The sequence below is a fragment of the Bubalus bubalis genome, chromosome 12 (genome assembly GCF_019923935.1).
Source record: "Bubalus bubalis isolate 160015118507 breed Murrah chromosome 12, NDDB_SH_1, whole genome shotgun sequence".
NCBI classification, from domain to species: Eukaryota; Metazoa; Chordata; class Mammalia; order Artiodactyla; family Bovidae; genus Bubalus; species Bubalus bubalis.
The window spans coordinates 14386142-14530320 of record NC_059168.1 but is presented as its reverse complement, the minus strand read 5'-3'; the positions used below and the strand labels follow the sequence as shown (position 1 = coordinate 14530320).

General features: G+C 37.3%; 2 protein-coding genes and 1 pseudogene across 6 annotated transcripts; 2 read left to right on the top strand and 1 right to left on the bottom strand.

Annotated features, from left to right (window-relative positions):
• The first annotated feature begins 977 nt into the window (after nucleotides 1-977).
• DPY30 (dpy-30 histone methyltransferase complex regulatory subunit) lies at nucleotides 978-13872 on the top strand. 2 transcript variants are annotated; one of them, XM_006080576.4, is made up of 5 exons: nucleotides 978-1113; nucleotides 1352-1423; nucleotides 1509-1556; nucleotides 11389-11531; nucleotides 13528-13872. In XM_006080576.4, exons 2-5 carry the CDS (start codon nucleotides 1388-1390, stop codon nucleotides 13598-13600), a joined length of 300 nt encoding a protein of 99 aa, XP_006080638.1. In that variant the 5' UTR covers nucleotides 978-1113; nucleotides 1352-1387; the 3' UTR covers nucleotides 13601-13872. The 2 variants fall into 2 exon arrangements, with proteins under 2 accessions (XP_006080638.1, XP_006080639.1); XM_006080577.4 differs by having other exon boundaries at nucleotides 1110-1252.
• LOC102408761 lies at nucleotides 7121-9727 on the bottom strand (annotated as a pseudogene).
• Nucleotides 13873-24845: 10973 nt separating the features above from the next.
• MEMO1 (mediator of cell motility 1) lies at nucleotides 24846-139003 on the top strand. Of its 4 annotated transcripts, XM_025260846.2 has the most exons (10): nucleotides 24846-24902; nucleotides 25603-25680; nucleotides 75751-75832; nucleotides 87597-87665; nucleotides 94533-94645; nucleotides 96922-97033; nucleotides 117860-118002; nucleotides 125995-126071; nucleotides 136844-136948; nucleotides 138330-139003. In XM_025260846.2, the coding sequence occupies exons 2-10, from the start codon at nucleotides 25620-25622 to the stop codon at nucleotides 138459-138461; spliced, it is 894 nt and encodes a 297-aa protein (XP_025116631.1). In that variant the 5' UTR covers nucleotides 24846-24902; nucleotides 25603-25619; the 3' UTR covers nucleotides 138462-139003. The 4 variants fall into 4 exon arrangements, with proteins under 4 accessions (XP_025116631.1, XP_044781730.1, XP_025116632.1 ...); XM_025260847.2 differs by lacking the exons at nucleotides 24846-24902; nucleotides 87597-87665 and having other exon boundaries at nucleotides 25150-25680; XM_044925795.1 differs by lacking the exons at nucleotides 24846-24902; nucleotides 87597-87665; nucleotides 94533-94645; nucleotides 96922-97033 and having other exon boundaries at nucleotides 25149-25680.
• Nucleotides 139004-144179: the final 5176 nt, after the last annotated feature.

Genomic DNA, 144179 nt, shown 5'->3' with positions numbered 1-144179 from the left:
GATGAAAGTGAGAGTGAAAAAGTTGGCTTGAAACTCAACATTCAGAAAACCAAGTTCATGTCATCGGGTCCCATCACTTCATGGCAAATAAATGGGGAAACAGTGACAGACTTTATTTTTTTGGGGTCCCAAATCACTGCAGATGGTGACTGCAGGCATGAAATTAAAGACACTTGCTCCTTGGAAGAAAAGTTATGACCAACCTAGACAGCATATTAAAAAGCAGAGATATTACTTTGCCAACAAAGGTTCATCTAGTCAAAGCTTTAGTTTTTCCAGTAATCATCCATGGATGTGAGACTTGGATCATAAAGAAAGCTGAGTGCCGAAGAATTGATGCTTTTGAACTGTGGTGTTGGAGAAGACTCTTGAGAGTCTCTTGGACAGCAAGGAGATGCAAACAGTTCACCCTAAAGGAAATATCCTCAATATTCATTGGAAGGACTGATATTGAAGCTGAAACTCCAATACTTTGGCCGCCTGATGCGAAGAAGTGACTCATTTGAAAAGACCCTGGTGCTAGGAAAGATTGAAGGCAGTAGAAGGGGTGACAGAGGATGAGATGGCTGGATGGCATCACCCACTCAATGGACTTGAGTTTGAGCAAATTCTGGGGGTGGTGATGGACGACAGGGAGGCCTGGCGTGCTGTAGTCCATGGGGTCGCAAAGAGTCGGACACGACTAGCGACTGAACTGACTGAACTGATATTCTTTCCCGGCTTGTTGAATTTCGGTCTGAGATTTTTTCCGTAAGAATTATTCAGCAAGTTTTTTGGTTCCGCGAAGAAGAGCTTCGGCAGATTTCAGGCAGCACCGAGGGATGGCCGGGGCAAACCCCTGACAGCTGGTCTATTCACTAGGTCTGCAGATGGGGTGGCGGCTGCTCAGCGTAGGCAGGTCAAGGAACGATTGTTTCGCAGACTGCAGGTCACACCTTGGCCAGGACGCTGCTTATCGTAGACAGCACGTTATCTTTACAATCCGTACGGGCCCGGCCGTACAATTCTGCGCAGGCGCGGCAGTCGTGCGACATCCGCCACTTACGGCGGAAGCGGTTTGTGCTGGGAGTTGGCGCTGTGCAGGGCTCTTAAGAACGAACGGCTTGGGCGCGGGTAATCAGCTCCCTTTCCTCTTTTCCCCACCTCTTCTAGGTTTTTGGGAGTACTGCGGAGCTACCGGACCTGATGCGGGCGCCCGGTCGTGGACAGTCCCATCCTGCTCCTCTACAACTCGGGGTGCTCCCGCGCCCAGGTGGGGGTGAGGGGCGGGGTCGGGACTGGGTTGGGCTCCATCCTGGCGTCTTCATCTTAAAATCTCCCATGTAACTCACGGTTTTTCTTGTTTTCCAAGACTGGTATCCTGGGAGTGTGACTTGCAGGGTCCGCCATGGAGCCAGAGCAGATGCTGGAGGGACAGACGCAGGTACTAGGAGGCCCTGGATTTAGGGTGGCGGTGTGCAGTAAGGAAGAGTGGCTGATGCCTCTGTGACTTGTGTTTTGTTTTCTAGGTTGCAGAAAATCCCCACTCTGAATATGGTCTCACAGACAACGTCGAGGTAACTTGCCCAGTTCCTATGCCATATCTTTGCGTCTCTTAAGAGCTGCAGAAAACTTGGGATCCATTTTTGCCAGGTTGCTTTGCACAAGGGAAAACTTTATCATCATGAACCAAATAGTGTCAAATTATGGGCAGCTTATTTTATTAGCAGCAGTAATGCTTTGTGGTATGTAGACGTACGTATTAGTTGAGTCCAGGGGTTGAACTTTGAAAATGATATAGAGAAAGAAACATATATTACTAACGGAGATTGTCAGAATCGTTTTGCTTGGTGGTTGTTTATGTTTTGTTGGAATATTGCAGTGGAAAAACTGCACATTACAATGAAGAAACCCATTGTTTTTGTAGCAGATAGTGTGCTGGTGAAGTCAACATTTAGTCAAGGTTGATATCTTTGCAGAGTTCATTAGCAGGAGACAATGGAAGCTATAACACAGGTAGTAGACACTGTTTTTGCCTTACATGGTTAAATCTGAATTCAGAGAGTACATGTGCAAAACCGTATACAAAAGGAGTATACTTTTATAGAGCTTTTTCATTAAGTATTAAGAGGTTACTTTCTAAAGAAGAGGTTACTTTGTAAATGAATGCTAGAACAGTTGAATTAACCAGAGCTAGGTGGGATTTTTTTTTTTTGGCGGGGGAGGGGCGGGGGGGGGGCGGGGCGCGGGGGGGGGCGGGGAGGCAAGAATACTGGAGTGGGTTGCCATTCCCTTCTCCAGGAGATCTTCCTGACCCAGGGATTGAAGCCAGGTCTCTGGCATTGTAGGCAGACGCTTTACCGTCTGAGCCACCATGATATATTACGATATATGATTTTGAAAAAATGATTGCTATAATATGATTTGTGAAGATGAGTTACCATGAGAAAGAGACAAAGATAAAAGGATAAAAACACTGGGATGCATACAAGCACTGAGGCAGAGAAACACACAGACACCTTTATGGAATTTTCTCACCATGGTTAGTATGTTATAGAGGAACTGGCTTCCACCATCGCCGCAAAACAATCCCCAGGTTTCCAGGTGTTATTTTGGATTTACAGTGTAATGTCGAAAAATCTGAACCTTCAATCTGGGGATTTGTTTCCATCTCTGTGGTGAATGATCCGGAAATACTTCAAGCAGTGAGAGCTCCTTAGGGAAGACATTTGTTATGAATTATGGATGGGGGGCCGGAGAAGGCAATGGCACCCCACTCCAGTACTCTTGCCTGGAAAATCCCATGGACGGAGGAGCCTGGTGGGCTGCAGTCCACGGGGTCGCTAAGAGTCGGGCACGACTGAGCGACTTCACTTTCACGCATTGGAGAAGGAAATGGCAACCCACTCCAGTGTTCTTGCCTGGAGAATCCCAGGGACAGAGGAGCTTAGTGGGTTGCCGTCTGTGGGGTCGCACAGAGACGGACACGACTGAAGTGACTTAGCAGCAGCAGGTGGGATTGGTTAGGAATGTAGAGAAAGTGTGTGTTTTATGGGGGAAAGAAAGACATCAGTAATTACGTTTGGGTAAATGAGGGCAGGAGCATTTCCAAGTACAGTAATAATAGTAATAGCTACTAGTATTAGCGCTAAGGAACTTTTGTGTATTTTCCCTCTTGCAAGGCTCAGAGAAGTTGACTAACTTGTTTAAGTTAAACCTAGGCAGGCTGACATTTTTGAGGTGGGATTAAATTATATTGCTCATCTTGATCAACTCCAGAATTCCCTGTCATGTGGAGTGACTTCTCTGTGCCTGTAAATTGCCAGGATTATTTATTGGTTTGATAACAGGGTTAAGAGAATTTGAATCTTCATGATGCAATTTTTAATTGAGCTGCTATGCTGAATCAGATGAAGATACTCTATGCCACTTAGTGTTTTAGTCATTTAAGAGGATTGTTTTTAGGCATCAGTGCAGTCTTTTATTGTTGGTGCTTGTATAAGGAGGCAGAGCCATGATACAGGGATACCAAATACATTTTTTCAAACCTTCAGACCAATTTCCATAGTACAGTGAGAAAAAAGGAAAGTGGAGTGAATGAATGATGATGCTACATTATTTGGTGACTGGTTTTCTTGCTTCCATAATTTTGAAATGCCTGTTCTTTTATGAGTTAACGGTGATAGTAAAATAATAATTATGCTTGTTTGTTTGTGAGGTTTTACTTGGTTAAATAAAGTTAACAACCTATGTTAGTCCCTTCTTTCAATATGTTATTGTTAATTTACTTGTTTGTGATATCTCAAAGTCTGGAAATCACTGTTCTACAGCTGCTGCTTTTCTTTTTAGAAATTCATTTTTAGAATTCCATTTTATTTCGATTATTGACTTATAATTTTTTTGGTGGCTGCTTTAGGACTTGTACAGAAGTTTAACTTCCCACAATTTGCCTCCAAGTGGTATCATATCTTTTCATGTATGGTATAAGGACCTTACAACAGTATCTTTCCATTTTCTCTCTCCAGGCCTTTATACTGTTTTTATCACATATTATATTTCTGCATATGTTATAAACCCTTTAATTGATTGTTTTTATTTTCTCTTTAAAAAGTCAATTATCCTTTTTATTTAAAAAATTTTAAATTGTTTACTTCACATTATAGTTACTTTATTGCTCTAGAAAATTTTTAAAACCATCATATTACATAATGATAATGAGACTCTGCCCCCTCCACAATCAACTGAAATTAATGGGCTTCTCTAACTTCAGTCAGTTCAGTTCAGTCGCTCAGATGTGTCTGACTCTTCGCGACCCCATGAATCGCAGCACGCCAGGCCTCCCTGTCCATCACCAACTCCCGGAGTTCACTCAAACTCACGTCCATTGAGTCGGTGATGCCATCCAACCATCTCATCCTCTGTCATCTCCTCCTCTCGCCCCCAATCCCTCCCAGCATCAGGGTCTTTTCCAATGAGTCAACTCTTCGCATGAGGTGGCCAAAGTATCAGAGTTTCAGCTTTAGCATCAGTCCTTCCAATGAACACCCAGGACTGATCTCCTTTAGAATGGATTCGTTGGATCTCCTTGCAGTCCAAGGGACTTTCAAGAGTCATCTTCAACACCACAGTTCAAAAGCATCAATTCTTTGGCGCTCAGCTTTCTTCACAGTCCAACTCTCACATCCATACATGACCACTGGAAAAACCATAGCCTTGGCTAGATGGACCTTTGTTGGCAAAGTAATGTCTCTGCTTTTGAATATGCTATCTAGGTTGGTCATAACTTTCCTTCCAAGGAGTAAGCATATTTTAATTTCATGGCTGCAGTCACCATCTGCATTGATTTTGGAGCCCCAAAAAATAAAGTCAGCCACTGTTTCCACTGTTTCCCCATCTATTTGCCATGAAGTGATGGGACCAGATGCCATGATCTTCGTTGTCTGAATGTTGAGATTTAAGCCAACTTTTTCACTCTCCTCTTTCACTTTCATCAAGAGGCTTTTTAGTTACTCTTCACTTTTTGCCATAAGAGTGGTGTCATCTGCATGTCTGAGGTTATTGATATTTCTCCCGGCAATCTTGATTTCCAGCTTGTGCTTCCTCCAGCCCAGCGTTTCTCATGATGTACTCTGCATATAAGTCAAATAAACAGGGTGACAATATACAGCCTTGATGTACTCCTTTTCCTATTTGGAACCAGTCTGTTGTTCCATGTCCAGTTCTAACTGTTGCTTCCTGACCTGCATATAGGTTTCTCAAGAGGCAGGTCAGGTGGTCTGGTATTCCCATCTCTTTCAGAATTTTCCACAGTTTACTGTGATCCACACAGTCAAAGGCTTTGGCATAGTCAATAAAGCAGAAATAGATGTTTTTCTGGAACTCTGTTGCTTTTTTGATGATCCTCTGGATGTTGGCAATTTGATCTCTTGTTCCTCTGCCTTATCTAAAACCAGCTTGAACATCTGGAAGTTCATGGTTCACGTATTACTGAAGCCTGGCTTGGAGAATTTTGAGCATTACTTTACTAGCATGTGAGATGAGTGCAATTGTGCGGTAGTTTGAGCATTCTCTAACTTAGTAGATAAATATTTCAAAATTTCAAAAATAGCTGTCTACAGTTGAGCTATCAAGTAAGTATCACATTTCTGTGGATCAAAAAGTTGAATAAAAAGAAAACTGATGTTACTGATAAGTCCCTGAGTGTATTTGAGAAATCCAAGTTACATACACAGAAGAAAACTGGTTACAAAAACCATTACATTACTCAGTATTAACATTTTGCAGTGTTTTAAACAGCAGTAATAAAGATCAGAATGAATTTTATAAAGGAGTTGATGGAAGCTCAACAAATGTATTAAACATACAACTCAATCACAGTTGGATTATACATCCAATTCCCCGAAACTTATCTCTGCATTGCAAATTAGAAATGTACACTGTTTACCTCTTAATTCCTCCTCTGGCCCCATTCCCAATCAATAACCTTACCTATAAACCTTTCTGTTAAATCTTTTAAATCAGATTTGATGGGCGAGTATACATAATCTTCATTATTATTTTAGAACAGATACCAAGTTTAGTCATATGCTAAATCTTCAGTTACATGCCTTTCAAAAGGCATCTGCACTGCTGTAATTGTGAAAATTTAGGCCTAGGAAACTGAGAAAACGCTCAGTCAAGAATCTGATCTAAGTAATTGTGTAAACTACTAAAACCTGTGTGTGCACATTTCTAAAAAAAGGATTTCGTATTTGAGAAATGTTACTCAATGGGGCTCTGATAGGAAAACTGTCTTTTGACTACTGCTCTGTAATGTAAAATGCTAGGTGACCACAGATATTTACCCAGTTGGCTAACAAACAAGCTTACAGTGGGACCTTTTAAAAAAAATGTTTGAAGCCACAGAAATAATTATGAAAATAAAAATTTGGAGGATCATAGCATAAGATACATATAAAATTCCTATTATAGTGATACATCCAAAATAAATCTGTCCTAACCAAGTAGTACTTGGTTGGTTCAGAAAAAATTTGAAATTAAACACAGTGGGAAGTGTTTTTATTAAAATCACCCAAAATTACTGAATGCCAAAAGAATACTGTCTCAAAATATGCTGAATTTACACGTTAGTATTACCATAATCAACTCATGCCAGATACAAATTAAGGTTACCAATTAGATGAAAACAATTTTTAGAGCTATTTTTATAAGATAAATAGATGTACTTTATGATTAAGGCACACCAGTCTAAAGAATTTTTGATACATTGTCACAAGATTTAAACTTACTTAACCATTAACAATTGGAGAAGGAAATGGCAACCCACTCCAGTGTTCTTGCCTGGAGAATCCCAGGGACGGGGAGCCTGGTGGGCTGCTGTCTATGGGGTGGCATAGAGTCGGACACAACTGAAGCGACTTAGCAGCAGCAGCAGCAACCATTAACAACAGGTTACAATAAAGTTCCTCAGTGTTTAAAAGTTTGATTTAGCATTCTAGGAAAACGATTATTTTTCTTTTGAGATGTATTTATGTAAATTGCATTGAGGTCAGTTTTACACCTGGAATTAACTATCTCTAACAGAAGTACCAGCTGCTAATAATACTCATTTGTATTACATATAACTTAGCTGGATGGTAAACTATGCAACTGTTAGTGCTAGTCTGCTCATCAAAGCAATGCTCTGGAGACAAAGTCTTCTCACAAAACAGTGGGCAAGCAGGTTTCATTATTAGATATTCAACAACAGCCCTCAATTCGTTAATGTCCTCTACGATATGGATTTCTTTGAGAGTGGTATTGAGAAATCTATAGTATATAAAAAGCTGGAGCAAACTTTCTTGGCCACTAAAAAAGCATAAAAACTGTAGCAGGCATCAAGATTATTTAATGATAAGTATTGAATTTCAGAATATTCTGTTGATTAGTGCTTAATTTATGGGCGAGAGGTCTCAGTAGAGATAAACTATTTGAACCCTTTGTACTAAGTGCCTTTTTCCAGTATGTGGCAGCATGAAGCCAAGAAAATAACAAGACTGTGAGAATATTCATTGTAACTGGAGGAGTTGACAAAGATGAATGAATACAACAGGTAGCGCCAGCAGTCCCCTAACAAAGCCCAGGCCAGGAATGCTCTGCTTAACTGGAAGCGAAGTCATCTGGTACAGCCTCAGAGCGCTGGTCAGAGCACTCGCCAGCAAAGCAAGTTACTTGGTAACTTGCTTGGTAACAGCTTGCCGCTTCACACAACCCAGCAAGAGGCAGAACAAACAAACAGGACAGTAAACTGAACAAGCCAGAAAGCCACATTGTTGTCTTCCATTCACTGGCCATCAAGGATTGCACTGTGCCCGCCCCTGGGGGGCTGTTTGGGGAATGTATGCACTATGGGGGTCCCTCACATGTGTCTGGGAGGCTGTCTGGCACCAGCAAGATTTCCAGAAAGACCAGAGCAAAGGCGGAGCTGCAGAAAGAGGCCCAGCAGGGTCGACCTAACACCGCCTGCTCCAGGTGATTTCGGAGCCCGGAAGTGTTCCCTTCACTTCTGTCTAATTATGTCTTTAAAGGAGATTTAAACATTAAGAGGAAGGAGTCACGTTTATCCATCTAGTTATTATTTCTGGGTTCTCCGGCCTTCTGTGTAGATCCAGCGTCCCATCTGGCATCATTTCCCATCCTCCTGAAGGGTTTTCTTTAGTGTTTCTTGTGGTGGAGGTCTGCTGGTAAGGAATTCTTTAAGGTTGTGAATGTCTAAAAAGGTATAATTATTTTGCCCTTGTTCTGAGGCATATTTGCTGAGTGTAGATATGCTTCACTGTCTTCTGGCTGATGTTGTTTCTGATGAAAAGTGTTCTATCACTACTCTCTTGGCTCCTCCATGTTTAAATGCCTTCTCTTTGTGCTTTTAAGATTTTATTACTAGTTTTAGATAACTTGATTTTGATGTGTCTTGGCATAATTTTTTGTTTGTTTTAATGTTTCTTGTGCTTAGGATTGAGTTTCTTGGACCTTTGCATTTCGAATTTTAATGATATTTGAAAATTCAGACATGTCTTCAAATATTTTAAAGTATTTTGTTAGCTTAATTTATTCATTCTTTCCTCTGTCTTCTTTAACATATGGAATATAATAACTAGCTTAATGGCATTGCCAATGCTATCTGTATCATTTCTGAGTCTGTTTCTGTGAATTGGTTTTTCTCTTCATCGTGGGTGGTTTTTTCCTGCTTCTTGGTCTGTCTGGTAACTTTTACTGAAGGCTTTGCACTATGCACTTTGTTGGGTGCTGGTGCATTTTTTTTTATTTTTTATTTTTTTGCATTTCTTCAAACCTTGAGCTTTGTTCTGGGACATGGTCAAGTTATTTGATCCTTTTGAAGTTTGCCTTTAAGCTTTTTTAGATGGGACCAGATTAGCCTTTGGCAACCCACTCCAGTTTTCTTGCCTGGAGAATTCCATGGACAGAGGAGCCTACACTCCATGGGGTCACAAAGAGTCAGACAGGACTGAGTGACTAACCCACTAGCCTTTAGTTCATGCTTAATTTCTTCCTTGTGTATTCTGCCCAATGCTTCATGTATTATGAGGTTTTCATTCTAGGTCATAGGACCATGAACTACTCCTGGCCTGTGGAGCTCTGGGGATTGTGCCATGTGCTTCTTCCAAGTGGTTTTTTCTTCTGGCCTTGGGTAGTTCCCTCACACTCATGCTCCGACTAGTACGCACCTGAAAACTGGGAGAGGATCTCTTCGTCTCTTTCTGATCAACTCCCTTCTGTGAAACTGTCCTCTTAGCGCTCTGCAATTTCTAGTGCCCTTGGTCTCTCTGAATTTTCAACTCTGTCTTCTCATCTTGGGGAGACTGCAGGGCTCTGCTTGGTTCCTTCTTCCTGGGTATCACTGTAAGTTCTTTAGGCAGGATGCAGTAAGCGTGGCAATCATAGGATTCACCTCACTTTTTCCCATTTTTATGGTCACTGTTCTACACTCTTAAAAGCTTAATCTATTATGAGTATGTGTGTTAGTTTGGATATACATTTGACCCTTGAACAGCATAGGTTTGAACTGCGTGGGTCCACTTAAATGTGGATTTTTTTCCAATAGTAAATACTGTAGTACTGCGTGATTTCCAGTTGGTTGAACCCAAGGATGTAGAACTGTAGATACAGAACCACAGATATGGAGGAGCCAACTGTAAGTTACAGGTGGCTTTTTGGCTGGGCAGAACGGGTTGGTGCCCCAAACCTTCATGTTGTTCAGGGGTCAACTTAAATTTTTTTAGATTAATTTATGATTTGGACTTTACTAAAATTAAGCATTACAGTACATTGTAAGTATTTAGTGAATGTTTAAATGATATAAATGAGAGAACTTGTTAAGAACCTTATTATAGGATCTATTAGAGTTGCTTAGGTATTGGTGTTTTTTGTTAAGGTATTGGGATGTCATGTAAATAACTAGTTTTTATCATATATTTGTTGAAATGTACTGATGAACAAGAGTTTCTTAATTCATGGGCAAATAGCTATTCCATTCATTAGCATATATAATTTTTATTGAGTCCAAAAATTAGACTGAAAAATCATAAGCAAAACTAGACAAGTTATCTGATAGTTCTGGCAAATGTTTTGAAAAGCATGGTAAGTATGTTATATGCTTAAAGTTTTTTCTCAGTTTTTACAAAATAAAAAATTTTATTTAAAAAAATTAAGTATAGAAAAATTGTTTTTATAATTATTGACTCATTTATATCCATTCCAATATGATTGGAACAAAAGTTCTTTAAATAAAAGTGCTCTTAATAGTGTTTTGACTTTTGAGATAGCAACTTATTTCTAAACTTCTGAAATGGTAGATTTTCAGAAGGCTCAGCTTTTTAGTAAAGCAGTTTTTGATACTCTGGATATCAGATGAATCTATATGAAAGGCCTGAATTTTCTCATGGGGATTCTTAGTCAAGGAAGTATAAGTCATCATTTTCTAAACATTATTTAAATATCACAGTAATGATCTTTCCCGTGTTAGTCATTTCTTCTGTTTTTTGGCTATTTTTACTTAATATTTTTTCTTAAATTTACTTAAAAAAAATCAGATGCATTTATTTTAAAAAGAAACATAAATGGAAAAGCATTCTCATTGTGGTAGAGGTAACCATAAAAATGAAAACAGGGAATACAAAACAGACTACAAAACAGAAGTAATATATTTTAGCTCTGTTGCCTGTTGAAGCCTCTGAGCCTGAAACCTGTTCCCTGTCTAAGGAGGGAGGTTAGCAAGTGTTACAGAAGTGTTAGAGACATGTTAGGATCAAACTGAGACTTTGTCCTTGATATTATCTGTCATGAAAAAATTGAAACAGAACTAGTTTTCTCACTGTGATTCAGTGCTGCTGCTGCTGCTGCTGCTAAGTCGCTTCAGTCGTGTCCGACTCTGTGCGACCCCATAGACGGCAGCCCACCAGGCTCCCCTGTCTCTGGGATTCTCCAGGCAAGAACACTGGAGTGGGTTGCCATTTCCTTCTCCAGTGCATGAAAGTGAGAAGTGAAAGTGAAGTTGCTCAGTCCTGTCCGACTCTTCGCGACCCCATGGACTGCAGCCTACCAGGCCCCTCCGTCCATGGGATTTCCCAGGCAAGAGTACTGGAGTGGGTGCCATTGCCTACTTTGTGTCATGTCCAGATTTTTTTGAAGCACACTGTAAGAAGGTATTCTCTAAGAAAAAGTACTTATTTTTGCTCCTAAAAAAGGCAAAGAGAGAAAGTAAGTGTAGCATCTGGAGATACGACATTAAAAGGATGAGATATTATAGTGCCTTCAGAAAATTCTTGAATGACATTTAGAAATGGGTCTGATTTTATTTTGGCAGAGAGATTTGCAGTTTTAATATTTATGCATTTTTTTTTAATTCTCTAGAGGATAGTAGAAAATGAGAAAATTAATGCAGAAAAGTCATCAAAACAGAAAGTGGATCTCCAGTCTTTGCCAACTCGTGCCTATCTGGATCAGACAGTTGTGCCTATCTTATTACAAGGACTTGCTGTACTTGCGAAGGAAAGGTAAGATAATAGTGTCTGTCTGCAAATGGGCTTACCAGAGAAAGCAAAATAAAAACTTCCCTGGTTGAAATACCATTAATTATGTGTATTTATTTTTTTACTGTATAAGGAACTTATAGATACTAAAGATTTTTTAAAAAGAAGTCAGATATAACCTCAGTTCAGACATTTTATTTTTCTACTAGTCTTAGATCCTATGTGCATATTTGTAATCATGGTATACATGTAATTTTATATCTCGTTTTTGAACATTTAGGTTCAATTTCCTTTATTTTTGTTGGTCACCAGGTAGTTTATCTGCTTTCATTTCCTTTTGTTTTTGTTTAATTACTTCCTTATGATGAACACCCAAGAGTTGGTTTACTATTTCAAATGGCATGACTATTTTTATGGTGTTTGACCCATAATAATATGTTTCCATTGAAAAGTTTATCCTTAAGAGTCTTCCAGTGTCATCATAGCCTTAGCTACATGTGTATTATAAACTTTTTTTTACCAAGTTGTTTTAATTTACATTTTTTTGTTAGCAAGATTACAATTTTTTCTCTGTCCTATACATATTTTTTGCCTGGTAAGTCTACCTAAATTATTTTTGTATAAGTAAATCAATAAGAAAATTTTTTTTGTAAGTTACATTAGTCGATATTTATTGGGTGTAACTGGCTTCCAGGTGGCGCAGTGGTAAAGAACCTTCCCACCAGTGCAGGAAAAATGGGAGATGTGGGTTCAGTCCCTGAGTGGGGAAGATCCCCTGGAGAAGGAAATGGCAATCCACTCCAGTATTCTTGCTTGGATATTTTTCTCAAAAGACTAATAATGAACACTGTAAAAGAAGGCCAGTATATTGGAAATTCTAAATAGTACTTTAAAGTCTAGAAGAATAAAATTTGAAAAAGTTTTAAAGTAATATTCTATTAATAAATGCAAGTTTTTGCATTTATTGTAAGGCCTTTTAGCAAAATAATCCCTCAAATTATTATGTAACAAGTATTGTCTCTGTCTGCTGCTGCTGCTGCTAAGTCACTTCAGTTATGTCCAACTCTGTGCGACTACATAGACAGCAGCCCACCAGGCTCCCCCGTCCCTGGGATTCTCCAGGCAAGAACACTGGAGTGGGCTGCCGTTTCCTTCTCCAATGCATGAAAGTGAAAAGTGAAAGTGAAGTGGCTCAGTCATGTCCGACTCCTAGCGACCCCATGGACTGCAGCCTACCAGGCTCCTCTGTCCATGGGATTTTCCAGGCAAGAGTACTGGAGTGGGTTGCCATTGCCTTCTCCATGTCTCTGTCTAGTTAGTTCAAAAGGCTGTTTAAAGTGCTAAGAGAATGTTTAGAGATTATTGTAAATCAGTTCTAAATATGCTTTTTTATAATAGAATTTAAAATAGATGTTCCCCCAACTTTTCATTTTTGGACCTGTTTTATCAGCAAAAAGAACATATGTAAAGGTGATAAATGTGAAATAACATTTTATTAAAATTTTTTTCCAGTTTTATTGAGAAAAACATAGACATACATCACTGTTTAAAGTATACAGCTTGGTGGTTTACCACATAGGTTTAGTTAACATCCATTATCTCATATATAGATACAGTGGAAAAAAAAGAAAACATCTTTTTGTTATGAGAACTCTTAGGATCTACTCTTTTAACAACTTTCTTGTATATCACATAGCAGTGTCAGCTATGGTCATGTTGCATATTACATCCTTTGTACTTATAATTGGAGTTTTGTACCTTTTGAGCGCCTTCTTTCAGCTCCCTCTCCTACCTGCTGCTTAATTTTAAAATATGTTTAAGGGACTTCCTGGCAATCCAGTGGGTTAAGACTCTGTGCTTCCACTGCAGGGGCACAGGTTCAATGCCTAGTCCAGGAACTAAGATCTTGTCTCCCATATGGCGCAGCCAAAAAAAAAAAAAAGAAAAGATTTTATGGAACAATACATTTAACACATCTAGAATGTAAATTTCTAAAATTTGGATTTCTTTTCCCTTACAGACCACCAAATCCCATTGAATTTCTAGCATCATATCTTTTAAAAAACAAGGCACAGTTTGAAGATCGAAACTGACTTATTGGGAAGAACAGAAAAATTTGGTTTCTACTGTAGATTTACATGATTAAGAGGCAGCTTTAATTGCCATGATTTCCCCCCAACCCCTTTTTGGAAGAATAAGAACCTTCAGGACAACAGAACTTATTTCGGAGTTGCAGAAGAAGACATCATTTCCCTTACTGATTTAATCACAAACTTATTTAATAAATGTGTTCCATGCAATTTTTTTCAGATTGTCTTTAACTTTGTTTTTAAAATGACCTTCAAAATAAACTGTTAAAACATCATTATTTTACAGTAGTTTTTGTTCTTTGTGGCAAATATTTTATGTGGTTCAATTGTTTTCATGTATTACTTACTCCCATGTGTCTTAGCATGTTGTAGAGTTTTACAACAGTGTGAAAATACACCACAGTCAATTAGAATATAAAAAACTCTCAGCCAGTTTTTCAAGTGTTGTTCCTGGATCTCTGAGAGACTAGGATTTGGGCATCTTCAGTTTTTCACAAATGTCATTGGTGATTCTAACACACAATAAATTTGGAGTGCTATTATAAGTACTGCAGAGGGTGTACATATCCTTCAGTGCTGTCAACCTTTATGGTATTAATATAATAGTAGATATCATTTATTATAGTTCTACTATGTGTTAGGTGCAGAATTATTTTATTTAAATTATCTCTAATGTAGCAACTCTGCAAAGTAGATCTTGTTATTCCGATTTTGCAGATGAAACTGATTGGGAGAGGTTAAGTGACTTGCTCAAGGCCACACAGCTGGTAAGTGCTTGAATGGGCATTGAGACCCAGTTCTACCAATGTGTTGCTGATAGCTAAGTGAGAAGTTCTTGGGCTAGTTAACATACTGCTTCTTTTTGCAATTAAAAAACACCAGCTAGTCCTTTTATTGTTTTTCAGGTCTGCTCACTTTGTCCTATATGAAGAAATTGAGGTAATGCACTAGCTCAGAAAAGAGAAAATTGTCTGCAGAGAGCCAGGCAGGAAAAACATTCACTAGAGCAGTGGTTTCTCAACTGGGAGTGATTTCGCACCCGTCTCCCCTCCTTTCCCAAGGGACATTAGGGGATGTCCAGAAACATTTTGGTGTCATAACTGGAGTGAGGTGAGATTCTACTGGCATCTAGTGGATAATTGCCAGGAACGCTGCTAAATAATCTTAATGCACAGACAGCCTGGGTGTCCCACGCATTCCCCCAAATCATCCAGCTCAAAATGTCAGTAGTGCTAAGGTTGAGAAATCCTGCTTTGGAAGCATGTTAGAGACATGTCTCCAAGCTAAACATGTGAAGGCGGAGTTAGAAATGTAATGCTGACATGGTATGTCTTACAGTTCTCTTTAATACAGCAAAAACATTAAAATTCTCTAATATGGCAAAAAAGGAGTGACACTTGGGAAGGTGATATGGTTTTGATGTATCTATGTGGGTTGATAGGTCTGAATGGGAAAAACCTGGAAATACTGGCCTCATACACTGCTTATAGTTTTTGCAAGTATTAATTTCAGTAAATTTATTTTGGTGATTTGATTAATATGTTAATCTGCCTTTTTAAAAAAATTTGAGTATTTTATTAAAGCATAAATAGTTTCAACAGTCCATCAGCGATTCACGCCAAAGCCACTTGTGAAACTTTTCATATATAAATATATATAAAATATATTAAAAGTATAAATAGAAATTATATCTGTTATATATCTCATGCATATATATCTCTATATGCATGCCCGGACCCTGGAGAGCCTGATGCAACTGGAATAGAGCCCGGGCTTCTCAATTTGAGAGAAACTCTAAGGCATTCTCATACCACCTTTGGTTAGCGACTGCTTAGAAGTAATTCAGTACTCTGCCTAGCGCTGCATTACTTTTAGTGTTCTATTGAGTAATCTTCAGGATAGGGCTTAAATTATTCAATCTTAAAATTGATACCTTTTTCAGTAAGGGCTGAGAATAGGCGTGTCTTGCTGGCAGTGCACATCCCGCTTAGCGCTCACCATACGCCAAGCCCCATTCTAAATACATGAATTGCCATTTAATCCTCAAAACCCTGTGATGTAGGTTAAGGTGAAAAAAGTGAGATTTAATTAACTTGCTTAAAGTTACAGGGGAAGTAAGTTCAGGGCAGAGATTCAAACCCAGCTTAAATGCTGTATTGGCTCCCTCCCCTTAATGCTGTATTGCCCTCAGGTGTGCTTAAAATTTTTCCTTGAGGGGGAAAAAATCAGTCTGTCTTTATGTGTGTGCAATAGAAGCCCTCTTATCTGGTTGGTAGATTAAAAGAAGGAGTCATAATAAGGAATAATAAAAGACACTGGATAGTTTTTTTTTTAATCTTAATCTATTATTAACTTCGTAATATTTTTGATTTCAGCCATTGCTCTGAATATGGATTCTTTGATTGGAATTCTGTATTTCTTCCACAAACCACTCCTATAATGTATGCAGTTTCAGATTTTTTGAAAGTAGAGTAAGATCTTAGGCAAAATGATAGGATACTGAAAGAGGAACTGCCCAGGGCGGTAGGTGCCCAATATGCTACTGGAGAACAGTGGAGAAATAACTCCAGAAAGAATGAAGGGATGCAGCCAAAGCAAAAACAATACCCCGTTGTGGATGTGACTGCTGATAGAAGCAAGGTCCGATGCTGTAAAGAGCAATATTGCATAGGAACCTGGAATGTCAGGTCCATGAATCAAGGCAAATTGAAAGTGGTCAAACGAGATGGCAAGAGTGAACGTTGACATTCTAGGAATCAGTGAACTTATACGGACTGGAATGGGTGAATTTAACTCAGATGATCATTATATGTACTACTGCAGGCAGGAATCCCTCAGAAGAAATGGAGTAGCCATCATGGTCAACAAAAGAGTCCAAAATGCAGTACTTGGATGCAATCTCAAAAACGACAATGATCTCTGTTCGTTTCCAAGGCAAACCATTCAATATCACAGTAATCCAAGTCTATGCCCCAACCAGTAATGCTGAAGAAGCTGAATGGTTCTATGAAGACCTACAAGACCTTTTAGACCTAACACCCAAAAGAGATGTCCTTTTCATTATAGGGGACTAGAATGCAAAAGTAGGAAGTCAAGAAACACCTGGAGTAACAGGCAAATTTGGCCTTGGAATACAGAATGAAGCAGGGCAAAGGCTAATAGAGTTTTGCGGAGAACGCACTGGTCGTAGCAAACACCCTCTTCCAACAACACAAGAGAAGACTCTACACATGGACATCACCAGATGGTCAATACCAAAATCAGATTGATTATATTCTTTGCAGCCAAAGATGGAGAAGCTCTATACAGTCAGCAAAAACAAGACCGGGATCTGACTGTGGCTCAGATCATGAGCTCCTTATTGCCAAATTCAGAGTTAAATTGAAGAAAGTAGGAAAAACCACTGACCATTCAGGTTTGATCTAAATTAAATCCCTTATGATTATACAGTGGAAGTGAGCAATAGATTTAAGGGACTAGATCTGATAGAGTGCCTGATGAACTATGGACTGAGGTTCGTGACACTGTACAGGAGACAGGGATCAAGACCATCCCCATGGAAAAGAAATGCAAAAAAGCAAAATGGCTGTCTGAGGAGGCCTTACAAATAGCTGTGAAAAGAAGAGAAGCAAAAAGCAAAGGAGAAAAGGAAAGATATAAGCATCTGAATGCAGAGTTCCAAAGAATAGCAAGAAGAGATAAGAAAGCCTTCCTCAGAGATCAATGCAAAGAAATAGAGGAAAACAACAGAATGGGGAAGACTAGAGAGACTAGAGATCTCTTCAAGAAAATGAGAGATACCAAGGGAACATTACATGCAAAGATGGGCTTGATAAAGGACAGAAATGGTATGGACCTAATAGAAGCAGAAGATATTAAGAAGAGGTGACAAGAATACACAGAACTGTACAAAAAAGATCTTCATGACCCAGATAATCACGATGGTGTGATCACTCACCTAGAGCCAGACATCCTGGAATGTGAAGTCAAGTGGGCCTTAGAAAGCATCACTACGAACAAAGCTAGTGGAGGTGATGGAATTCCTGTTGAACTATTTCAAATCCTGAAAGATGATGCTGTGAAAGTGTTGCACTCAATATGCCAGCACATTTGGAAAACTCAGCAGTGGCCACAGGACTGGAAAAGGTCAGTTTTCATTCCAATCCCAAGGAAAGGCAATGCCAAAGAATGCTCAAACTGCCGCACAATTGCACTTGTCTCACACGCTAGTAAAGGAATTCTCAAAATTCTCCAAGCCAGGCTTCAGCAATACATGAACTGTGAACTTCCAGATGTTCAAGCTGGTTTTAGAAAAGGCAGAGGAACCAGAGATCAAATTGCCAACATCCGCTGGATCATGGAAAAAGCAAGAGAGTTCCAGAAAAACATCTATTTCTGCTTTATTGACTATGCCAAAGCCTTTGACTGTGTAGATCACAATAAACTGTGGAAAATTCTCAAAGAGATGGGAATACCAGACCACCTGACCTGCCTCTTGAGAAATCTGTATGCAGGTCAGGAAGCAACAGTTAGAACTGGACATGGAACAACAGACTGGTTCCAAATAGGAAAAGGAGTACGTCAAGGCTGTATATTGTCACCCTGCTTATTTAACTTCTATGCAGAGTACATCATGAGAAACGCTGGGCTGGAAGAAACACAAGCTGGAATCAAGATTACCAGGAGAAATATCAATAACCTCAGATATGCAGATGACACCACCCTTATGGCAGAAAGAGACGAGGAACTCAAAAGCCTCTTGATGAAAGTGAAAGAGTTGGCTTAAAGCTCAACATTCAGAAAACTAAGATCATGGCATCTGGTCCCATCACTTCATGGCAAATAGATGGGGAAACAGTGGAAACAGGGTCAGACTTTATGTTTTTGGGCTCCAAAATCACTGCAGATGGTGACTGCAGCCATGAAATTAAAAGACGCTTACACCTTGGAAGAAAAGTTATGACCAACCTAGATAGCATATTCAAAAGCAGAGACATTACTTTGCCAACAAATGTCCTTCTAGTCAAGGCTATGTTTTTTCCAGTGGTCATGTATGGATGTGAGAATTGCACTGTGAAGAAAGCTGAGCGCCGAAGAATTGATGCTTTTGAACTGTGGTATTGGAGAAGACTTCTGAGAGTCCCTTGGAGATCCAACCAGTCCATTCTAAAGGAGATCAGTCCTGGGTGTTCATTGGAAGGACTGATGCTAAAGCTGAAACTCCAGTACTTTGGCCACCTCATGCAAAAAGTTGACTCATTGGAAAAGACTCTGATGCTGGAAGGGATTGGGGGCAGGAGGAGAAGGGGACGACAGAAGATGAGATGGGTGGATGGCATCACCGACTTGATGGACGTGAGTTTGAGTGAACTCTGCAAATTGGTGATCGACAGGGAGGCCTGGCATGCTGCAGTTCATGGGGTCACAGAGAGTTGGACACGACTAAGCGACTGAACTACTGAACTGACTGAAGATTTTAGACATGAGATCTTAATGCCTTAAGGTCTTAAGTGTATAATGATCTTTTTTTCATGAGTTTTTTCTCCTGCCTTTGGTCATCTTATCTGCCTCTCATTTGACAACTGTTTTTATTGAGTCCAAAGCATTTCACCTAATTTCTGTACTAATACATTTTGCATTATGTATTTCTATTTCATTGGCTTGTGTAATATTTTATTAAATTATGTAATGGCAGCACCTTGTACATCTGGTATAAATAGGTTGCACACACACCTGGGAGATGAGTTGCAACAGTGTGAATTTCCTAAGTGTAATCTACTGGCTTTAAGAATTCAGCTTGTGGTGGACATGGTACAGTGTATTTACTATGGAGATAGAGAACATTGCTTTACTCCGGTAAGCTGGTTAAATAGGAATCACTTAAGCAAGCTTCTGCTATACTTCGAGGAGGTATTTCATGTGTAGCTGACAATTATACTATGGAAACAATTCCTATCCTTTGATTAGGAAGATAATGTTTAGTCAGCAAATTTTACAATAATAGAGTAAAAGTACTATATCCTATAGAGTGAATTTCTTGAAAAAGTGGATAAGTGAGAGGACCAGTACAGTAAATCAGGAATAGATTCCCAAAGGATATGGAGACCTTAAGTTGGAAAAACAGGGACTTCCCTGGTGGTCTAGTATTTAGGACTCCGTGCTTTCACCACCAAGTTCAGTTCAGTTCAGTCGCTCAGTCGTGTCCGACTCTGTGACCCCATGAATCGAAGCACGCCAGGCCTCCCTGTCCATCACCAACTCCTGGAGTTCTCTCAGACTCATGTCCATCGAGTCGGTGATGCCATCCAGCCATCTCATCCTCTGTTGTCCCCTTCTCCTCCTGCCCCGAATCCCTCCCAGCATCAGAGTCTTTTCCAACGAGTCAACTATTTCACATGAGGTGGCCAAAGTACTGGAGTTTCAGCTTTAGCATCATTCCTTCCAAAGAACACCCAGGGCTGATCTCCCTCAGAATGGACTGGTTGGATCTCCTTTCAGGCCAAGGGACTCTCAGGAGTCTTCTCCAACACTACAGTTCAAAAGCATCAATTCTTCGGCGCTCAGCTTTCGTCACAGTCCAACTCTCACATCCATACATGACCACGGGAAAAACCAGAGCCTTGACTAGACGGACCTTTGTTGGCAAAGTAATGTCTCTGCTTTTGAATATGCTATCTAGGTTGGTCATAACTTTTCTTCCAAGGAGTAAGTGTCTTTTAATTTCATGGCCGCAATCACCATCTGCAGTGATTTTGGAGCCCCCCAAAATAAAGCCTGACACTGTTTCCACTGTTTCCCCATCTATTTCCCATGAAGTGATGGGACCAGATGCCATGATCTTCGTTTTCTGAATGTTGAACTTTAAGCCAACTTTTTCACTCTCCTCTTTCACTTTCATCAAGAGGCTTTTTAGTTCCTCTTCACTTTCTCACTGCCAAGGGCACAGGTTTAATCCCGGTCAGGGAACTAGATTCCCACACACTGGGGCCAAAAATATAAACGTTTTAGTAGAAGGAAACTAAACTGTCTTCCTAATTCTGATGAGCCTATTGGGAGAATATTGAACCTTTGTTTAAATTTCATTTAGGAAGGACTTCTCTGGTGGTCCAGTGGTTGAGTCTTCACCTTCCAATGCAGGGGGTGTGAATTCGATCCCTGGTCAGGAAGCTAAGATCCCACATGCTTCTGGGCCAAAAAGCCAAAATATAAAACAGAAGGAACATTGTAACAAATTCAATAAAGACTTAAAAATAAATAAATTTCATTTAGGAAAAGGTATAGGAGATTTTGGGCTTTCCAGGTGGCTCAGTGGGTCAAGAAGCCAACTGTAATGCAGGAGACACAGGTGACACAGATTCAATCCCTGGGTCAGAAGATCCCCTAGAGTAGGAAATGGCAACCCACTCCAGTATTCTTGCCTCGAAATCCCATGGACAGAGGAGTCTGGTGGGCCATAGTCCAAGGGGTCACAAAGACTCAGACACAACTGGGTGCAGACACACACCTCAGGAGATTTTAAGATTGATAACCTTCCATTAGCAACATGATAGAATGGTTGGAGGGACTGCATTAAATATTGTAGCCAGGTATGTTCCTGGACTGGATTCCAAAAAGGTATTAACAAATAGGCCTGATACATATGTCTAAGTATAGCAACAAGGGGAAAAAGATGGATGGTGTAAATGACTACTTCTGAGGATCCACTTGCTTAAAATCTCAGGAGTTAAAGTAGGTGATCTAGGGAAATAGATCACCGGAGCTAAAGGGGGCAGTCAGTAATGAATAAGAATTTTCTTTATAAGAAAACTCGTCAGCCTTTAAATACTTTAAATCTTTTGACTCAGTTTAATTTTTCTGTTTGTTAACCCTAAATAATTAACAAATTTGCAGAAAGGTCCGTGTACAAATTCTACTCCAAAAAATGGGAAATGAACAAGTTTTCATCTTGTGGGAATCATTAAATATGTAAAGAGTTAGCCTAGTGTCAGGTACATAGTAAAGGTTTAGTAAATATTCCTTATGGAGAATGATTTCTAAAGAAGAAAAGGGCTAAGTCAATGGATACTAGGTTATAGTGTTAACTGAAATCAAAAGAGCATCCTTATGAGAGTTTCATTTTTTCAAAACCCTGTGGTATTCTAGAATATTTTTCTGGTAAAGAGCTTTAGTTATTAGAGGGCTCCTCAATCTAGCAGTTGTGTATAAAGTGAAGGTGAAAATCGTTCAGTCGTGTCCGACTCTTTGCAACCCCATGGACTATACAGTTCATGGAATTCTCTAGGTCAGAATACTGGAATGGGTAGCCTTTCCCTCCAGGGGATCCTTTCCAGGGGATCTTTGCAACTCAGGGATCGAACTCAGGTCTCCTGCATTGCAGGCAGATTCTTTATCAGCTGAGCCACAAGGGAAGCCCAGGTGTGTATAAGTAAGATTTAAAAATGGGCAGTTTAATACTGCCATATAAGCTCCAAAAATCAAGCCTAATAAATTACTTATTTTGCGGTATAGATAGTGTACGTATATGGCACAAAGTTTAAAAGATACACAAAGATGTACACTGACTGTTAGCAGTTTGTTGTATCCTTCTAGAAGTATTCCACGTATATGCAAGTGTGTGAGAATAGAAGTATTTGGTTTTACACAAATGATATCGTAACTGTACACATTGTTCTGCAATTTGCTTTTTGCATTTTTTTTGGAGCTCTTTCCATACCAGTATATAGCTCTACCTTATTGTTTTTAAAGGGTGCATACATATGGATATATCCTAAACTAATAAGTATCATTGACAGATACTGTGTTTGTTTCTAGTTGTTAGTATAGACTGATGCAGTGACTCTCTGACATGCTATTTCAGAAGATAGTTATTAATGTTGGGCTCTGGGTATCTTATTTGTTGAAGTCTGTACTTCATGAGCGACTTCACTTTCACTTTTTACTTTCATGCATTGCAGAAGGAAATGGCAACCCACTGCAGTGTTCTTGCCTGGAGAATCCCAGGGATGGCGGAGCCTGGTGGGCTGCACGGAGCCTGGTGGGCTGCACAGAGCTGTTTGTGGGGTCGCACAGAGTCGGACACGACTGAAGTGACTTAGTAGTAGTAGTAGTAGTAGTGCTTCATGAAGACTATTAATGAAGATTTCCTCCTTGCCCTTTACTTTGGATGATGTTTGTGGAGTGTCAAACCCAAATCCTTGGTAGATATAATGGAATTGTTAATATGAAGTGTACAGTATTGCCAAACAGGCTTCTTTGATATCAAGTATTTTCCATGGATCAAGTATTTATATGGATCTTCCTAAATTTAGGGGTTGTGGATAAGTGAGTAGTTTCAGCATCTCTTTAAAGAGTTTATCCTTGAATAAAGTAGCCAGAATAAGATGGACAAGAGGAGTAATGATGGGATATATTAAGAGCATTCTAGAGATAATAGAAGATCCTCTAACCTTTGACTTCACTTGGCATTGTGATCTTTGCTGAGTTTGATCAGTAAGAAAAATCCTTTGAGGAAAAAAGCCTCCAACTGAGAATTTTAATAGGGAGGATGCTTAATTTTAGATTAGATTACTAGTTTGGAATGAGACCTAGGATTGTTGCTAGGAGCAGAGGATAATGAGAAAACAAACATTTACAAAGAACAGTTTATAAGTTGTTTTCAGGTGCCTTACTTGGTGATTCTCACAGCAAGCCAGTGAGTTAAATATGACTGCTGTTTGCATTTCACAGATGCGATATCTGAGGGTTGAAAAGGTTAAATTACTAGATATCCATAACCACACGGCTGATGAGTAACAGAGCAATCAATGTTCTTACACCATATAAACCATATCAACTATTTCCTTTTCTTGAAATTTACAATGAAGTATTTATAATTTCATCAGTTATCACTGAGTTTTGTCGCTTCAGAAAGAGTACCAGGGAATCGGCTTCAGCCCTCCTTTTTCTGTTATCCCTAGATTGGCTACTTGGTACGTGTACCCCCACTCTCCAATATTTGGGCAGGTTAGTGGTGAAGTGAGAGGGTTAAAAATTGAATACAGATCTATATAGAATGGAGGTTTTTTCTTTTTCTTTTTTTTGCAGCTTAAAAAGAGTGTATAAAAAGGTGTGAAAGTCAGAAATGTTCCAATAATTGACCAGGACTGGGATCTCAAACAAGATCCATGGACCTTAAAGTTGAAAATGTGAGAATACAAAGTGTAGTACCTGAAGAAAAGAAAAAAAATTCTATGACTATGACACTAGGGAAACTTGAAAATTAAGCACAGTCGTTTGCTTTGGCCTCTACCACGGATCTGTTTAGTGTGAATTTCAGATATAACAATGTTATAGTTTTAATTCCAAGTCTTTCATTGAAGGCATGCCATTTGCTCTTACTCTCTTCCTAGTTTTGGAATGGTCTACTCCATAACATTTTCTTGGAGGTCCAAGATATTCTACTTTACTGTGATTATTATATAATTTTAATGTAATTCTTTGTTTCTGACACTTGCGGTGGGATTTAAAAGATAACTGAAGGTTGGAAATAATGTTTGGGGGGTTAGTTGCTAAGTCGTGTCTGGCTCTTGCAACCCCATGGACTGTAGCCTGCCAGGCTCCTCTGTCCATGGGATTCTCCAGAAAAGATTACTTGAGTGGGTTGCCATTTCCTTTTAACAGGGGAGCCTCCCAACCCAGGAATCGAACCCATGTCATTTTGTACTGCAGGTAAAGGCTTTACCAACTGAGCTATAGGGAAGCCAGTCTACTAGGCTTTCGTAATACCTCTAGTATTGTTATGACCATTTTATAGATGAGAATAACTGAGGCTAGGTATGTCACACTGTCGCCCAGGTACAGAGTTAAGATATGCACTTACATAAACATAAATCGAAACAAGACAACTTTACAGTATACAGCCACGATTAGGTGGTAAGGGTGGCCCTGTGAAGCAAAAACAGCATTTGCCGCACCACAGGCACACCTGCTTCTACAAATGAACTTTCCAACGTGGCGACAGACTTGCGTGCCTAGGAGTGAGACCTTGGGGGTAAGCACCCACTAAGGGTTCCTGCGTGTGGTGGGGAAGACAGGGGACCTTCCACGTGGAAAGCTGCACGGAAGAGCCCTCGGTGCTCTAGGTTTAAGGAAGTTGGTTGGGGGAGGGGGCTTGCCCTGCGGCTGCGTCCTGCTCCCCGCGCCCTCCCCCTCCCCTCCTCTGCTGCCGCTAAACCCCGGAGAGCGGAGCGTGCACGGTGAGATTCCTCGGCGGGCCTGGCAGCGGCTGCTGGGCATGCTCAGTGGGCAGGACCCGTTAGAGTGGCGAGTAAGGAAGCGTTGGCTCTTCTCGAGGCTGCCTTCCCCGGTTCAGGCCCCGGCCCTGGGCTTTTGTGTGCGCAGAGCCGCAGCCGCCGCTGCTTCCTCGCGGGGCCGCCCGACCCCAGATGCCGTCTGGCCTGTCCGGTGTCCGCCGTTAACCTCGCCGCGCAGCCGGAGGAGGGGCGGGGCGGGGCCGGCGGGCCAGCAGCCGGGCGGGCAGGAGGGCTCGGCCGGGGGTGGGGGTGGGGGTGGGTGCGGGGAGTCCCGCTGGGGGTGGGGGGAGGGGGCGGGCGTGGAGTCACGGGGGTGGGGTCACTGGCGGTGGCTCCGGGAGGCCGACCGGGAAGGGAGGGGGCCGTGGGGGCGGCTCGGAGGTACCAGCCCCGGCTGGGGAGCAGCGGCGACTCCGGGGGCCGGGGCCACGGCTTTCCGAGCTTCGGTGTGAGGCCGCCGCGGGCCCCGTCTTCCGGCGGCCGCCCGAGTTTGTGGTGATTGTTGCCGCCGCCGCCACCGCCCCGGCTGCCATCTCCTCCTCCTCCTCCTCCCGGGCCGCCGCCTCCTCCTCTTCCTCCTCCTCCTGGGCCGGGCCGATCCCCTCCCCGCTGCCGCCTCCTCCTGGGCTGGGCCCGCGGTGTCTCGTCCCCTCGCGGAGCCGCTCCTGCCGCCGCTGCCGCCGCCGCCTCCTCATTCATCCTCGTGCACCATAGGCGGCACAGGCACCAAGATGTCCAACCGAGTGGTCTGCCGGGAAGCCAGTCACGCCGGGAGCTGGTACACAGCCTCAGGTAGGGCCCCAGGCCGGCCGGCCCGCCCGCCGCTGCCGCCGCCTGGCCCGGCGCCCGGCCGGCCGAGGTCGGAGGCCCGGCCCCGCGCGGCGGCGGGAGGGACGAGGGCGCGGACGGCCGCCGGCCGCGGGCCGCGTGGGGAGGGAGCGGGCCGGAGGCCGGCCTCGCCGCCTCCCCCACCCGGGCGGCATCGTGCCGGGCAGCCCGGGGCCGGCCACCCTCACGCTCTGCCCCGAGTTGGGTGAGAGAGAGAGTTGCCTCCTCGGCAGCCTTCGCCCTCCCTCGGGACCCGGCTTGGGCAAAGAATGTGCTACCCGACCGAGCCTCCTCGTCGCCTCCTCCAGCTCCCGGGAAGCGGGTGGCCGGCCGCAGCCACCCCGGGGAGGACTGTTCACCCGGCGCCCGAGTCCCGCTTCCTCCGCGCGACCCTCCGGCCGCGGGAGGGATGCGCCTTCCTCCTCTCCCCTTTCCTCCCCTCCCGTCTCCTCTCCTCTCCTGCCCGAACGGCGCCCGCGGGACCCGGGGAGTTCTCAGCCTCCCGGGTGCACCCGGGCTCTGCTCGCCCGCCTCCTGCCAGGCAGCCTTCGCCCTCTCCACCCCCCGCCCCCCCGACAGTTGAGAACGGGAGGCCACATTCCCCCTCACCTCTTCAGGTGCTCTGCTGTCTTGAGAGGAGTGAAGGGTGGTACTTTTTCACTTGTCAGACCGGAGGCAAGGTCTGGGCTTGGGAGATCTGGGAGAGGAGGCCCTTTTCTGGGATTCGCAGCTCAGCCCGTTGCGGGTAGGGTAGGAGTACTGTTAAGCAGGGGCTTGGGGTGGCCTCCCAGCTCTTTTGTCAGTGTTTTCATTGTTACTGTCATTCACGAAAGGGGCAGCTGGAGATGGCATCAGTACTTTTCCTGAGCGGCCTCTCAAACCTCAACACCGAGTAGGTGCTGGAAATAATGAACGCGGTGGGTCAGGTTTTGAGTGAATATAATCTTCTGTTGACACTGTCCAAAAACATTTTAGAGCTCTTTATGTAAGAGAGTGTAGGGACTTTCCCTTTAATAAAGCTCTGGTTGGAACGACGTTTGGGGGATTACTTTCTGAAGTCACATTTCTGTTAAGTGACAAAGTTCCACTGTGATTCCTGAATTTTCAGTCATTTGGTATTGGCTTATCAATAACTAGACCCAACTCTTTAATGTGAGTCAGATCATGTTTTCCTTTGCAAATGGATGGGTTGGACAGTGACATGGTTTGTGAGAAGACAAAGCTTTGCAAGATAATTCATTTCTGTGAGGTTGCTAAGCTCTCTCATTAAATGCATGCACTTTACTGACTCACTGAAGATTTCCTGTGTTAAGAAGACACAAAGGATTTGCAGGCCTAACAGGTAGCTATAGTTTTGCATTAAGCAGATGACTTTTCATGGTTACAGTGGCTTCCCTCATGGTCCCAAAGTACTTCATAAATATTTCATCAGGTCTCACAACCTAGAATGTTAGCTCAGCTTTTCTTGTTCAGTTTATGCAGATGTGCCCAAGATTCTGTACAGACCAGGGGCAGAACAGGAATGGGAGACACTGGTTCCTGGGTTTGTCTTCCAGTCAGTGCCCTATTACTATTAAATTTATCAATGAATAATAGTCTTTTCAGGGTTGTAAGTCACTAGCCACCTTTTCTTCAGTGTGTTCTGAAGCGTTACAGAGTCTCAGTTTTCACTTTCATGACCATCTTTTGGTTAATTTGTCTTCTATACCTTTCCAAAGTGTTTTAAACTTCTTTTGTAGTTTGCATTGAACTGTGGGCAAATGATTCCGGAGCAATTTTTATAGGTTCTTGAACATTCTTTTCATAGTAAAATGAGGCATAGTTCACACTTCAGACTTGAAAAGACTTCTTCAGTAATCTTCTCAATGTTAAGAATTCTTTAGCTCAAGACATTATGTTTTTAAAACTATCAATAGTGAACTAAAATGGACAACTTAAAAATTTTTTTAAACTATATTCTTATTTCTCTAAATTCTGAATGAAGTCAATGTCAGTTTGGTAATGTGAGTTGTCATGGAGAAGTTTATTGTTAAAAAAAAATTCAGACCGTGTGTGGCTTGTGTGTGTGTGTGTGACTTAAGTAATAATTAAGGGTGAATTTAAAGCAATTTAGTTTTAAAAGCTGATTTCATGTTTTAAAAATGAGTAAAAAGATATGTAAGTAAATTTTGATTTAATCTAGTGACCCCTAGACCCCAGTGTACCTAGATTGGTAACATTGACCATTGGAAAAATTTTACTTGTGTTATTGTTGTTCCCTTAAACTAACTCTAAAAACATATAATAGGAGACATATGCTGTTGGATTGTCATTCTGTAGTTCCTACAGCATTTAAATGATTGTCTGTAGAATTGAAGTGTTCAATTACTGATAAAAGAGAGAAATAAAATATGCTTCATTTATATAGCTAGTTCAGAAAAAAAAAAGTGTATGCATACATATATGTTTTATAACACACATCTTCATCTAGCTGTATGCTAGATCCATTGATAGAAGTATCAAGTATTCCCTGCCTTCCAGGAAGATAATTTGAAGTAAGTAGTAATTCAGGACAGCAAGTAAATATCAGATAAATTGAAGCAGTGCTTCTAGGTGCTAGGAGGAGGGTGGAATCAAAAGATTTGAATTATTCTTCGAAGGAAGGGTATTTGGGTAGCTTTGGAAAGGGGAAAGTACATTGGGGAACACCACAAAGATACGGAGGCGGGTGAGTATAAGTAGGTCAGTTTAATAAGAATGGAAGGTTCTCAAAAGGGTGTGGTTCAAGGACCTGGTTGAAGCTAGGGTGTAGATGCCTTCGCATTCATAGGGATTTGACTTATACAGTGGGCAGTCAGGACCAGTGCAGAAGTTTCTCAGTGGGGCACTGATACACAAGAAACATTTTAGGAAAATTAATCTCTCAGGACGGTTAATCCTCACTTCTTTACGGGTGCACAGCAGGGATCAGCAAACTCACATTGCCTGCAGTCCAAAGCCAGCCTGACCTTTTTTTTCTTTTTTGTAAAGTCCACTAGTGAAGTATAGTTTTTCATTTTTAAAGGGTTTAAAACACAAAACCAAGCCACTGTATGTGGCTTGTAAAGCCTAAAGTTTTTACTATTTATTGGCCTACAGAAAAAAATCGTTGACACATAGTGTACGTTAGTGGTTCCCAATGTGACTTCTAGATCAGCAGCATGATGACTGTACTCTGGATGTGTTGTATCTTTCATTTCATTGTTTCAGGCTCTCATCTTCTATCTGGACAGTTATAACTCTCTCCTGACTGCCGTTCTTTCTGCCAGCTTGATTCCTCTTAAGTCTATGCTCTGCATTGCTCCCTGGATAATCTCTCTGACCACATAATTTCTTTGCATAAACCTCACTGGCCCATCTTGCCTATTGGATAAGTCCTTTCATGACTTGGCATCTTTATATCTCTTGCCACTTCCCCCAGTCCCATCCTAGTTCTCCCTTTTACTACTCTTAAGCAATGTCTAACAGCTGTTCATTGTTTCTTTAAATACACTATGCTGTTTCTTATCACTGTGTTTTTATTCAAGCTGTTTCCTCTGTTGGAATGCACTTCGCCAGGATAACGTCTAATGTTTTAAGGATTCAGGTGTTAACACCTCCTAGAAGCCTACCCTGATGCCTTTCGTCCCACTGTCTGTTGTTGATGTTCCTTTGTGTTCCCATAATACCCTGTGTGTATCTCTATACACTTACCTTGTTACCTATGTGTGTGGTCTTTTGTAAGATTATGAACTAGAAGCCAGGGATCATTTGCTACTAATTATTTTTATACCTGAAGTTCTCAACGCTGGTTTTGTATAACTTAGTAGATATGCAATAAGTATCTGAACAAGTGAACGTTAAAGTACTTGGCATATAGGAGATTCGGACAAAGATACTGATGTCTGAATCCATAAGAGCATTGAGCGTCATATAGAACCACTGCTAGTTAAGTCTTTGAGCATGGTGTAGGTGAAGAATCTTGGTAGAAAAGGATTAGAAATCTTGATTCACTAGTTGGGGGGACGGTATTTAATATAAGATTTTTAAAGAAATATGACATACATAGAGAAAAGTGTACAGCTAGTTGAAGTTTCACAAAATAGGGATATTATTGTAAGTAGCAGCCAGCTCAGCAAATGTCAGTACTGGAATTCTCAACTTCACTGTATTCCTTGTATTCTAACACCATAGTTAAGTTTTGTCTGTTTTTGAACTCTGTATAAAAGGAATCATGTAGTATATCTTGTTAGAGCTTCTTTTGCTCAACATTATGTTTGAGATTAATTCATGTTTTACTGTGGTTTGTTTATTATTCTATTCTATTCTAATGTTTGGGGGGTTAGTCGCTAAGTTGTGTCCGACTCTTGCAACCCCCTGGACTGTAGCCTGCCAGGCTCCTCTGTCCATGGGATTCTCCAGGCAAGATTACTGGAGTGGGTTGCCATTTCCTTCTCCAGGGGATCTTCCCAACCCAGAAATCGAACCCGGGTCTCCTGCACTGCAGGCAAAGTCTTTACCGACTGAACTATAAGCTGAGCACCGAAGAATTGATGCTTTTGAACTGTGGTGTTGGAGAAGACTCCTGAGAGTCCCTTGGACTGCAAGGAGGTCTAACCAGTCTATTCTAAAGGTGATCAGTCCTGGGTGTTCATTGGAAGGACTGATGCTAAAGCTGAAACTCCAATACTTTGGCCACCTCATGCGAAGAGTTGACTCATTGGAAAAGACTCTGATGCTGGGAGGGATTGGGAGCAGGAGGAGAAGGGGATGGCAGAGGATGAGATGGCTGGATGGCGTCACCGATTCGATGGACATGAGTTTGGGTAGACTCTGGGTGTTGGTGATGGACAGGGAGGCCTGGCGTGCTGCGATTCATGGGGTCACAAAGAGTCGGACACGACTGAGCGACTGAACTAAACTGATTCTATTCTATGAGTAAACCACAATTTTTCCATTCTACTGTTGATGGAAATTTACATTATTTACAGTTTTGCCGCTTTGAAAATTTTTGTACTCTTATTTCCTGATGAACACATATGTGCATTTTTGTTGGGTATGTACCTTAAGTGGAATTATTAGGTCATAGTTATGGCTATGATATATTCATTTTTAGTAGATTTTGCTGAAGTTCTGCCAAGTGGTTTCATAAACTTATACTCCTTCCAGCAGTGTGTGAGAGAGTTCCAGTTGTTCCACATCTTTGCCAACACTTGGTATTGTCAGTCTTTTTATTTTTGGTTATTTCTGGGAGGGTGTGTAGTGACATTGATTGTAGTTTTTATTTTCCTGATGACTGTTGAAATTGAGCATCTTTTTTTATTAGCCATTTGAGCTTCTGCTTTTGTGAAATGTCTGTTAAGTCTTTTGCCTTTTTTCTACTAGAGTATTTACTTTTTCCATATTGATGTAGTTCTTTATGTATTTTGGTCTGCTCTGTAGCTTTTTCAGGATCTTGGTGTCTTGGTGACTCAAAAGTTCTTCATTTTAAAGAAGTCTGGTTAACAATTGGTTAGTGTTCTTTTGTTTCCATTTATGAAATCTCTACCTACCTTAGTGTCATGAAATTAACTTTCCTATGTTTTCTTTTAAAAGCTTTCTTTTCACCTTTCATAGTAGGATCAGTAATTCATTTGCTTGATAGCTGTATCTGTATGGTTTTGGTAGGTTACATAGATTTATTTTGAAATGTACATATAGAAAAATTATAAATGAGTGTGCAAAATGGGTGGTACACTTTGATGAATATCCAGAAATATAATGTACTCTGTAACTATCCCCAGCTCAAGAAATAGAACATTTTCAACATTTCTGAGGGATGTATTACATTTTAATGTTTTCTGAAATTGGTATATTTTATATCTTAAGTGTGTATATAATGTGGGAGTATTTCCCCCCCTGGAAATTGGTTGTTATCGCTTATAATCACTCGTGTCATAGAAGTAAGGAAATATATCAGAGTCTAATGATTTCATAAAGCATTCTTGAAATGTTTGTTTGATATATCTTAATAGCAGTTTGCTTTTTTAAGTTGTTCTAATTCTTTCTGTCATATTTCATGAATATATTTAATAGAATTATATCGGTTCTATCGTTGGAAAACCACAACCTTTTTTTATTGCTTGTATCTTGAGTTCTAGAGTGTCAAAATATATCTTGGTGTGTGAGAAACACACATTCTTTGAAGAGAAAATACTATATAGTATTTAGTTTTGAAACGAACTTTTTAAGATTAGTGATCTGGTTTTTCTGTATGATGGTCTTTCTTTGTGCTTCGTCTTGTTGTTTTATCTTGGAGAAAGACGAGAAAGCACACATTCCTTAGGTAGACTGCTGAGATCATTGCTTAATTGCCTCCCTCTCACTTTCTCTCTTGTCCTTTCACGTGCGGTTTCCAAGTCAGAAGTCTCCCCCACCTCCGTAGTGTAGTTTATGTTATCTACTTTTGGGGTTTTGTCCATTTTGAAGAAAATCAAGACACCAAACAAAGATGTCATTTGTTAAGTGTGTTCTGTCGTTGCATTTACATATATGTGTATATAACCTCTAATCTTCAAAAGGCTGCTACAGGTTTGGTATTATCTGCATTTATGGATGTGGAAACCATGACTCAGAGAGTTTGAGAAACTTGTTTAAGTTGTTTAAGGTATAGTAAGTAAGTGGAAGAGCCAGTCTGACTCCGAAACTAGGGGCGAGGAAGTATGCTTTCCCAAACACTGAGATTTTCTGTTCCAGTCAGGTTTTTTCCATACTACAATATTTGTATTTAACTGGCACTTATGTTTCATTTATGGTTTGTAAAGCATTGTGTCATTCATTTTTTATTTTCACAATAATTTTATGATTAGGTGTAGGACAGGTAGGCTGGGCAGGTCTTTAATCCACCCCCACTTTGCTATTTTATTCATGAGAAACTAAGACTTGAAGGAGACTAAATTGCCTGAGTCATCTACTGTTAAGTGGTAGAGCTAGAATTTGAACCTAGGACTTCTAGCTGAAGCCTAGTGTTCTTTTTAATTATAGTAATGCCAGAGTAGGTAAGAAGTTGAGCTATTTGGAATCAGTAAGCACCTCTATAATTGTCAGGTAAATATATTATAAAATAATAAAACGTGATTAAAAACATTTATGAAATATTGAGTATTATTGATATGGTATAAAAACTGATGAAAGAATTGGTAGAATTTAATTAATCAAGGATTAATCAAATCTAGCTTTGAATTTGGGCCTAACAAAACTTGACACTTCTGTAGAGGCTTCATTTAACATATTCGTTAGTATTGGACAGACTCAGTTCTGTCTGAAAGGTACTACTCTAGGGACAGGTGCATAGAAGATGAAACAGACAGAATCGCTATAGAGTTTATATTCTAGTTGGAGACAGGCTATAAATAAGGTAAGTAAAACATAAAGTACGTTAGATAGAGGAAAGTGCTTTGGAGAGTTACAAAGCAAATAAAGCAGAGCTTATGCATGAGGAATGTTAAGGAATGGGAGGAATTTTAAATGGCAAGGAAAGAGTTGACTTCACTGGACCTACATTTGAGTGAAGAAGTAGGTGAAAGAACAAGCCTTGCATTCTATATAATTTCAGGTGAGGGGTACAGCAAGTTCAAAGGTACTGTGGCTAGAGCAGGCCTGGAGTATTTGAGAAATGCAAGAAGGTCATTGCAACTAGAATGAAGTGACATGAGGTGGTTTGATATGAAGTTAAGAGGAAAATAAAATAGCTGGGGCAGAGGCACAAAGGCGTTGTGGTCAGACGACATTAGGTCTGGAAGGCAGTGTGAGGACTTGAGTGAGATGGCCATTGGAAAGTTCTGAGCAGTTGGTGACAGGATCTAATTTAGACTTACTCGAACAGCTTGACTGCTGTGTTAAGAGTAGACTCGAGTTGGGGCATGGTGAAAGCAGTGGCAAGGGCTGCACCAACAGTTAAGAGGAAAGGAGCACTCCATCTTACAGATGGTGATGGATTGACTAATAGCTGTGAAGGTGAATAAGAAGTGGTTGATTATTGGATATATTTTGATGGTAGAGTCAAAAGCATTTGCTGAAATACTCAAAGTTAGATATGAGAGGCAGAGAAGAGTCATGGATAGCTCTAAGTTTTACCCCTGAGATTGCAATAATGGAGTTGCTGTTATCCGAGATAAGGAAGAGAAACAGGTTTGGAGGGGGAAGGTTAGAAGCTTAATTTTGGTCTATTAAGTTTGAGATGTTTGCTTTATAGTTAAGTGAATATGTGAGTCTGGAGTTTAGGGGAGATGCCTAGGGTGGAGACATAAGGTTGGGAATTATCATCATGTTGGGTGGCTTAGCAGTAAAGAATTCGCCTACTAATGCAGGAGATGGCGGAAACATGGGTTCAGTCCCTGGGTTGAGAAGATCCAGTGGAGGAGGAAATGGCAACCCACTCTAGTATTCTTGCCTGGAAAGTTTCATAGACAGAGGAGTTTGGCCGGCTACAGTCCATGGGGTTGCAAAGAGTTGAGCACGACTGAGCATGTGAGCATGCATGCAGATAATATATTTGAAGCCAAGTGTCTGGATGAGATCACTGTAGGAATCAAAGTGGCCAGAAAAAAAGAAGTTTGTGAGTGAGCCTTAGAACACTTCGCACTTAAAGAGTTTGGGGAGGTGAGGGTTATCGTGTAAGTAAGATAGATGAAGCTTCTGGTGAGGAGAAGATGTCCTGGAAGCCAAGTAGGGAAAGTACTTTAAGGCATCTCAACACAATTTATATAGTTTTTTTCTTAGATAAGCACATTTAATCTGGTTTAAGCGACTCTGGTCTTAGCCATCTCTTACCCTGCTCCCAGAGCTTCCTAACTGGTTGCCTAGTTCCCATTCTATTCTTTACACAACAGCCTGAGAGATCTTTTTAAAATGTAAGTAAGATAATATTCTTTTCTAAAAATCCTATCATATTAATATTTAAAATCATACTTAAAAATCCTTGCCAAGGCTTAGAAGGTTTTATATGCTTTGACCTCTGCTCAGCTTTCTCATTTTATCTCATATTGCTTGTTGTTTACCTTATGCTATTCCAGCCATTCAGGCCCCCTTCTTGTTTCCCAAATATGTCAAGCTTATACCTGCCTTAGGACTTTTGCATATACTTTATGATGTCTTCATGTATGGATATGAAAGCTGGACAGTAAAAAAGGCTGAGCCCCGAAGAATTGATGCCTTCAAACTGTGGTGCTGGAGAAGATTCTTGAGAGTCCCTTGGACTGCAAGGAGATCAAATCAGTCATCCCTAAAGGAAATCATCCCTGATTATTCATTAGAAGGACTGATGCTGAAGCTGAAACTCCAATACTCTGGCCACCTGATGTGAAGAGCTGACTCATTGGAAAAGACCCTGATGCTGGGAAAGATTGAGGGCAGGAAGAGAAGGGGACGACCGAGGATGAGATGGTTGGTTGGCATCACCGACTCCATGAACATGAGTTTGAGCAAACTCCGGGAAATAGTGAGGGACAGGGAAACCTGGCAAGCAGCAGTCCATGGGGTTGCAAAGAGTCGGACACAACTGAGCTACTGAACAGCAAAGTTGTTAACTAACAAAGTAGTTAACAACAAAGTATTAACTAATCCTGGCTTGGTAGTCAAGGAAAGGGTGTTATTTATTGACTCTCGTATTAGTCACAGTTAGGAGGAGACTTAGGGGGAGACATTGAAAATGAATGGAATAGGTTTTCCCAAAGTGTTCTGAGAAACAATAGTCCTTGGAGATGCCTTTGCAGAAAGGGTTTATGATCAGATAAGTTTAGGAAATAATGCATCTGTTTTTCTCCCTTGGGCTCAGACATCTAACAATGGACTTGTTTTATGGCTCATTACATGGTCTGTCTTGGTGAGTGTTCTGTGTTTGTTTGAAAATAATGTATGTTTTCTGTAGATGTGGGGTAGAATGCGCTCTAAATATTAATTAGGTTAGGTTGGGTTGTTGTATTTAAATCTTCTAACATTCCTATTGATTTTCCTTTTTTGTCTGTCCATTCCTGAGAGGAATATTAAAATTCCAACTGTAATTCTGGATTTGTCTATTTTTTTTTTTTTTTTTAGTTTTGTTGATTTGTTGTTTCAAGTTTTTTGAATCTCTGTTTTCTGATACACCTGTTAGGAGTTATACTTTCTTGGTGAATTGAGCATCACAGTATATGTTCCTTTCTGTCTGGTAATATTCCTTACTTTGAGTTGTTCCTTGTTTTGTATTAATGAAGCCAATCCAGCTTCCTTGTGATTAATATTTACATGGTATATGCTTTTCCATGTGTGTCAAGGGTCACCAAGACCACCTTCAGGTTTGATGATTCGTTAGAAGGATCAAAATTGTTATACTTACAGATGGGGTTTATTACAGAGAAAGAATACGGATTAAAATGAGGAAGTGTACATATAGTGGAGTCCAGGAGGAACCAGGTGTGAGTGTCCAGTTGTCCTCTCAGTGATGCGTGACAGTAAGCATGAAATATTGCCAATCAGGGAAGCTCAGCCGGGCCTTGGTACCCAGGTTTTTATTGAGGGTCAGTCTGTAGGCATGGGGCACTTTTGTGATTAGCTACTCAGTCTCCAGCCTCCTGTCTCCTGCAGAGGTCATATGATACAGTGTGGCCCAGGTTAGCAGGAGAACAAAAATAGGAGGTCACAGTAAGTCACATTGTTGGCATAAACTATCTGGCAAGGCCCCAGGTATATAAAGACACTTAAAAATATTGTGGTAGAATATATGTAACAAAATTTACTATTTTACCAATTTCTAAGTGTATACTTTTCTGACATCAGTACATTTGTGTTATTTACAACCATCTCCAGCATCCATTTCTAGAATGTTTTCATCTTTCCCAGCTGGAGGTTTGTACTCATTAAGCAGTTAACTCCCTGTTGACTCCTTCCTTCAGCCTTGGCAACCAGTCTTTTTTCTTTATCTATGATTTTGCCTATCCTTGGTGCATTTAATTAAGTGAATTCATACAATATTTGTCGTTTTATGCCTGATTTATTTAACTTGGCATGTTTTCAGAGTTCATTTATGTTGTAGCATGTTAGCAGAATTCTTTTTAAAGCTGAGTACTACCCATTATATGATATACCATAGTTTACTTGTTCATTTATCTGTTGACAGACATTTCCGTTATTTCTACCAGTTGACTTTTCTGAGTGACACTGTTGTGAATGTTGGTGTACCAGTATCTGCTTGAGTCTTGCTTTTAGTTATTTTTTTATCTATCTAGAAGTAGAATTGCTGGGTAATATAGTTCAATACCTGGATCAGGAAGATCCCCTGGAGAAGGAAATGGCAACCCACTCCAGGACTCATGGAAAATCCCATGGACAGAGGAGCCTGGTAGGCTACAGTCCATAGGGTCACAAAGAGTCAGACATGACTGGGCGACTTTATAGTAATGCTGTGTTTTAACTTTTTGAGAAAACACCAAGCTGATTTCCACAGCAGTTGCACCATTTTACATTTCTTTCAGCAGTGTGTGGGGTTTCCATTTTTTTTCACAACCTTGACAACACTTGTTAGTTTCCCTTTTTTTTTTTTGATAATAGCCATCCTGAAGACTGAGTTTGTATCATTATGATTTTGATTTGTATTTTTCTAATGACTAATTATGTTAAACACCTTTTCATGTGCTTATTGGCCATCTGTAATCATTTTTGGAGAAGTATCTTTTCAGGTCCTTTGCCCATTTTTGAATTGGGTTGTTTGCTTTTGTTGTTGTTGATCTGTAAGAGTTTGTAATATCTGTAATATTCTGGAAAGAAATCCTTTATCAGATATATGATTTGCTAGGATTTTCTCCCATCCTACAGATTGTCTTTTTACTTTCTTGATAATATTCTTTCACGTACAGTTTTTAATTTTGCAAAATTTAGTATTGTCTTTTTTTTTTCTTTTTACTCATGCTTTGGTATTATATCTAGAAAACCATTGGCAAATCCAAGGTTATGAAGATTTGCCTTTGTATTCTGAGAGTTTTAGTTTTAACATTTAGGTTATTGATCCATTTTGATACAAGTTTATAAATGGAGTGGGTTAAGATCAACTTCATTCTTTTGCTTGTGGATAGTCTAGCTGTCTCAACACCGTTTGTTGAAGAGATTATTCTTTATCCATTGAAAATTCAAATCAATAGTTCATAGATTTTTGGGTTTATTTCTGGATTCTTAGTTCTGTTCCATTGGTCTTTCTGTCTGTCCTATGTCACTACCATAATCTTCTATTTTATTTATTTGTGTTTTTTTTTTTTGACTGCCTCACGACTTGCAGGATCTTAGTTTTCCAACCAGGGATCGAACCTGCACCCTTGGCAATGAAAGTGTGGGTTTCTAACCATTGGACCACCAGGGAATATGCACAACCATACTGTTTTGATTTCTGTAGCTTTTTTTTTTTTTTTTGGTCATTATTTGGCTGCAGAGGGTCTTAGTTCTGGCACGTGTAATCTAATTTTCTGACCAGGGATTGAACCTAGGCCCCCTACATTGGGAGCACAGAATCTTAGCTGCTGGACCACCAGGGAAGTCCCTGATTTCTATAGCTTTTTTTTACTCTGTTTTTGAAAGGTAGTTTGGTAGGTATTGAATTCAGTAAATATGTTGACATCACTTCTTTTGGCATTTTATAAATGTTCTGTTGTATTTTGGCTTGCACAGATTCTGAGAATTCTGTGATTTTAAAATATTTGTTCCTCTGAATTCAGGGTGTCTTTTTTTCATCTGGTTACTTTAAGATTTTAAAAAGTTATTACCATTTTCCTGCTAGTCTATTATCATGTGCCTTTGAATAATTTTCTTTGAATTTAGTCCTGTTTCGGATTTGTCAGGTTTCTCAAGATGTGTGGGCTGTCGTTTGCAGCAAATTTGGAAAAACAGTCATCATTATCATCTCAGATGTTTTTCTTTTTCACTTCCTTTGTTTTCTAGATTCCAAACAAAAGTATGTTAGATAGCTTAATATTGAACCACAGTTCACTGAGAATTCTTTTTTTTCCTCTCTGCTTACTTTGGATAATTTCTTTTGCTTTATCTTCCAAGTTCACTGATTCTTTTTTTCTTGTGCAGTGTCTAATTTTGCTTTTAATTCTATCAGTGACATCTTTGAAGTATAAAAGAATTAAAAATAACTGCTGATTTCATGGTTTCACCTGAATATTTCTTTCTTTTATTTCTCTTTCTTTCTTCCTTTCTTTTCCACACTGTGCAACTTGTGGAATCTCAGTTCCCTGACCAGGGGTTGAAGTGGAACCATGGCAGTGAAAAGTCCTGAATCCTAACCACTAGATCACCAGGGAACTCCCAGTATTTTCTTAATAATTACTTTAGTCATTACTATTTCTTTTAGGTGATGGATTAATTTATAGGTTTAAAAAAATTTCCTTTTCATTCGAGAAATCAGATACTTATTCTTCTGGCATAAGTATTTATTGATAGTTGCTAGTGATACTGTTTTGCTTCAGAGAGGGGAAAAAAAGGTTAAACTTTTTTGTTTTCTGAGCAACCTAGAAATTGAAAAGGCCTTTGAATTATGGTTTAATACTGGCTTTAGGATTATGTTCTTTAAATTAGACTATAAATTAAAAGTTTTAAAATACATTTTGTATGTTTTAAAGATTAAAGATAATTCATTGAGAAGTCTCATTCTGGTACCTTTTTGTGTATCCCATATTCCGCTTCCCTTTATCGGATTCTTGAGTTCCCAGTGTTCATGCATATACAAGCAAGTATGGACATGCCATCATTTTCTCCCCCTTTTCAGCAAATGGAAGCTTAAGTGTAAAATGCCAGTCTCTTAGGTTTTGTCTTTGCCTTTGCCTTTTTGTACTTACACTTTTAATAATTGAAGATCTTTTTAGTGGCCCAGACAGTAAAGAATCTGCCTGCAATGCTGGAGATCCAGGTTCTATCCTTGGGTTGGGAAGATTCCTCTGGAGAAGGAAATGGCAACCCACTCCAGTATCCTTGCCTGAAAAATTCCCTGGACAGGAACTTCCTTGGTGGTTCAGTGGCTAAGATTCTGTGCTCCCAATGCAGGGGCTCCAGGTTTGACCCCTGGTCAGGGAACTAGATCTCACATGCCACAACTAGGACCCAGTGCAGCCAAATAAATAAATAAAAATATTTAAAAGAAAATCCCATGGACTGAGGAGCCTGGTGAGCTACAGTCCATGAGCTCACAAAGAGTTGGACATGACTGAGTGGCTAACACTTTCAACACTTTCATATTACAACAGATATTTTTTCAAAATTATTGATAACCTCACAGAACTTGTTTGTGGATTATGTCTGTTAATACCTATCATATTAGAGATTGAAACTGAGGAACTTCAGAAATATTTACATTTAATTCATTTAAAATAACAACAATAAGCCCATTCCATGTTAACATAAGTAGCATTTTTAAGAAAATTTTATTGGAGCATAGTTGGTTTACAGTGTTGTGTTAGTTTCAGGTGTAAGGAGATTGACATTTATTAACATTTTTGCAAATATATTTAATGTCTAGCTTAATAGAAAACAGCTGGATTCTCATATCTGTTACTGCATTCTCTAATGTTATTTTACTTGAAGCATATGAGGAAATTCTGGTCTCATACAGATATGTAGTTAGAAAAGAACAGAGTATTTTAATAGACTGTTCAGATAATTGTAGCTATTCTTTGATGCTGTACAAAAACTCAAGTGGTAGTTTATTATTTTTTAAACTTTTACAGACATATAGTTGACATACAATAAGTTACACTTTTTTTTAACATACCTGTGAAACTGTCAACAAAATCAAAACGGTGTGCTCCTTGATGGTGAACTCCAGTTTCAGAAATATTTTATTGCAGTGTGAAATTTGAAATCATGGCAGTGAAATGAAGTTTTCAAGATCAGTTGGTCTGTCCTCCACTTTGAATGTTTCCATCCACGCAGGATTTTTTTAACCCCTTGCACTAATCATTCGGAAAATATTTGTTCCTTGGGTTATGCAGATCTGACGAGTGTTTACACATTTTATTATTCATTGTTAAAGAATCACATTTGTTAATTTCACATACTCTTCAGAAAAGTGATAAAGTAGGAAGCTTTTAAATCTACAGTGGCAGAAGCAAGTTTGCAAAATTCTGCTTTTCTCAAAGGTTGGATTTTGTAGTTAGCAATAGATATTGACAGTTGTTTTCCTTGATGTTATTTCTTGGAAATATCTGCTAAATACCCAAGATTAAGTAACCATTTGTCTATGAATCGTTCTTTCAAGAAATATAATTTTCTATAAAAACATGGCTTGCAGTGCAGTTGTGTAAGTGCCCTGGGACAACCATTCAACACAGAATATTAAAAAAGTATGTAGTCAAGGCTAGATATTTTATAAAATGTGTATATTTATAGCTACAGTTTGATCAAAGGTATTTTTGAATGCAATTTTTTTTGAATAGTGGTTAGTGTGGGGTGGTGAAGAATGTAATGACTACTAGTATAGTGTGGTGCTAATGCTAAGATGCCTACCGATGCTTTTGAACCATCAGGCAATGCCAGTGAGTGAATCCCAGTGAGTGCCAGTACAGTGAAACAAGCAAATAATGTTTTTAGTATTTTGAAAATGGTTTTGACTTGATGGACCTTTTGAAAGGGCCTTGGACTTTGAGAACCTTATGATTAAACCTCCCAACACACACACACACACACACACACACACACACACACACACACCCCCTATGCCATATTGTATACTCCTTCTGCTAGTCACACACATACACACACACCCTATGCCATATTGTATACTCCTTCTCCTAGTCACACACATACACACACACACCCCCTATGCCATATTGTATACTCCTTCTACTAGTCACACACACACACACACACACCCTATGCCATATTGTATACTCCTTCTCCTAGTCACACACATACACACACACACACCCACCCACCCTATGCCATATTGTATACTCCTTCTACTAGTCACACACACACACACACACACACACACCCACCCTATGCCATATTGTATACTCCTTCTCCTAGTCACACACATACACACACACACACCCTATGCCATATTGTATACTCCTTCTACTAGTCACACACATACACACCCCAGCATACCCTATGCCATATTGTATACTCCTTCTACTAGTCACACACATACACACCCCAGCACACCCTATGCCATATTACATACTCCTTCTACTAATTATAATGGCTCAAGGAAAATGGGGAGATGTAATTTATAACTCACATGTGATTTTGATAAACTTCCTCACTTGTGTTTTTCAAAGTGTGGTGAGGGATTACCATAAAACTTTTGAGTTAGACTTGCTGATATGTGGGACCCAGATGTTTGCTTTTTTTTCTTCCTGGATGTCTGCATTTTTACCACACACCAGAGTTGGTTCTAATACAAGAAAACTGGGTTGCTCAAAGTAGAGGATGGCATCAACATTATTAGTTTTGTGTTTACTGCTCAGAGTGGAAGATGACATCACCACTACCATGTTTGTATTTCTAGCACCCAGAGAAGAGTCTGGCACAGGGCAGGAACTCACTAAATGCTTTATGAGTGAGTGGATGACTAATCTGACTAGATTATTATGCTATTTGTCTGACACCAGCTTGCTAAATATTAATATATGATGACAGAGTTAGCCTTAAATTATGTCTTTCATTATATTTTGTAGTGTGCTTAGTTTACAAGTATTTAGAACTTAAAAATATTTAAGTCAGCTAATATGGCTGTACTGCTTAATGATTGCTGCTTTGGTGATTTCCTCTTGTTTTTAAGCTTCTGATTTTAGATAACCTACATGATTTGGCTTATGCCTGCCTATCCTCCCTTGTCTTTTGTCATTCTCTCCTTTGTTCCCTATATTTTAGGATTCATGAAACTGATCCCTTTTCCTCCTGGTTCCTGACCTCAGGGCCATTGTGCTTGTTGTTCGTTCTTCCTGGAAGTCTCTTCCTCCAGCTCTTTTCTTGCTTCTTTCTTGTTATTCTTCAGGTTGCAATTCAATTGTCACATGCTTGGGGTGCCTTTCCTATCATTTTTACTTATTCTTCCTTTACTGCGCATACGGTGGCAATGAAATAGTCTATTTCTTTCATAGCATTCATCACAGTTTGAAGTTACTTTATTTGTTTACTTGTTTACTGTTTGCTTCCCTTCTCTAGAATATATACTCCATGAGAACATAGACCCACCTGTCTTGTTTATTGTTGTCTTCACATACTAGTACCAGAAATAGTATTGGCATACAATAGACATTTTATAAGATTCATCAAACAAATAGGTGAATGAATGAATGAAAAGAATATATGGAAGAAAAGTATCTGATCATACAAGAAATGACTTTAATTTTTTATTAATAAATTAAGGACTTTATGTGAATAACTTTGTTCTACTAGTTTTTAAGTTAAATATCACAGATTACAGTTTCTGGTTTATAAAATTGCCTCTGGATTAGACATTTCTCTTTATAAATAAATGTGATTTAAACAGTTGTTAAAACTAATATAAGAGGGAACAACAGTGTTTTCTGATTTAAAATAAGTAGGTAAATAAAATAAAGCCTTTGTTCTTTATAACCATCCAATAAGTCATTTTAGATAATGTGGTGACCCAAGGACGAAAGAGCAGATAAAACCAAGGAGGGTCTTGGAATGCAGGAACGAAAAACCAGACCCTTATCATCCTTCCCTCCTCCATGTTGTAACTATTAATGGAACAGTATAACCCATCTCCCCTCCTCCCCCATAGGGAGAAGGTATTTGCCCTACTCTTCCTCTTACCCAGTATACATGCCTCATCCAATCAGCAAATGACCTGTAAGACCCCTATCCCACTCCTTACACCCAGGGTATAAAAATGAATCAAGAACCCCTGTTCACTGTCTTACCGTGGCTGGCCTGCTGTGCTGGCAATGACTCTCCCCTACCCACTCTAATAAACTTTGTTCTTCTTTCATTCTGCCTTGTGTCTGGAAATTCTTTTCCAACCCGTACTAGACCGTGACAGATAAATTACGACTTTCAGCATTGTAGCTTTTTTTTTAGGGATTTGGAAATAGAAAAGTATATGACATAGCTCCTTTTCTTCCTCCGTCTTTATTGAATCATAATTGACGTACAACATTGTGTAAGTTTAAGATGTACAGCATGATGGTTCGATGCTCTTCTATGTCGTGAAATAATTTCCACAGAAGGGTAACACTCTGTCATCTCACATAATTACCATATCCTTTTTTGGTAAGAACATTTAAGATCTACTCTTGCAGCAATTTTCAAGTATACAGTATAGTATTGTTAGCTATAATTGTGTATTAGATCCCCATAACTTATTTATAACCGATGGTCATTTTGACAGATGTGAGGTGATACCTCATTGTGGTTTTGATTTGCATTTCTCTGAGAATTAGCAGTGTTGAGCATCTTTTCATGTGCCTCTTGGCAATTTGTGTATCTTCATTAGAGAAATGTCTATTTAGGTCATCTGCCCATTTCTTGACTTTTTTTTTTTTTTTTTGATATTGAGTTATATGAGCTGTTTGAATATTTTGGACATAAGCCCTTGTTGGGCCCTTCATTTCCAAATACTTTTTCTCATTTCATAGGTTGTCTTGATGTTTTGTTGATGTTTCCTTTGCTGTGCAAAAGCTTTTAAGTTTGATGAAGTTTTATTTGTTTATTTTTGCTTTCATTTCTTTTGCCTTGAGAGACTGATCTAATAAAGGATTGCTGTGATTTATGTCCGAGAATGTTTTGCCTGTGATGTCTTCTAAGAGTTTTATGGTGTTAACTGTAATTCAAAAAGATACACGCACCTGGTGTTTATAGCAGTGCTAGTTATGGTGATTAAGATGGGAAACAATCCACATGTCTGCATGCAAAATGGAATATTACTCAGCCATAAAAAAGAATGAAATAGTACTATTTGAAGCAACATTGTTGAACCTAGAAAATGTTATTCTAAGTGAAGTAAGTTGTACAGAAAAAGACAAATTTATATGACATCACTTATATGTGAAACCTAAAACAAATACAAATGAACCTATATACAAAGCAGATATAGACATAGGAAACAGACTCACAGACATAGAAAACAAACTTACTGTTACCAAAAGAGAAGGGAGCAGAGAGTGATAAATTAGGAGTATGGAATTAACAGATACAAATGACTATAGGTAAAATAGAGAAGCAATTTATTGTAAAACACAGGGAACAATATTCAATATCTTGTAGTAATCCATAATGGAAAATAATCTGAAAAAAAAACCCAAATCACTTTGCTATATACCTGAAACTAACACAATATTGTAAATCATCTGTACTTCAATTCTAAATAAATAAACTGCAAGAGGTAGAAGGCAAGGAGCTGACTGTTCAGTGATCTCCATCTCTGCTTTGTGTAGAATTCTTTGTCTCCTGAGGCTACTTTACCAGCTGTTGGCCAGCCTATAAATGGACTCTTCTTGGCTCTAGACCCCCATTCCTGTTGTAGTCGGTTGTGGCCAGATTGGAAAGGTTACTTGGCATTATGCTATTTGTAACCATACTTGTTACTGTTTGTCTCTGCATTTGACTATGCTATGCTAAGTCACTTCAGTCCTGTCCGACTCTGTGCGACCCCATAGGCGGCAGCCCACCAGGCTCCCCCGTCCCTGGGATTCTCCAGGCAAGAACACTGGAGTGGGTTGCCATTTCCTTCTCCAGTGCACGAAAGTGAAAAGTGAAAGTGAAGTCGCTCAGTCGTGTCCGACTCTTAGCGACCCCACGGATTGCAGCCTAACAGGCTCCTCTGTCCATGGGATTTTCCAAGCAAGAGTACTGGAGTGGGGTGCCATTGCCTTCTCCGGCATTTGACTATAGTGAAGAGGTAATAAAGAAGTGAGTGGAGGTGAAATAGTAGAGGTGAAATGCCTGGGGATTAGAAGAGGCCTTTCTGTAGAGTTGGAAGTAAGTTGAAATGTTGAATGTTGTGAAGTTCCTGAGGAGAGAGATTTCTAGTTAGACTATATATGGCTGAAATACAGGAAAGAGGGTTGGAGAGGGAGACTAGAACTACATCATGGAGAGTCTTAGAGGGCTGGTAAAATGGTTTGGGTTTTATCCTAATTATAATGTGAATCCATGTAAAGGCAGATAGAACTAAAAAAATTTTGATCAAGCATTAAAATGTTTATACTAAAAAAATATTTAATGAAGAGCCATGATTTAAAAATTCTAAAAAGTCCTTAAAATATTTCAAAGTTTCACTGGTAATTGATATTAACATTGGAACTTTAATCTCAATATAGTATAATCACCAGCTTTCAATTTTCTTTAAATTTTAAAGTGCTGTTTTTAAGTAATTGGAGCTTCTCTGTTGTCTCAGGTGGTAAAGAATCTGCTTGTAAATGCATTAGACCTGGGTTCGATCCCTGGGTTGCAAAGACCCCCTGGAGAAGGGAATGGCTACCCACTCCAGGACTCTTGCCTGGAGAATTCCATGGACAAAGGAACCTGGCAGGCTTCAGTCCATGGGGTCGTAAAAAGACACAAGTGAGCAATTAACACTTTAAATAACCGAGCTAAGGTATTTTGTGTTATGGACTTAGATACAGTCTGTCTACCAGTTTGCCCATCATCTAGTATAGTAATAAACAGTTGGGTTCTATATACCAGTTAATAAGGAAGTGTTTACAAAATACATGGTAGCTTTACACTAAGAATTTTGGGGAATAGAAAATAAGTGCAAATGAACCCTCACTGAAGTTCAAATGAGCCAGCCTCTAATAACAGTAGGGCTTCTGGACTTGGCTTAATGACTGTTAATCAACATTTATTGAGTCCTTACTATATGTCAGGCATTTGCACTTGCACTTTTAATATGACAGGCACATGAAGAAGCTGAATGTTAGGTTGTTTGAGATTATGAAGTTTGTGATTGTGTTCTGACCCATTGGCTCCACAGTTGGAGCTCTTACCAACAGTTCCATATTGCTTCCCATACAAGGTTTTTTATAAATGAATATTCTGGATTATTAAACATATATTCATTTGAATATAAAATATTAGGAAGTAATTAACTTTTAAAACAAGTTTTATTTTGTGGAGTTTCAGAGTGTAATATCAATAAAGGTAAAAATAATCATTAAAAACATCCAAATGTGTAAAGTGTTAGCCATGCATGGTGCATAAATTGTACAGTGACCATGGGTAGTTCAGTTCAGTTGCTCAGTCGTGTCCGACTCTTTGCGACCCCATGAATCGCAGCACGCCAGGCCTCCCTGTCCATCAACAACTCCCGGAGTTCACTGAGACTCATGTCCATCGAGTCAGTGATGTCATCCAGCCATCTCATCCTCTGTCGTCCCCTTCTCCTCCTGCCCCCAATCCCTCCCAGCATCAGAGTCTTTTCCAATGAGTCAACTTTTTGCATGAGGTGGCCAAAGTACTGGAGTTTCAGCTGTAGCATCATTCCTTCCAAAGAAATCCCAGGGCTGATCTCCTTCAGAATGGACTGGTTGGATCTCCTTGCAGTCCAAGGGACTCTCAAGAGTCTTCTCCAACACCACAGTTCAAAGGCATCAATTCTTCGGCACTCAGCCTTCTTCACAGTCCAACTCTCACATCCATACATGACCACAGGAAAAACCATAGCCTTGACTAGACGAACCTTTGTTGGCAAAGTAATGTCTCTGCTTTTGAATATGCTGTCTAGGTTGGTCATAACTTTCCTTCCAAGGAGTAAGCGTCTTTTCATTTCATGGCTGCAGTCACCATCTGCAGTAATTTTGGAGCCCAGAAAAATAAAGTCTGACTTTGTTTCCACTGTCTCCCCATCTATTTCCCATGAAGTGATGGGACCGGATGCCATGATCTTCGTTTTCTGAATGTTGAGCTTTAAGCCAACTTTTTCACTCTCCACTTTCACTTTCGTCAAGAGGCTTTTGAGTTCCTCTTCACTTTCTGCCATAAGGGTGGAGTCATCTGCATATCTGAGGTGATTGATATTTCTCCCGGCAATCTTGATTCCAGCTTTTGTTTCTTCCAGTCCAGCATTTCTAATGATGTACTCTGCGTATAAGTTAAATAAACAGGGTGACAGTATACAGCCTTGACGTACTCCTTTTCCTATTTGGAACCAGTCTGTTGTTCCATGTCCAGTTCTAACTGTTGCTGCCTGACCTGCATACAAATTTCTCAAGAGGCAGATCAGGTGGTCTGGTATTCCCATCTCTTGAAGAATTTTCCACAGTTTATTGTGATCCACACAGTCAAAGGCTTTGGCATAGTCAATAAAGCAGAAATAGATGTTTTTCTGGAACTCTCTTGCTTTTTCCATGATCCAGCGGATGTTGGCAATTTGATCTCTGGTTCCTCTGCCTTTTCTAAAACCAGCTTGAACATCAGGAAGTTCACGGTTCACATATTGCTGAAGCCTGGCTTGGAGAATTTTGAGCATTACTTTACTAGCGTGTGAGATGAGTGCAATTGTGCAGTAGTTTGAGCATTCTTTGGCATTGTCTTTCTTTGGGATTGGAATGAAAACTCAGTGGTAAATAATTTGCCTGCCAAGGTAGAAGATGCAGGAGACACGTGTTTGATCCTTGGGTAGAGAAGATCCCCTGGAAAAGGAAAGGGCTACCCACTCCAGTATTCTTGTCTGGAAAATTCCATGGACAGAGGAGCCTGGCAGGCTGCAGTTCATGGTGTCACAGAGTTGGACACAACTGAGCACCTACACGTTTCGATATGTAGCTCTTATTATTAAAACATATCTTTAAGCAGGAGAACTTTCAGTAGCTACCCATTTTCTATCTGGATAACAAGCTAACTCCTTAATGTAGGACTTAAGGGGTCACCCGTTCTAGCTTTCCCCTTGTCAACTGTGCAGGCTTTTGTTTGAAGCAGCTGGACTTGTCATTTCCACTTCTGTGATTTTCTTCATAGCTTCCTTCTGTTTGGAAATAGCCTGCTGTCTTCTCCTGTGGTTCTACGTTAACACTTAAGTCCATTTTCTTTCCAGCATTTTTTCTTCTTCAGAACTTTTTAATCCCTACCCAGGCATTGTGTATATCCTACCTTGTTTGGTTTAGCTGTTTCCCCAACTAGATAAGCCGTTTGATGGAAGTGGCTGTGACTGATACCGTTATGTAGTTAGTGTTTTATACACATAAGAAGCTCAATAATTGTTTGCTACTGAAAAAGAGGATAACAAGTTATACATGGCAGTATTAGTAATGCTTTTTAATAAACATTTTCATTTTGTTTATCTTATCTCATTAGATAGCTTATAATCTGAAAATTTATATTCTTTTGGAGGATTTTGGTGTTTAATTTCACCAAGAAATGAAAGGTTGAAACTCGGAAAGAAAAACCAAATGTATTTTGTGTTGGTGTGTATAAATAGCAAGAATGTGATTATAGTAATTAATATTGTGAGTAGTTAGAATTGGATATTCCCTTGACATTTGATGTATTTAGTTATTGATATTTCAAAGCAGTTTTCTTGAATAACTTATATTGGTTTTAAAAATATAGTCTTTATAGCTTTGACTTATACGTTCTAAATTTGGAATTTAGAACATGAGGGAAACTTTTGACTTCATTAGTGTTTTTCTACTTTGAACTCTCTATTTAAAATTTTTAAACAGAATTTGCTTCCTCAGTTGCCACTTTATCTTTCTCCTATAAAGTGTTCAGTTGAGGAGCACTAATTTTAGGAGAAATATTTGTTAAAAGTAGTTGAAATTAGCTACAGTATAGTCTAGATGGAGGGAGTTCCCCGACAGTCCAGTGGTTGGAACTCTGCACTTTTCACTGCCGTGGTGTCGGATTCAATTCTTGGTCAGGGAACTAAGATGTATGATGCAGCCAAAAAAAAAAAAAAAAAAAGTCCAGAGGGAAGTTAAACTTAACCCTCTTTTCATTTTATGGGCCACTTAAAGAGAAAGTGGTTTGCATGTATAATCCAACTTTTTGGACACTGTGGGTTGTTTTCTTCAGTTGTGTTTTCATAATCTTAGTATGTGGATATATATGTTTAGTAAGTTTTAGAAATGTGACCACTAATGCTAGGTTGTTACGGTGTATATTTTTTACATTATTTTCAGCATTTTTTATTTCTACCATATTTAAACATGTTTTGGAGTCTAGACTCCTTTCTCAGCTCACCATTGCAGTGTACTTGCTTCCTTTCCTTCTCCAGAGACAGTTTGTTTCTAGGCAAAACTGCTTTGTTTTTTTAGCACGCAGCCCACATAGAGGGTGGGGAAGAAATGGAACTAGGACACTACTGCCCTTTTCTGGATAACCACTGAAGGATGTGTAAGCTAAGTGTTCTTTAAATATGGGTGGCATCTCCTCCATAGGTTTAGGTGTTTAGGCTTTCGCTTAACTGGCCTCAGTAAGACCCTATCGTATATGCATTGCCTGCTGACTCTTCTCTCTGTCACACAGATCTGGAGTTGAGGATTTTCCTCAAATCCCAACTTTATCTGGTTAAAGGAGTGTTGTCCCAGGAGAATGCATAATTTAGGAGTCATTAAACTCACCAAATGTGCTGGTGTTTATTTTTATTTTTTACATTAGTTTTACTTTCCTACTGCTGACTGTCTAAATGGGCGAAACTTTATTAAAAAAAAATTTTTTTTCTATTATGTTCCTGTTCTGGTTTAAGAAAACTCAGTGTACCTCTTAGAACTTTTAAGATTTCACTATCTATTTCTGTTACTCATGATCATTGTTTTGTTTTTCTTGGTGACATGTGGTTCTGAACACAAGATTGAGTTAACTTAGATTTTGGTATTCTACATCTGTCCATAAATTTTTTATCAGTTTATTGGTATTTTGTACTTTGAAATGCTGAATTTATAGAGATGTTGAAGCCATGAGAAAACAAATGTATTCATATGTTTTAATTTTTACTTAGAAGCCAATTTGAGTCATTAAAAAGGTGCATAACGGATATGTAAGTATCCTTTACATAAATCATCTTGTTAGGTATATGTAATTTTTTTAAACAGTTATGTCTTGAATAAGAAAACAAAGTATAGTTTTCCAACCAATATCATGTTAATTGAAGCTAATTTTCACATATTTAAATTGTTAACTGCAAATGATGTGATATACTGACCTTGCTTCTTTGTTGAGTATCAGGCAAAAACGTAGTGAGTCAGAACTTCCCTGGTGGTCTAGTGGTTAAGACTCCACACTTCCACTACAGGGGCACAGATTCATCCTTGGTTAGGTAACAAAGATCCTGCGTGCTGTGTGGTGCAGCAAAAAAAAAATGCAAAAACTCAAAAAAACGCCCAAATGTAGTGGATAAAGTGCCTTTATTTAGTATTGCAGAGCAAGGTGTATATTTTATAGATGTCTGTGACATTGAAAGTGAAAGTCGCTCAGTCATGTCTGTCTCTTGTGACCCCATGGACTATAGAGTCCATGGAATTCTCCAGGCCAGAATCCTGGAGTGGGTAGCCTTTCCCTTCTCCAGGGGGTCTTCCCAACCCAGGGATCGAACCCAGGTCTCCCTCATTGCAGGCAGATTCTTTACTAGCTGAGCCACCAGGGAATAATCCCAAGAATAATGGAGTGGGTAGCCTATGCCTTCCCCAGCAGATCTTCCCAACCCAGGAATTGAACTGGGTCTTCTGCGTTGCAGGAGGATTCTTTACCAACTGAGCTAGGAGGGAAGCCCTTTGTGACATTAAGCAGGTACAAATAATTGGAGTTAGAGGAGGAGAGAGAATAATTAGCACTTTCTGATTTACTGACTTCATTTTTATCGTACTATGAATGAAGATTTGTCTAAATTATCTTTGTTTTATTGAGGTAAATTTTAGATAATATAAAATTAGCCGTTTTAAACTGTCACAAATTTTACAGTTTCATATACATGAAATATCCCAATGAGGTGAACCCCTGGAGACAGAAAGCAGATTGGTGGTTGACAGTAGGTGGGGATGAGGTGTCATTGCTTAGTAGGTACAGGGTTTTCTTTGGGGATTCTGAGGATGTTCAGGAACTTGGTACAGGTGGTGGTTTCACAAAACTTTCTGTTGAAATATTGGGTATTGGGAATCCTCCCAGAAAGTTTGCTATGTAATTAATACAGTCTTAAATGGCTAACTGGATCTAATAACTAGCTTTTCTATATAAGAGGTAGATGGTATTGAATTATTTATAACATTAATCTGCTGCTGCTGCTCTGTCGCTTCAAAAGTAAACATTATTAATAAATATTAGTGAAAATACGCATATAAGATCAAGTCAAATTGGTATTTTACATTTTTTTAGTAGTTTACAAACTCATGTTTTTCCAGTTTTTTTTTAGTTTAAAATTTTGTTATTATGAATATACTGTAAATTGAACCAGGACTCTAATTTTTCTAGATGATGAAAAAACGTTAAAAATCCGGAATAGAAATGTCCTGTTTAGAGACAGAATGTATTTACTATTTAAAATTCTATCTATTATGGACATTGACAGTGCAATTAGGATGAAAACAAAAAACACAAATAGAGATTAAATTGTGAAACAAAACAGTTTGTATGTCAAGAATTCTGGGGGAAGCATAGAGTTTGGAGTGTAAGAATATGAAGTTGAAGGTAGTTTTGTAATCGAGATAAAAAGTGAAAGAGGAGGAGGAGGCTTCCTTTGTAATTAATCTGACGCACTTGGAGGATTTATCACATTGCAATTTGGTCTCTTAACAAAGAAGAGCCAAATAAATGGAAGGTTTGCTACCAGGAGAAGGAAATGGCAACCCACTCCAGTATTCTTGCCTGGAGAATCCCATGGACGGAGGAGCCTGGCAGGCTACAGTCCATGGGGTCGCAGAGTCAGACACGACTGAGCGACTTCACTTTCACTTTCTTTGCTACCAGGAGATGGAAATCTGCTAATACCAATAGGGTAGCAGGCAGTGCAGTATTTAGACTTCCAGGTCAGGAGATCAGCAAGAGAGAGTTCTGAGCAGAATCAGTGAAACCAGGGTACAAGCTGTTTGCAGTTTGCCCTGCTGGGGTGTTGGTAGCCCTGGGCCCCTTGGTGTTAATTGAAGCCAGGCAGAGCGCAGGTCTGCAGATGCATCCTATTGCCAAGTGAGACAGAATCAGATACTTCAAAGGTGAGATACCTGGAACTGTTTGAATGAGGTAAGAACCTTTCAAGGGTTGGCCAGGGGGCAGATATTTAAGGATAATAGGAAGAAATAGAATAATCTTCAATGAAGTGCTTTTATCTGCTAGGTTTAGGCTTGATATTTTCCTGTATACTCTGATTTAGTCTTTTTGAGTTAGGCTTTGGTGGGGGCAGGCGGTGTCTGAATTTTTATTAATTACATCAGCAGTTCTCTTGAATATGGCTCTTGGACCAGGGATTGAGACACAGAGGCAGGACTCTTGACACTTGGTTAGCATTTGTGAATTTGATTCCTATTAGCTAGTCCTCCTGGGCAGCCCCTCATTGTTCTGAGGCCTCAAGTGGCTCTCCAAGATAATATTTGAGAACAGAGGTCAGAGAGTACTTTCATAATAACTTTTCAGAACATACATAAACAACAAATCAAAAATTTTAAAACCTCTGCTAAACACCAACACATTAAAAAAACCATAAAGTTTTACTTAGGAATTATGTTTTTATTAGAAGTAGTTACTATTGATTACCAAATGATTGGGACCTATTAACATTTCTACCTGGCAACTTCATTTAATGAAATTAGGCCTATAACTACAAAACAATTTAGTATTCATTATTTTTCGCCTTCCTTTATAGAATGAACCCCTGCATTATCCAATATTTTTACAAAGCTTATTGCCCATGAAGAAACCGTATTGTTAGAAAAGAGCTAATTGCATGCGGAATAACCCCTGGTTGTCCAGTTGTTCCACCACCGTTTGCTGAAAATTCAGATCATCTTTTCTCTGTTGTATTGCCTCTGTTCCTTGGTCAAAGATCAGGTGACTGCATGCATGAGGGTCCTTTTCTGGGTTCTCCATTCTCTTCCATTACTCAATTTGTTCTTTAATCAATTATGTTCAAGCTGGTTTTAGAAAAGGCAGAGGAACCAGAGATCAAATTGCCAACATCCTCTGGATCATGGAAAAAGCAAGAGAGTTCCAGAAAAACATCTATTTCTGCTTTATTGACTATGTCAAAGCCTTTGACTGTGTGGATCACAATAAACTGTGGAAAATTCTTCAAGAGATGGGAATACCAGACCACCTGATCTGCCTCTTGAGAAATTTGTATGCAGGTCAGGCAGCAACAGTTAGAACTGGACATGGAACAACAGACTGGTTCCAAATAGGAAAAGGAGTACGTCAAGGCTGTATACTGTCACCCTGTTTATTTAACTTATACGCAGAGTACATCATTAGAAATGCTGGACTGGAAGAAACAAAAGCTGGAATCAAGATTGCCGGGAGAAATATCAATCACCTCAGATACGCAGATGATACCACCCTTATGGCAGAAAGTGAAGAGGAACTAAAAAGCCTCTTGATGAAAGTGAAAGTGGAGAGTGAAAAAGTTGGCTTAAAGCTCAACATTCAGAAAACAAAGATCATGGCATCCGGTCCCATCACTTCATGGGAAATAGATGGGGAAAGTGTGGAAACAGTGTCAGACTTACTTTATTTTTCTGGGCTCCAAAATCACTATAGATGGTGACTGCAGCCATGAAATTAAAATATGCTTACTCCTTGGAAGGAAAGTTATGACCAACCTAGATAGCATATTCAAAAGCAGAGACATTACTTTTCCAACAAAGGTCTGCTAGTCAAGGCTATGGTTTTTCCTGTGGTCATGTATGGATGTGAGAGTTGGACTGTGAAGAAGGCTGAGCGCCGAAGAATTGATGCTTTTGAACTTTGGTGTTGGAGAAGACTCTTGAGAGTCCCTTGGACTGCAAGGAGATCCAACCAGTCCATTTTGAAGGAGATCAGCCTTGGGATTTCTTTGGAAGGAATGATGCTAAAGCTGAAACTCCAGTACTTTGGCCACCTCATGTGAAGAGTTGATTCATTGGAAAAGACCCTAATGCTGGGAGGGATTGGGGGCAGGAGGAGAAGGGGATGACAGAGGATGAGATGGCTGGATGGCATCACTGACTCTATGGACTTGAGTCTGAGTAAACTCCGGGAGTTGGTGATGGATAGGGAGACCTGGCATGCTGCGATTCATGGGGTCACAAAGAGTCGGACATGACTGAGCGACTGATCTGATCTGATCTGATACTGTTTTTGGAGAAGGCAATGGCACCCTACTCCAGTACTCTTGCCTGGAAAATCCTATGGATGGAGGACTGGTAGGCTGCAGTCCATGGGGTTGCTAGGAGTCGGACACGACTAAGCAACTTCACTTTCCCTTTTCACTTTCATGCATTGGAGAAGGAAATGGCAACCCACTCCAGTGTTCTTGCCTGGAGAATCCCAGGGACGGGGGAGCCTGGTGGGCTGCCCTCTATGGGGTCGCACAGAGTCGGACACGACTGAAGTCACTTAGCATAGCATAGCATACTGTTTTGATTATTGTATCTATATATTAAGTCTTAGAATTGGGTAGTGTCGATCCTTAGCCCTCCAACTTTGTTCTTCTCCTTCAGTATTATGTTCCCTGAGTTTTTGTTTTGTCAGGAAGTAAGAATGTCTAGTTTTCTCCTTTTTGGTGATATTGGTAGTCCTCTGTGATCATTGTTTAGATTTATTAATGTCTTAGGGCTTGTAAAGTGGTGATATTTTCATCATTCTACCTTCATTTATTATCTCTAACACTTCTTTAAAGGAATACTTTCTATCCTTGATTTTTTTGGCTATCCAAAGGAACAGTTCATATAGAAGTAGGATGAATAATGCTTGATTATTTTTCCTTATTTACCAGTTATCAAAATAATGAATTGGTTCCCTAGCAATATCCAAAGGTAACTGGCAAATTTCTTCAAGTGTCATTGGAAACACACAGATTTAAAAGATACTCAGATTGTCTCGTCTTTAGCCAGTGGGAGCCTCTGGTTCTTTTGACATGGCCTTAATAGTCTTTGATGACTTTCTTGTTTTCTGGTGTATTAGTCTGTATTCTTCAGAGAAACACAACCAATAGAATATATCAGGATATATCTCTGTCTTTATCTCTATCTCTATATCTGTAGAAAGAGACTTCTTATAATGAACTTGTTCATGCAGCTTTGGAGACTGACAAATCCCGAGATCTGCAGTAGGCAAGCTGGAGACCTAGGAAGGGTGATGGGTGTAGTTCCAGTTGAGAGTCCAGTGAACTCAAGACCTGGGGGGAGCCAGACCTGAAGACTTGATGTAGAATTCCCTCTTCCGGCGGAAAGGTCAGCCTTTTTGTTCTGTTAAGGCCTTCAACTGATTGGATGGGGCTCAGAGAAGGCAATGGCACCCCACTCCAGTACTCTTGCCTGGAAAGTCCCATGGACGGTGGAGCCTGGAAGGTTGCAGTCCATGGGGTTACTGAGAGTCGGACACGACTGAGCGACTTCACTTTCACTTTTCGCTTTCATGCACTGGAGAAGGAAGTGGCAACCCACTCCAGTGTTTTTGCCTGGAGAATCCCAGGGACGGGGGAGCCTGGTGGGCTGCCATCTATGGGATCGCACAGAGTCGGACATGATTGAAGCGACTTAGCAGCAGCAGCATCCATATTAGGGAAGGTAATCTGCTTTACTCAGTCTGCAGATTCAGATGTTAATCTCTTCTAGAAACACCATCACAGACACACCCAGAATAATGTTTGACCAAAGGCCTGGCACCCTATGATTCAATCTAGGTGACATACTAAAGTAACCATTACATCTGGTGTAAGATGTTCCAGGCTTAATTTTACACTTCCTGTCCCAGGTGTGAAATACACCGTTTTCCCAAGGAGCCCAGATCTTCTCCTAAACAAAATGGAAGTAAAATAGCAAAGTCTTCTAAATAATGTTATCAATTAATAAGTGCCATCTGATGATTCTTTTAATGATGAAAATACATTGAGATTCATACTTCACAAAAGTTTACTTTAAAAGGCTCTGTAGGGAATTCCTTGGCAGTTGAGTGGTTAGTCGTTTTCACTGTAGTGGCTTGGGTTCAGTCCCTGGTTGGGGAACCAAAGCAGTTATCCTCCAATTAAAAAGGAATGAAAAAAGAAAGGTATACTTTCTTAAGAGTAATTAAATTGTCTTCAGTGTTATTTAATTTTCTTCATTTTCTCACTTTTGGGAAAGAGTTTCTCGATGTCTGTCTGTTCTGTCATTCCTGCCTTGACCTTTCTTAGTTTCTGATATAACATTTGAGGAAAGCATAGAATGAAAGCTGATGGCATGGATTTATACCTAGTAAAGTGAAAGTGAAGTTGCTCAGTCGTGTCCGACTCTTTGCGACCCAATGGATTGTAGCCCACCAGGCTTCTCCATCCATGGAATTTTCCAGGCATGAGTACTGGAGTGGGTTGCCATTTCCTTCTACAGAAGATCTTCCAACCCAGGGATTGAACCTGGGTCTCCTGCATTGCAGGCAGACGCTTTACCGTCTGAGCCATTGATAATTATCTTCTGTAAGCATCAACCTAAATATCTGTCAGCAAATTTGGAAAACTCAGCAGTGGCCACAGGACTGGAAAAGGTCAGTTTTCATTCCAATCCCAAGGAAAGGCAATGCCAAAGAATGCTCAAACTACCGCACAGTTGCACTCATCTCACACGCTAGTAAAGTAATGCTTAAAATTCTCCAAGCCAGGCTTCAGCAATACGTGAACCGTGAACTTCCTGATGTTCAAGCCGGTTTTAGAAAAGGCAGAGGAACCAGAGATCAAATTGCCAACATCCGCTGGATCATGGAAAAAGCAAGAGAGTTCCAGAAAAACATCTATTTCTGCTTTATTGACTATGCCAAAGCCTTTGACTGTGTGGATCACAATAAACTGTGGAAAATTCTCAAAGAGATGGGAATACCAGACCACCTGACCTGCCTCTTGAGAAATCTGTATGCAGGTCAGGAAGCAACATGGACATGGAACAACAGACTGGTTCCAAACAGGAAAAGGAGTACATCAAGGCTGTATATTGTCACCCTGCTTATTTCACTTATATGCAGAGTACATCATGAGAAATGCTGGACTGGAAGAAACACAAGTTGGAATCAAGATTGCCGGGAGAAATATCAATCACCTCAGATATGCAGATCACACCACCCTTATGGCAGAAAGAGAAGAGGAACTAAAAAGCCTCTTGATGAAAGTGAAAGAGGAGAGTGAAAAGGTTGGCTTAAAGCTCAACATTCAGAAAACGAAGATCATGGCATCCAGTCCCATCACTTCATGGGAAATAGATGGGGAAACAGTGTCAGACTTTTTTTTGGGGGCTCCAAAATCACTGCAGATGGTGACTGCAGCCATGAATTTAAAATATGCTTACTCCTTAGAAAGAAAGTTATGACCAACCTAGATAGCATATTCAAAAGCAGAGACATTACTTTGCCAACAAAGGTCCATCTAGTCAAGGCTATGGTTTTTCCTGTGGTCATGTATGGATGTGAGAGTTGGACTGTGAAGAAGGCTGAGTGCTGAAGAATTGATGCTTTTGAACTGTGCTGTTGGAGAAGACTCTTGAGAGACCCTTGGACTGCAAGGAGATCTAACCTGTCCATTCTGAAGGAGATCAGCCCTGGGATTTCTTTGGAAGGAATGATGCTAAAGCTGAAACTCCAGTACTTTGGCCACCTGATGCGAAGAGTTGACTCATTGGAAAAGACTCTGATGCTGGGAGGGATTGGGGGCAGGAGGAGAAGGGGACGACAGAGGATGAGATGGCTGGATGGCATCACTGACTCGATGGACGTGAGTCTCAATGAACTCCGGGAGTTGGTGATGGATAGGGAGACCTGGCGTGCTGCAATTCATGGGGTCGCAAAGAGTTGGACACGACTGAGCAACTGAACTGAACTGAAATATCTATCTCTTAGTATGTTACAGTAACGTGGAACTACAGACATAATTTAGTTTACCCTTTTCATTTTACAGAAGAGGAAATTGAGGCTTAGCTCTGTAGGAAAGCTAAGGCTCACCTGGATCACTTGCATTCAGATTTGGCAGTGTGTGGCGGCGTTCAGAGACAGACCAGTATGACTCAAAGATCTTCACATTGCCATTTATTAGCTGTATGAACTTGAGGAAACATATTTTTTTATAATGCCACGTGGCACGTTGGATCTTAGTTCCCCAACCAGGGATTGAACCCTTGCCCCTTGCAGTGGAAGCACAGAGTCTGAACCACTGGACTACCAAAGAAGTCCCAGGGAAACTTTTGTTTTTTAAATTTATTTGTAAGCTAGAGATAATAACTATGTGATATGATTACTATGACAGTTAACCAAGAATAACATTCTAAGGAACCCAGTACTGTGCCTGTCACATTGTACTGTTGTTCAGTAGCCAAGTCATGTCTGATTCTCTGGGACCGCATGAACTGCAGCATGCCAGGCTTCCCTGTCCTTCACTGTCTTCCTGGAGTTTGCTCAAACTCATGTCCATTGAGTCGATGATGCCGTCCAGCCATCTCTTCCTCTATCGCTCCCTTTTTCTGCCCTCAGTCTTTTCCAGCATCAGAGTCTTTTTCCATTATTGGAAATTATTGGAGTTTTTCCATTATTCCAAATTATTGGAGTTTCAGCTTCAGCATCAGTCCTTCCAATGAATATTCAGAGTTGATTTGCTTTAGGATTGACTGATTTGATCTCCTTGTAGTCCAGGGGATTCTCAAGAGTTCTCCAGCACCACGGTTTAAAAGGATCAATTCATCGGTGCTCAGCCTTCTTTATGGTCCAACTCTCACATCTGTACATGACTTCTGGAAAAACCATAGCTTTGACTATACAGGCCTTTGTTGACAAAGTGATGTCTTTACTTTTTAATACACTGTCTAGGTTTGTCATAGCTTTTCTTCGAAGGAGCAAGTGTCTCTTAATTTTATGGCTGTAGTCACCATCTGCAGTGATTTTGGAGCCCAAGAACATGAAATCTGTCACTGTTTCTACTTTTCCCTCTTCTGTTTGCCATGAGGTGATAGGACCAGATGCCATAATCTTAGTTTTTTGAATGTTGAGTTTTAAGCTAGCTTTTTCACTCTCCTCTTTCACCTTCATCAAGGGGCTTTTTATTACAGTGGTATCATCTGCATATCTGAGGTTGTTTATATTTCTCCCAGCAATCTTGATTCCAGCTTGTAATGCATCCAGGCTGGCCTTTCACATGATGTACTCTGCATATAAGTTAAATAAACAGGGTGACAATATACAGCCTTGTCATACTCCTTTCTCAATTTGGAACCAGTCCATTGTTCCATGTCCAGTTCTAACTGCTGCTTCCTGACTCACATACAGGTTTCTCAGGAGATAGGTTAAGATGGTCTGGTATTTCCATCTCTTTAAGAATGTTCCATAGTGTGTTGTGATTCGCACAGTCAAAGGCTTTAGTATAGTCAGTGAAGCAGAAGTAGATGTTTTTCTGAAATTTCCTTGCTTTTTCTATCATCCCACAGATGTTGGCAATTTGATCTTTTGTTCCTCTGCCTTTTCTAAACCCAGCTTGTACAGCTGAAAGTTCTTGGTTAATATACTGCTGAAGCCTAGCTTGAAGGATTTTAAGTATAATCTTACCCTCATATGAAATGAGTACAGTTGTATGGTAGCTTGAACATTCTTTGGCATTGGAATGAAAACTGACCTTTTCCAGTCCTGTGGCTACTGCTGAATTTTCCCAAATTTTCTGACCTATTGAACGCAGCACTTTAACAGCACCATCTTTTAGGCTTTTAAATAGCTCAGCTGGAATTCCATCACCTCCACTAGCTTTGTTTGTAGTCACGCTTCCCAAGGCCCACTTGACTTCACACTCCAGGATGTCTGGCTGTAGATGAGTGACCACACCATTGTGGTTATCTGGGTCATTAAGATGGTAACGATGACCCTATATGTGAGACAGCAGAAGAGATGCAAATGTAAAGAACAGACTGTTGGGCTCGGTGGGAGAAGGCAAGGATGGGATGATTTGAGATAATAGCAATGAAACATGTATATTACCACATGTGAAATAGATCACCAGTCCAGGTTTGATGCATGAGACAGGGTGCTCAGGGCCAGTGCACTGGGATGACCCTGAGGGATGGGGTTGGCGGGGGGAGGTAGGAAGGGGGTTCAGGATGGGGAACACATGTACACCCATGGCTGATTCATGTCAGTGTATGGCAGAAACCACTACAATATCGTAAAGTAATTAGTCTCCAATTGAAATTAAAAAAAAAAAAAGACTTTTTTGTATAGTTCGTCTGTGTATTCTGGCCACCTCTTCTTAATCTCTTATGCTTCTATTAGGTCCTTACTGTTCCTGTCCTTTATCATGCCTATTTTGTATGAAATGTCCCCTTGATATCTCCAGTTGTAAGTATACTATAAGCTCTGGTTTTTCCTGTCCTCCCCCTTTTTTTATCTTTAAAAAATATTCCTTTATTTATTTGGCTCTTTCAGGTCTTAGTTGGGGCATGTGGGGGATCAGCTCCTGGACTAAGGATGGAACCCAGGCCCCGTGCTTTGGGAGTGCAGAGTCTTGGTCACTGGACCACCAGGGAACTCCCTGGTTTTTCCTGTCCTTGTTTGGAATTCTTTTCTTGCCTCTTTTTGAAGTGAACATCAAGTGTATCTAAAGTAAATGAAAACAATGCATACTTTTGTTGCATTTGTTACCTTGTTCATGGTGTTTGCTTAACAAATGTTTTCTTTTTTTTTTTTTAAGCCTTTATTATTTATTTTATTTCTTTTGACTGCATGGGATCTTTGTTGCTTTGCTTGGGCTTTCTCCAGTTGCAGTAAGCAGGGGCTCCTTTTCGTTGCGGTGTGTGGGCTTCTGATTGTGGTGGCTTCTTGTCGCAGAGCACAGGCTTTAGGCAAGTGTGGGCTTCAGTAGTTGCGGCACACGGGCTCAGTAGTTGCGGCTTGCAGGCATGATTTAAATGAGCTTCAGTACTTGTGGCACAAGGGCTTAGTTGCTCTGCAGCATGTGAAATCCTCTGGACCAAGGATCAAACCCATGTCTCCTGCATTGGCAGGCAGATTTTGGTCTGGTCCTTTTCTTAACTTTCTGAATGACAGTTAACTAAAGTTCACATTCAGAAGATTTACTTTTAGTCTGAAGTATTTTATCCAAAATAACTTTGGTTGTTATATTCCCATTTATTGTCATTATTGAATATTAATCACAAATGTTTTAAACCACTTTATGTGTCATTAGGGTAGATTTTAAACATGTTGATGCTTGTATGCTCCTGGAGCAAGCAGGATTGTTTGGTCAGCATTAATGGATGTTTAAATGTTGCTTTTATGTCCTTAGATGAAAGCTATGTTACCAATATTAAATGTTAGTAATTTTAATTATCACTCTCCTTTTTAATATGAAATGTTGGCTTGAATTTCTGTAGAACTACCTACAAGATTGTAAACCTGTAATACATGTTTAAATGTGAATATGTAGAAAAAAATCCTAAAACTGTTTATCATCCCAAAATTTTTGCTATTTTGGATAATATTCCAAAAGCATACTCAAATGTTGACTTTCCCATGACATTAATAGATGGCTTTGTTTATTGAGAGGTATAAAAATATGATTGCTAATGCCTATAGGTTAAGGTTATATTTCATAAAGTGAGTAAATTGATGTATTTGAAGTGTTGGAGAGTTCAAATTAGGAGACCTAGAAGTAATGAAAAAGAAGGCAATGATAGTTGCTTTCAGTTCTTCTTGGAGTGTTTTCATTTGATGACTCCATTTTCTTGTAATTCATCTTGTCTATAAGTATTGAATATGCAGGTTTTACTCCCAAGCACTGGAAAGTAATTGTTCTAAGATTACTAATTTCTCAGAGTCACCAAATATATTGCTTGGCATTTTTCGATTCTCATTGTGCTTGTTTATTACAGACTATTGGAGTAGATTCTGCTAATCTTCCTGAAGATCTTACCTCTTTGCTTTCTGTGTACTTTATTTCCCCCTAGTCTTGTGTTGATCTCCTTGCCCACCTTTGCTGGGTCAGCTTCGTACTCATACCTCTGTCCTAAGACTCAGCTTTTTAACATTTGTGTTGCCAGCATTGATATGTACACGTTCATACTTAACCATCGTAATTAGATGACTCCAAAATCTGTTTCTGTCCTTTTTTTCTGCAGTTAAGACTCGTATTCTTTACCAGTTGGATATCTTTATCTGGTTGCCTTATTGTCTCTAAAAACTTTCAGTGTGTCTGAAGTCAGAGTCTTCCTCTTGGAACAGACTCCGTGGTCTTAATTCTGTCACTGGTCGTGGTGCTGTCATTTGTCTGCCTCCCAAGTGTAGTCACGATCGATTCTTTCACTCACCCCTTTCCGATTTATTTAGGCACAAAGGTCTGTATTCTAATTTTGCTGACAAAATTTGGGTAATGTTGGTTTATAGAATTGATTGGTTGAGTAGTTATCTGTATGTCTTTCAGATTGGCTAAGTGTACAGGGGTTTGAAAGAGTGTTTTTTATTTCTTTAATAGAGTTTTTGTGGTGGCTGTAATTTAAAAGAAAGTGCCAGTGACATTATCTAAGGCCTCTTAAAGGAGCTAATGCCTGAGCATGGCTGTGAGGCTCTCAGAATTTTTCTGGTTTGATCTTCTGGGAATGGGAGAGATTCCACTTGGGTTTAAACCAGGTATTCTTCAATCTGGGCAGCTTTTAGATTAACACATTTATTTCAGTATTAGGCAGTTTGATGAGAACAGTTCACATGATATGGAAAGTGTTTGGTAGAGTGGATGCACACATGTACCTTAACTCTCTTGCTTAACCATGTCCAATAGTTTCCAAACATAGTTTTACCCCTAAATCATCACTCTCAGAACTCCTTAGAAAGCCTTTTATTTTGATGGCTTTTCTGACCAATTATCTTTTTCTTTTCTTCTTATCTGATACCTGGCATGCCCAACTCTGTTCTTTTTGTTTGCATCTTATGGTTGCAAAATCAGAAACAGTCTTTAAATCAATGAGCTGGCACATGCAGTACCAACAATTGTGAAAAAAAGGAAAGAGGCCTCAAACATGTCACAGCAAAAGTACAAAAACAAAAATTGTGGTAGATTATCGTTAATTACTTCAAAAAGTAGTAATGACGTATCTAGATTGTCTGGTACAAGATTGCTGAAGAAGTCAGAGTGGACAATGACTTGAGTCAGGTACTCAAGTACCTGATAGACAAATTAAAAAAAAAGAAAAAACAAACTGTTGAAGGTGTTGCATTTTCAGGGGAAAAATTATAAAAAGAAAGATATTAATAATCAACTGTACTTCAATAAAGATAAACTGAAAAAAATACTACTAAAGTGCTTCATGTTCTCTTTTCTGGACCATTCTTTTCTAGATTGTTTCTCTATTCTTTGATTCTATCTACCAGAAATCTGGTAGTGGATATCAAACCTAGGAAGACTTCCATGGCGGCTCAGTGGTAAAGAATCCACCTGCCAGTGCAGGAGGCACAGGTTCCCTGGGCTGGGAGATCCCCTGGAGAAGGAGATGGCAACCCACTCTAACATTGTTGCTTGGGAAATTCCACAGACAGAGGCACCTGGCAGACTACAGTTCATGGGGTCATAAAAGATTCGAATATGATCTAGCAACTAAACAACAACAATCAAACCTAGGGAAGTAAAGTAAAAGAGGGAAGTCCCTTCTTGGTAACAGGGAAGTATTGTCAGATTGGTCCATATATTGTATCCCAACCCTCTGATGCATATTTTATTGGTCAAATAGCAATTCTCAACGATTTGGGTTTATTTATTTTAATCTAGATTAGTAATGTAGATGTTGTTTTAGGTTTAACAATGATTTGTTGTTTGGTTTAGTGTTTATAAGTTTTTTTCCATGTCATTATCATTTGGAATATGAAAATAGATCCAAGAACGTTGTATATCTCACTATCTGTGTCATCTTTAATCTCTTTCATCAGTGTCTTATATTAATAGTTTTCTGAGGACAGATGTTTTGCCTCCTTAGGAACATTTATTCCTAGGTATTTTATTCTCTTCTTTGCAGTGGTAAATAAATGGGATTATTTCCTTAATTTCTCTTTCTGATCTTTCATTGCTAGTCTATAGGAATGGAAAAGATTTCTGTGCATTAATTTTGTATCCTGCAACTTTACCAAATTCATTGATTAGCACCAGTAGTTTTCTAGTGGGATCTTTAAGATTTTCTTAGTGTGAATATCATGTCATCTGCAGACAGTGACAGTTTTAGTTTCTCTTTTCCATTTTGCATTCCTTTTATTTCTTTTTTTCCCTTGATTGCCATGGCTAGGACTTCCAAACTATGTTGAATAATAGTGATAAGAGTGGGCATCCTTGTCTTATTCCTGACCTTAGAGCAAATGCTTTTAGTTTTTCACCATTGAGAATGATGTTTGCTGTGGATTTTCTGTATATGGTACTTACTGTATTTGGGTAGGTTCATTAGAGAAAGTATCTGCATAAAATTCACAGAAAAATTCTTAACTCAGAATTTTGTGATCCATCAGTTTTGAAAATTTTATGGTAATAAAGGTCACCTCATGCGAAGAGTTGACTCATTGGAAAAGACTCTGATGCTGGGAGGGATTGGGGGCAGGAGGAGAAGGGGATGACAGAGGATGAGATGGCTGGATGGCATCACCGACTCGATGGACATGAGTCTGAGTGAACTCCAGGAGTTGGTGATGGACAGGGAGGCCTGGCGTGCTGCGATTCATGGGGTCGTAAAGAGTTGGACACGACTGAGCAACTGAACTGAACTGAACTGAAACTTACGGTTATAATGTACAAAAGGTTGGAACCAAAACCTAAGGGAACAAACAAGATGTGAATGATAATAACAATCATAAGTTGTATAATGAACTTTTGGTCAGTTTTAAGCTCTAATAGCTTGGCATGGTGATGTTAAATGTATCAGTCTCTAAAAATGTATTGATATATCTGTGGTCAATAACATTCGGGTAACAAAAGATGTATTAATGTGTCTCTGGTCAAGAATATGTTAATATGGAATATCATATTGATTTGTGTATATTGAAGAATCCTTGTGTTCCTGCGATAAATTCCACTTGATCATAGTATGTAATCCTTTGTAATATGTTTTGGAATTCAATTTGTTAATATTTTGTTGAGAATTTTTCTGTGTTCATCAGTGATACTGGTCTGTAATTTTCTTTTTTTGTGATTATCTTTTTCTGCTTTTGGTATTAAGGTGATGGTGGCCTTGTAGAATGAGTTTGGGAATGTTCTTCATCTGCTATTTGTTTTAGAAGAGTTTGAGATGGATGGTGTTATTTGTTTTTCTCTAAATGTTTGATAAAATTCACCTGTGAAGCCATCTAGTCCTGGACTTTTTGTTTATTGGAAGATTTAAAAATTCTTTTATTTATTTGTTTTATTGTTGACTGTGCTGGGTCTTTGTTGCTGCAAATGGTCTTTGCGTAGTTTTGGCGAGCAGGGGCCACTGTTCTTCGTGGTGCACAGGCCTGTCATTGAGGAGGCTTCCCGTGTTGTGGAGCACAGGCTCTGGGCATGTGTGCTGGAGCCCACGGAGCAGTTGCAGCAGGCAGGCTCTGGAGCTTACAGGCTTCAGTAGATGAAGCGTTTGGGCGCAGTAGTTGTGGTGTATGGGTTTCATTTCTCCGAGGCAGGTGTCCCTTGCATTGGCAGGTGGATTCTTAACCACTGAGCCACCAGGGAGGTCCCTCTAGGTATTTTTTTATTTCCTCTTTGATTTCAGTGATCTCTGGGTATTTAGTAGCATATTGTTTAGCCTGCTCGTGTTTGTGTTCTTACAGTTTTCTTTTTCCCCCCTATAATTTCCAATCTCGTAGAATTGTGATTGGAAGAGATGTTTAATACTGTTTCAGTTTTCTCAAATTTAACAAGGCTTGATTTGTGACTGAAGATGTGATCTCCTGAAGAATGTTCTATGTGCATTTGAGAAGAAAGTATATTCTGCAGCTTTCAAATGGAATGTCCTATAAATATCGATTATGTTTATCTGGTCTAATGTGTCATTTAAAGCTTATATTTTCTGATTAATTTTCTGTCTGGATGATCTGTCCTTTGGTATAAATGAGGGTGTTAAAGTTCCTCACTATTACTGTGTTACTGTTGATTTCCTCTTTTATGACTGTTAGCATTTGCCTTATGTATTGAAGTGCTCCTATGTTGGGTGCATAAATGTTTGTAATTGTTACACCTTCTCCTTCGATTGATCCCTTGATCATTATGTAGTGTCCTTCCTTGTCTCTTGTATTACTAATAGTCTTTATTTTAAAGTCTGTTTTGCCTGATTTGAGTGTTGCTACTCCAGCTTTCTTTTGACTTCTATTTGCATGGAATATCTTTTTCCACCCCCTCACGGTTAGTCTGTGTGTGTCCCTAAATCTGAAGTGGGTGTCTATAGATATCATATAATGGGTCTTGTTTTTGTATCCATTCAGCCAGTCTATGTTTTTTGTTTGAAGTATTTAGTCTATTCACATTTAATATAATTATATGTATGTTCTTATTACCATTTTCTCAATTGTTTTGGGCTTGTTTTTATAGGTCTTTTTTCTTCTCTTGTGTTTCCCACCTAGAGAAGTTCCTTTAGCATTTGCAGTAAAGCTGGTTTGGTGGTGCTGAATTATTTTAACTTTTGTGTGTCTGTAAAGCTTGTAGTTTCTCCATTGAATCTGAATGATATCCTTGCTGGGTAGAGTAATCTTGATTGTAGGTTTTTCCCTTTCATCACTTTAAATATATCTTGCCAGTTCTTTCTGGCCTGATATCCTTTGCCATATTAAGGAAGTTTTCCACCTAATCTCTTCAAATATTTCCTCAGACTCTCTTTTTCTTCTGGAACCCCTATAATTCAAAGATTGGTGCATTTTATGTTGTCCCAGAGGTCTCTGAGACTGTACTCATTTCTTTTCATTGTTTTTTCTTTACTCTGCTCATTGGCAGTTATTTCCACCATTCTGTCTTCCAGCTCACTTATTCATTCTTCTGCCTCAGTTATTCTGTTGTTGATTCCTTGTAGTGTATTTTTCATTTCAGTTAATGTGTTTTTCATCACCATTTGTTTGTTCTTTACTTCTTCTAGGTCCTTGTAAACATTTCTTGTATTTCCTCAATCTTTGCCTCTATTCTATTTCTGAGTTTATGGATCATCTTTATTAATATTACTCTGAATTCTTTTTCAGGTAGATTGCCTATTTCCTCTTTATTTATTTGTTCTTATAGGTTTTTAGCTTCCTCCTTCATTTGTAACATATTTCTCTGTCATCTCGTTTTGGTTGATGGGTCAGGCTGTGTTCCTGTCTTATTGATTGCTTGGCCTGAGGTGTCCAGCACTGGAGTTTGGAGGCAGTTGGTGGAACTGGGTCTTGGTGCTGAGATGCAGACCTTTGGAAGAGCTCACATGGATTCATATTTCTTAGGGTTGAAGTACTCTGAAAGTTCAGCAGCTTGGACTTGGTGCTCCTACCACAGGGCCTTGGACCATAAAGAAGGCTGAGCACCAAAAAATAGATGCTTTTGAACTGTGGTGTTGGAGAAGACTCTTGAGAGTCCCTTGGACTGCAAGGAGATCCAGCCAGTCCATCCTAAAGGAAATAGTCCTGAATATTCATTGGGAGGACTGATGCTGAAGCTAAAGCTCAGATACTTTGACCACCTGATGCAAACAGCCAACTCATTAGAAAGACCCTGATGCTTGGAAAGATTGAAGGGAGGAGGAGAAGGGGACGACAGAGGATGAGATGGTTGGATGGCATCACTGACTCAATGGACATGAGTTTGAGCAAGCCCCGGGAGATGGTGAAGGACAGGGAAGCTTGGCCTGCTGCAGTCCATGGGGTCACAAAGAGTCGGACATGACTGAGTGACTGAACAACCATCACCATCACAGGGGCTTAGGCCCAAGCCCTGACCTGTTAGGAGATGAGAACTTCACGTCCTCCTATTCTGCCATCTTGACCATTGGTATCAGAAACTTATTTTGAGCAGTTACCTGAAAATTGTTTCCTTGTGTGGAAAGTCTTATCCTATTTCTGATTCTTCCACTCAGGCAGACTTGTTTTATTTTCCCATAAATTGTGTGTTTGCATTTGGTATCAAATTATCCACATTGGGTAGTAGTAACTGGTTGGTTGTAACCCAAAGAAGCATTAAAAAAAAAAAAATGTTAGTTGCAGTTGGGAGAAAATAGCAAGTCCTGGTTAGATAGGCATTAAAGAAGTATTGTGGACTCAACTTTAAGCATTTGTACCACTTTAGCTTCTTGCTTTTTATGATTCTGGTTCATGTTTCCTAATTAGAGTACTTGACCCTGGTGTTAGAGGGTAAATGTGGTGTATCTTCTTAGGGCCTCCATTTAAATCACAGGTAGGAGCATGGGAGTTTTGAAATTACTATGGATATTGTATTGTCATTTAGTTTATTACATTCACATAAATTTTTGGACTAAGAAGATATAAGAGTTTGTTTATCATCCAGTTTCTATGAATCTTGAATTTATTTTCCTTTGTCATCAGGGTTGTTTGAGTGGAAAAGCTGGTGAGGCATTGATTGAAGTGAGAGGTTAGAAACACTATTAAAAATAAACATGTATATTTTAAGGAATAGTGGATCACTTATGGATTCAATGAGCTACAAGGGAAGCCCTCAAGTAGTTTAGAGACAAAAATTCATGGATTTTTATATTGTTAATTTATAGATTATGTGATTTATTTATGTAATGGAAGCAGTTGTCACCAAGGGTCTGTTATGTTAGCTGCGTTCGTTCATATACTCATTCATATAGCATGTTCTTGCGTACATTAATGCCGTTATGGCAGTGGCCCCGCATTTTAGTGTGTATCACAGTCACCGCAGAGTTTGCTAAAAGCTTGTTAAAAGCTGTAGGTACCATCCCCAGAGATTGTGATGACATAATGATCTCTTTTTGAAATAAACACATTGGATGATTCTGGTCTGTAGACCACTTTTTGACTATTATAGGAGAAAGAATTATTGTTACTAAAATAGGTTAAAAAAAATACCCCGTTACTTAAAAAGATTTAATGCCAGGAGAATATGAAAGTATTTATGATTGTGAGTGATTTAAAACTTGAGCATAATACAACATAATAGGCTTGGTTTTGAATTTGACCTGTCCCCTGTAAAGGCCAGTAGATGGTAGTTGTTTGCTAAACTTCAGTAATGGATAACTTGTGACTGGTATAATGGATAACTTGGGCACAATAAAGGGTAAAAATGGTGGAGACCTAGTATATGCTGAAGAGATCAAGAAGAGATAGAATGAATACATGGAAGAGTTGTGTAAAAAAGATCTTAATGAACTGGATTACTACAATGGTGTGGTTAGTCACTCAGAGCCAAACATTCTGGAGTGCGAAGTCAAGTGGGCCTTAAGAAGCACTGCTGTTAATAAAGCTAGTGGGTGTGATGAAATTCCAGCAGAACTATTCAAATCCCTAAAGATGATGCCATCGAGGTTTTGCATTCATTATGTCAGCAAATCTGGAAGACTCAGGAATGGCCACAGAATGGGAAGAGGTTAGTCCTCATCCCAGTTCCCAAGAAGGGTAGTAACAAAGAATGGCTAACCATTGGACAGTTGCACTCCTCTCCCACGCTAGTAAATCTTGCATGCTAGGCTATTCATCATTATGTGAACCAAGAGCTTCCAGATGTCCAAACTGCGTTTAGAGAAGGAAGAAGAACTAGAGATCAAATTGCCAACATTCACTGGGTTAAAGAGAAAGCAAGGGAATTTCAGAAAAACATCTATCTCTGTTTCATTGAGTGCACTAAAGCCTCTGACTGTGTGGATCATGACAAACTGTGGGAAGCTCTTAGAGAGACGGGAACACCAGGCCATCTCACCTGTCTCCTGAGAAGCCTGTATGCGGGCCAGAAGCAACAGTTAGAGCCCTGTATGGAACAACTGATTGGGTCAAGATCAAGAAAGGAGTATGACAGGGCTGTCTGCTGTCACCCTGTTTGTTTAACCTATACGCGGAGCACATAATGAGAAATGCTGGGCTGAGTGAGTTACAAGCGGGAATCAAGATAGGCAGGAGAAACATCAACAATCTAATATGCGGATGATACCACTCTTAATTGCAGAAAGCAAAGAGGAACTGAAGAGCCTCTTGATGAGGGTGAAGGAGAGTGAAAGAGCTAGCTTAAGATTAAGTATTAAAAAACTAAGATCATGTCATCCAGCCCCATTATTGCATGGCAAATGGAAGGGGAAAACGTGGAAGTAGTGACAGATTTCCTCTGCTTGGGCTCTAAAATCTCTGTGGATGGTGACTACAGCCTTGAAAACAGAAGACGATTGCTTCTTGGCAGGAAAGCAATGACAAACCTAGACAGTATTTTGAAAAGCAGAGACATTACTTTGCTGACCAAGGTCCATATAATCAAGGGTATGGTCTTCCCAGTGGTCACGTACGGTTGTGAGAGCTGGACCATAAAGAAGGCGGAGCACCGAAGAATTGATGCCTTCAAGCTGTGGTGCTGGAGAAGATTCCTGAAAGTCCCTTGAACAGCAAGGAGATAAAACCAGTCAATCATAAGGGAGATCAACCCTGAATATTTACTGGAATGACTGATGCTGAAGCTGAAGCTCCAGTATTTTGGTCATCTGATGTGCACAGACAAATAATTGGAAAATCCCCTGATGCTGAGAAAGATCAAGGGCAGAAGGAGAAGAGGGCATCAGAGGATGAGATGGCTGGACGGCATCGCCGATGCAATGAACATGAACTTGGGCAAACTTTGGAAGATGGTGAAGGACAGGGAGGCCTGGCTTGCTGCAGTCCATGGGCTTGCAAAGAGTCGGACTCGACTGGGTAACTGAACAGCAGCAACAACTGTAAAGGCCAATAGATCGTAATTGTTTGCTAAACCTTAAGTATTCCTACCAGTCACAAGTTATCCATTATTAACAATCATGTTGCTATTCCATGGTCTAAGTAGAAAATACATATCTTAAGAGTCAATATGTATATATTTTAGTCATTTTAATTGCTTTGAAGAAATAGAATGATTTATTTTGAAATGCCAAATATAATTGAGGTCAGGCATTAAATTTTAATTTTTATCAAATGAGAGAAATGAGGTGAGGGTATGGTAAAACAGGTATTGTTCATGCATGGTGCATAATTATGAAGGGATGCAATTTTGGATAACATTTTTAATACATGTTTTGAAATCTTAAAAAGATTCACATTGATTTACATAGTAATTCCATTCTGAGAGTCTCCAAAGGAGATAATTTAAAATATGAAAATAGAGATATGTGTTATAGAATTATTTATAATTGCACAAAAACTTTGAAAAAATCTAAACATATTAGAGTAATATTTAAGGAAACCAGTGATCCATTTACACAAAGAAATCTTATTTAACTATAAAATGTTTAAAGTGTCCGTAATATAGGAGAATACTTATGTATTGTTATGTAAATAAAAGCAGTTGACAGAATTGTCTATCATTTTAAAGACTAGCAGGAAAGTTGGAAAATATTAATTTTGGTGTTTTTTATAATTATAGGGTTATTGTTTTACCCTTGTCTTTATATGTGTTCCCCCATATTTTTTTTATAATGAAGAAATAGCAGATATAAATCAATATGTTGATGTTTAAAGAGAGTTGAGGTGAGACACTATAACCAGGTACTCTCAAGGAATTCAGTGGCAACATTTGATAGGGATAGGGAGTTTGTTTATAAATAGATTCAGAATAGTGATTCCAAGTTAATAGACTGTTAAAGGATTCAGTGTTGAACCCATTTTTCAGATTATGATTTTGTAAATCACCTCAAGGGAGGAGTACACTGTGATCCTTCAAATTTTGAATCCCTTTTAGATATGAAATCCAATGGAATTGATATTAACTATATGAAAATTTTTGAAAGACTGTATGAGTGGGCAGGAATGTGGTTAAGTGATAGCCACTTGGCCAGATATGAGTTGGACGGTATGCACTGAAGATTGTTCACTGCATAGTTATTTGCCCTGATGAACTGTATCCTGAACTACAGAGTTTAGCAAAAATTATAAACAAATTCTTATGTTTGTAATTTTAGTGGGTAATAAGGAATCCAAGATATTTGGATTTGGTCTGACTCTTTGAGGTTTGTATCAAGGAGAACAATAATGTTCTTTACAACAAGATTGTTTCTGTGTTTTGGTTTGCTATAGTGCTGCTCTGGATGGGCTTGGGGTCAAATTCAGTGAGACAGTTCTTGTGTTCCCAAGGGCATGTTATTTTCTGTGTGAGGAGTCTTGTCATAGATACATAAAAACAAATAGCATCCCTTGAGATGTATCTAAAAATAAGATACTTAGTTTTGTAAAAAGCATAGCAATAAGTTCTGAGTATATGATCAAGGTAAGACAACAGTAAGAAGGGAAGGGATTTGGGGAGAACTGCTGAAATGTTACTTTTTAAATTAAATGAGATGATTATATTCAGGAAGCCTTTTGAGAAACAGTTTTGGTTACAGTGAGAAGCATTCCCAGAAGCTAGTCTTCAATGATTTTTTTCACTATTCTCCATTGAAATAAAAATATCAGAACATTGTGGAGAGTGTGGTTTTCATAGTGCTACTATATTTCATTGATTTAAAGATGTAGATTTCCCCCAGATTTTAATATTTCTGACATTGAAATGGGTTTTGCAGTCAGTGGCATCTTTAAATCATTGTCAGTTGTGAAATGGTTATCACTGCCTACATATACCCAAACTCAATAATTAATCCTGTTGGTATGACTAGATAATGCAACCCATTGGTGTTTCAGGTAACATATCGTTTAAGGAAGAGATGAACACACTGTGTTGTCTTCTGAAACCTGTTAGTTGCACTTTCTGGTGATACCTTTTGGTTTGGTAACATCAGGAAAGGTGTAGCATCACAACTTGAACAATGTGTGTCAGTTGCTTGCAGGAGAATTCTGAGGCAGTAGAGGTGCATTTTAAAAAGAAATATCACATCACTACTTCCTTAAATGGTACAGAGGATGATATTATGGAAAAACAGGGTCATTGATGACTGAGTTAAAAGAAATTTAGAAATCAGATTGTGAATATGAAGAAAATTTTAAGAATATTTTGGATTCATTTTGCTTTTGTTTTTACATAAACATGAGTGCTATGAACATTCATATCTAAATAAATTTAAGAACTTTTTCAATAAATATAAAAATTCTGAGAAAGGAAACAATTTTATTTTTGATAAGTAATAAGCTTGAATACGATGCACATCACCAGCTGTCTGCTAAGAGACTGCAAAGACCTAAAGAACACTTATCCTTTTATACATCTAAGCAGATAAAATCCATTACATGCATATTCTTAGGATAAATAATAAGTAGTGCTCAAGAAAGAGGACTTGACAGCAACATTTGTCACACATAGTTCATTCTAAATTCACTTGATAATAATCAAGTGACCATAATCAGAGTGACCATAATGTATTAGCTAATTGCTTTATCCAAGGAAAAATAAACATGTATTTTTATGACAGGAAGTAATTTAGCAACCTGGGGCTAGGTGACCCTCTGAAGTTAGGCTCCTATCCTCCTTGATGATCACATTTCAAAGAGATGGCTACTGAGTCCTTGAGAAAGATGGTCCTGAGTTGCTGGTTAGAGGCTTGTTTAGCTTTTCTTTTTTCTTAATTAAAAAAATTTAAATTTGCATGCCAATGATAATGATCTTGTACAAAGGGACAAGTTAGGGCGGGAGAAAAGGATAGTTGGAAGAGCAGAGTCTTTGAGAAGGGAAGACAAATTGGGACCCAGTGCAGAAATAGTTTATTTTTCTTTTGATAGGAGCAGGAAAAGAGGAAGAGGAAACTCTTCTGAGTTTAGGGTGACTGACATTCAGGTTTGCCTGGGACTGAGAGAGTTCCGAGGACACCAGACGTCCAGTGCTAAAACTGGCGAAGTCCTGAGCAAACCAGGATGGTTGGGTATTCTTCTGCTGCTTGTTTTCCTTAACAAAGTGAAAAGGTTGATCATCTGCTGGGAATGGGAAGGGGATGACGGTTTAAGATAAATGGAGAAGCTATATGAAGTAATTCTTTTATCTTAAAGATGGAGGAGCAAATTCACTAGGTTGTTGTGGTATGATTTCTGGGCTTTGTCTCCTAAGGGTCTACTGAAATTTACAAACATAATTTCAAAGTTCTTATGGTTGTGTTTCTTTACAGTCTTATTCAGCTATTCAGGTGGATCTGCTGTGTTAGGTGGAATGCTGGTTTTAACTATGATTTGACTATGATGGAGGAAGAGAGGAGTAAAGGAGGAGGCCACAGGCAAAGAAGTGATTATAGTGATGGATCATCAAATCTCAGGATAGGTATAAGAAGTGGAGAAGAGAGGATGAAGGATAGTTGGCAAAATGACTCCAACAGACTTTTAGAAGTGAACTGGAATAATAGGAAGTGAAGAGAGTGGGATGCCTGAACTTGAAATTTTTGAGGTGGTATAGTTCCTGGTTATTGATATGATATGGGAATAGGGGCTGGAGTGGATGGCAGAAACAATCATTGAATATTGTAATGATCACACTATAGATGTGATTTTAGTGATTAAGGCAGCTTTTGATGCTCCAGAAATATTCAGTTATTTTCTTTTCATATACTGTTGTTTTCTGTTTGCTGTTTTATTTTGTTTGATCAGTACCTTTGTTTGAGGAGGTGTTGTTGTTCTTGAATGAAGATGGTTGTAAATAAATAAGTGGATGGATTAAAGCAAATATTGTTTAATCAGTACTTGTCTTTATCATATGGCTTGCTCCTGGAAACTTTATAATTGGTTAAATTTCAGACATTAACATCTAAAACAATGATCCACTGCCCATTAAGCTATTTTAGTCCCAAATAAGTTCAGTGAGAACTTTGTGTCATGTATGGTTACTGGTACTGGATTGCTTTGCTCACTCCAGTTTCCCTCTTTCTCTTTTTATAGGACCGCAGCTGAATGCCCAGCTAGAAGGTTGGCTTTCACAAGTACAGTCTACAAAAAGACCTGCTAGAGCCATTATTGCACCGTAAGTTTTAAGGGTCTTTACCCAGAATCTTTCATGTGTTGATTTTTAATAAAGGATGAATGTCTATGGATTGAATTAAAAATTAAAAATGCTGTGTTGAAATGAAGAAGTTATATTCACTAAATTTCATGATTGCTGTGGCTTTCACTTTAACTCAAGGATAAAGGAATTGGCTGTTTTCTCAGATGAAGAAGTTTCCAATTTTATTTTTGGTAATAAAACTGACTTTTAAAACAGTTAAACATTAGTTGAAACAGTTTAAACATTAGATAAGCTTGGTGATTGCAGTAGTATTTGGTACAAATGAGTAAGTTCTATTTTAAACATTAAAAAGATTGACTTTAATCACATAATTTTAAACTTACAAATAAAAGTGTATTAAACATAATGTGGTGCAATATGGACTAGCAGCCAGGATTTTAGAGGATGGGTAGATTTTTTTTAAATGAAGGCAGTCTATTGCCTATTAGAAGGCAATCTGTTGTCAGTGTTAGAGGACTTTTTGAGAATTACAAGCTAACAAACACAGTTAACTGCTTGTATGGTATGAATTCAGTTAATTTTGATTTGGTAAATGTTGGAGTTTCTGCTATTTCTCTCACAGCAGCATCTTTTATGTGACTTCTCGAGTTCAGGTTGGTAACTTGATAAATAATAAATAGTGAAAATAATAATAGTAACCACTTATTAAACACTATGAGAATTAAACAAGTAAATACACATAAAGAACTTACATTAATGTTGGGCACATAATAAGTATTATATAAATGTTACGTACTTTATGTGCCAAACATTTAGTTAAATGAGATCTAAGTTGATCTCATTTAAAAGACTCAGGAAGTTGACTACACTACTTACCAACTGTGTGACATACAAGTTATTTAATCTCTTGTGCCTTTGTCTTATTGGTAAAATTAGAATCATGATATTACCTTCATATAGTTTTTCTAACGATTAAATGAGCTAATCTTTATAAAACTTTTAGCATAATGACTTGCTGTTAACTTATTTTGTCATTCAGCAGATATCTATCAGGCTAAATACTAGATGCTCTTTGTGCTGCTCTTTGAATAAATTGAAATCACTACTCACAGTGCTTGCCTTTTAGTATTTGGGGAATGCAGACAGTAAATAATAATTCTGTGTCGAGTGCAGTTGGGCACTAAGAAAAATAAAGCAGATGAAAAGATTGAGAGTGACAGCATGGGTTAGGAGTTGCTAGTTTATATAGCTTAATAACAAAAACTCTCCCTGTTAAGGAACAGTTGAGCCTAAATGATGTGAGAGAGGAGTTATGCAGATACCCAGGAAAGAGAGTTTAGGTTGAGAAGCAGCAAGGACAGAGGTTCTGGGACAGAATATGCTTAGTGTGTTTGAGGAAAAGCAAGGCCAGTGTAGCCGGAGAGGCATATGTGTGGGGAAGAGTGGTGGCTGAGATTGGCAGTGGGGGCTTGATTGTGGGGCGGCTTCATAGGAAATCATAAAAGCTTTGGTTTTCATTCCAAGTTATATAGCAAGTATGGAGAAGCTTTAAGCAGAAAAGTAATACCATCTGACTTAGGTTTGCAGGGGATTACTCTTGCTGTGGTCTAGACTTTTTGTTTTGTGGAGGCAAAGAGTCTGTTTAGGAGGCTTATTACTCTAGAACCTAAAGAGACGACATAATGACTTTGACTGGGAGTAGTGGTAGAGGTGATGAGAAGCAGTATATTCTGGGTATTTTTGAAGGTAGGGCTAATAAAGTAGAAGAAAAAGTCATGGATGACTTAAGTTTTGGCTTGTGAAATTGAAAGGATGGAATTGTGTTTGTATTAATTAAAGGAAAAAACAAGGGTAGAGGTGGGGAGTGGAATTTTAAGTGTTTGTATAGTCTCTAACATTTTATTCTCCCTGTGTTGAGATGTAAATGGGCAGCTAAATGTGTGAATTTGAGTACAGGGAAGAAGGGCTAGGCTGTGTTGGTATATCACACTTAACACAGTTAAGTGAGTAACTTATCACTTAAAGTCTAATTGGACTGTAGTAAATTAGGGAGTAAAATAGGAGAAATTCAAAGACTAAGCCCTTAGGCAAGCCAGCTTTATTTAGAGGTCAGGATAAAGATGAATATTTGCAAAGGAGATTTTGAAGGAGGACGAGGGAGGAAGGAGGAAAACCAAGAGTGAGTGATGTTTCTGGGAAGTAAAAGGATGAAAATGTGTCACGGAGGAGGAGATCAGGTGTGTCAAATTCTGCCAGTAGGTCAAATAAGATGCAGACTGATAATTGATAATTGGATACTGTGGAGATTGCTGGTTATTTTAGTAAGAACAATTTCTGTGGAGTGGTGGGGATGAAAGCACAGTTGGAGTGGGTTCAAGAAAGAATCAAGGAGGGAAGTGAAGATAGTGAATATAGACATTTTTTGGGGGGAGAAATTTTGCTATAAATCAATGAGGGATTTATAAACAGGGCAATGGGAATATGGTGTCAATTTAAAGTAAGAGTTATTGAAGTGTTTATAATGTTGACACAATCCAGTAGAGAAAAATTGATGCAAGGATAAGTTGGGAAGTTTGTATAAGTGAGATCCGTGGTTGGGTGAGAAATGAGAGATTAGTGATCATCTTTTTATAGTATCTCATAATATATGTTCTATTGTCATTCCCATTTCTATGCTGATATTTGACTATTATGGTTAAAATGAGGTTAGTTATTCATGAAAAACTAGCTATGCTTGTTTCCTTCTTGTAGTTAGTTTTAAATTGAAATCTTTGGAAGTGGTCTGGGAAATGAGATGTTTGGGCCTGAGTTACAAATACTTTGATTTGTAAAAGATTTCTTAAGTTACCTGAGGTTTCAAAATGAATATTGAAAATAGTTTTGGCTTTGGTGTGCATGTTTCTGCCATATAGTGACTTTGTAGCTTATATATAAATAATTTCTACTTTGTTAATATATGAAAACTTTAAATGTAGTTAAGTTCATCTTATTATATGGTTTCCAGAGATAACTTTTCCAGAGTTACCTTTCTTTTTTTTTAAGGTAGAAAAGCAATAACAAATATTTTAATGTTAAATAGGCACAAAGGGGTTTCCAGGTGGTTCAGTTGCAAAGAATCTGCCTGCCAATGCAGGAGACACAGGAGACTTGGGTTTGATCCCTGGGTTGGGAAGATCCCCTGGAGGAGTAAATGGCAACCTGCTTCAGTATTCTTGCCGGGAAAATGTCATGGACAGAAGAGCCTGGCTATGGCTAAAGTCTGTGGGGCCACAGAGTAGGACGTGACACAGGCACAGAAAGGTCTTTGTAAGAACTACTTATATAGTAATTCGACAACTTAAAATTTTAAGATTTCTGTATTTATTTAAAATAAAAAATGTATTTTTAAAATTTTATAAATTTATAGTATCTCATAATATATGTTCTATTGTCATTCCCATTTCTATGCTGATATTTGACTATTATGGTTAGCTCTCTGGGACCACCTTTTCTTAGATTGTGCCTTCATAAGAATAAATCATACAAGGGGAACCTTAAAAAGACAAACCCAGAACCTAAGTAGCACACTTTCAAAGATGCTTAAACATTTGGTCCTTTTTATATTGATGTAGATTAAATAGAATAATGTCACTTATTATTGACATTAGAAGAATAAATATTGACCCATAAACTAACTGTTGATCAGTCTTAAAGAATTCGAATCTGTATGACATAAGCAGGCGCATTTGGGAGAAGGATTCAAAAAGTTTGACTAAAAAAGATCCTTATCCTTTGATTGAAACAGAACTACAGGTTACTTAAGGCACAGGAGACAGTGTGTGGCCCAGGGATATATATTGAAATGATCTCATGAACTAGGAGTTCCAAAAGCCTTCCCGCCATGAATGCCAGATACTTTGATGCCAGAATTGTTTATCTTGCAGTATTCTTGAATAATTCAGCAACCCTTAAAATGGATCTGTACACGTATGCATCACTTAAGAAACCTCTTACTGAATATAAAAATATAAGCCAACGATTATGGAAGGGGCTTAATTTACATGATGAAACTATATTTTGCTGTAAAGCATAGAACCTGCCTCCAATGCAGGAAACATAAGAGACTCAGGTTCCATCCCTGAGTCGGAAAGATCCCCTGGAGGAGGGCATGGCAACCCACTCCAGTACTCTTGCCTGGAGAATCCCATGGACAGAGGAGCCTGGCGGGCTACAGTCCATAGAGTTGCAAAGAGTCTGGCACTACTTAAGTGACTTAGCATGCATGCACACACAATGACTATTGGAGGCTCCCACCATACATTTACAGTAGAGTTTGATTTTTTTTTTTAAGTTTTTGGCTATACAACATGGTATATTCTACATTGACAGCATAGAGTCTTACCCACTAGACCACCAGAAAAAGTCTGTTAGAGTTTGATTTCTTAGTGGCTAATCCAGCAGGAACAGTATGGAACAAAGGATACTTTTACTTTTCATTCTCCACCTTTTTTCATTGTTTGACTTTTTTCTTTCTTTCTTTTTTTTTTTTTTTTTTTTACTGTGGACATGTATTACCTTTAGTATAAAAACTGTTTTGAAAGTCAAGAAACATTTATATAGAAGACCAGGTTGTATATAGTGAAGCATACCTATAGAGCTCTTACCAGTGTATATCATGAGATAGTGAATCTTCATAAATTATCTAGTTAATTTTATTTCCTAGAGATATGCAGTCCTTGTTAAGTGGCAGGTTATTCATGGCAGTATCTCAAATCATATATACTCTAGCAGTAAAAGAAACTCAATATGCAGCATTGTGGTTAGTTTATTCTTACTTGACTTTTTAGCTCATAACACTGTTTACTTAATATTTGTGAGGTTCCAATTATAAAAATAAAATATCCTGAATAATGGCTGTTTTACCTGGACATTTTTGGGATATAACAATCTACTGATATTTTTTATTGAAGCAGGAATCTTTAGGGCCATTGAGCCATGCCTGTGAAAGAAAAGAATACAAAGTTAGGTGCAGCAGAATAAAATTGAGAGGGCAATATGGAGGTTGCTGCTTCTGTGAACTGTTTGGGGCCAGTTGTCCCTCAGCTTGATCCTGTATGCTCACAGGTGTTGTTTTTTTGTTTTGTTTTGTTTTTTCAAATTTTTGTTGGCATATAGTTAATTTACAATGTTGTGTTAGTTTCAGGTGTACAGTAAAGTGAATCAGTTTTTTATATATATATTCACTTTTTTTTTTTAAAGATTCTTTTCCCATGAAGATCATTACAGAGTATTGTGTAGAGTTCCCTGTGCTCTGCAACAGATTGTTATTAGCTGTCTATTTTATATATAGTAGTGTGTATGTTCACAGGGGTTTTTAACTTTAGATTCTAGGTTTGTAGATCATAGCTTAAGGTTGCAAACTTTTCTTAAATCTCTTAAAAAGGAGATGTCATTTCATCTAGTCCAGTCTTCTCATTTCATCCAGTGCGGTCTTTATTTTGCATTTTTTGCTGCTGTTCAGTAGAACTAGGACTACTAGATTCTGACTTTGTTGAAGTCAAATAAGTATTCTTTTACGATTCCCTATATTCTCTTTGATGAAAAGCCTCTCATAGAATATTTGTAGACTCTTGGCATTCATGGTTGATATTATATCATACTGCAAGGTCACTGTATGGAAAACTGTCACTTAACCGGTGAATGATCATGGACAGTGACTTTGCATCCTCATTTAATAGCAGCTCTGTAAGGGGCACAAATTCTGGTAGGTTAGGAACTGGACTTGCTGATACAAAGGGTCTGCTATGTAGGCGTAAAGGGAGAAACAAAAGTACTCTGCATTAAAAGAAAGATTAGTTTTTAGAGGCATAGCTCTAGCCTAATGACAAATAATAGATATTAGAGTATAATTCTGTATTTGTTTTCATGAGAAGTTATATTAAGAATCAGAGTGACCTGTAACTGCTAGCAAGGATGTCTTTGTATTAAGGATTTTAAAAACTTTAAAAAGACTGACTTGGATACACTTTTATGATGCATAGTCAAATATCTGTAGAGTGCAAATTTTCATTGCTCTTCTGGCTGTCATGCACAAAAGAAAATAACTTAGTCATTCCCTTAGCAAAGCCTTCTTTCTTGTGTGTGATCTCTTAATGGAACCTCTTTCTACATACATGTAGAATTAGATTCTATTAGCAAGAGAAAGGTATAGGGACAGAGGATCACTGGTGAGAATTGATGATAATTACTACAACTTTATTCTTTACCATATATCTGGGCCAGGATAAAGGAAAGTAATAGAAATTCTCTTCTTTGACTGTGATCTTAGTCCTTTCATGTAAGTAGAGTTCCTCACTATGGGGGATAAGAGGGATGGTATACTCAATGATTTTTAAAAAAAGATACACTGCAATGTATTCTTTATCCAGGTTAGGACTCCTCTCTCTTTGCCACTATTTTGTCTTTCGTTCAAGCATACTTTTAAGCCTTCAGCTTCAGAAAGGACTAAAACCGTGAAATCTGAGTTCTTATTATGAAACAAATTTACCTTAGTTAATCATGTTATTAAAGCTATCGTCTTTCCCTGTAGTCTTACAGGATATATGATTCTGGAATTATTCTTTAGTTGTTAGGACATTTACTTTTCCAACTCCATGGACTCTTCCCCCTTTTCCTTCAAATATGTAAAGGTTTCTTTTGGTGGTTAAGAATGGGTTCTGGAGCTCTACTGCGTGGCTTTGAATCCTGGAGTACCACTTACTATCTGTATGACCTTGAGCAAGTTTCTTAGCCTTTCCGCTTTAGTTTCTTCACCTATAAAAAGAGAAGAATAGTAACTCCTATCTCAGAGAGTTGTTAGGATTAAAAGAAATGCTTTGAGTTAACATAGAAGATTGCCTGACATGTGGTAAGCACTTAGTAGATGTTAGTTACCACCATTAATCATAACTGCCCTCTTCTTCTTTTTCCTACTTGGTCACTAAGATATGTCAGTTTTTCTTTTTAGACTCTAGTGCATTGATTTCTCATTTCCCACTGATGCTGACGCCATTCTGGACCATGACATTACTACCTGAAACCTCAGTTTCCGAGAGAGCTTCATGTAACTCTTCTGTCCCTAATGTCCTCTGTGCTTGTGTTTCAGTACACGATGACAGTTTTACGAGGTCACTTGCCTGCTCAAGAGCATACATCAGCTTTTCAGAAACTTGTTTCACCAAGTCCAGACTTGATACTGAGTCAGAGTCTCATTCTGTCTTAGTACTACTCTCTTATTGCATTCAGGCCAATTTCATATTTTCTCATTTACATCATACATTCGGACATTTGCTCATGTTTTTCCTTCAGCCTTTATTCCCTTCCTGCATGCCCTTACACTTCTTCTCTTACTATTTCTGTCCTACCTGTTCTTCAAGAATCTAGTGTTTCTAAGAAGTCTGGCATTTAAGAACGCACACACTTACAGTGAATTAACGTATGACAAAGGAGGCGTGATTATACAATGGAGGAAAGACAGCCTTTTCAATAAATGGTTCTGGGAAAACTGGACAGGTACATGTAAAAAAGTGAAACCATTCTTTAACTCTGTATATAAAAATAAGCTCAAAATGGATTAAAGGCCTAAATGTGAGACCAGACACTATAAAACTCCTAGAGGAAAACAGGCAGAATAACTCTCTGACATAAATTGCAGCAATATCTCTTTCAGTCTATCTCCCAGAATAATGGAAATAAAAGAAATAAATAAACAAACATGGGACCTATTTAAATTCAAAAGCTTTTGCACAGCAAAGGAGACCATAAACAATATGAAAAGACAGCCCACAGAATGGGAGAAAATATTTGCAAATGATTTGACTGACAAGGGATTAGTCTCCAAAATCTATAAGTAGCTTGTGTGCCTCAGTATCATCAAAACACACAGCCCAATAAAAGGGCAGAAGACCTAAATAGACATTTCTCCAAAGAAGACATACAGATGGCCAAGGGGTATATGAAAAGATGTTCAGTTGGGAGAAGGGATAGTTAGGGAGTTTGGGATTAATATGTACACACTGCTATATTTAAAATGGATAGCCAACAAGGACCTACTGTACAGCACATGCAACTCTGCTCAGTGTTACATGGCAGCTTGGATAGGAGGGAAGTTTGGGGAAGAACCGATACATGTATATGTATGGCTGAGTCATTTTGCTATGCATCTGAAACATCACAACATTGTTAATCAGCTGTGTTGTTGTTTAATCGCTGAGTTGTGATAAAAAGTTAAAATATGTATTTTAAAAAAAGAACTAAGCTTGAGTAGTAACAGCATTGGTAAAACTGGGAGAGACTCAGAAAGACAGGTTGATTTAGAGATTGGAGCATAGATTGGGGTTCAGGGCCTTTAAATTCACGAAGAGCAAATAGTAACTAAGGTCTGAAAAGCAGATCTAAGAAGAAAGGACCAGTTCAAGATATAAGAATTGAGAAGTGGAGGAATGTGAAGTGAGTGACAACTAAGAGCAAAACAGTGTTGAAAATCTGAATGTCATTCACGTTTGAGACAGACCAGGACAGGTCCGGATGGATCAGATGAATTTTAAGGTCCACATGGCAGGGCAAGACAGTGTATTTCTGAATTGATTGGAAGGAGCCAGTAATGTTAAGATGAGGAACAGGTGTTAAGAATCTGAAGCAGTTGGTATTGGTGTCTTGGGCACTGAAAGATGGGGGTTATAATTGGATCAGATAGAGCCTCTGGTTAGTCTGGAGTATCAAGATTAGTACAGGATGACAGCAAAACTGAATTTGCTGAGCCACAGGACAACTTACATTACTTCGGGCTAGAATTAGAATTGGGTTGTGAGAATATCGCTATATTGAGGCAGTTTGATAGGCTCCCTTGACAGAGATGTGCGAATGGAGTGACCACCATTAATCTGATGAGTAAAGCCTTCCGTGATTACAGTGTGCTTAGCATATGTCCCATGTTACTTTAGTCCTAATTAAGCATGCACATTGCTATCTTGTATGACTGTGATTGACTTATGTGACTTTTTTTCTGTGTTTAGTTAAGATGAAAGTACCATTTTTAAAACAGCTCTATTGGGGTATGATTAACATTCAGCTCCATATAAAGTGTATAGTTTTATATGTAAGTTTGAAATATGTATATACCTGTGAAATCATTACCACAATTAAGACAGTGAACATACTCCTCATCTTCAGAAGTTTCCTTGTGCCTTCTTTACCTCTCTGCCCTTCTCCCCACCCTTCTATGTCCACTGATTTCCTGTCACTATAGTTTTTATTTTTTAGAATTATTTATTTTTTTAATTTAAGTATAGTTGATTTACAGTATTGGGTCAATCTCTGCTCTACAGCAAAGTGACTCGGTTTCACACACACATATATGTATATATTCTTTTTCAAAATTAAACATTTTTAATTATAGAATTATTTAAATGGAATCATATAATATGAAACTTTTGTCTGTGTTCTCTCACTCAGCATATTTATTTTTCTTTATTTTGCCATTCCTTTTTTTTAAGCATAATTATTTTGAGTGTGTCAATAGTTTGTTCCTTTTTATTGCTGAAAAGTTACTTTGTTGTATGGATATTTTTTAATTTGTTTATCAGTTCACCTTTTGAGGGATAGTTGACTGTTTCTGTTTTTGGCTATTGCAAATAAAAATGGGATGAATATTGGAGTATAAATCTTTGTGTGCACATAATGCCTTTTTTTTTTTTTTAGGAGTGGAATAGCTGGCAGGAGTTATATGGCAGAAGTATGCTTAGCTTTTTTTTTTTTTAAAATAAAGACATTGCCAAACCATTTTTTCCAGAGTAGTTTTACTGTTTTGCATTTCCACAAGTACAGACTGAGTTTCAGTTCTGCATCCTTGCCACACTTGGTATGGTCACTCATTTTATTTTAGCTTATTCTAGTGGGTGTTTAGTGGTAGCTCATGGTTTTAATTCGCCTCTCCTTAATGACTAACTGATGCAGAGCCTTCTCTTGTATGCTTTTTTGCCATCCCATGTGTTCTTTTTGAAAGTATCTGTTCACATCTTTTTCTATTTAAAATTTTTAAAAAATCATAATAAAATATACGTAACATAAAATTTGCCATTTTAAGGATTTTTAACCATTTGTATAGTAGTGTTAAGTGCATTCACATTGTTGTGTAGCCAGTCTTCAGAATTCTTTTTGTCTTGTAAAATAGTTACCTGTGTCTTTTTAAAGCATTAGGTTGTTTTGAAATTTCTTTGTATATCAGATATAAATCTTATATCAGATATTTGCTTTTTCTTTATATATTTAGATATAAATCCTTTATCAGATATATGCTTTACAAATATTTTCTCCCAGTCTGTGTTTTGTCTTTTCAGTTTACTGTGCATCTTGAAATTGGCCATGATAGGAATGATTTACTCCACATTAATAGGCAGATTGCTACAAATCAGGACTTTATTTTTTGTTGATTATATGTCTATACTTAAGAAAAGAAATGGGGAAAAGTTAATAATGCAGGTTAAACTTTATGGTATGTCTATAGCTTTACAATTGTGACTAGCACAAAGAAATGAGGAAGAAAATATGCTTTCCAGTATTTAAAAAACTACTGTCTAATAAACAAAGACATTTTTCAAGTTGTTGAATGAGTGAAATTCAGACATATGTCTTCATTGTTTCACTCTTTTCATCTGCAGTCATTATTTGGCTAATGATTAAAGAGGTCAGCTAAAATCAGGGAAAGCATTCTGGGACAATCAATTGCCTGTGCGGAATTTGCAGTAAAGGATATTACATATTTTTTCATTGTTTGTAAATTGTGTGATATATATCTTTTTATTTCAGTAAAATTTATAATAAGCTTCTGTATATATGTATACATTTTTTTTTCCCTGCAGAGCCATTTGTTAAACATTTACTGCCCACACACTAGAAGCATTAAAGAAAATATTTCTAGACTCACATAACATGAATCAAGAAAGAAAATTGAAGTTCTGAAACGAAGGCATTGTATGGGTGATCAGAGAACTAATGTAAAGCTAAGACCAGAGGGTGAGAAGGATAGAATGCATAATAGAGAGAGAAAATGAAAGGGCGTGGTACGTAAAAGGCCAGGTCAGGTCTCTTACCTCTGCGTATGCAGAGGGACATGAGCTGTTTCTCATAAGGTATTTGTTTTGCTCTGATTTGACTTGCTTTTAATCTTATCGTTTTTGTGTATGTAATAGTCTGTTGATGGTATTGAACAGGAATGTTAAAAACTCACATCTTATTATTAGTGTTACATTGCGTGTTAAGTCGCTTCAGTTGTGTCCAACTTTTTGTGACCTGATGGACTATAGCCTGCCAGGCTCCTCTGTCCCTGGGATTCTCCAGGCAAGAATACTGGAGTGGGTTGCAGTGCCCTTCTCCAGGGGATCCCAACCCATGGATTGAACCTGAGTCTCTTTCATCTCCTCCGTTAGCAGTCAGATTCTTTACCACTGACTCCACCCGGGAAGCCCCTTAGTATTACATTAGCAACTTCAAATAAGCCATGAAAAATTTAAATCTAATTTTTCCTTTAGATCAAAAAAAAAAAATTACAAAATACTTTTTAACATTTAAAATTGGAACACAGAACAATCATGTGTTCCCTGTGCTATTCTAGAAGTTGCATCATTCCCTACATTGCTTTTTAATCTATACACATAATTCTGTTATGTTTACCATAATTACTATATTTCTTTCAGAAGTTATTTTTCTCCCAGAATGATTTGCTTTTGAATCTGATCATTAAGTTAAACATTTTTTTGTTTTGTAGCCATGCAGGGTATACGTACTGTGGGTCTTGTGCTGCTCATGCTTACAAACAAGTGGATCCATCTATTACGTAAGTAATATAGCTAGATTCCATTTTGATTAGGTGATTGGCGATTATATCATACTTACTTTGTCACTGAAGTAATTTGTTTTACATATTATATATTTGATTTCATTAAGAATTTGACTTTTTATCAATTTGATTATAACATGTAGGCTATAAAAAGCTTTAATACTGTTTTTCATTATCTGAACATTTGGTTATTACCTTCCCTTCGATGGTGAAATATTTAGTTCTGGAAATGTTAGATTGTTAATACACTATTGTGATTTTGTAAGAAATATATATTTGGTCATGTAGATGATCAAAATATATTTCACATATATATTTAGTTTTCTTCCATAGTTCCCCAAACCATTAGACTTTCCTAAGTGGTGACATTGGCAAAAAAGGTGTTTCTTGTATGTTAATGAAGTGACTTTTGGATCCCATCTAAGAGTGGGGACTGGTTGCCAGAATATTCAACCTGTGTTTAGAAGGTTGGAATTTTCATTCCCACTTCCTGACCTCCTCTGGGGAGGGGAGAGGGCCTGGAGGTTGAATCAATCATGATCTTGATTAAAAGCCCCAAAGGGCAGGCTTTGGAGAGCTTCTGGGTTGGTGAATGTGTGGAAATTCAGGGAGAGTGACCTGCCTGGAGAGGGCATGGAAATTCCTGGCTCTTTCCCCTAAATTGCCCTTTGCATCTCTTCCATCTGGCTGTTACTGAGTTACATCTTTCTATAATAAACCAATGATCTAGTAAGTGAAATGTTTTTCTGAGTTTTGTGAGCCGCTCTAGCAAATAAACTGAACCCAAGGAGGGGGTCATGGGAACCTCTGACTTGTAATCAGTCTGTCAGAAGTACAGGTAATAACCTGGACTTAATTGGAATCTGAATTGAAATTCAAGGGGGTGGTTGTTGGAATATCTCTAATCGGTAATGCCTAAGTGACAACCTGGGCTTGTGACTGGCATCTGAGGTGGGGGATGGCTGTGGGGACATTCTTGTAGGACTGAACCCTTAACCTGTGGAATCTGATGTTGTCTCAAGGTAGATACTGTCAGAGCCTAGTGTGCCCCTCTCCTGCCCCCATGAATGCACTGAGTGGAAGTGGGTCCAGGAACATGACCAGTTAAATAGTTTGCTTTTTAAAATTTTCTTTGAAAACCTGGAGTTGAACACTTTTTAAAGAAAAATCCAAAGCCCTTTGTTCTGTTTTAATCACTTTATAATTGAAAATTTCTTATTGTACTTGTTAAATTCTGATTAATGAATGAAGAATAATTTCTCATTGACAGGAAAAGGTATCTGAATTATTTTAGAATCTGACAATGAATTTAATATGGTGTTTGAAGTATATTATCTCATAATAATTTAATGACAGCTCTGAAATTAGCTTAAAAAAATCTTCCTGGCAAATTGAGACTGAGTCATATAGTACTCTATAAAATGAGAAAGTTGTGAACCTTAAAAGCTTAGTATACCACTCTCTAAAATAAGAAACTTGTGAAATTTCAAAAATTTCTGTAGGAAACTTTTAATTCTGTCAGATGTCAATTGGTTGATTAGACCTGTACTAGCATAGATGAAGTATAATCATTCGTGGTAAGATGTAGAAATAACTCACAGTAGCCTGAGTTTAAGAGAATCTCACCCTCAGCCTACTTCCTTGCCTTTGAGCAGTTTGTTCAAATTGTTAAAAAAGCTGCTCTCTTTGTTTTTTATGTAATAAGTTTGCCTGCACATTTTATCAGGCCTTTATTGAAAGTTATTTTTAGTCAATTTTTAATAATAAATAGACTATAATATTGCCAGATAATTTGAGGAGAGTCTTTAACAGATATTTCATAATACATATTTAATGTATAATTTTAACGTGTTTCATGAATAAGAGTGAAGTGGAAATTAGATTGTAAAGCTTTTTAGAAACATCCTTTATTTGACCCTGGTCTATAAACCGTCTATAATCAAGGCTAGTTCATATAACAGCTTTTTCCAAACCTTTTCCTGTTTGGCAGAATTTTTTTGATGATGATATGTACTGAAACGGCACCCCAGAATTAATTTGGCCTAGGAGTGCATAGAGAGTCTGTATTGATATAAGTGGAAATTGTGTGTTAAATAAGCTGATGGACAGTAAGAATGGAAGGGAAAAAATGGTAAAAAGGAAAGAGAGTAAAAGGTAAAAAGGAAGGACTGAGGAGGTGATAAAGGCGATCAGTAAAAAGAAAGACAAATGATGGGTAATGTGAGTGATCACCTTATTCTTGTAATTATTATATTGGAATTGAATTCTGAATAAATAAATTTGAAGGTCTGAGTGTTGAAAATGATCATTGACAGTCATAGTTGTATTCTCTTGAAAGTGGCTCTCCCTGAGATTTGCAATGTCTTCAGAGTCCTTTGAGAAGATAGAGAACACATGCTTTTGGGAATAATAAGTATAGAGAAAAAATAACAGTCCAAGAGAGAAGCTTGAACTTGATACACTGGCTTCCATTCTTACTTTCCTATTCTCTACATGTCCACCAGGATCATCTTTTGTGCATAGGCTTTGAATGGATCTTTTACCTTGGCATGATTTTTTGATATCTTACATGACATTTTGAAAATACTTGTTCATTGAGTTAGGCAGGTCTTTCAAATGTTGACATTTTATCATACAATGTAAAAAAAAATCACATTTGTTAATATCACCATCAATTTCATTAGAAATATTTTTAATTATTGGGACGCTGTCAATCTCACAGTGATACAAGTTTTGCAAAAGTCCTAACTTTCACTTAAAAGTTTCAGTTTTATCATTGGCAACAATATGTCAAATGTTTTCTACGAAGTGTCAGGCTCATTTTGTTTGTTTTCTAGAAAATCTCTGCCAGTTAGCTAAGTTGGAATAACCACAATTTCTCTGCAGTCATTTTTTGAACTCAAAATTGTGTTCCATGGGGAAAATGTTTACTTTAGCTCATAACTCAAAAACACACAAATGCTTTTTCCTTGAGACATGCTTCTGTATGTTGCAGAGGTGCTTTGTGCATTTATTACCACAAATTGAATGCATTTTGTCATACAGCATATTTTAATAAAACTGTATTCAGAGTTCAGCATTTAATGAAATGAAACTGGCTTTAAAAAAACAGCGTGGGTGAAGGTGAAGAATACATCACTACTAGGACATTTTTATTCCATTGTCTTTATTGTAGCCAGCAGTTTACACAGTCTCACTTTTGTACCACAAGTGCAAATAAATGTTAACACACTGCAAAGGCAGATAACTTCTTTGTATTACTATGAAAATAGTTTTGATTTTGTGAACGCCTTGAAAGGGTATTGAGGAATCCACAGTTCACACTTTGAGAACTGCTATAATTCAAGGTGATTGGATTTATATTGTGGATAAGGTATTGGAGATAGCATCTCTGGGGAGATGATCTTTAAGCCAGCAAAAGAAGCAATTAATGTGAAAAAGCTTTGAAATAGGCAGAGGTATCCTTGTCGTCAGGGCACTGCAAAGACCACCAGTGTGTATAAAGTACTGTGATCTAAGTGGGGGAGAATCACACTGGAGGGACCAGTTCATTTGAGACTTTAGAACCTGTTTTAAGGATTTTGGATTTTATCCTCTGACCATGAAAACCCTTTGAAAGACATTTTAAGTGGGAGAGGGATATGATCTGATTCATATTTTAGAAAGAGTACTCTGGCCATTTAAGAAATTTTTAAAATGATACATTAAGTTCTTTCCCGTATTTATAGTTGCCAAGTCTTTTCCTATTACTGAAACTTTAAAAACTGAAACTCAGGATGTTACTTAGATAATAACTTGATTTTGATTCGTATCTTTCAGAAAACTTTGCAGGGCAGAAAAAGAGAGCCGAAAGGAATCTTCTTTGGGGCCACATGACATTTTATTTTTCAGTTAAAATATCTCCACTAACTATGAAACATTAAAAAACAAATTACTTGTGTTCCATTACTTAGTATAAATAGTTGACTATGAGAACAGGCATTTAAGTAACTCATGTGTTGAGTGCACGGACTACTCTCTTAGTAACTCCACAAATGTGGATTCTCTGGAGGTATAATTATATGTAAACTACATTATTTCCTGAAAGAATACTTACTGATTTTTTTCCTGTTTTTTCATATTAAAGGTTTCTTTTATATGTATAGTAACAGTGATTATATGCAGATATTTTAAAAGTAACCCCTTTACGACAAAGCACTTTGTAATTAATTAAAGGGAGAGAAAGTGGCATTACTTCCAGTGCTTACATTATCCATTTCTCTCCAAAATATGTGTATGGCTTAGGTGTTTATGGACCTAGCGATCTAGGGGGGAAGAAAGAGAAAAGATGTTATTTTTTATTTATGCTGTTAATTGTCTTTTAGCATGTAGCTAACACAGAGATTCAGTCTGAGATTAGTACTCATTCAATGTGTATTTTGTTTTTCCTTCTTTTCAACAATACTTAGCTTTTTTTGGTTTGTTTTTTGGTATATCACTTTTAAGGGTTTTGTATTGATGGGACTTAAATCTCTTTTTTCCCCTGGTATCTCTCTTAACTAAATGCAGAACTTCACTGTGTTACTTTTGGGTGACTTTCAACCTTTGGGGTACCCAGCTGGATAATTCAGACTGATGGGAGCTCTTTTCTGAACTAGGCTTTATCTTTTCATCTCAGTTGGGTCTGACAAAAACACAAGCAAGATGAATAGCCATGTATTAAATTAGAGGAAGCAGTTAGGCTTTCTGACCTCGGGTCTTTATTTCTGAAGTAATACTCATCTTTTAATCACTGTTAGAAGAACCTTGTTACACTTACCTATGAAATATATCTGTGCCTCAATTGATATTATAAAAGTCATTTCATGTTTTAATTATCCTGAATTCCCAGGAGTGCTCTGATTTTAAGTATTCTAGTCTTCTTTTCTTAGAAATACATTCCTCAATCATAAAAATGCTTTTCTTTTCTTACTTAGCTCTTAATTCATACTGGGTTGGCCAAAAAGTTTGTTAGAGTTTTCTGCTTACGTCCTGTGGAAAAACCCGAAGGAATTTTTTTGCCAACCCAATACAGTACCTTGTCCTTAAGCAAGTTTCCTAAACACTCAGGTATACCATTATTTATGTCCCACGTTAGACTTTAATTTTAAAAAGTGTGGTGTTATTTATATGCCATTAAGGTGTGAGAACATAGTGGTGTCTCTTTGTTCATTTAGGAATCTGTGGATTTGATTTTTTTTTTTTTCTTAAACGTTATTGATTTGCTCATAGAGATGATGACAGGAAGTGAGTATTAGCAGGGGAGGTGAGAAAAGGGATTACGTTTCTGACTAGAAATGCTTTGTGGTCTTACGTGTCTGCTCTGAGTGACATCTTGAGGATTGCAGTTTCTTCAGGAGATTTTGGGACGAAACTGAGAATCACCTTTTCCTTACCTACATCTTTCCTAGCTCCCCCAACCCTCCCAACACCTCAGATAGCAAGTAAGATACACCCAACCATAGGTTAATTTTCTTAACCTCTAATAGAATTTTATAAAAATAAATACTTTGCAATATGCCGCACATTCCTTGGCCTGCAAGTTTTCGATGTGAAACAGGTAGAGCTCTGGTGTCTCAGTCTTTGAGTGTTTGTCCCTTAATTGAGCAATGAGTAGCTTTTAATTTTCTCTAGAAAAATTTTAATTTTTCTTAGAGTTTCCTGTCTGTGAGCGTGTGTGTGGTGGGGAAAGTTTTGTTCATGTAAATCTGGGAGAATAGAGAAAAAGGAGAGTTTTGGAATTCAGATTGTAGAGATGTTTGAGATAGAATAAGAATTCGTCCATTTTAATCTTGGTGTTTGAGATAAAGGGATTGTAAAGATTTAAGCTACAAGTTAGCCCCGTTCTTTTCTTTAGCCTATAGTGCAAAGAACACATAATTATGTTTGTTTTTGGGAATGACTTCTACCGTTCTATAGGAACAGATAAAGCTTACTATACTGAGTTCTTCTCAACAAAATGCCTTTCTTCTCTGCCATGGATGAAATGTGGAAATAGCTTTATCTGAATAATTCTTTGTAGTAGTATGTTGGATTTTCATACTTTATACTGTTATGTAGTTTTATTAAAGTTGTAGGCAAGTTTAGGATGTGTTTGAGATTTTATTTAATAGCTGGAATGTTTAAAATGCAATTAATGTAGCTATTGAAAACCTGTGTTCTAGCCATTGTGAATACAAAGGTGATTTTAAGCATAGTCAGTTGGTTTACTGTAGATAATTAGTAACTGGTATTTCCAGGTATTGAACATGATTCTTTTAAAGCCCTTTCAACAGAAAGACAGAGACAAGGAACTGAACTGAATTTAGAAGCCAGTCATTAGGTACACTAGTTTGCTAGTGCTGCCATAACAAAACACCATAAACTAGGCGATTGGAACAACAGAAATTTATTTTCTCCTCGTTCTGGATGCTGGAGAAGTCCAAGATGAAGGTGTTCACAGGGTTGGTTTCTTATGAGGCCCCTTCCTTGGCTTGCAGATGGCTGTCTTCCTGATGTCTCTTCACGTGGTCAGTTACCATTTTGTGTGTGCACCTTTGGTGTCTCTTTCTCTTCTTGTCAAGACACCAGTCATATTGAATTCAGGCCTCACCGTAATGACTTCACTTTAACTTAACCACCTCTTCAAAGACCTTATCGCCAAATAGGTTCCATTTTAAGGTACAGGGGGGCGGACTTTATGTATGATACCAAGAGAACACAATTTAGCATGTAACAGTAGGTGATGAAATCAAGAAGGAAAACAGTATTACACGTAATTTTTTAAAATTACTTTTTTTTCTTTTTACTTAATAAAGTTTGTGTAGAAGTGCAATTGTCCTGTGTTTTTTGTTGTATATCTCCTAGCCGGAGAGTTTTCATCCTTGGGCCTTCTCATCATGTGCCCCTTTCTCGATGTGCACTTTCCAGTGTGGATGTATATAGAACACCTCTGTATGACCTTCGTATTGACCAAAAGAGTAAGTATATAGAACTCTTACAGCTTGTAAACAAAGTTTTTAAAAATAGGAATTATGAGTTTATTTTAAGTTAAAAATATTACTTTTGTAATATTTCAATTTTAAAAATAAAATTTGTTGTAACAATCTGCAAAAAACAAAAACTAAGAAAATCTTCCATATGCCTAAAAGACAACTGCAGTTTTTCTGCCAGCCACAAAAATCTGTAGATTCACTAGTCTCTGAACTGTAGTGGTTATGTTTATAATCAGGGCAGTACCATGTACTCATTGTAGCATCAGAAAAGAAATTGGTACCCACAACAACTTGTTGAAAGATTTTGGGCATGTTAGTCTTCCTCTGTGTATAACAAATCCCTCACTGTAAATGGATAATGAGGATAATGATTTTATTTCCTTGTTTATGGTTTTTATGGGAAAAAATGAGCCTGTAGTTGTGAAGCTCAGCAAGAAGAGTGCTACATAAATCTTGTGTATTTTATTTATAAAACATACCTATTATTTTGATTGTTAAAATAAGATTCCAGGCGTCACATTTTTTATTTAGTTGTGTCTCATTTTGTACACTGAATGTGTAAAGTAAAACTTTTTCTGACTTTTAATAGTATTTTTGGAGGAATGGGTAAACATAATTCTAAAAATGCCAAATAGTATGGAAACTACTAAAACAAACACTCATGTACTTATCATTCACACTTGACTCAGACTTTCTCCTCATCTGAACTCACTTTACATTCCCACATTCCTGAAAGTAACCACATTCATGAACTTAGTGTATATCCTTCCAGTTCATCAAATTATATTTTAATTATGTTGAGTGTTTATTGTTTTAAGAAATTTTGCAGCAAATTCTTTTGTAGAATAAAAGAAGCTATTTGCAAAGGAAATGGTCACCTCTTTTTAAACTTTAGGCTTAAATTTTCATAATTTTGGGCTTTATAGAGTATTAGCATTTTGTTGTTAGGATATAGCTTATTAACAAAACTGGAATATTTCTAACCTTACTCCCTGGAATGGCTTTAGGCTATGTAACTTTTAAATTTTTAAAATGCTTGTAAAATTTTTATTTTTTCTTCCAGTTTTAGTGAGATATAATTGACATACGGCAGTTTTAAAGTATGACACAGTAATTTGACTTTTCATATATCATGAAATGATAAGTTTAGTGAATATAATCTCATATAGATACAAAATTAAAGAACCAAAATAATATTTTTCCCTTGTGACGAGAACTCTTAGGATTTATTCTCAACAGCTTTAATGTATAACATGCGGCAGTGTTCATTATATTTATCATGTTGTACATAACATCCCCAGTACTTACTGATTTTATTACTGGAGATATGTACCTTTTTACTACCTTCATCCACCCTCTGGGTCACACTTGCTTTGTAAAACCTTGTTAGAGCATTCAGAAAATTTTGGTTTTGGATAGCCTAACAATGAGAATTTTTAATCAGATGCAGTTTCATAGAAGAAAAGTCATACAGTTATTTGTTTCTTTTTTTGATATTGGTAAACCCATTTAAGGATTTAGTTATACAAATGCTGGTTCTGTTCAATGATAAAATAAAAATATTCTTGTGTCTTTTTTGTATTAAATTCCATTATTTTCTTGCTATATAATATCTTGTTTTAAGTATAATCCATCAGAAGGGTCTGAATTGCTAAATCATTTTAAAAATTTAAGATTAAGGCATAGTCCTGTGGTAAATTTATATTCCAGTCTACCTGACAAGTTTAATTCTTAATGTTGAGGAAAATAACATTTTCAGTAGGAATTTTCTGTTCTTGGTATAACAAAACCTGAGGTGTAAAACAATAATCGTATACATTTTATTTAAAAATAAAACAAAACTCAAAAACTGTACTATTAAACCTCATGAGGAAGTAGATGGGGGGATTTTTCCATATTTCAGTAGGAGTTTTGATCAATTGTTCTTGTTAGTATCTTGTGGTTGATTAAGGTCAAGGAAAACCTCAAACTTAGAGGTGATTTTTAGATATAATGAAAGGACCTGATGAAAATTTTAAATTATTATTTTTTATGTAACTATATAACATATGAAAATGCTAAGTAAATCATTACGTGTCTGACTGTTTTGTCTTATATAAGAAGCTAGTTGTTTTTTCCTCTTTTTAAAACTAAAACCAAAGGAGAATATTACATGATACTTTTGTCTCTTGCCAAAGCATGTAGTTTTGTGTTACTGGGTAGTCTCACAGGATAAGGATATACATTAATACATTTGTTTTACTATATTTTGAAACCTCTAGTTTACGGAGAACTATGGAAGACAGGAATGTTTGAACGCATGTCTCTGCAGACAGATGAAGATGAACACAGTATTGAAATGCATTTGCCTTATACAGCTAAAGCCATGGAAAGGTATACTAATAAATATAAGAAATCCCAGAGAAATCATGGATATTAATTTCTTTGGAATTATTTTAACTAGGGTAAGATGATCACTAGGATAAAGAGATTTAAAAATTCTTGTTACAGTGAAATAAAGAATTTGAGATTAGATTTTTCTGAATGTGGATTGAAGTTGGTTTTGAGTAGTTTGCCTATGAAGGTTAAATTTATGAAGTGGCATGGTTGTTTTCTTAGGTAGAAATATTAACAAGAAAACCCATGTGTCTATGTGTTTGTATGTATTGGTTTGCCTGTTATCTTATTCATTATATATTTATTTATCTCAGAATAACAATTACATTCTTTCATGGTATAGTGCTCCAAGTAAGTAATCATAAAATTTTAGATTTGGAAGTAACTTTGGAGGTAATTTATTTCAGCCTTTATCAACGTATGTGAATCTCTATTATAAAAGCAATTATTATGTAGTAATATATAATAAGTGAGATAATCTATATATAACATAGATCTATTATAAAAGAGATCTCTGTTATAAAAAGTGCTGACATCATTACTTGCTGCCTGCTAAGAGCTCTGTCTTTGAGGACAGCATGCTCACTAGACTGTGAGTAGGGTGAGGACAGGACATTCTGTTTTCCACTGTTACCCCGGGCCTAGCACAGTGCCTGTCACATAGTAGTCATTATTTTGGTAAAATGAAAGAATTGTTTTAAGAGCTTTCTTCTTTCTTGAGGGCAATATTCAAATTAGAACGTTTTTCTTTTGAAGGTCACATTTCTGTACTTTTTTCAACCATTTCCTTCATATGGACTTAATATTCCATATGTTTTTAGTTTGATTAGTTCTAAATAGGGTGAGATTATTCCTTCTCTGGTCCTCATTACTGTATTCTCTTAGGAAAATAAGTGGTACATCTTAGGTTTGTAGTGAATATTTGTTAATTAAATGTGTTAATGAAGTATGAGATTAACAGTTTTTATGCTGATATAGCTTACTTACTATTGTCTGATACATTTGCGGTCAGCTCAAACCCCAAGGATTTTTTATACTGTTAAACTAGATTATTTTCTCCTCTTGTGCTTCAGTGGTTGGTTTCTTTTTAACCCTAAAAGTGAATGTCTCTTCAGTTAATTTTGTTTAATTTTTTCATGTTGGTTTTATTCCATTATTGCAGTTTGGAGAGTCATTTCCATTCTTAATTCTGTTATCAAAGTAGTATGTATTTCTCTCAGTCTCATGTTGTCCACATCTTTTCACAAAAATAACTATAAGGATTACATAGCTGAAGAAGTTTGCAAAAATAGAGTGATATTAAATTGTAAGCAGTATAATTTTAGGTTGTGAAAGTGAAAGTTGCTCAGTCGTGTCCGATTCATTGCGACCCCATAGAATTCTCCAGGAATTCTCCAGGCCAGAACACTGAAGTGGGTAGCCTTTCTCTTCTCCAGGGGATCTTCCCAACCCAGGGATCAAACCCAGGTCTCTTGCATTGCAGGCGGATTCTTAACCAGCTGAGCCACAAGGGGAGCCCAAGAATACTGGAGTAGGTAGCCTTTCCCTTCTCCAGTGGATCTTCCTGACCCAGGAATCGAACCAGGGTCTTCTGCATTGCAGGTGGATTCTTTACCAATTTTAGGTTAATTGTGTTTTAATACCTTCTAATCCTTCAGAAAATTTTAAAGCAGTATAGCCTGTTTACTTTTTGAAATGCTAGTGTCATCAGAGCATCCCATTCTTCAACTGCAACAGGACATTAAAAAAACTTTTGTTCCTGGCTAAAATGTTATTTCAAAAGTAAAACAGGTGTAATGTGGAAATGTAGGAAAAGAGAAATTTGAAACCAGTGAACAAAATTTATGTTTGTAATTTCCTCCATATTAAATAACATTAAATTACCACTTTTAAATATAGCGGCAATCCACTCTAGCACTCTTGCCTGGAAAATCCCATGGACGGAGGAGCCTGATAGGCTACAGTCCATGGGGTCGCAAAGAGTAGGACATGACTGAGCGACTTCACTTTCACTCTCACTTTAAGTGTATCACTTCTCAGGAAAACCTTCCTTATCTCTCAGATTACATTGCTGCTGCTGCTAAGTCGCTTCAGTCGTGTCCGACTTTGTATGGTCCCATAGACAGCAGCCCACCAGGCTCCCTCATCCCTGGGATTCTCCAGGCAAGAACACTGGAGTGGGTTGCCATTTCCTTCTCCAATACATGAAAGTGAAGTCGCTCAGACATGTCTGAGGTGCCTTCGTCCGTGTGATTTTCCAGGCAAGAGTACTGGAGTGGGGTGCCATTAGGATCCGTAATACTGACTCTTTGAAAAGTACCTAGTACTTTTCCTTTGTAACCTTTGCTGCAAGCACTGCTTACCATTACCTGTATCAGTTGTCCTTTACTGAATAACAAATTGCCTCAAAACTTACGACTTAAAATCATAGCTGTTTTTATTGCTCACAATTTTGGGGTCAGGAGTTTGAGTAGGGAACACCTTGCTCTGGTCCACAAGACACTGACTGAGATGATTGGAATAGGCCTTGAGGATCCAAGATGACTTTAGTGCTGACTTTTACTTGAGATACCTCATTTGTTCTCTATGGCCTGTTTGTTTTTTTTTTTAATCAGCCAGGGCTTTTTTATCTTTTTGGCCTGTCTCTAGAAGGATGGTCTGGATTTCTTTACATGGTGATTCTGGGTAACAGAACAAAACCAGACATTTCTTGGCTTATTAAGGAGTAGGCCTAAAACTGCATATCATCATTTCCACTGCATTTTGTTTCTCAAAGGAGAAATAGATGCCACTCTTGATGGGAGGAGTAGCATAAGTGTACAGGAGTAGGAGGAATTGTTGGCAGGCATCTTTGTTGATGGACTACCACAGTTCTTCCTGTGGTAGACAATTCATGTTTCTCCAACATGGAGGACATCTCCTAAGATGCCCAGAAATCTCATCCAGTTATGACATCATGTTCAAAGTTCATTATTTTATCATCTGAATTTGGTTGGGATGTGGATGAGGCTCCTTGAATGCAGCTCTTTTTGATTTGGTTACCTGTGAACTGGGAAGGCAAGTCTCCCCGTTGTCCACGCCCCTCCCCAGGCCCCAATATACTTAGTATGCGGTTTTGAGACAGACAGTTAATCACATTGGAGGGTGGAAAAGGGAACAGCATGTAGTAGTCTCTGTTCTAAAGCAGTTCTGAAATCTAACCAGGAAACAGAAAATGTCCTTGATTATGGCTTGGTTCTATCTTCTGATAGTGGTTTCATAATTCATTACAGATGGTTCCTGATTTATGCTGGCTCCACTTAGGATTTTTTGGCTTTTTGATGGTGTGAAAGTGATACGTAATTAAGTAGAAACTGTACTTTGAATTTTGATCTTTTCCCAGGCTAGCAATATGTATGATACTCTCTCATGTTTCTAGGCAGTGGCAGGGAGTCGCAGCTCCCAGTCAGCCATGTGATCATGAGGGTGAACACCCAATACACTTAAAAATCCTTTTGTACTCAGACAACAATTCTGTTTTTCATTTTCAGTACAGTATTCAATAAGTTGGGCTTCCCAGGTAGCTCACCTGGTGAAGAATCCTCCTGCAGTGCAGGAGACCTGAGTTTGATCCTTGGGTTAGGAAGATCCCCTGGAGGAGGGCATGGCAACCCACTCCAGTATTCTTGCCTGGAGAATCCCCATGGACAGAGAAGCCTGGTGGGCTATAGTCCATGGAGTCGCAAAGAGTCAGACATGACTGAGCGACTAAACACAGCACATTCAATAAATTACATGAGAGATTCAGCACTTTATTATAAAATACACTTTGTTTTAGATAATTTTGCCCACCTGCAAGCTATTGAAAATATTGTAAGCACACTTAAGGTAGGCTAGGCTAAGCTATGCTATTTAGTAGGTTAGGTGTAGTAAATGTATTTTCAACTTATAATGGATTTATTTAGATTTAACTCCATTGTAAGCTGAGGAAGATCTGTATTATTCTTAGCTCTTGGCTGGGTCCTTTTGGCTCTTGGCTCTATTCTTTGAGTCCTTTTTACTTTTCCGTAAGAAATGGGCTTTGTTTGCATCTGAGTAGCAGTTTTATTCTGCTTTATGTGACAGTTAAAAGCCTAAAGGCCTCTTTTCATTTGAGATAGTGTTTTAGTACAAACTGATAGAACTCCATTAACCACTTTGTGGATTTTCTATATATAAGATTAGAAGTGCATTCCATTAGACAAAAGTCACATCCACAGTTCTTACTGAGACAAGATTCTTTCCACTTTCTTACGGAGATAGGATTCTCTCCACTTTGGAGCCCAAGTTAGGGTCGTGTAATTTCTCAGAAGCCCTTTTACCTGCCTGAGAGAATATGCAAGCATGGTCTGAAGTCTTCTGTGGTCCTAACAGGCTTTTACAGATGTGGTTTTGATTTGATGATTCTGAGCCCATGTTCTTGGTAGTACTCTGTATTTGGTCTTTGTCCTTAGGCTGTTTGCTTGACAGTGTTTGGCTATCTGTAGAGGCTAGTGATGAGAAACAGTTATTTTTTAACCAAGAAACTCCTAGTTAGAAATATTTCTTTTAAATTCAGCTTATAGTTCTTTAACTCATGTTTTTCTTCTTACATCTCCTCATATTTGGCTGTGAAGAAGCCATTGACACTTTGAATATTTTGTTGGGGAATCTTAGTTAGATTTATAGATTCTCTTATCTTCTAAGTTTTGTCATGTGACAGTTCTATGCTAATTGTTTTCTGCCAGGAAATAATATGGATAACCCTTCTTCGAGCAGTGTCCTTACTGCTTGTCTACTTTTCAGGCTCCTTGTTGCCCTTTCACCTTCCACCTATCTCTTGTCCCCAAAGCCAATATTATATTTTCTAGGTGTTTCTTTTAGTAATACACTTTCCAGGCACCCATTTTTGGTCTCGGTTATCAGTTGTAGCATGGCATATCACCTTAAAGTACTTTTTTTGTTTTCTTATGATTCTTTGGGGTAGAAATTTGTGTTCAGGGATGAGTGGCGACCAGTCATCTCTATTTCATTTGCTGTCAGGTAAGATAGGTTGACTTGGGCTAGAGGTTCCAGGGTGCTCACACTTTCTGTCTGGGGCTTAATGCAGATTGTCTACTAGGCACCTTCGTTGTCATCTTGGTCCTATCTCCACTTGTTACTTTTCTTCAGGGCCTTTCTCTACACATGGTTTCCCTTTCCTGCTGATCTATCCTGAAGTACATGGCAATTCAGGGTAGCAAGAAAGTAAGTAGAAATTTTAGGTCTCTTAATCTTTAGGCTTGCAAGTGGCACAGTATTACTTGTGCCATATTTTACTTGACAACGCAAATTGGAAGACTGGATTCAAGGGGAGGGAAAAATTGTACCTAACGGGAGGAGTGGCATGAGCATTCAGAGGTGGGAGGAATTTCGTTGATTATGTTTGTAGATAGCCTACCACGGTGGCACTGCAGTTAAATAGCTTTTCAGGAGGTTATTTATATATGTATATCTGTCTGCTTCCCTTCCATAGTATTTCCCTAACCTGTCCCCTATTCCAGGGCAGCTGGTCTACTCTGTATCTTCTGTACCCATCTCAGTACCTGGCACACAACAGGATCTCAGTAATTAATTGTTGAATAAATTAATAGCAATCTATTTGTAATACTTTCATTAAATATTCCCCAGAAATGAGGTCAGAGTTTTTTAATTAGCTGCTTTTTATGTCATGAACCTATTTACATGTTTTTTTTTTTTTTTTAATTCCTTTTAACTGGGTATGCATCGGACACTCCAGTACTCTTGCCTGGAGAATCCCATGGATGGAGGGGCCTGGTGGGCTGCAGTCCATGGGGTTGCTAGGAGTCGGACACGACTTCACTTTCACTTTCACTTTTCACTTTCCTGCATTGGAGAAGGCAATGGCACCCCACTCCAGTACTCTTGCCTGGAAAATCCCATGGATGGAGGGGCCCGATGGGCTGCAGTACATGGGGCTGCTAGGAGTCGGACACGACTGAGCGACTTCACTTTCACTTTTCACTTTCCTGCATTGGAGAAGGAAATGGCAACCCACTCCAGTGTTCTTGCCTGGAGAATCCCAGGGATGGGGGAGCCTGGTGGGCTGCCGTCTGTGGGGTCACACAGAGTCGGACACGACTGAAGCGACTTAGCAGCAGCAGCAGCAGCAGCAGGACTTTCCAGTATATGACTATGTAGTACTTCAGTTGACTAATTTTAAAACTTTTCCTCATTTTTCACTATAATGAAAATTATGATGGGCTAAAAAATTAAATATCTAAGTGTATTATTTATAATTCTCTTATATTAAGCATATTTAAAAGTGATATTCATTAGAGCTTTCTTTAAAAAAAAAAAGAGTAATATAGAGGAGAAAACAAAATGATCCGTAATGTCCTTGCTCAGTTAAATCTATCCTTTTAAAAAATGGGTGTACATGATTTAAAAGCATACACAATGAGCAGTGAAAGCCTCTTTTATTCTCCTCAGCAGTGTTTATTGACAGTGAATATTATTATGGAAATGCTAACATATATGTATGCATATATGTTGGTGTGTTTGTGTGTGTGTGTATATATATATAAGACTTATACATACACATTTTTGTGTAATTAAAATGTAAACAGGAGGTTGTATCTTAAGCATTTTATTCTGATCCTTTTTTCCATGTATTATCTTTACTATTGAAACTCATAATTTTTGATATTATATATAATTGCATTTGAGAGATATTAAGTTGGGATATGTAGAATTCATCTATCTTGAAAAAGCTATTTACTCTTAAAATTTGGAGAAGTAAATGGCAACCCACTCTGGTATTCTAGTCTGGAAAATCTCGTGAATGGAGGAGCCTGGTAGGCTACAGTCCATGGGGTCTCAAAGAGTCGGACTCGACTGAGCGACTAACACACACTCTTAAAATTAACAACATGATCCCACTTCTTTTTCTTTGCATTTTACTCTGTTATCTTTCCCTCCTTTTATTCCTTTCTCTGTATTATTCTCATTTACTCTTTGTTTACCGTTTAAAATTTTAATAGATTTTCAGGTCACTGTAAAATATATTCTTTATGACATAGAAGTCTGTGAATATTGATTAATGTAGATTTGTAAATATCCAACACCGTCAAGATATAGAACAATTCCTTTGCCTCAGTTTTAGTGCTTTTTTGTTCAGAAAAATGTGCAAAGTAAATAGTGGAATTCTTTAGTAACTTTCAAAGTGTTTGAGAAATATGGCCCTGTGAAAATACTTACGTTCACTGTAAAAATATCTTTTCAGCCATATAGTACTTTTTGTTACTGCTAATATTTTTGTAACATGGACAGCTTGAAAGCACAGTACAGTGTATTTAAATCTTTCATCTTAGGTTTTAGGTTCAAGTCAATCTTAGAAATTCACTGTGGTTAGGATTTGACAACTTTAGTACTTATACCATTACATATATTTAAAAAAAATATTGATTTTGTATAGTTTATCCAGATTGTTAAGCCTAACTCTTGTAATTTCTTGTGTTTATTCTTATTAATTATATTTTTGAGTTCCCTGAGTGAGAAAACTACTATCAAATGCCAAATGCCTTGTATGGTATTAATTACTAATAACTGAACTTTTTCCTGTTCTTAATATCTTATATTAGTATAATGTATTTGTTAAAATTGAGGAACCAGTATTGATACAGGATTATTAAGTAAAGTTCATCGTTTAATTAGGATTCACTCTTTGTGTTAGTATAGTCTTTGGCTTTGCCAAATGCTTCATTTCATGTCTCTCTACCTTTAATAGTCCCATGTAGAGTAGTTTTACTGTCCTAAAAATCCCCTGTGCTCTACCTATTCCTCTTCTCTCTTCTCTCAATCTCCATCTATCCCCTGGTAACTACTGATCTTTTTATTGTCTTCCTAGCCATATAGTTTCTGGAATATCGTGTAGTTGGAATCATGTAGTATGTAGCCTTTCCAGGTTGACTTCTTGAACTTAGTAATATATTATCAAATTCCTCCAAGTCTTTTTATGGCTTGGTAGCTTATTTTTCTTTGTTGTTGAATAATAGCCCATTTTATGGCTGTGTCAGTCTTTCTACTCACCTATTAAAAGATTATTGATATCATTGGATTCAGTTCAGTTCAGTGGCTTAGTCATGTCTGTATCTTTGCAACCCCATGAACCGCAGCACGCCAGGCCTCCCTGTCCATCAGCAGCTTCCAGGGTCCACCCAAACCCATGTCCATTGAGTCGGTGATGCCATCCAACCATCTCATCCTCTGTCTTCCCCTTCTCCTCCTGCCTTCAATCTTACCCAGCATCAGGATCTTTTCAAATGAGTCAGCTCTTCACAACAGGTGGCCAAAGTATTGGAGTTTCAGCTTGAACATCAGTCCTTCCAACGAACACCCAGGACTTATCGGTCTCCTTTAGGATGGACTGATTGGCTGTCCTTGCAGCCCAAGGGATTCTCAAGAGTCTTCTCCAACACCACAGTTCGAAAGCATTAATTCTTCGGTGCTCAGCTTTCTTTATAGTCCAACTCTCACATCCATACATGACTACCGGAAAAACCACAGCCTTGACTAGACGGACCTTTGTTGACAAAGTAATGTCTCTGCTTTTTAATATGCTGTCTAGGTTGGTCATAACTTTCCTCCAAGGAGTAAGTGTCTTTTAATTTCATGGCTGCAATCACCATCAGCAGTGATTTTGGAGCCCAAAAAGATAAAGTCAGCCACTGTTTCCATTGTTTCCCCATCTATTTGCCATGAGGTGATGGGACCAGATGCCATGATCTTAGTTTTTGAATGTTGAGTTTGAAGCCAGATTTTTCACTCTCCTCTTCCACTTTCATAAAGAGGCTCTTTAGCTCTTCTTCACTTTCTGCCATAAGGGTGGTGTCATCTGCATATCTGAGGTGATTGATATTTTTCCTGGCAATCTTGATTCCAGCTTGTGCTTCCTCCAGCCCAGCATTTCTCATGATGTACTTTGCATAGAAGTTAAATAAGCAGGGTGACAATATACAGCCTTGACGTACTTCTTTTCCTATTTGGAACCAGTTTGTTGTTCCATGTCCAGTTCTAACTGTTGCTTCCTGACCTGAAACAGGTTTCTCAAGAGGCAGGTCAGGTGGTCTGGGATTCCCATCTCTTTGAGAATTTTCCACAGTTTATTGTGATCCACACAGTCAAATTGGCATAGTCATTAAAGCAGAAATAGATGTTTTTCTGGAACTCTCTTGCTTTTTCCATGATCCAGCGGATGTTGGCAATTTGATCTCTGGTTCCTCTGCCTTTTCTAAAACCAGGTTGAACATCAGGAAGTTCACGGTTCATGTATTGCTGAAGCCTGGCTTGGAGAATTTTGAGCATTACTTTCCTAGCATGTGAGATGAGTGCAATTGTGCGGTAGTTTGAATGAAAACTTACCTTTCCACTCACCTATTAAAAAATTATTGATATTGTTGGATTAATATCTGTTATATTTTTTACCATTTTCTATTCACTGCTCTTGTTCTTTCTTTTCTTACTCTCTTTTCCTTTTTCCTCTGATTTTAATTGAACATTTAATACGAGTTCATTTTCTTTCCTCTCTTAGCATAGGTTACACTTCTTTTTACTTTTTTTTGTGGTTGCTGTAAAATTTGCAATGTACATTTGCAACTGACTCAAGTACACTTTCAAGTAACACTGTACTGATTCATGCAGTGCAGGTATCTTACAGTATTCACAATTTCTTGTTCTTATCCCTTATAACATCGTTACCATTCATAAGCTATAATTATCAAGCACATTATTGCTGTATTATTTTGAACAAATCATTATGTTAGATCAATTAAGAATAAGAAAAATAAAATGAAATATACCAAAGATGTTATTTTAAATTCTTTTATTCCTTTCTAATATGCTTCTTTTCTTCTATGTCGATATGAGCTTATGAACTAAGTCGTTTTCCTTCTCTCTGAAAGACTTACTACCACTTCGTGGCTCTGATTTTATTATTTAAAACTTGCTATTTGGGGTTGGACAAAGGATTTCTTTTATCTTTGCCACCTCCTCAAGAACACACAAGAGATGTTTCCTTTTCCAGTGTTTCTGTTAATCGCAAATTAAGAATAATGTATTTTATTTATAGGGAGTAATTAAGTAGGCTAGTAAACAAAACTCATTTTGGCTCCATATGGTAATTCCTCCCTCTCTGGTTTTACTAGTTTGATGTAAAGATTTGATTGTTTTTAAGATATTTACCTTTATTTTTTTGGGCTCCAAAATCACTGCAGATAGTGATTGCAGCCCTGAAATTAAAAGACACTTACTCCTTGGAAGGAAAGTTATGACCAACCTAGACAGCATATTAAAAAGCAGACAGATTACTTTGTCAACAAAGGTCTGTCTAGTCAAGGCTGTGGTTTTTTCAGTAGTCATGTATGGATGTGAGAGTTGGACTATAAAGAAGGCTGAGTGCCGAAGAATTGATGCTTTTGAACTGTGGTGTTGGAGAAGACTCTTGCGAGTCCTTTGGACTGCAAGGAGAGCCAACCAGTCCATTCTAAAGGAGATCAGTCCTGGGTGTTCATTGGAAGGATTGATGTTGAAGCTGAATCTCTAATACTTTGGCCACCTGATGTGAAGAGCTGACTCATCTGAAAAGACCCTGATGCTGGGAAAGATTGAAGGCAGGAGGAGAAGGGGATGACAGAGGATGAGATGGTTGGATGGCATGACCAACTGAATGGACATAGGTTTGGGTAGATTCTGGCTGTTGGTAATGGATAGGGAGGCCTGGCATGGTGCGGTTCATGGGTTGCAAAGAGTTGGACACGACTGAGCCACTGAACTGAATTGAACCTTCAAAATTTAAAAATTTGGTTAATCTAAATTTTTCAGATATGAGTAGAGTTGCTTAATTATGCAGGGAATAATGAGTGATGCAAAAACAAATAAATATTGTGTGTTTCTTCAGCATATAGTCCAGTTGGAGAAATAAGAACTGTATATAAATAAATGTAATATAATTCAAAATGTAATAAGTACAATTGAAGAGTTTATAGAAACAGAAAAAAAGGTATGAAGATGATAGCTGAGTTGGGAGCACAGAGAAGGCATTATGAAGAAGATGATATTTGAGTGTACTTTGAGGATGGCTGTAGTTTTCACAGAATGAGGCAGAATTTTTTGTTGGAAACAGAATACTGTAAATATAAAATGCAGAAGTAAGAAAGCCCAGGGCTAATTTTAAGAGCAGGAACCTATTTGACTTAGCTTGTGGAAGTTACAGAAGTCTGGGTTAGTAATTGAGGTCTGTCTCTAGATGACTTTTGTTTGACCTGCATAGGTAGAAAAAGTTTTTCAACAATATGAATGTTTTTAATTTGATGTTGATCCTGCCACTTCTTGTTATCGTATATCTTATCTGACCTTTCACACATATATGGTACCAACATGGGGCTGGAGACATTTGAGTAGGTAACCTTGTAGGGGCAGAGAGTAAAAGGGCCAAGATTAGAAAGCTGGAACGCTTGGTTGGGACAGGATTATGAAGGACATTAATGTCATTTTAAGATATTTGTATTTTATTCCATGATTGTTATAGAGCTAGTAAATGTTCTTCAGAAGGAGGGTGATGATTAGAACTTGACCGTAAGAGTATTCTTCTTTGATGTCATGATGGTACTGTGAAGGATGGATTAGAGTTGGAAGAGGTTGATAGAAATAGTTCAGAAATCATGGAGGCTTTGGACTAAAGTAATAATGGATAACACTGAGCAGGTTATGGGAGAATGAAGAAAACTTGGTAAATATTTCTGTATGGGAGAGTAAGATCATTTTAAATACTTTTAACGTGTAAGAGTGTACAATTATCAGAGATGGTCAAGATGTTAACTTTTCGGTGTAAATCAGATACAATTTTAGGAGAACATAGGGCATGGAAATGTTGACTTGTTTCCATCAAAATACTGGAATGTTTCTGTAAAAATACTGGTGTGACCATAATTCTGAAAGCTGACTTGGACCAGTTCATCATAGTACTGTTTTGCTTCAAACAGTTGAGTTTCCATAATAGAGTTCAGTAAGATTCTCTGGTACCTGAAATATGCCTGCCCTTATAAAATCTTTTTTACTAGTTTTCCTACAGGAATGGAAATTCAGAAAGGTATACCCTTTGAAATTAATTTTGATAGTCTCACTGTATTCCCTTACCTGATCAAACAGTAAAGATTTATAATGACTTAAATGTTGATTTTAGTTGTCATTGACAGTTTACCTTCTCCCTTTTCCCTCTCTTTTTCCCCAGTTTCTTTGGCTCTGCCTGATGTTTTCTGGGTCTTTCTAGTTTATTCTTTCTCACAGTGAGTCAGAGTATTCTGCATTTAATCTGTAGACATATCCCTGTCGTTGAAGGTGAATTTGATCAAGAGGAAAAGATTAGCGGAATTGATCCACATAGGGTTCCCTAAAACTGCACATTATGATTTCTTTCTGTCTCTGTGCCTTTAACACCTTTTTTGAGGGTTCCACGACCAGCCTCACTTGAAGGACTCATAGATGTATCATGACTATGGTTTATTAGAAAAGATGTGATACACAACAAGACCAGCAAGGGACAAAAGATGTGTCAGGGAGAATCTGGAGGAATCCAAATGTGGTCTTCCAGCATTTTCCCTCCCATAGGGGTGGGCTGAACAGTACGTGGTTCCTCCAGCACTGTAACAAGCGTACAGTGTTTCTGGCCAGGGATGCCTGCTTTAAGATTCTAAATCCAGGATTTTTGTTAGGGGCTAGTCATGTAGACATAAAACTAAAACTATAAAACTATACTAAAACTCCCAGTAGGAAAGCAGGTGTTTGCCATAATCACATAATTTATGAACAATCTAGGCAAGCTGGTACTGTGTCCCAAGTGGGTAAAAAGAGCCTTAATCCACCTAAATAACATTGCAGAAGCCAAGTGGCTAGGTACCCAAAGGCCAGTCTTACACATAGGACTTTCTAAAGATTTCAGCAACAAATCTGCTGAATTTAACCCAGTTGCAGAATTCCCTTTCCACTTTCCCAGTTCCAGGCTGCCATATTGCCATTCCAGCTTTGTGAATTTTTGATTCACCTGAATACCATTTTAACCCTTATTATAGTTTAGGTTTGTACTAGGTCTTAAGATTCTTCTTTCCTTTCTGATTTGGCCTCAATCAAGGTCTTCAACTATTTAAAATGATCAGAGAAAAAATAAGGTATGCTCTTGTGTAGTTACTCTTTAACAGAGTGGAATGACTTGTCTATGGACATGGAAAACAGCCTGAGATTTTCTACCCCTGTCCAGCTTAAATGACAGCCATAAGAGCGGTGTGATTTTCACATGTGTTCTTACCCTGTGACTTTCATACTCCTGGTTGTGTATTTCTGCATATATCGTTTTTTTTTTAATTGTCATTTATTGAGATTTTAGAGCAAACATGTTTTCTTTGTATATTGCTTAGTTTCTCTTTTTCATGAACATAGAAGATTCCTTTGGATTAGTACCTGTATATCAGGAAGAGAGCATTTTTTAGAATTACAGAGCACGGAGTATCTCCGAAATAAATAAAATTTAATTTTTGATTGTAATGAAACAGTTTTTGTTTATGTGACCATGAAAAGGATGAGCAAGAGGTACCATAAGACATTTGAGATGATTGGAATATATTTTATTTTTATCAGAGTAGACTTTTAGTATTTATCTACATATGTTTTATCCTCTCTTTTTTCCTCCTGTGAATATTTTCTATCTAAAAGAGGAGAGGAGAATAAATTATATAGCGCTATTGTGGCAACAGCTTCAGCATCTTAGAGATAAGAATAGCTTTTCTTTTGACTGGCTTAGTTATGATTTTTTTAAAATTCTCACCTGAGAAGCTCTAGACTGCTTCTAAAATCTTTGGAAAGTTGGAAGGATTTGTATAGAAAAGAAAATTCTCATGTTCATCAATGTTGTTCAAAGGAGAAATATTCAAATAAATGCCATGGAAAGAATAATCAAATAACTATTTGTATACAGTATTTGATCTAGTTTAAAATGTCATCACTTTTAAGATTTCAGTTATTTATATGCCACTAATTTAGTGAAAACTGCCATTTAAATGATTTTCTTATCACTTAGAATGTTCATATTAGACTTCATAGTTTTCTTCTGATGAAGACTTTTAAAATGTATGCTTACCAAGTTTCAGATGTTCATGTAGTATTATTAACTATAACATTAACTATAGAACTGTGTTAGCTACAGAATTCACATTTTTATGTTAGAATTTTTGCATTAGAATTTAGACTTTTTTGTACTCTGTACCAGTAGAAGCATTGGTGATAGAGTGATATTGTTTGTTTTTAAGGGGAGTGCTTCACTATTGGTTGTGTGATTTCAGTTTTTTTGTTTGTTACACATCTTGGATACAGTAATTTTCTGCAGCATGGGTTAAGGCATAGGACAGAAAAAGAAGGGCTAAAACTTTCATCTGTATTACTAAAGTGCTCATAGGTATTTTGTAAGGTGGGTTTTATTAACTTTGTTTTTATGGATGACGGATGATAGTTTAAGTAACCTGCTGCAGGTAGCAGAGATGGATTTTCTTCCTTTTTTTTTAACAGTTTTATTGAAGTTTGAAGTATGAATTTATATCCTATAAAATTTTTGATGAATTTATAGAGTTGTGCAGACATTTTCACAATCTAGTTTTTTAAAAAAGAATATTTTGTTTATTTATTTGGCTGGACTGGATCATAGTTATAGCATGTGGGATCTTTAGCTGCAGCGTATGGGGTCTAGTTATTTAACCAGGGATTAAACCTGGGCTCCCTGCATTGGGGACATGGAGTCTTAGCCACTAGACCACTAGGGAAGTCCCTCACAATCTAGTTTTAACATTTTTATCACCCAAAAAAGAAACCTTGTGTTCATTTGAGGACAATTTCTGCTTCTATTCTCAACCTCAGGTACCCATTTACCTTCTTTCTCTGTAGATTTGTATTTTTTGGAAATTTTAAATAAATGGAATCATACAATATGTAGTCCTTTGTGTTGGTCCTTTTTCACTTAGCATACTGTTCTTGAGATTCATCCATGTTGCATTGTGTATTAATGGTTCATTCATTGTTTATTGCCAAGTGGATATTCCATTGTATGAATATGCCCCATTTTGTTTAACCATTCACCAGTTGATGGACATTTGGATCATCTTTATTTTTGGCTATTAGGAATAATGTTATAAACATTCTTGTACAAGTCTTTATATGAATATGTTTTCATTTCTCTTGAATAGGTACTTGTGATAAGTCTGTGTTTTTCATAGTGATGGCACCATTTTATATTCTAGGGAACAAAGCATGAGGGTTCTGTTTCTCCATATTCTGGCTAATGCCTGGTATTGTCAGTCTTTACATTACAGCTCTTCTGACAGATGTGTAGTGTCAGCTGACTGTGGTGTTAGTTTGCCATCTCCCCACTGACTTATGAATTTGAGCAACTTTTCATATGATAGTCATTTGTGTATCTTCTTTTGTGAAATGTCTGTTCATATATTTTGCCCTAGTTTTAATTTGATAATTTATCTTTTTACTTAGTTATTAGAGATTTTTGTATTCTGGACATAAGTTTTTTATTGATATGCAAAGATTTCTTCCCATGGTATGTCTTATCTGTTTGTTTTCTTAATGGTGTTTATTGAAGAGCAAATGTTCTTGATGGATTCAGTTTCTTTCTTTCTTTTTTTCCTTGTATGGATTCCACTATTGATATCAAGAAATCTTTGCCTAATCTAGGGTTACATAGATTTTCTCTTCTTGAACATGGTCAGCAAACACAACCTGCAGACCATATCTAGCTTGTTATTGTCATGTTTTATGGGAGCATAGACACACCCATTCATTTACCTATTGGCTGTGGCTGCTTTCTTTTTACAGTAGCAGTTGAGTAGTTTCTAAAGAGATTGTGTAGCCCAGAAAACCTAAAGTATGGCCCATTTCAAAAGATGTTTGCTGAACCCTGTTCTCAGAGTGTTACACTTTTAGCTTATAATATAGTTGTGTCTATGATCCAATTTGTGTATGGTACGAGGTAAAAGTCTGACTTCACTTTTTGTCCTATGGATTATGCAATTATCCCAATACTATTTGTGAAAAGACTATCCTGTAGGTAATGAGTCATTTTCTTTTTGCTGCTTTCATGATTTTTCTCTTTGTCTTTGGTTTTCATCAGTTCATTGTTCTGTATCTAGGTTGGCAATCTTGTTATACTTACCTACTTTGGGTTGTTGAGTGTTTTTGATCTCTAGATAAATGGTTCATGAAAGTTTTCAGCCATTATTTTTTCTAACTTGTTTCCTGTAACTTTTATGGGACTCTCAGTGTGTGTATCCTCTTGTATTTGATGTTGTCTACACGTCTCCACTGCTCTGTTCATTTTTCTTCAGTCTTTTTTTCCCTCTGTTCTTCAGATTGGATAACTTATTTTGTCTTTAATTTTACTGATTCTTTATGTAATATTGATTCTCCTCTTCAGACCATATAGTGAATTTTTCATTTCAGTTATACTTTTCAACTCCAAAATTTCCCTTTGGTTCTTTTTAATGGTTTACCTTTCTTTGTTGATATTTGCTGTAGTCATTGTATAATTAAAAGATGCTTACTCCTTGGAAGAAAAGTTATGACCAACCTAGATAGCATATTCAAAAGCAGAGACATTACTTTGCCAACAAAGGTTCGTCTAGTCAAGGCTATGGTTTTTCCTGTGGTCATGTATGGATGTGAGAGTTGGACTGGGAAGAAGGCTGAGTGCCGAAGGATTGATGCCTTTGAACTGTGGTGTTGGAGAAGACTCTTGAGAGTCCCTTGGACTGCAAGGACATCCAACCAGTCCATTCTGAAGGAGATCAGCCCTGGGATTTCTTTGGAAGAACTGATGCTAAAGCTGAAACTCCAGTACTTTGGCCACCTCATGTGAAGAGTTGACTCATTGAAAAAGACTCTGATGCTAGGAGGGATTGGGGGCAGGAGGAGAAGGGGACAACAGAGGATGAGATGGCTGGATGGCATGACTGACTCGATGGACGTGAGTCTGAGTGAACTCCGGGAGTTGGTGATGGACAGGGAGGCCTGGTGTGCTGCGATTCATGGGGTCACAAAGAGTCGGACATGACTGAGTGACTGAACTGAACTGAACTGATACATTAAACTTTTTAAAGCATAGTTTCCTTTATTTCTTTGAACATATTTATAATAACTCTAGGGGCTTCCCAGGTGACGCTAGTGGTAAAGAATCTGCCTGCCAGTGTAGTAGATGGGGGTTCAGTTCCTGGGTCAGGAAGATCCCCTGGAGTTGGAAAAGATACCCCACTCCAGTATTCTTGCCTGGAAAATTCCATGGACAGAGAAGCCTGGCGGGCTATAGTCCATGGGGCTGCAAAGAGTCGGACACAACTGAGTGATTGAGCACATGATAACTTTTAAAATCTGTCTGCTGAATCTAATATCTGATTCCACTTGAATACAGCTTCTGCTAGCTTTCTCCTTGCTCCCAAGAATGGGTTACAGTTTCCTTGTTCTTTGGCTCAGAATTTTTTTTTTTCCTTGAAACTGAACTTTTACATAGTACAGTATATTATAGCAACTTTATTGTAATTTTATTAATTTTTTTCTTCAGATGATAGTGGTGATGGTTTCATTCATTCATTCATCTATTTCTGGCTGCGCTGGGTCTTCGTTGCTTTACTCGTTGCAGCAGATAGGGGCTGCTCTTTTTGTGGTGCATGGGCTTCTCATTGCAGTGCTTTCTCTTGTGGAGCACAGGCTCTAGGGTGTGCAGGCTTCAATAGTTGCAGCTCCCAGGCTTCCAGGCACAGGCTCAGTAGTTGTGGCACACAAACTTAGTTGCTCTGAGGCATGTGAGATCTTCCTGGACCAACTGTTGAACTGGTACCTCCTATACTGACAGGTGGGAGGTATAGGAGCTGAGCTACCAGGGAAGCCCTCATTTTTTTAAAAAAGTAACTTTCATAGACTCTGTATGCAGAATCTTTGTTCCAGTGTTTGGCTATTGATACATCTCCTCAGCTTTTAAATCATTCTTACTTGTTTTTACCTTGACTTTCTAGCGTTCACCCTGGTGTCTGCACTGCTTAGTGCTAGCTACTGTTTGTTTGGAAGCTGTGTTTAAATACCATGAGCCTATGTAGCTTTCACCGTGTGCTGGTGGGTTTTGAGTGTTTTGGGGAGAAGATTAGAAGTTTTCAAGTTTGCCTCCTTTACTTTCTCTTGGGTCTTCTCTGGTCTCCCAGTGCTTGTGTGCATCCCTTGTTTCCAGGCAGCCAGGGATGTATAAGAGCTTATTGTCCCTCAGGTCTCCACTCGCCTTTGTGCTTGCTCTCATCCTCCCGGTTCCCTGGCATTTGGGTGGAGCTTCAGCCTTCTGGACCTCCCCTGCACACATGTGCTGCCTCCTGTTCAGCCGGCGCATCTTCTCAGAACTTGTCAGTTTATCCTGTCCCTATATGGCTCTCTCCTTCCCAGGACCTCCCTGTTAGATTTCTAGGTAGTCCTCAGGTTTGTGACTTACCTCAAATGGTGTGGTCATTTCAGGCTACAAAAGTGGCAGGATTTTCTGTTTCCTGCTGGGTGTGCGTATTCTGCTTTCTGCCCCAAGCCAAAGTCAGCCCCCTTCAACAGCGAAGCTGCTGGTTTTTCATAGCCAGCCTCACCTTGCATTTACCATAATGTTGAAGGACGGAGGATTGAGGCAGTTCCTGGTAAGGCGCCAGGCTTGCAGTGTTCTTCTCAAAAAGGTTTTTTTTATTTTTCAGGAATTAACTCTTCTCATTGTATTTTTTTGGCCTTTGCTTGATTTTCAGAGCACAAAATGGTTGTTTTTTGGACAGTTTTATTCAGTTTTATAATTGTTCTTTGAGGGCAAGATTTTATACTCCTTTGCTAGGGAAGACCAGCTTCACAACTTGGATTCTGGACTTTTCATAGGAATGTTACAGTTCAAAGCCAAATTCTCTCTTCTTTGATTTATGCCTTGTGGGGATAGAGAACAGAAGTAACAATAATTTTTTAAAAAGTGAAATGGCAAAGAGGTAGATGGATGAATCTTAATTCAAAGGTTGGATTTCTCAGTAGTATGAGACTTTTACCCCTGTATAGATAGCTCAAACTGAGGTTAACTGAGTGGTTTGGTGGCTCTTACAGAGTAGACTTGTGATGTTTCTCCAGAGTAAACCAACACTGACAAAGTACTTTTCTTACAGTATTCCTCAATTTGTAACAGTTTTATGAATCAGACATTGTAATTATGATCATTTTGCAAATAAGATAAATTTTTAGGTTAGTAACTTACCTTTGCACTCAACATTTGTTTATATGTGATAGAGATAGTACTTGAACCCATTTCTTCTGACTTCTTGTTTTTTTATACTCTGCTTCCCTACTGTGTCATTTTAATGATCTTAGTGTTTTTATTTATGTAGGTAGTGCTTGAAGTTAGAACAACTCATAACAATCTTCTTGAATTTTTTGCAAATTCTTTTCTTTCATATGATAATCACTCTTACCTTACTGAAAAGCCCCTATTCATTCACGCAGTTGTGAAGCACAGTGGTAAGAATCATAGAAAGAGATATCCCATGGCAGCTTCCTCTGCCAGCTTCCTGTTTTTTTCTTACTCCATAGATGCAGATTCTGCCCAAGAAGCCCCTGCATTGCAGAGGGACTGGAGATCTGTATGATCTGTTTATTTCGCAATTGACAAGGGTAAGGGGGCCTTTTTGGGGGAGGCGCTTGGGTGCCCTGAATTTAGCTTTATGAAGCTGAGCTAACATTGTACTTAAACCTAGTTTTTTTTCTACAGACCCTTCTATAAATTCTGTTTGTCCTACATCAATTAAGTGCCAGAGTATCATATTAAAAGCCATTTATCATAAGAATTTTTTTTTTTAAGTCCTGTTCACAACAAGTCAGACAAGCATGAGTCATGTTTCTACAATGTCAAATCTGGGGTCATTTAGAATGTAAATAATATTGGATATATGTAAATTAAATTTCACTACAATGAAAATTTTTAAAGGTCTGTCTCTATAGCCCGTCACGGTTATTCTTAATTTGCTTTGTTCCTTTTCCATAAATCTTTCAATCTGTAGAGTGAAAAAGGGACTTGTAAATATGCTATAGACATTGTGGATGGGCGTGGTATCTTTTTCTTGCTGCCAGAAATTAATACCTATTTCCTTGAATTCTATGTCCATCCTAGATGCCAGTGAAATTTGAGTTGTATCTTTAGACTGTCCTGTATCTGTTTAATTAGTTTAGGTGTGAGGTGTAGCTGGTGAATCTTTTGGGAGCCAAGATAAGTTTTGTGGGTCTCACTTGGCAGGTTTATAGAGCTAGTGCCAGAAATGGTGGTGTTTACAATCAGAATTAAGTAAGGAAGAATTTAATGCTCTTTTAAACTGCAGAAGCATTGGGCAGAGATGATTGTAGCTTTTTTGGGTAGTTGAGAAGATTGATGATAGTGATTTGATGAGCTTACTTTTATATTTGATGATATTGTTAGTAGTAAAATAGCTGCTTTACCTAAAGAACTAGTGTACATTTCTGTAATTTACATAGATATTTTTAATATTCTGTACCTCTCATTTTTGAATGGTTTTCTTTAAATATTAATTTATAGATTTTAAGGATTCAACAACATTATGTATATTATCCATACCACTGTTAATAAATGTTCCACTTTTTAGTGCCAAGCATTGGAAACCTATTTTTATTTTATTTCTTAAATGACTTTTTTTTTTTTTTTTTTCTGTTTTCTTTAAGCCATAAGGATGAGTTTACCATTATTCCTGTATTGGTTGGAGCTCTGAGTGAGTCAAAAGAACAGGAATTCGGAAAACTCTTCAGTAAATACCTAGCGGATCCTAGTAATCTCTTTGTGGTTTCTTCTGATTTCTGCCATTGGGGTAAGTTCTAGATTTTAACATTTCATGGTAGAAATTATGTACTTGTGGTTAAAGGTATCTTTTCATTCTCAGCTCTTATCTTCAGTTATTTATCACTTTCCTTGGAAAGTTACACTTTTAGCAATAATATATAAAGGTGAATAAAAAACTCTTGGTCATTTAAAAAGGATGAGATTGTAATAGGGGATTATGGATACATTTCCAAAGGCGACTGGTATAATTGGATTCACACTGTGAGGGCATCCTTGCTTAGACACTTAGGTTAGTAGGAGTTAAGATCTTTTAACCCCATTTCTAGGTAGAGCTGTGTGATAAATTCTCTGAAGTGAGTTTTTTGGCAGATAAAACAAATGTTCTTTAGAACGAAGAAGAGCACTGTGTGCTATGCCAGTCTTGCTCCACATTTTTTCTTGTAATTAGTCCTTTCTTCTTTCTCTTTTTGCCTTTGGTGCTTAATTTTTGCCCATAGTTGCCTCCAAAGATTATACCTCAAAGTACCCTCCAAAGATTGTAACATGTTAGCTATTAGCACTGTGGTCTTCACTGATTCATAAGCATAAGAACTTCGAAGAGATTTTTGTTATTATTGTGAATTAAAAAAAATAAGGAAGCTTCACAATGAATAGATCATAAAGGAAGTGAGATGTTTATGGATGCCTCTTTTAGTTAAAATTTTTTCTTGAATTCTTTGGATACAGTTTGTTCTATTTATCCATTACTGTGATAGAATGTTTCTGAATCCTGTTCCTTTTAGGACACTCTTTGACTCATTGATTTAATGGTTTAAGGATGCCAATATCTGTTCATTCTTCAGTTGTTTCTTTGATTATGGTGAAAACATAAGGCTCAACACCTTAAATTTTAAGCTACATAATGGCCAGAAAAACACCCTTAATGAGCTATAGGGAACCCTGGCCTTTACATGTCTTGTCATTGATTGCCAGAGTTGATTCCACATTTATCAGGCCTGGATAGGCTGGTTTCTTCTTCTCTTACATCATGCTGCACTGTGTGTGGCCTTGAGATTTCAGTTCAAGAGAACCATTCTTCCTAATGGTATAGATAAATATTTTGTTATCACTGATTTCTCTGCTGGGGCTGATTATCCCCGCAGGAGACATTTGGAAAAGCCTGGAGACAGTTTTGGTCCTCATAGCTGGAGTGGGAAGGAGGTGGGGATGCTATTGGCATCTAATGAGTAGAGTCCAGCAAAGCTGTTAGGAGCTGTTAGGTAAACATCCTATAACGTACAGGATTATCTTGCCCACATGTCGCTAGTGCTGAGGTTGAAAGCCTTAGTTTAGGGTATGCAAGTAGCTCTGTCTGCTACCTCGCCTCTCAGGGTTCTTTAATAATTAATTCTGTTTGCTAGTTGGTTTGCTACCTTTGGCAGAAGTTATTTTTTATGGATATAAGTGTATTACTTAGATCTGAAAGGGTTCTTTTCTTGGGGATTTTGAAGTTTAGTAATAAAACTAAAGAGTATCATTATTGGGGGCGGGGGAAGAAGCTATTTTTCTTAGTATTATGAATAAAGCATGTTTTAGAAATTTAAAGTTCCTAAAGCATGTGTCCCTTCCTCTTCACTTTTAAGGCTCTTTGAATTGTTTAAAATCACTTTGTGATTTAAATAATTCACTTCCCTGATATGATAGTATTCTTCAGGGCCTGGACTCTCCCTCAGTGTTGGTATAGTACAACCACAACATAAATCCACTTAAAAGACGAGTAGATGCTTTAATGTTGCTTTTGTGTGAACTCATCCTTTTTACCTCATTGGTGATTATAAAGCAAATCCTAGTCCGCTACTGTATTTAAGTAGAATGTTGAGAGAGAAAAACAAATTTTGTTTTGTATCTATTTAAATCTTCAGAAAATTATTTAGGCCATTTAATCTACTGATTTCTTGAAAATTTTGGAATTTAAATTGCAGGATCGAATTTTCTGGTTATAATTACAAAAAAGAAGTCAAACTTTCCAAAGCCTGGTAAATGTTAGCTATTGGAATTGTCAAATGACTAAAACATATTTATATTTACATTTAGTGGTTAAGTAATAGAACCTTTCCAAGTGTTTATTTTTTCAGTATAACTGTCGCTAATAATGCTCATTAAATGCTTACTTTGTACTTATGGAAAGCACTGTACTAATTCTTGTTAGGAAATTTGATGGAGGTTTGGGGGTAAGTGGAAAGAGTTACATGGACACTATTCCAAAATTGGTAGACTCCTTTCTACAATGTAATAATGACTGTCATTCTTGTAAAATAAGTTTTCATTTTCTCCATTACATGCCTATTGAAATAATATGAATCATTGGCTAGTTATGGGTTGAACTGTGTTTACTTAAAGAAAATAAATTTCATATTTTTGAAATTCATGCTCTAGTGGCATTGGTCCTCTTTCCTATATGGATGAACAGTAATTTCCATCTCAAAAATCTAGCCTTTTCTCATGACTACAATACTTAGTTTCTTCTTGTTTTAATGATACTATGTGGATTGATTTTATCATGCTTAAGTAATGATAATACTGAATTCAAAATCATTTCACAGGAAAGATTAATTTTCTAAAGTATTCAGAGATCTTAAAAGTTTCATTGAGTTAGGCTCTTAATACACTTCACATTTCTGAATAGCTGTTTTTTTTTCTTTAAGAGAAGTCACTTGATGATGGTACAGTTGACCAATTGCTCAGATATATACAGTGGGATTTTTTTCTTGTTGCTGTTAAATAATATGTTAGAGTACTGGCAGTAACGACATCTTTATTTCTAGTGGTTGTTTCTCTTTATATTCGGTCTGGGTTCTGTGAAAAATAAAATGAAAAACTTGATGATAGAGACAGTTAAGAGACCTATATGTGTGTAACTGGAAGAATTTTGCCTTGTCAACCTTATTTGTTAGCCAATGTCCATTGTAAAAATAAATTTTTTAAAGGGGTGGTTTGCTTTAAAGAGATTGATCTTTCTGATCCCACTTAGCTCTTGTTTAGACTTGAAGGAGATATTGGAGAAAGAAAAAAATTGATTAAAATACTCTCAATTTTTCTTTTTGGGTGAGACAAGCAAAGGGACAGTTTGGAACCTAGATTCTGTTGTGCCCTGTCTTTCTGTCCCCTCATTTGAATCTCCCTGCTTTTGGGGAGCCCCAGATGGTGTTTCTCTGATACTATTTGAGTATCAGGAGGAGTAACGTAAGAGAAAGGACATGTGCTGCTGGTAGTTGACTCTATCACGGTCAAGCCATGTGTCCCCGTGCCCTGTGCACTTCCCAAGCTCCACACCCTGCTGGGGGGCTCCGTTATAGAGAATTTGATCTGTGGTCAGGACTTTTTAGTTTTTCTAGTTAGTAGAATTTGTATTCTGTTTTCCTGAGTTTTATTTTTGCTCTTTCCCATATATTCTGTTAATATCTGCTTTTTCCTGATCATCCTGAACTTTATACTTTGAAATTTAGATTATTGACAGCTTTCATTAACATAACTTTCAGTTAACTTCTGAGAAGTTTCTAAATGAAACTGGATCTAACAGAAGTTGATTCTTTAAAGTGGATTCACACTTCTGTTTATTAGATAATTTTCCTTTTAAAGGATAGTTTTAATTTCAAATCAGTTTCAGTAAATTTATTTGGTTAAAGTTAATGATAAATTATTTTGTTACAGTATGAATAAGGTTTATACTACAGTCACTTCAGCAGGTTTGGATTTTTATCTGTAAACTTGCATTTGTATATTTACATAGTTTTTAATAAATACATGCCACTTATTAAAACTGGCATTTCTAGTTTAATATGTATTAGTATATGATTATTCATATTCTCCTCCCTTTCTGTTGTTAGTCTCTTGGGTATGATGGTATTACTATTTTCTAAATATTTAAATTGATTTAAATTAGCTAATTCCTGAAATATATCTTATTCAAGATATCATATTTGTCTTCTCAAATATTGGTACATAGTGATTTCACATATTTAGGGTTTTGATCTTTTGCGAGTTTGAGAGAAAGCCAATAATTTTACATTGTAACTAAGACTTCAGAATGAAAGGACTATAGTATTTTGCTTATAAAAATGAATACCTTATTTGATGCTACTTAGATAATATTTTCTTTATGAAACATTTTTTCTTTGGTAGTGATTTCAATTAAATGTCCCTAGTTTAGGTCCTTAGTGTAGAATGGTCTAATAGTCTTATCTCAAGGTGTTGTGAGGTTGAACTCAAATATTTAAACATATAAAGTGATTAAGTAAATGTATAATAGTACAGTTTTTCCTGGACATACATCAGCAAGTCTGTCTTGCTCACTGATCTTTTGGGGGCTTTATAGAACAACTTTCCAAGCTCATTATTTATTTCTGCAATCTAGCATATAGCTTAATGTTGAGATAGTTAATTTTTTTTTTACTTCCTGTTTTGAGGTATTTCAAAAGCAGTGTTGGTTCTTGTGCCATTCATTGTTGTGTTTGTCCTCATTAGTTGACTGTTGTGTGTTAAACAGACATCCCTGGAGCTTACTCTCCACACTCTGTGAATCCACTCATTAATCACCAGTCACCTTTGGAGATGGGAAAATTACTTACCTGTATTTCTTTTTCTCAGAAAGCGTGCTCTGGAATGGATTCACAAATGAGCTACCCTCCTTCCCTCAAAGAGTAAGGTTTCTGCTTTACAGGATTTTTTTCTTGGGTTATTTTTCCTCTCATCTTTTGAATTTGAAAAGAACTGAGGGAAGGCACCTGAAGAAACTACTGACATACTCACTAGGGGAGTTCCAAAGCTTGTGCTGCCCCTAGGGGCAGTGTCAATGGCTCTTAAAGCTAGAAAGCTCATACTTGGAGTTGAAACAGGGGCTCAAAGAATCCATTTTCCCAGTGTACCTTCTGAAAGGATAAGTTTCAGGTAAGTAATTTTCTCTTACTATGTGATATGCTTAATTCATACTTATATAAAAGTTCACACGTCCAGTTCTCCAGGCACATAGGCAACCGTATTTGTTCACTTTAGCTGCATAAGCTTTACTGAATGTTAGAAATACTGTGAAACAAAACTCATGAGGTACATGAAATCATAATATATTTTAAATGAGCAATATTTGAAGGTGCATTAATGAGCAGTGTATTGTATTAGTGTCGTTTCTTTTATTTCTTAGTAAATAAAATCTTGATAAACTTTATTTTTAATAATTGGAAGCAAAAAAATCTTGTGAGTTCAAATTCCAAATGGTGTTTAAGTAAAGTTGTTATGTGTGTGTACTCATGTGCTTTCACATGTATATGCATACATACATATGTACATATTAATGCATTTAGGCTAGGATAATGGCAACTATTTACTTTAAATTTGATGCTTTCTCTAAGTGTGTTGACCAGAATGAATTACTGAAGTAATTTTGAAATGTTTGTATAATTAAACTATCATGAGACAGTTTGAGCTGTTACAAGTAAGATACTTTTTTCAATGTAGTAGCTATAGAAGTGTGAATTTAGCTTCTTAACAGAAATTCTTTAGTGCTTATCAAATATTTCTATTCAGTTCTTCAGCTACTAATTTCGAGATGGCTACTAAAACAGCAAAAAGTAGATAACAAAATATTAAAACATTTGCTCATTGATTTTCTTTGTATTTTGTCATTCTTACTAAATCATATGTTGATTTAGTATTTTAACTTATTTTAAACATTCTGTGTACTTCTGTCTTCAGAAGTAGTTTTTAAGTGAATGTTACATTGAAAATGGTCCATATGAATAAGGTAGCATTTTAAAATATACTTACACTTTTGATGTATGATTAGGGCAGGTTTAACCAACTTCAGCAATTTGAAACAGCAGCTCTAAAATTGAAAATAAGTAGAAAAGACTTTTGAATAGCAAATGTCACAAAGTACACACATTTTTCTCTGCACTTGAGAGTGGCCATCTTGAGATAAGACAATTATGTCCCAGTAACAGGGATTATTGGCAACTAAAACTAACAGTTGTTGTCAGAAGTAAGAAAAAGAGAATGTATTAGTATAAACCTGAAGCAGCTCAGGTTCAAAGAGCGGAGCAGGATACGTCATCCCACCTCTGCTGCATCTGGACACAGTCTTCCGACTGCCCAGTACACGTCCAGTTCTCTAGGCACGTGGGCTAACTACAGTGACAGTGCGCTAGCATTTTCTTGTCCAGGATTGTTTATTTGATTGTTTATTCATTTCACACATGATGTGAGGCAGCTTTATCTAAAGAACTTTGCAATAAAAGTCGAAATTTAGTACCAGTGAATTGAATCACTAAGTTATTACGGTAGACTTTAGATTTGTCTTTGAACCTTCTGAAAGCAGCCTGGCAAATAGGAAAAATAGGGTAAATTATATAATGCGTGTTGGATAGGAGTAAGTACATATATTCTTTAAAGAAAAACAAAGCTGTACCTAACTCTAAGTTTTGAAGGAAATGTCTGATGAATTGTTTAATATAGAGATACTGAGTGATAGAGTTGTCACTGTTTAAGAATTTTTTTAGTTCAAGGACTGTAACAGATCTAATAGTTATAGCAACATACAGTAATTTCCAGTGCTTACCAGAAAAGGTTGTTAATATTCAAAATGCAGGTAATTGTCTCAGAAACCTATTGTTTGATTCTAGGATATCATGAATTGTAAGATGCAATATTGATTTAATAATGGTGCTCGGTGGGGGAGTGGGGGGAAATAAGAATTGCCACATTGAGTAGTTATACATGTTAATGTACGTGAAAAGTTAATATGTGAAAGCTAAGGAAATATGGTATATTGTAGAAAGGTGACTATCAGAGATGATCAGCATCAACAAGTTAATGAGATGTTAAAAACTGTGAAGTATGGTTTCTCTCAAAAAGGACATCCAAAGGGTTTTATAATTTTACATAGCTCGTGATCTGTAAAATGATATTTTTTAGTGAGATAAATAGAAAACTTAAAAATCATAATTATCCAGTCAAAGAAACCCATCTTCTCAGATGCGAGGACAATAATTGGCTATGTGAACTTTGCTGTAAAATTTCAGCACAAAGACGCATCGTATGTGTGTACACGATTAGTGTACTCTAATGCCTTCAGAATTGCACTTTGGTGCATCTTTGAAAATAAGGAATATAAAAGTATTGAGTTCTTGAAAATAAAGGCATTGCTGAAAAACAAGTTTTGATATATCTGAAATACAACATCATCAGTTGAATAATAATCTGTAATTAATTATGAATATGTTTAACTTTTGGCTTTTATATGAACATAGTAGGAAGCAAAATTCACTTCCTGAGCCTTTTGTTTCTCCCTTTTTAAACTTCTTCCATTTGCCCTCTTTGTTCTTTGGAGAATAACTAAACATTGACTGTTCTGTGCTTGTACCCTTACTGAGACTTCATTGTCAGAGTAGAACTTACTTGTTAAATTTATACTTTTGTGTATCCTACTTAAAGGCACTTGTATTAATCGTTTTCTAACATTTGCAACAGTGACATAAATTTTAAAAATTTAGATCATAAAAATTATACAAGCCACATATATCTCTGACTTACATTTTTTTTTTCTGTAGTAGAGATTAAATCTTTGCATTTGTACAACAAAAGCCAAGCTTTCGTTGATTTGTTATATTGAGATAGTTTCCTTAAGCCATATCTTCTTGAATCATGTTCTTTGGGTTTACTTTCTATTATAGACCGATATAATATGTTTTAACAATGCTTCTAACTTTTAAACTGTTTCTCCTTAGTCTTTTGTATTGCTTGTGACTTTAAGGTTTTACAGTTTGAAATAGTTTTTAACCTTGTAAAACACTGATGATATATCATTTCTTCATTACCTTCCCAAATATGCCTTTTATTTTTACATACAAGGGCTCTTGGGAATCATTCTCTCAGAGGCTTAAGCTGTGCTTTGCCTTCCATGAGAACTGAAATTATTTGGTAAGCGCTTGCTTTCTTTTTAGCTTCTAATTTTTCCCTATTTTATTTTGTACATGATATTTGTTTCAAGGTCAAAGGTTCCGTTACAGTTACTATGATGAATCCCAGGGGGAGATTTATAGATCCATTGAACATCTAGATAAAATGGTAAGTCCTTCAGGTGTGGGGTTTTACTGCTCTAAGATTTTTTTCTTTAATTTCAGATTAGTGACTCAAGACTTACTATGTTAAGGTATACAATGGGCTGATAATTCTTTCCCTATCTTTAAATGTGCAAAATATATATTGTAATCATGTGATATTGAGTATAAAATAATCCCTGTTCTATTAGTAGAGATTTCCTTCATCTTAATTTTATTTGATTAATTATGCTTTGAATAATTAGATACAAATTTTAGATACTATTTGGGAAATGTCTTGGTTTTAGGGACAATAGGATACTAATGCCACTACTTACTGTTAAGCAGAGACAATCATAGGAAATTCTGAGTTTATTTTATTACTTAATTCTATTTTTTGGCCATTTGGGTTTTCCTAAATGGAATTTGGATTTGTTTTAAATTAGAATTTTAAAACATTATTGTATTCTTTACTAGCCCAGGAATTCAGTAGATATTGATCCTGCAGTCAAAACTGCAGATACTGTCAAAATCTACAGTCAAAATATCCTCAAAATCTACAGTCAAATATCCTGCGGATATTGAGTCAAAACCTCAAGTTTTCCTTGAAATAGGGTGGTTAGAGTACTTGCTTTAATATTTAGTATTTTAGATAATATTTAATGTTTTAGAGACATGCAGATCATTTTGGTATCGACTCATAATGGAATATTAAATCTAGCAAATATATCACTAATTTTTTCTGATCTTCAACAGATTGTTTCAGTTTTATAGTCCTCAATTTGTCATCTCTAAGATGAGAGACTTGGAGAGACTTAGTCTCTAAATTATCTTTAAACTCTTATCAACCTTTAACTCTGTAACCTGTAATCTGTTAAAATCAACTTGGCCAGTTTGTGATAAACTTTATGGGTATGTTTTAATATAAGAATATTTAGTCAAAGTAGAAATACATTTTAGTAAAGATTTTGGATCTGAAGCTATAAGTAGATTATATTGAGTAGTATTATTTTATTAAAAGCCAAATGGAATAAATGCAGTTACTCAGGAGATTTTATCATATTTAAATTTATCATGTTACTTTAAATCCGATTATGGCCTAATACTTTTGCCTTTGAAATTTTGTTTGAATTTTAATTCACTGACTTTTTTTTTTGCCTTATTATATTGTCATGTTGGTCAATTAATTCTTTTCTGGCTACTATTCTAATCTTGCTATTCTGAGGTTTAGTTCTCAGTTGCCTCAGAAAACTTTTCTGGTTCTATGTCATTTATTTTCTTCATAAAGCAAATGGTTATTGAGTGTTTACTGTATTCTAATACTATATGAAGTATTGAAGATACTAAAAAGAGAAAGCATGATCTCTGATTTACAATCGATCTTACAGTCTCATCATCCAGTAGACTTAGAAAAGAAGCCATTACAATATAGAGATGTAAGATGTTTAGGAGGCATTTTGGACACGCCGGTCTCCATACCGTTCCCCAGTGATGCCATATATGTGCCCTAGCTTAGAGCTTGTGCCCTTTGCACTGGACTGTCTCACTTACTTTATGACTGCTCGGTTTCCACCCTTCCAGTGAGGCCTACTGGCACATCTTACACTCCGCCCTTTCAGCATCCACCGTCCACCTTACTTTTCCTCTAAGAAACTAAATATTTCACTTATTTTTTATGTAAGGATATATGTTTTCTTTATGAATGTATCCAAAGTGCTTAGACTAGCTGTTGAAACGTAGGTAGGGGCCCAGCAAATATTTTTAAAATGATTGAGTTGGTGAATATAATCTTTCTGTGTACATAATTAAACAAATACCCTAATTGTAATCTGAGAAAGAAATAAAAGGAAAGTAATTTATACTAAATTAATATATATTTGATAATGTTACATGCCCAGGTACCAGCTGTATTCAAGGAGACAGTGGAGTAGTTAGATACTTACAGAGTATCATTAATTCAACAGCTACACACAAACATCTATTGAAAGATGTTTATATTTGTAACTTACATTACCAAGTTACATGGGTGAGTGAATAATTCACCAATTCTAAAATGGTGAATAATTCATAGGAAAACTGTAAATTAAAGTATAGTTTTCCCTCACTTAATATGATAGTTTGTTTTTGGGAAATCTATATTAAAATCATGCAAAACATCTTTGTGTTTGTATGTAAAATGGTGTTAAGACTGTAGATAATTATAAGCAGGTTTTTCTCATATATGGACATGAAAGTGAAGTTGCTCAGTCGTCTTTGTGACCCCATGGACTGTAGCCTACCAGGCTCCTCCCTCCATGGGATTCTCCAGGCTGTGAAAGTGTTAAGGGATAAGAACAGTTCCTGTGTGTGGGACTGTCCTGTATTGCAGGACAGTCAGCATCCCTGGTTGCCACCCACTAAATCCCCCAGTAGTATCTTCTGGTTATTGGCACAACCCAGAAATATGCCCTGGGTTGGGAAGATATCCTAAAATAAGAAATGGCAACCCACTCCAGTCCTCTTGCCTGGAGAATTCCATGGACAGAGGAGCCTGGCGGGCTATAGGATTGCAAAGAGTTGGACATGATGGAGCATTTGAGCATCTAGAAATATGCCCACAATTTTCCACTAAGCCTCTGTGGTGAACAGTTATTTTAAGACCTTTCTATGATGTGCTCAATCATGTCTGACTCTTTGCAACCCTATGGACTGTAGCCTTCTAGGTTTCTCTGTCCATGATATTTTTCCAGGCAAGAATACTGGAGTGGGTTGCCATTTCCTCCTCAAGGGGATCTTCCCTTCCAGGGAAGATCTTCCCGACCCAGGGATCGAACCTGCATTGGCGGACGGATTCCTTAACTACTGAGCGATCTGGGAATCTACCATTCTAAGACCTTTTGTTGTTCAGTCACTCAGTGTAAAACCTTACCCTGTTCTGTTTTTCTTCTTAGCACTTTTTACTGTGTGACTTAATATTTGTTATTTGTTGGTGAAAACCTCCTCTATTAGATTGTAAGCTTCATGAGATCAAGATCTTTATTTTGTATTAGGCTGTTTTTGGTACTCAGTGTGTATATCTGTCAAATCAATGGCTGAGTGGATGAGAGAGAGTGAGAAATTAGGCTAGAGAATCTAGAACAGTCTGTTTAAAGGATATCAAATAGGAAAGTGATAGAAGAAGATTGTATGTGAATAGATCATATAGCTGTACTGCAGCAAATGGATTGGACAGAGGCCGGAGGAGAAATGAATAGACTAGTTTGATAATCCAAGTGAGACATGGTAATTTGGTTGGGTTGATGATGGGGAAGAGAGGGACGGAGTGGATGTGTCCAGTATATTTTACAGACAGACTGATGATAAAACTTGGAGGAGAAGGAAGTGTCAAGGGTAATTCCTTCCAGAAAATACAGCAAATTAGTGAATACAACAGAAAAGAGGCAGACTCACAGATATAGGGAACAAACCAGTGGTTACCAGTGGGAGGAGGTGAGGGGCAACATAGGTCGGGGAGTGGGAGGTATAAACTATAGGGTGTAAGATAGGCTTATAAGGATGTATTGTACAACATGGGGGGTAGAGTTAGTATTTTGTAATAATTGTATATGGAATGTAATTTATAAAAAAAATCTTTTAAAAATTAAAAAAAAAAGATGTTTCTTAATTATCTGGCTTATGCTGCTGGTTATGTCTTTGTTCTGTTCACTTAGGTCATAATCACAAGATGATAAGACTAGTTTTTTTACAAGGTAGGGTGATCATAAATTCAAATATTAGGGATATGTTATATTTGCTCTTACAAATAGCAAGGCATCCAAGTGGAGATATCAGGCAAGTAAGCATTTGGATTTTCTTTTCACCAATTATTTTTGAGTGCATTTAAAGTTCTAGGCACTGGTGAAAATAAGGCAACAAATAAGCTCACTTGATCTCACAGAAATTTTATTCTATCTGGAGGAGACACACATATATATATATATATATATTTTTTAAAGAGGGCAATGGCACCCCACTCCAGTATTCTTGCCTGGAAAATCCCATGGACAGAGGAGCCTGGTGGGCTGCAGTCCATGGGGTCGCAAAGAGTTGGACACGACTGAGCGACTTCACTTTCTCTTTTCACTTTCATGCATTGGAGAAGGAAATGGCAGCCCACTCCAGTGTTCTTGCCTGGAGAATCCCAGGGACAGGGGAGCCTGGTGGGCTGCCATCTGTGGGGTCGCACAGAGTCGGACACGACTGAAGTGACTTAGCAGCAGCAGCAGCAGCAAGGATATAGTATATAAGTTAGTTTCCAAAAGTGATGTGTGCTATGCAGAAAATATTAACAGGGTTTTGAAAAAGTGTGTAATTCTAGGCTGCTTTAGATTGAATGCTTGGAAAAAGACTTCCTGAGGAAGAACATTAAATTGAGGTATAAATGATAAGAAGGAACAAACTCAGTAGCTAAGTGGGAAGAAAACATTCTAGACAAAACTGCCTTATGATGGGAAGAGGCTAGTGTGTTAGAAGAAAGGGAAAAAGATCAGGGTTATAGGAGTATAGGAGATAGGGATAAGAATGATACAGCTCAGGTAAGAGAGGTGGGCCAGGAATCAGATAATGTAGGGCTTTAACTTCCAGGATAGAAAATTTATGTGAATACAGTGGGAAGTGAAATGATGGAATAATAAAATAATTATTTTAAAGGTTGCTTTGTTGGTTGTATAGAGAATGGATTCTGCAAAAGGATCAGGAGTAGTAACAGTGGGCATTGGCAGGAGTTTTGGGGGGAGATGCTAGTAATTTGAACCCGGGTGGTATTAGTGAAGATGGAAAGAAGTTCATAGATTTGAGTTCTTGTATTGCACAGGGCTTTGCTAATGGATTAACTGTATTGGTTTGGAGCTCAGAGAAGAGATCTGGAGTAAGTTTGGGAGTTCTCAACATGTAGTTGTTAATCAAAGCCAAGGCAGAGATGGGATTGTCTACTGTAGTAATTCCCAACCCCATCTTTACAACTGAAATCACTTGTGGAACTTTCTCAAAATAGACTTGCCCATACCTGCCCCTGGGGATACCCTTTTAATAATATGGAGAGAGTCCAAACAACTGTATTCCAAAACCAGCTTTGAAGGTGAGTTGGAGCTAGCCTATTATGGACCCTGATCTGTTGAAAAAGAACAGAATTTCCTATTCATTTTCTTACCCTTTGTTTTCTACTCAGCTATGTAATTTGTGGACTTTAATCAGAGAACATTTAATTTTGCAAATGTAAGAATTCATCAATCAGTGAGTTGATGCTTTTAGCACAAGGGAAATGTTTCCCCAAAACATTGGTTTACCTGGTGCTCTGAAGTTACTGAACATAATAGCATCATTTGGAATTTTCTAGAATAGAGGACATATTTAAGTAATATTATTTGTTGTTCTATGTGTATATTGTATATTACAAACATCTATACTTAACATTTCTTTTAGCCTGCCTTCTAACTTTGTTGACTTTTAGGTTATATTAAAAGGACTAGCTTTGTTTATCTTTCTTGATGTGTATGATCAGTTGGATAACTAGACCCTGGTTTCTTACTTTGAGGGAGAGCAAGAAGAGTCACATTTACCCATTGGCATGATTCTTGTAACTTCTGAAATTTTTTGCCTCTTCTGCTCACTTCTTAGGCTTTGAAACTTTTACAAATTTTGGTTCAGCAGAGCCAATAAGCTTTAGGTTGAATTCCAAATCTACCGTACTTTATATATGAAATATTATTGGAGGTCAGCTTTAAAATTTTTATTTAAATAGCCTGGAATATAATTTCGGAATAAATATTGAATATTTGCTTCATTTTAATATACTTGAATTTAATAGTTGATATAACATTTGACTTGAACTTGATTTTTTTGGTCCATTTATTGAAACACTTATGTAATATATGTCTATATAATTTTCAAAGGGCTCTTAAGTGTTTTGTTTTGTTTTTTTTTTTTTATTAGCATGCTGTTAATTCAAGTTATAAATCCATTCTGGGAGTTAGAATAAATGGATTAAAATAACAAGAATGGTTAGCTCTATACATATACTCATGTATATATGATTTTATACATGTAAGTATATCTATACACTCACTATTACGCCAGCTCTTATGCAGTGTGTTTTCTTAATTGATTATGTGACCAAATGGTGAATATCCTACTGTATATTCCTTTTTATGAATATCATTTTATGTTGTAAAGTTTCTTTCATTTAAGAATTAATATCATAATTTCTATATATCAATCTTTTGAGAGGAGAATATAGTAGGATACTTCTATACAAGTATTGCAAAAATGTTAGCAATTCTGAATTGTAATTATACCTTTGGAAAGTTTGATAGAGTGAAAAGATTATTTTTAAGTATAAAATTATAAAATTTTAGATTTTATTTTGAAACTTATGTTAAGTTTTGGTGCCTTTTTTGTTATCAGAAGAGTCTTTTTAAACATAGTTAATAAAATGTTAGAAAATGAAGTTTTTAGGCTCCAAAATCAAAAGAAAAATTGCTGATTTTTGACGGGAGGAATTTTATGTCTAGCATTTAGATATCTTGAAAATTAATTATGTGAAGAAAACACATAAGGAAAGAAAAATATATAGGAAAACAAGCTGAATCTTTGAAATGTTGTAGTTCAGAGGAAAAAAGTAACTAGTTGTAAGAGATGTAGATTCTGAAAGCCTTACATATTACTGACTACTGGCCATGTTTTTTGGTAATTAGTATGTTGCAATTTCAGTTTGTATAGTGACCAAAGTAGAGCACATTTTAAGATATTGATTTCTGTGAACCTTTTAGATAACATACTTGAAACAGCAGCCACATTTATACATATTTTATATATATTTGATTGTAGGTTATTTTTCTGTACTGCTTTTGATGTAAACCAGTGTTTCCTTATGACTAGTGGCATTTATGATTTGGCAGAGAGAATCTGAAAATGTCATTGTAGTCATCTTTTTAGCTTCTTTTCCTTCCAGATTTATAATAGTCACTTTATTTACTTTGAACTTTAGCTTCTTTTCTTCCTGTTAGTCTTGTGAAGGTGAAATCGTTCATATTTATCTCCTCACACTTCTTTCTCTTGAACTTAGCCGGGTCGTTTCTTTAGTAGTTGCTACTAGTTTTACAGTATCTTCCTTAAGGTGGCTATTTATTAGTACATTTGTTCTTACCACTGCTGTGTTTAGAGTGGTTTTTTCCCCCATAAAATTTCTTTCATTATAAGATTTTATCTTGGTACCTCTTAAAGAAACTAGAATATTTCCTTTCCCTACCTTGTCTTCCTAAATGTGTACCCATCTCTCCAACATAAATGTGTATCCTTATTTTAAAAAATAAGGCCACAGTCTTAATGATATGATAATATAGTTTTAGTTATGTGTTAATAATTGAAAGATATGGTTCAGTTCTTATTTCTCAAAGACTTCTAAAAATGTTTTGCTACTCTTTTTGGTGTTTGTTTCTTTAGAGGGAGATTATTTCTAGGTAATAGTATTTAAAATTAAATGAAATTTACGTAATATATTATATATAGGTAGACTTTTAAAACGGAGAAGGCGATGGCACCCCACTCTAGTACTCTTGCCTGGAAAGTCCCATGGACGGAGGAGCCTGGTAGGCTGCAGTCCATGGGGTCACTAGAGTCGGACACGACTGAGCGACTTCACTTTCACTTTTCACTTTCATGCATTGGAGAAGGAGATGGCAACCCACTCCAGTGTTCTCACCTGGAGAATCCCAGGGACCGGGAAGCCTGATGGGCTGCCGTCTATGGGGTCGCACAGAGTCGGACACGACTGAAGCGACTTAGCAGCAGCAGCAGCAGACTTTTAAAAAGGGAAGACCTTTGTTATCTTATTAGAGTTCTGAATTTGCAGCTCTGCTAGGTGAACTGCCTGTTCAGTTTAGGATGACCAGGTAGGATTTGACATTACAAACTTTCACTTATTACTTGGAGAGTCAGCACAATGATAGATTCCCTTTGCTCTTCTTCCCTTCAAGGTAGGAAGTTAGCTTTCAGTCTGAGGATTTCTTGTCAAAGCTGCTAAATTCCTCAGAAACCCATATGGTCATTGTGATGGATAGGCAGTTGGATATAATGTCTTGTATTTTAGAGCTGAATGGGTGGTGACCCACTTCATTGCTTCCTATTAGATTAAGTTCATTAAGTTCTTAATCACATTAGATTAAGTTCAAATTCTCAATATACCAGGCCCTACCAAGCTTTCTATCACCTGGACATTAGATTTACTGATCATCTCTTCCAGTATTTTAAGAAATAGAAGAGTTCTTTAGGCATATTTGGGAAGCACTTTTATTTTTCATCTTTTTGGAATTTGGGCAGTAGCATCAAACTGGCATTTTTTATCTTCTTTGAATTTTGGTCATAGTAGTTTCAGAATTGTTAGAATCAAAACATAAATATATACAAAAGCTTATTTGTCACTGTTCTGTGTTAATTAATGGGTGTTCCATTTTCAGTTTTACTAATCGTTTTTATTGTTTTTGCATACTTTATGAATTTTCTAGTTGGTGAGGTTTACTCATGAGAAATGCCTCAATTTTTCTCTCTATCCCTTATTTGTAAAAAGGCATACCTTTTAACTGTTGTATTTGTCAGAGAATTGAGTATAATAAAATCGATTCTTGCCCTGGTAGGTACATAATGCACTTCAGGAAATTAAAATTTTAAATTTAATCTCTTAACTTCCATTACCTCAATTTTTTGCTTTCTGTATTGTAATTTAACTATTGTATCTTCATTTTGAACACTTTATTTAGTAGAGTCTTCTTTACATTTATAATTTTATATTTTCTGTGTGAAATTTCTTGGCCACTTACTTTGAATTTTTTGTCTTCTACAAATGTGATCATTAGTTTTCTCTTTGAGTTATTCATGTTAATATATATAAATGTGATACATTTATTCGCAGTGTGCTTTTGAGATTTTAATACTAAGGTACATATTGTACCTTTAATGTTACATAATGTATTACAAAGTGGATTTGATTTAGGGTAAGCTGTCCTAGACTTCATCCAGGAGCTTTGAAAATTCTTTTATAAGATGTATAGCATTTGTAGCTATGTGCGAGTATTAAAGATTTATTGATATTTCTCTTGCTATTCTGTATGAAGTAGAGTAAGTAAATGAGAAGGAGCCTAGGATTAGAAATTTAGAGACAAGCTTTTAACCTTTTTAATGTATAGTTTCTTCATCTTTAGGGAGTTAGACCTTGATTATTCATATTTATGGAAGAGATTTATAACTCCATCTCTGTATTATTATTTGCTGTAGAAACATATTGAGTGATTTTCTATGTACCAACATCATAATACTAATCATTTATCTTAGGTTTAACTTTTAAATTAGTTCATATTTCTCTCTAGGAGAATGTTGACCTGGAAGCCACCTAGTTGACAGGAGAAAACCAACTTAGCATTAAACACTGGTTTTGGATAAATTTGAGAGTGGCTAATTGATGTGCAAGAAGTTAGAAGTTGACTACACACACATAGGCTTATCTTTCAGATATATTTGTAGAAAAATATGATAATGTTTATGAAAAACTTGGATATTCTGAAGAAAGATTCTTTATAAAATTAACTTTTGATTTAAATGTTGCCACTGCAGTATTTGTACTATGTCACTTGCTAACTGCTGTCGTTTTCCAGATGAGTGTTCATTTGATTACTGTAGATGCTTTTACATTGTGCTTGTTAAAATGTTAAAATACAATTAAAAAACACACAAATTATGTTTTTTAAAAAAAGACACAATTATGTCACTTGATTCATTAGTTAAACCACAATTTACATTTCTCTCAGAGGATATTAATCCACTTCATTGAACATAAGTATAAAGTATTTTACCTGGGTAAGAAAATAAGGTGACGTAGTTAGTGAATGGATGAGTTTAGAATCATTGGTTTATTTGCTTGATTCAGATGAGTTAAAGTTGCTCTATATCGATGTATTATGAACACATTTGAAGGCATCTGCAGAGTACAGAATTAATTGTGTAAACAAATGTCCAAATCAGAGATCGTTTCAATAGTAGTCTAAAAAATTTTGACTCTCAGTTAAAATTTTGAAAACAAAACATTCTAGTTTAAGAGAGAGAGAACTTTTATTTTTTCAGCTTGTTTGTAAAGACCTATTTTGCTTAAGCTTATATCAGTCTGTTATGAGCTTTAAATTGATTAAAAATATATTAACTATTTTCTTAGTTTGTGGTGTCATTTATCACATACCTAAATAATTACTGATAATTAAAATGCCTTACACACTGTTGATATTTAAGTATATGTAATGGAAGTAGTAAAATTATAATCAGCTCTTGATTATGTCAGTGGTATGAGTAATATAATGGACATGAGAAAAATAACCATATATCAAATCTAATTTTAGATTTTGTATAAAAATGTTCATAACAGGTTTACTTGTATAAATCGTGTGTGTACACACACACATATGAAAAATGTAAAATCCTGAAATGTTTGAGGATTTGTGAGCTGAGTGACAACTGGGGAACGTGGTGTAGAAACATCCCAGGAGGTTAGAGAAAACTAAACTGGGGATTAAATGTTTTTGTTAATAAAATGTGTGTATTGTTGAGAGTTGACTATAATGAGATTACCTTGGATGAATGAGTGAAGTATCAACTTCACTAAGTAATGTGTTTTCTTCATTGAAAAATTATGATCATTAGGTTTAAGTAGCTGTTTTTAAATGTAATTAAATTTAATTAGGAAATAATAGGTTGTCCTATTTTCTTTTTCTTTCATTCTTTTTTTTTTCTTTTTTTTTTTAGGGTATGAGTATTATAGAACAATTAGATCCTGTATCTTTTAGCAATTACTTGAAGAAATACCATAATACTATATGTGGAAGACATCCCATTGGGGTGTTATTAAATGTGAGTATCCTTAGGAAGCCTTGTTGTTGTTTTTTTGTTTTTTTTTTTTTTTAAGAAAACATTTATTATGTTTTGGAATATCTTAATTGATACCATCTGTGACAGCTTGTTAGCTTTAGTTTTAGGTATATGTAGTAAATTTTCTTTCTAGTACCTTTAAGATAATCTAAATTTTATTGTTTTGGTAATTTAAGGTTATTTATCACTGTATGACTGGCCAAGACTTTCTTTTAAATACAGAGAGTTTTTTAGAGTTGAAACCCATTTTTTCCTCTTGACTCTTAGCCAGTTCCAGTATGCTCTTTACAAATATAAACCAAAATAAGCTTTCAAGAGATATGGTCTTACTAATTTGGGGGTTTTACTTAGTGTTCTTGACTCCATAAAAAATAAGTGGAAGATTCTGTGCCTGAGTTTTAGATATTGATAATTTAATAAAGCAAGGCAAATGGTATGTTTTTCTTCTTATAACAAAGACAATAGTATTTCATTTAAAGACTGGTAAAGAGGCAGAAGTTTTTGATTAACTGGACTTTCTAAAGAGATAATATTAATTTTTTCCCTAATAAAACTGAAATTGGAAGAAAATGTGAGACTCAAAAAGAAGAAAATGTGTACTCAGGAATGGGAAGAGGAAGGAATAATGGGCTCATTGTTTGGAGAGGCAGAGAAATCATGGAATTGGTAATGTAGTCTAGAATAGTCTAGGGTAGGAACCTAAAGGTCTAGCATTACTGTGCTGTAATTTGAAAGATAGTACATTGTGGATTTTTAGGAAAGGTCTCCTCTTAAGCAGTATTGACTGTAAGAGTCTGTTAAGGGCTTAAATTGATCTCTGAAATTTAAACAAGACTAATCTATACTAATTTACTAAAGTTTGGATTGGATCAAATAAAACTTCACTAAGTAAAATTTTAGTAAAGTAAATGATGAACCAATTTACAGTTAGATTAAATTCCTGGTATACCTCTTAGATTTGGTACTTAATTTATATATGTTTAAAATTTAATCAATGTCAGAGAAAGAAAACACTCCCAACATTTCAAGACAGAAGTGGCCAAGGTTTGGTTTTGCGAATAGAGAGAAAGATAACTATGCTTTAAAAATTTTTTATTTTTTAAGTGGCTTTATTAAATACAGGGAAAGATAGAGTGGAAGATGACTGATATTTATCAAGCTAGATTAGGATTTGTTCTTTGAGAGAATGAAATAAAGAATTCTTTTTCCTATTTAATGTGAGGTGATGAGAAATCCAAGAAACGTAGAGTGGGAGGGATCTAGGCTTTGTTTGTGAAGTGAACAAAGTTAAGCTACCAGTGCGTTCAGAGAGTGCTCACTTTTTTTGTGATGTCTGTCATAACCAGTTTTTTTCTTTTCCTAGGCTATCACAGAGCTGCAGAAGAATGGAATGAATATGAGCTTTTCCTTTTTGAATTATGCCCAGTCCAGCCAGTGTAGAAACTGGCAAGACAGTTCAGTGAGTTATGCAGCTGGAGCACTCACGGTTCACTGAAGCTCTGAATCCTCAGGAATGCCATCTGCACATACTCATACTCTGTCCAGGGTCCCAGCCTAACCCTTACCAAGATACTGGTCCTGGTTTGGGGGGGATTCTGAAACCTCAGACTAATAGAACTTTCTTCTCTTCTTTTCTAGTAGGTGTAGTCCTTCCTTAATTTCAACTCATTAAAAAAAATGCTTTATAGTTTAGAGCAGTGGAAGGAACGCTGGCATCAAAATATTTTGATCAAAAAAAAACAGGCAATGTAAAGGCACAGTTGTGGCAGTCAGTTTTTTGAAAGTAACTTGTAAAGCATTTACCATATCCTAATTTGCACTCTTTGCAGACTTGTGCACATATACTCTGCTTTCAGAATAGTTTTGCAAATTGTACACAAACAAACAAAAAGGGTGGAAGCTTTTTAATAAAGAAGTTGCATTTATAAATGATCTGTATTAGAATATAAAATTCTCCAGTTATAGTCAATTACTACCCATATTGTACAACAGATACCTTCTATTTTAGTTGCTAATAAAGGGCTACACAACTCAAAATAGTCTGATTTAAACTTATTGCTCTGTGGTACATATGAAAATTGTTTTTTATTAGTTCCATTTCAGAATTTTTATGTTAAAAGTGGTAAACTTTAGTTCTTATGTAAAAGTATGTTAGGATGTATTTTTATATTTTACATATTTATGTGATTTTTTTTATCACAGATAATAGAGTCATATTTTAAAGTTAGTTTTTAAAATTACATACAGTTTGCCTTTTTATGTGTGACATCACTTTGTGTCATGACTATATTATAATACAATATAATTTCAAGATTGGTAAAGAACACAGATGTAGTTCTGTAATTCTCAGATAGTGTTTGATAGGCAGTAGTCTGCAAATGAGGAAACAGTGAAGAATGTTCTTAGTGTTTCTCAAATCATTGCAGACCATACACTGCTGCTGTGCTTTTTTAGTGCTCCAAGCAATTTGACTGTCTTACTTGAATTTTTAGCAAGAAGTCATTAACAATAACAACAGAAAACCACTGGATTTTCTTATAGTTCTGCGATGTTTTTTGTCATGATTTTTGGTGCGGCTCTTCCAACTAAAATAATGGTATGGTGTTGTATTTCTTTAGCCTAGATCAATCCTAGTCACTTTGGCAAAAAAAAAAAATGTAACTCAATTAGTTAATTATTGGCCATGATGTCTGTACTAGATTATACCTATTTTAATATAACACTGGGTATTTATATCACATTGGAGAGCATTTATATCTTCAATGTTATGCCAGAATAGCACAATTTTTAGATGCCTTGCACCAATTTTATTTAAAGATTTGCATTTCTTACTAAATACCAATTTTCTATACTCAAGAACTGAGATGAAATACTGTAATCTTTTGGATTCAAAATTACCCACCTATACATGTATGGAAATTATATTCTTACATGTTATTGATTTATTTCCCATCATTCAGATATACTTTTGAGTATTGTAAATATTTATTCCTTATTTATTATATATACCATAAAAATTACAAAATTGACTACAGAGTAAATTTTTAATGTTTTCTGGATATAAGACTAATACATGATTATTACAGAAAATTTAGAAAATATTGATAAGTATAAAGAAGAGAAAAAAATTATCTTCAATCTCACTATCCAGAGATAACACTGTTAATATTTTTTGTATTTCCTTTCAATCTTTGTCTATGCTATTTATATGTATGGGTGTGTATATGTGTTTGTGTGTGTGCATAATTACAGAATTGAGATTTTGCTGACCATATAGTTGTATACCCTGCTTTTTATAATTTACCATAAGTACTTCCCCATGTCTTTGAAAATGTGATTTTAAAAAATGGCTGCCTATTATTCTGTTGTATGAATATAACATAATTGAACCAGTTCTCTCTTTGGATATTAAGTTGTTTCTAATATTTCACAATTATAAATAGTGGGATGGACATCTTTGTATGTGAAATTTGAATTCTATATTAGACTAGTTCTATTTAGGTGAGAACTTTCAAAGCTCTTTAAAATATGACCAAGTTACCCTTCAGAAAGATTGTACCAAATTAGCAATTTATAAGTACTCATCATACTGCCCCCTATTTCACTATTACTATTTTTTCTAATCATTGACAATTTGTTAAGCAAATAGTTGGTTGTTCTTTTGCTCTTTCTATTAGGAGTGGCTTTATAATGAATTATTTTTTTCCCTTCTGTAATTTTATAGTTGATTGATTAATAAAAACACACAAGAGGGTTTTTAGGTTGAGTGGGCTATAGCCCTCTGAATATGTTTACTGTACATTTAAATATCCAAAGTACTTCAATATTACTTTTTTCTGGAATGAGCATATCTTTCTTGCTTAGTCACAAAGTAGAAAGAGTTCCAAACTGATAGAGAAGTTTTGGTTTCTAGCTCTGCTTCTGCCACTAATTATTTGTCACACCATAAATATTTCATATTGTATTGAAACTTTAACTGTAAAATACTGAGGTAGTCTGTTAAACACTTTACAGTTTCAAAGTCCTTTGATGTTGTGACTTTGCTCTTTAGAGATTCTGATGTCACTTACGTTTAAAAAACTGCATGATTTAATTGGATTAGAAGTATTATCTTTTGATTTCAACTCTGCATACATGAAAATCCTTTTTTTTAATACAAAAGGAAATTAATTTGCATTACTTAATGCAGTTAATATTACCTAAATTACTTAAACTTTCCTACTTTAAGTGCCTTTAAAAGTGTTTTTATTTGAAATACAAAATGTAAAGGAAATTTTATGTAGTTCTATAGTTTCTTTTTTATAATATACTTTTGAGTTATTTGCAGCAACTTTTTTTTAACCTTAGATTGCACAGAGCAGTATATTAATGGATTCTTCACTATTCTCATAGTGAGTCCTTGAGAAATGTATGTTCGAGTTTAGCTCAGTGAGCAGGTAAGTAAGTGCTTTCTGTCTTGGGTGGGCAACAAATCTTTATGGCAACAGAGAAGGAAAAAAGGATCATTCAGATTCCAACGTTTAGATATTCCAATAGAGAAAGTAGGTGTCCTGAGTCAGTTAATGGTTATTGTTGGAAGTCTCAAATTTTTCTTTGGTAGCAAACAGTTCATTATCCTAGATTAAAATTAGTCTTTTAGGGCCAACTGTGCAATGCTGTGCTAATTCACTTCAGTTGTGTCCAACTCTTTGCAACCCTGTGGACCGTAGCTGGCCAGGCTTCTCTGTCCGTGGGGTTTTCCAGGCAAGAATACTGGAGTGGGTTGCACATTTCCTTCTCCAGAGGATCTTGCTGAGCCAGGGATTGAAGCCGGGTCTCCTGTGCTGCAGGTAGTCTTCTATGTTGCAGGCAGATTCTTTACCAACTGTGCCCACCAGGGAAGCCCTATCCTAGCTTAAAGGTTGGTAAATGTTTTTGTGTGAAGGGCCACACAATAAATATTTTGGGGTTTTCAGGCCATATAGTTTCTTCCCAGCTATTCACTTTTGCCAGTGTAACACAAACACAGCCATAGACAATGTGGAAATAAGTGACTGTGTCTGTGCCTCACTGACACATTATTTTCACAGAAAAGATAGCTGAATTTGGTCCACTGGTCATAGTTTGCTGTCCTAGATGGTTAGCAATTTTAAACTGCAACAGATGGTTGTGACTTTCTGTCATCCCAACCCTCTCTTAATTTTCTATATATGGTCTGGTTGCTGAGTTTGAATGTTGTTTAGGGTTATAAACATAAGTTGGGAAGTAGGTAAGGGAAACAGAAACTCTTAGGAACTAGTGTTAAAGCATTTTGAAGTCCTTTTATTTGCTAGAGCTGATTAGGAACTTTGCTTTGCTGCCATAATTAACCAAAAGAGTGAAGAATAGAGATTGTAATTGGTTGTTGAAAATTATATAAATTATTCTAAGCACTTTGCTACCTAGGTGGTAGTTTTTTACCTGGTAGGATAAGCCTTTTACAGATAAACCTTTTTACCTTCGTATTCTAGGACACTTGAAGACCAGATTTAAGAGAAATTGTGAAATGTGAGACTTCATTTTGCCATGTAAAGAAAGGGTTTTGGAAAAATAACTACCATCTTCCATCACTATCACTTTAAGACCCCCTCAGACTCCCTCCATATTTAGGAAAAACATAAACTTAGAATAAAAGAGAGTTAAACTTAAGTTGAATGACTTTAAATTGATGGAAAAATTACTCCACTATTCTTTTCTCATTTACTCTGGATCACTGAAAACTTCATCAAGGGGAAGTATCAATGTAGAGACTTATCAGTTGAAAAGTGCTGTGATACAGTTGCTGAAAGGTCTAATGTAATTATAAAATTATCATTGACTAGAGGGTGTAATAAACCACATGCACTCTCATACTAAGACTAAAACTTTTATACTGTGTTAAATTGTAAGTGCCACATATCAAGAGTGACATGCATGAACTGTAGTGTTCATAGGAAGGCAGACAGAATGTAGAAAGGCTTGAGTGGAATGCAAAGGTATTGGTGATACTTATTTTGGAGTAAATAAAGAGAGGGGTTTTTCTTCAGACATTTGAGTGACTGCCGTGTATAAGAAGGAATAGAATTGTTCTGTCTTCTTCTAGGTGGACAAATGAATTATAAGAAATGAAAGTTTCTGGTTCCACATTTAAGGTTCAATATGAGAATTTCTAAATGAAAATTGGCCCTTTCCTCATAAAATCATTCTAAGTATTCAAACAAAAGCCAAATCAGTGGGTTTCAAAGTAGAATCCCTATACTATCAGCATCACTGGGGCATATTACCTGTGTAGATCTGAAATTATGGATCACCGAGCTGAAAAACAGGTAATGGAATTAGTATAAATATGAAACTTAATTCATTTGTGTAAAACTGTTACGGGAACTGTTAAGGGAAATCATTTTTAAGTAAACACTGATTTTGATCTTTTAACACTGACTTTGAGAGATTATAAACTGATGTTGTTACTTATTAGTGAAAGTGACTTAGCTTTTCCTAAGCAGAGGTTCTGCTTTAATCCAAAACAGAGCTGTATCACTATCAGAAAAGGGTATTGAAATAGCTTGCCTGTTTTATGTTATATTATTTTAATGTCAAAATATTACTAAGTGACATGTCACAGTATCACATTGACCATGCTGTATACCTCTGATAAAAGTAATGCTAGTAACTGGAACCTCTGCTTTTTTTAAGTCACTGTTGTGGATAGAGTTTGTTTGCCTGTCATGAGTTTATTAATATGTTCTGTTTGTTGGGTCCTGTGTGAAGAACCTTAAGAGTTTTAGATTTGTCATTTGTTCAAGGGTTCTCCAGTGGTCCCAGATGGTTTGTTGCTAGGGGGTATCACATTTGCAGTATTTGTTTATATGTGTTTAATTCTAATACAAGATTTTGGCCATCACCCTATAAAAATAATGAGAAAAAAGTTTAAAGCCAGTTGTCCTGATTTTGAAAGCCATAATACAGTGTAGTTGGTTTTTCATTATAAATGACACATTGTATTTAAAGGTATATCTCATACTGTATAAATTGAGGTTTGTAACTTTAATAGATGTAGTCCTGTTTTTTTCCCTATCAGCCTAATAAGGAAACCAAAGAGAAAGCAAGTACCATGAAGAACCTGTTGAAGGCCATGTATATCAGTTTCGGTCTTTAAGCCTGCCAATGTAAACTTTGGAAAATATTTTAATTTTTTCACCACAGTATTCTCTGAATT

Coding starts and splice junctions, on each gene's coding strand:
- MEMO1 (XM_025260846.2), top strand. CDS start 25,620: ATGTCCAACCGAGTGGTCTGCCGGGAAGCCAGTCACGCCGGGAGCTGG. Junction 126,072..136,843: donor TTGAACATCTAGATAAAATG/GTAAGTCCTTCA, acceptor TTTTTTTTTTAG/GGTATGAGTATTATAGAACA. Junction 136,949..138,329: donor CCATTGGGGTGTTATTAAAT/GTGAGTATCCTT, acceptor TTCTTTTCCTAG/GCTATCACAGAGCTGCAGAA.
- DPY30 (XM_006080576.4), top strand. CDS start 1,388: ATGGAGCCAGAGCAGATGCTGGAGGGACAGACGCAG. Junction 1,424..1,508: donor TGCTGGAGGGACAGACGCAG/GTACTAGGAGGC, acceptor TTTGTTTTCTAG/GTTGCAGAAAATCCCCACTC. Junction 11,532..13,527: donor GCTGTACTTGCGAAGGAAAG/GTAAGATAATAG, acceptor TTTCCCTTACAG/ACCACCAAATCCCATTGAAT.